The sequence below is a fragment of the Nerophis lumbriciformis genome, linkage group LG01, assembly GCF_033978685.3.
Source record: "Nerophis lumbriciformis linkage group LG01, RoL_Nlum_v2.1, whole genome shotgun sequence".
In the NCBI taxonomy this organism is placed as follows: Eukaryota; Metazoa; Chordata; class Actinopteri; order Syngnathiformes; family Syngnathidae; genus Nerophis; species Nerophis lumbriciformis.
Genome location: NC_084548.2, coordinates 41,539,885 through 41,664,588, shown reverse-complemented (window position 1 = coordinate 41,664,588; position 124,704 = coordinate 41,539,885). Strand labels below are relative to the sequence as shown.

The following is a 124,704-nucleotide window of genomic DNA, read 5'->3' as shown; positions in this document are numbered from 1 at the left end:
ACTTTTCATGCACAGGCAAGTGGCAACACAAAGCGCTTTACATCAAAATAAAAAAGAGAGAACAAGACACACACACACGCACACACACACACATACACATACACACACTCACACACACACACGCACGCACATGCACGCACGCACGCACGCATGCAGCACTATAGACAATAACAAAATATGGCATGACACTGAGGATTAAGGAAAAACACATCCTTTGGAGGAGTCCACACTGGACTAAAATTAACACCATCTAAAAAATAGTAGAAAAAATATTTTACCATATGTAAAAATGAAATAAAAATAATACATTAATAAATGAATACAAACATTTGGAGATTGAGAAAAATAGTAATAATAATAGCAATAATTAATATAGAAAATAACAGAGTGAAAATAGGAACCTAAGTTTATTATGATCAGTAGAAAGCGTGATTAAAAAGGTGTGTCTTAACGTTTAAAAAAACCAAAAAAACATAAACGGTCCCTGCAGTCCTGAGACTCCCTGGCAGGTGGGGGTCATCGTGACTTGATGTTGCATCACCGAGGGTCTTGGTTCTGGTATTTGGTAAAGATAAAAGTTTGATGCCGGAGGACCTCAGGATCCTTGAGGGTCGGTAGGGTAAAAGCAGGTCGGATAGATTAGAGGGTGCAAGGCCATTAAAACTTTTAATACCATTTTACAATTGACCCTGAAGTGGAAGAGGACCCAATGCAGCAACTATAACACTGATGTAATGTAGCCCTGCCCTCTGGTGCTTGTCAGCACGCGTGCAGTTGAGTTGGTTTCTTTAACGTTTGTTTTATTTATTCAATTTACGCTAATTGTTAAAAAAATGTGATTGTTATTGTTGATTAATGCATTTAATTGCCAATCACAAAGGCCAGTCCCCTCTAACTGTGTATTTATTTTTAGTCCACCGGCGGACGAGCAGCTAGCAGCTAATTATGTGTCTCCATACATGGTGTAGAGCCACCCCCTAAGCTAATAATAACTACTTCCATTATGTATATATATATATATATATATATATATATATATATATATATATATATATAATGTGGAATTAACACATTATTATGCCTAATTTTTTTGTGATGCCCTGCTGGATGCATTAAACAATGTAACAAGGTTTTCCAAAATAAGAGAACAACTTCAACTCAAGTTTGGAAAAAAGTGCCAACATGGCACTGCTATATTTATTATTGAAGTCAAAAAGTGAATTTTTTTTTTAACATGCCTCAAAACAGCAGCTTGGAATTTGGGACATGATCTCCCTGAAAAAATCCTGATACCCACTACAACTATGGGAAATACTACACTTTGACTCTAAGTCTAAGTCTAAGTCTAATATATACTGTATATATATATATATATATATATATATATATATACATATATATATATATATATATATATATATATATATATATATATATATATATATATATATATATATATATATTTATACATATACATACTAGCGATGTTCCGATCAGGGTTTTATGCTGCCGATTATGATACTGATCATTCATGAGTAAGATTGTCTGATACCAATCATATGTGTTAACTGTGTATTTTTCAATGTATGTATGGTAAATGCTATTCACAGTTTAACAATATTAATACAAAATTTTAACTAGTTCGTTGTTCTTTTCCTCAGAGTGTAATATGTTCAGCTTTGCCCTTCAGAGATGATAATGGTAATAATATTTAACATATTAAGAATATATATATATATATATATATATATATATATATATATATATATATATATATATATATATATATATATATATATGTGTGTATTCTTATATATTCTTATGGGCTTCAAGAGGTAGTCACCTGCAATGTTTTTCACTTCACAGGTGTGCTTGAAGCTCATCGAGAGAATGTCAAGAGTGTGCAAAGCAGCAATCAGAGCGAAGGGTGGCTATTTTGAAGAAACTAGAATATAAAACATGTTTTCAGTTATTTCACCTTTTTTTGTTAAGTACATAACTACACGTGTGTTCATTCATCATACTTGCCAACCTTGAGACCTCCGATTTCGGGAGGTGGGGGGTGGGGTGGGGTGGGGGCGTGGTTAAGAGGGGAGGAGTATATTTACAGCTAGAATTGACCAAGTCAAGTATTTCATATATATATATATATATGTATATATATATATATATATATATATATATATATATATATATATATATATATATATATATATATATATATATATATATATATATATATATGTCCATCCATCCATCTTCTTCCGCTTATCCGAGGTCGGGTCGCGGGGGCAGCAGCCTAAGCAGGGAAGCCCAGACTTCCCTCTCCCCAGCCACTTCGTCCAGCTCCTCCCGGGGGATCCCGAGGCGTTCCCAGGCCAGCCGGGAGACATAGTCTTCCCAACGTGTCCTGGGTCTTCCTCGTGGCCTCCTACCGGTCGGACATGCCCTAAACACCTCCTTAGGGAGGCGCTCGGGTGGCATCCTGACCAGATGCCCGAACCACCTCATCTGGCTCTTCTCAATGTGGAGGAGCAGCGGCTTTACTTTGAGCTCCCCCCGGATGACAGAGCTTCTCACCCTATCTCTAAGGGAGAGCCCTGCCACCCGGCGGAGGAAACTCATTTCGGCCGCTTGTACCCGTGATCTTGTCCTTTCGGTCATAACCCAAAGCTCATGACCATAGGTGAGGATGGGAACGTAGATCGACCGGTAAATTGAGAGCTTTGCCTTCCGGCTCAGCTCCTTCTTCACCACAACAGATCGATACAGCGTCCGCATTACTGAAGACGCCGCACCGATCCGCCTGTCGATCTCACGATCCACTCTTCCCTCACTCGTGAACAAGACTCCGAGGTACTTGAACTCCTCCACTTGGGGCAAGATCTGCTCCCCAACCCGGAGATGGCACTCCACCCTTTTCCGGGCGAGAACCATGGACTCGGACTTGGAGGTGCTGATTCTCATCCCAGTCGCTTCACACTCAGCTGCGAACCGATCCAGTGAGAGCTGAAGATCCTGGCCAGATGAAGCCATCAGGACCAAATCATCTGCAAAAAGCAGAGACCTAATCCTGCAGCCACCAAACCGGATACCCTCAACGCCTTGACTGCGCCTAGAAATTCTGTCCATAAAAGTTATGAACAGAATCGGTGACAAAGGGCAGCCTTGGCGGAGTCCAACCCTCACCGGAAACGTGTCCGACTTACTGCCAGCAATGCGAACCAAGCTCTGACACTGATCATACAGGGAGCGGACCGCCACAATCAGACAGTCCGAAACCCCATACTCTCTGAGCACTCCCCACAGGACTTCCCGAGGGACACGGTCGAATGCCTTCTCCAAGTGCACAAAGCACATGTAGACTGGTTGGGCAAACTCCCATGCACCCTCAAAGACCCTTCCGAGAGTATAGAGCTGGTCCACAGTTCCACGACCAGGACGAAAACCACACTGTTCCTCCTGAATCCGAGGTTCGACTATCCGGCGTAGCCTCCTCTCCAGTACACCTGAATAGACCTTACCGGGAAGGCTGAGGAGTGTGATCCCACGATAGTTAGAACACACCCTCCGGTTCCCCTTTTTAAAGAGAGGAACCACTACCCCGGTCTGCCAATCCAGAGGTACTGCCCCCGATGTCCACGCGATGCTGCAGAGTCTTGTCAACCAAGACAGCCCTACAGCATCCAGAGCCTTAAGGAACTCCGGGCGGATCTCATCCACCCCCGGGGCCTTGCCACCGAGGAGCTTTTTAACTACCTCAGCAACCTCAGCCCCAGAAATAGGAGAGCCCACCACAGATTCCCCAGGCACTGCTTCCTCATAGGAAGACGTGTTGGTGGGATTGAGGAGGTCTTCGAAGTATTCCCTCCACCGATCCACAACTTCCGCAGTCGAGGTCAGCAGAACACCATCCGCACCATACACGGTGTTGGTAGTGCACTGCTTCCCCTTCCTGAGGCGGCGGATGGTGGTCCAGAATCGCTTCGAAGCCGTCTGGAAGTCGTTTTCCATGGCTTCCCCGAACTCCTCCCATGTCCGAGTTTTTGCCTCCGCGACCGCTGAAGCCGCACACCGCTTGGCCTGTCGGTACCTGTCCGCTGCCTCAGGAGTCCCATGAGCCAAAAGAACCCGATAGGACTCCTTCTTCAGCTTGACGGCATCCCTCACCGCCGGTGTCCACCAACGGGTTCTAGGATTACCGCCACGACAGGCACCAACTACCTTGCGGCCACAGCTCCAATCAGCCGCCTCGACAATAGAGGTGCGGAACATGGTCCACTCGGACTCAATGTCCAGCACCTCCCTCGTGACATGTTCAAAGTTCTTCCGGAGGTGGGAATTGAAACTCTCTCTGACAGGAGACTCTGCCAGACGTTCCCAGCAAACCCTCACAATGCGTTTGGGCCTGCCAGGTCTGTCCGGCATCCTCCCCCACCATCGCAGCCAACTCACCACCAGGTGGTGATCGGTAGAAAGCTCCGCCCCTCTCTTCACCCGAGTGTCCAAAACATGAGGCCGCAAATCCGATGACACAACTACAAAGTCGATCATAGAACTGCGGCCTAGGGTGTCCTGGTGCCAAGTGCACATATGGACACCCTTATGCTTGAACATGGTGTTCGTTATGGACAATCCGTGACGGGCACAAAAGTCCAATAACAAAACACCACTTGGGTTCAGATCCGGGCGGCCATTCTTCCCAATCACGCCTCTCCAGGTTTCACTGTCGTTGCCAATATGAGCGTTGAAGTCCCCCAGTAGAATGAGGGAATCACCCGGGGGAGCACTCTCAAGTACTCCCTCGAGTGAATCCAAAAAGGGTGGGTACTCTGAGCTGCTGTTTGTCGCGTAAGCGCAAACAACAGTCAGGACCCGTCCCCCCACCCGAAGGCGGAGGGAAGCTACCCTCTCGTCCACCGGGTTGAACTCCAACATGCAGGCTCTGAGCCGGGGGGCAACAAGAATTTCCACCCCAGCCCGTCGCCTCTCACTGCTGGCAACGCCAGAGTGGAAGAGAGTCCAGCCCCTCTCGAGAGAACTGGTTCCAGAGGCCTTGCTGTGCGTCGAGGGGAGTCCGACTATATCCAACCGGAACTTCTCTACCTCGCGCACTAGCTCAGGCTCCTTCCCCCCCAGCGAGGTGACGTTCCACGTCCCAAGAGCTAGCTTCTGTAGCCGAGGATCGGACCGCCAAGTGCCCTGCCTTCGGCTACCGCCCAGCTCACATTGCACCCGACCTCTATGGCCCCTGCTATGGGTGGTGAGCCCATTGGAGGGGGGACCCACATTGCCTCTTCGGGCTGTGCCCGGCCGGGCCCCATGGGGACAGGCCCGGCCACCAGGCGCTCGCCATCGTGCCCCAACTCCGGGCCTGGCTCCGGAGGGGGGCCCCGGTGACCCGCGTCCGGGCGAGGGAAATCTGAGTCTCGGTTCTTGCATTTCCATAGAAGTCTTCGAGCTGCTCTTTGTCTGATCCCTCACCTAGGACCTGTTTGTCTTGGGAGACATGGAAGCCCCCGGACAACATAGCTCCTAGGATCATTGGGACACGCAAACTCCTCTACCACGTTAAGGTGGCAGCTCAGAGAGGAGTGGCAGCTCAGAGATATATATGTATATATATATATATATATATATATATATATATATATATATATATATATATATATATATATATATATATATATACAGTGTATAAACAGTATATATATATATATATATATATATATATATATATATATATATATATATATATATATATATATATATATATATGTATATATATATTTATATATATATGTATATACATATATATGTATGTATATATATATATATATATATATATGTATATATATATATATATATATATATGTATATATATATATATACATATATATATATATATATATATATATATATATATATATATATATATATATATATATATATATATATATATATATATATATATATATATATATATATATAAAATAAATACTTGAATTTCAGTGTTCATTTATTTACCCATATACACACACATAACACTCATCTACTCATTGTTGAGTTAAGGGTTGAATTGTCCATTCTTGTTCTATTCTCTGTTTTCTATTTTTCATGCTGAACACCCTCTCTGATGATGCATTGCTGTGTGGCACATCAAATGCACTAGAGTCTGGAATCTTCCATCTCTCCCTAGCATGGCCCAAAACCGGTCAATCTTTGCTTCACTGCCAAGCACTTGGTAGTCCACTACTTCTTCCCAGAGGCTATCCAGGTCCAATCGCAGCTGCGGCTTGGAACTTACAAGCGTATTTCTTTATCTTACTCATCGTCGCCACGGCTGTATCTTCCTCTTCTTCTGCTTCGTCTCCTTGTTGTGTGCGCAGTTGTGCACTGCACTCTCTAAAAGCCCTAGATGTTACTGTCACATATGCATGTACAATAGATGGCAGTATTGTCTTGTTTAAGAGTGTCACAACATTGCTGTTTACGGCAGACAAACTGCTTTACGGTAGACGAAAACGTGACTGCTGTTGTTGTGTGTTGTTGCCGCGCTGGGAGGACTTTAATGAAACTGCCTAACAATAAACCCACATAAGAAACCAAAAACTCGCCGTTGATCATTCTACAGTTATAACGTGATTGGGCAGGCACGCTGTTTATGTTGTGGGAAAGCGGACGTGAAAACAGGCTGTCTTCACTCAGGTCCGCATGGAGCTGGAGGGGAAGTGGCCTCCAGCCCCGCCTCAATTTCGGGAGATTTTTGGGAGAAAATTTGTCCCGGGAGGTTTTCGGGAGAGGCGCTGAATTTCGGGAGTCTCCCGGAAAATCCGGGAGGGTTGGCAAGTATGTTATTCATAGTTTTGATGCCTTCAGTGACAATCTACAGTGTAAATAGTCATGAAAATAAAGACAACGCATTGAATGAGAAGGTGTGTCCAAACTTTTGGCCTGTGCTGTATATATACATACATATATATATATATACATACATATATATATATATATATATATATATATATATATATATGAATTTATTGCCATGTTCGCTGTAGCATCGCCTCATCAATGGTGGCAAGGGCATCAATAAGCTTTTGCTTTATAGGTCAGTAATGTGCCATATCTTTGTCCGATACATGATCTTTTTAACATAACCCCGTAGAAAGTAATCCATAGTCCAAAATACACATTGCGCCTTCTCTCAAAGAGTTATCACATTTCAGAGGTTTGTTCAATAACACCTCTTTCATTAACAGGATGCTTGCACCACACACATGCAACATGATTAAAAACTTTGATAACCACTGGCTACAATAAAAGTAATCTGATTACAATAAATCATCGTTTTTTTTTGAAATTGTAAGATAATACATGCATTTAGTACGTTTTTCTCAGTCGCTTTGGTACATTTCTCATATTAGAATTGAAATTGTCAGAACAGTAGTGCATTTCTTAAAACAATTGGTGCACATAACAAAACATTACATGCATAACCTAACAAGTCTCTTGGTCAAAATCTTTACTTCATGTCTGAAAAGTGTCAATCAACATGTTTCAGTACCTCCAGAAGGAACGTTCTTGTGGACGGATAATACTTTATCAAAACAACAAATGTACTCTGGAGGAATGTTCTAAAAACGTAGACATGTGCACACGCTGTGTGTAGGACAATCTCCTTCCGGAAAACTGTGGGAATTAGAGTACAGTTCCTGCGCCACCAATTTTCATCCACATCACAGGAAATATGTTCACAGGAAATATGTTCTCTTGTTATGCAGCGTGGAAATAATCTTTGTGTGTGTCTTTGCTATCCAGCCTCTGCAGGCATCTGCTGTGATGTTCATGAGCTATTTCAGAAAACTGGTTCTTTAGAGAAAGCCAACATTCACATGGTAGCAATTTGGGACAGATTTAGAAAAATAAATTATGGAAATATACTTGACATATTATGACAACATTTTGCATTTCAAGACTTATGCGATGAACTGATGCCTAAATGTTGTGTGAGACTATTCAACAGGAACTATTATAATACATTTTGATCGACATGACATAAGTCAGGGTTACTTAACCCTTTTGACCTCGAGGCCCACATTTTCCACTACAAGGGGACATGGGTCCCACTTAAATATTAACATGGATTATACAGGGTGATTTAAAAAGAATACGCCAAAATCCTCACTCGATATTTAAAAAATGAAAAACAATAGAAAACTTTGCTTGAACACATGTGTTGTACATAACTTCCATTCATCCATTTTCTACCTCTTGTCCCTTTCGAGGTCGCGGGGAGTGCTGGAGCCTATCCCAGCTGCATTCGGGCGGAAGGCGGGGTACACCCTGGACAAGTCGCCACCTCATCACCGGGCCAACACAGATAGACAGACAACATTCCCACTCACAGTCACACACTAGGGCCAATTTAGTGTTGCCAATCAACCTACATACTAACTTGTAGTATTTATTTCATGCTTTACAAGTGCTCAATATGGCCACCATTATCAAGACGATATGAGCATTCCTCCCATGAACCATGATAAACATTCTGAATTTATTTCATCCATCCGTTCATTTTCTAGATAAGCTTATTTATCTCACCGAATGAAATATAACTTACTTGACTAATTATTATTAATTAATTAATTTACTTATTTTTAAAGTTATTAGTTATGGAGTATATTGTGAATAAATTGAGAACAGGAAGTGAACAAAAGTTTTAGCAACTGCTATGTATGTCAAGACTTGGACTTTGGCGTGGTTTGTTTTCCCATGGTGCAAATGATTTGGACCGGACATGGCGTGAAGTTAAATACATGATTTAATAATAGTTTATAAAAAGTATAAACAAAAGGCGTGCACAAGGCGGGCAACAAACTTGGCTAATAAAACAAAACTCGCACAAAGGCAGAACTATGGAAAAAAGGAACAAACAAAAGGCGCTCACAGCGGAGGTACAAAACAATGGCTTGAATAAACAAAAAAACTTATGTGGCAAGAAAAGAGCAACATGAACTATGACCTGGACAGAGTAAGCAGCGTGTCAAGAGTGCAGAGCATGAATGTGATGTCGCCAGGCCGACCAACAGAAAATGACAGGCTTAAATAATCATGTGGTGATTGAAAACAGGTGCGTGAGTTCAAATGAATCAGGTGCGTGAGTCGTGAGGACAGGTGAACTGATTGGTAGTCATGGAAACAAAACGGAGTGAAAAAACAGGAACTGACAGAGTGCAAAAACCAAACAGAACATAGCCAAACTAAACATGATCACCAAGACATGACAATGTAAAGGAAACAGGGTAGTATTAAATAAGCTCTGCTTCTTCCTACTCCTTTTTGAGCATGTTGAATAGAGAAATTTGAAATTGTGATGTATCATGTTGTATGCATGCATGTTCAAAATAAACACAAACACAAACTCAAACTCAAACTCCCACTACCGAACGCGCCCCAGGATGTCACGATCCACCATGTTGATTGCTGCTGTTATTCGATTTTTCATGTCATCGATATTTGCTGGCAATGGTGGAACAAAAACTTTGTCTTTAACAAACCTCCACAGAAAACAATTACACACAGTTAGGTCCGGGGATATGTCTATCAGTCTATTACAATGCTTTAGAACTGAATAAATGCGTGACGATTGTGGCGTATTCGTTTTGAATCACACTGTATAATCTTACTCTTGATTTTGATCATATTCAATAATTATATCTAACCTATTTACAGTTTACAACCTTGTCAAATGATATGAAACCATGTGTTAATCACAGAGATGATTATTTATTAATTTAACACATCAGGGAGATTGGTAAAATAAGTGGTAATCAAATATACGGTACAACAGGGGTGTCCAAACTTTTTGACCTGGGAGCCGCATTGGGCTAAAGAAATGTGTCCGGGGATCGAAAGCCGACTGCATGTAAAGAAACAATATAAAACGCATCTACATAGCCTAGATAGATATACAATATATATACTGTACATAGCCTACATACATATATACACACACATACACACAATGTACTGTATAAACATTTATACAGTTCTGAAGTACGTGTGTGCTAATTACAGGGGTATCACACTACTCAGCCTCCCTGGGAAAGTTTACGCCAAGGTACTGGAAAGGAGGGTCCGGCCGATAGTCGAACCTCAGATTCAAAAGGAGCAATGTGGATTCCGTCCTGGTCGTGGAACAACTGACCAGCTCGTTACTCTTGCGGGAATCCTGCAGAAGGCCTGGGAGTATGCCTATCCAGTCTACATGTGCTTTGTGGATTTGGAGAAGGCGTATGACCGGGTCCCCCGGGAGATCTTGTGGGAAGTGCTGAGGGAGTACGGAGTGAGGGGAACCCTGCTGAGGGCCATCCAATCTCTGTACAACCAAAGCGAGCGTTGTGTCCGGGTGCTTGGATGTAAGTCGGGGGTTGGTCTCCGCCAGGGCTGCGCTCTGTCACCTATCCTGTTTGTGATTTTCATGGACAGGATTTTTAGGCAGACTCGTGACCATGGCGGAGAGGGTATACGTCTCGGGGGGCTAAATGTTGCGTCACTGCTGTTTGCAGATGATGTGGTCCTGATGGCACCTTCGGTTCATGACCTTCAGCTCTCACTGGATCGGTTCGCAGCCGAGTGTTCAGCGGCTGGAATGAGGATCAGCATTTCCAAATCTGAGGCCATGGTTCTCAGCAGGATGGTTTGTACAGTCCAGGTAGAGGACGAGACTCTGTCCCAGGTGGAGGAGTTTAAGTATCTTGGGGTCTTGTTCACGAATGAGGGAAAGATGGAGAAGGAAATCAGCCGGAGAATCGGAGCAGCTGGGGCAGTATTGCAGTCTCTCTGCTGCACTGTTGTGACGAAACGAGAAACTGAGCCAGAAAGCAAAGCTCTCGGTCTACCGAACTATCTACATTCCTACTCTCACCTATGGTCATGAAGTGTGGGTCATGACCGAAAGAATAAGATCGTGGATACGAGCGGCCAAAATGAGTTTCCTCAGAAGGGTGGCTGGCATCTCCCTTAGAGATATGGTGAGAAGTTCAGTCACCCGAGAGAGACTCGGAGTAGAGCCGCTGCTCCTTCGCTTGGAAAGGAGCCAGCTTAGGTGGTTCGGGCATCTCCCTAGGGAGGTCCTCGTTGCACGTCCCACTGGGGGGGATTACATCTCCTCTCTGGCCTGGGAACGCTTCGGGATTCCCCAGGAGGAAGTTGCTAATGTTGCTCTGGAGAGGGAAGTCTGGGGGTCTCTGCTGGACCTGTTGCCCCCGCGACCCGATTCCGGATAAGTGGTTGAAGATGGATGGATGGATGGATGAAGTACGTGTACCTATATAGATATTAAATACAGTATATGTAATGCAATTAATTAAATTAAATTAAAGTAAATTCAATTAAATAAGTATCTAAATACATTGGTTATGAAAATCACTACACTAACTACAGTTGTTTTTTATTAAAACTGTGTTCTGTCTCAGAGTGATCTGGGATCATGTTTACACAGCTGTTTTTACACGTCATCTTTGATTGTAATGCTTTAAGTCTGCATATTAATTTCATACCAAATTGAATAGGGAAGTTTGCCAAACATGAAAAAAATACAGTACAAACTGTGGTTTAGCCATATTTGTTAGGGTAATTGCAAACACGCTGTTATACACGCTCACATAGACATGCATACACCATGAATTGGTTTACGTGGACCCTGACTTAAACAAGTTGAAAAACTTATTTGGGTGTTACCATTTAGTGGTCAATTGTACAGAATATGTACTGAACTGTGCAATCTACTAATAAAAGTTTCAATCAGTCAAAAAACACATTACGATGCTTTTTTTTTTGCCACACAGCAGAGCGTCGACTTTGCTGTAACAACAGTCATTTGTACCAACATAACACTTCAGGTTGCATTGATTAAAGCAAGCTAAAACAACAACACATAACTTCAACTTCTTCAACTTTAACAACCCCCCGCCCCGCACATCAGAACCTGACGACAATGCAAGATGAAGTATAAACGATAAAACTTTAAATACTAAGATTATGTGAAAGTACAACTTCTACTGTATACTTCCCTGACGACGTCCTTAAAATTTTGTAGTCACCCAGGGTGTAAATCTACCCGGAACCGTCTCTAATAGCACCACTCTAAAGTTTGAACTGAGGTGTTCTAAAATTATTGACTGGAAGTGTACAGTATATGTTTTACATTATCAACAGATTTGAAAATAAAAACAGCAGGCCAAATTAAAAGTCAGATGAAAAAAATGAGTCTTTAATTTCCCTCTTTTGGCTGCTCTAATAAACTGTAGTAGCCACAGGCACTTTGTTGAAGCCATAAAAATAGAAAGCGTCTGGGATCCATCTTCTTGTAGACTGACTTCAGCATTCTGAATCGCAGCTTTTATTCAGTCATAAAAATGAGCCCTTTAAAGAAGTAATTACAAATAGTGCAAACAGTGGGCTGTAAAAACGAAGCAGGGAAGACTTAAAAGTACAACCTTTTTTGGTGAAAATATGTTATTGTTGACATGCACCATTCAGTCAGGAATGGCCAATTGCTACAAAATATAACTGAAAATCATAATTAGTCAGTGAACACAAATGTACTTGGGAGATGTGGTTTTTGAGGGTCACGTCATGACCTACTATGCATTTGAAAAAGATAACCCAATAACCCCATAACAGAGTCATAATGACATAAGCACCTTGTGCAGTGTGTGTTATGATAATATCCCACAGCTATTCCAACATCTGCAGGTATTAAGCAACCAGTGCATGTAGCACTTTGTGTTATTCTCTCTACTCTCCACTGAATCCATAGATATGTACACATGCATATGCATCAGATGTAGTATGACGTACTATGCATCATTTGCAGCATTTGTATGCAATACAAAATATGGCCGTTAGATGGCAGTGTAAGCGAATAGAGGCCAAGGGTTTCCATCAATACAATGCATCATTGCAAATATTTGGTGGCCTTTAGCTACTGGAGGCTGCTATAGTATCATTGCACATTTGAGCGAGAAACAAATAAGTATTGCATAATAAAGTCAGCTCTGTGTTGATGCAGCAGATTTATTATGCCAACACTCTAGAGACGTGTCAACAATCAAGGTCCTCATGGTAAAATTGTATCTTAGTAACAGGTCGATCATTTTAAGACAAAAGTGTTGAAGTGTAAATGTAAGGCTCAGACTCCATATCATTGCTTGTGCCATAATCCAGCCTCCATAAGAAGCATTTAACATCAAATCCTGCCCACATGTTTTTTTGTTTTTTTTAATATCTTCTCTTGCGCTCAGGCTCTTTATGTGCACATACTGCAGCACTGTGGAGGTGTGTGTTTGTGTATGTGTTAGTGTGGAACAGGTTTTTATGTGTGTTCTTCAGTGATAGGGCGATGATGGTGACTCATTGGTGATTTGTGTGTATATAAGAGAGGGTGAGAGAGAGAGAGAGAGAGGGTGAGAGAGAGAAAGAGAGAGAAGCTTGGATACCATAGAAACACACATATAGCCGTGATGGAGGAGAGCTCTGATAAAAATATAGTGTTTCCAACATTGTATAATATCAGCAAACCCCCGGTTTGTTTGCCTTCCTGCTACAATACGCTTCTTTTTCTGCAGCACCTCCAGCAGAGACAAGGACACTCAGTTCATTGGGAGTTCACAAGCTTCTACGTCTGCCTCATTACGGAAAACACCGTCCTACTCTTTCTGTTTGCTTAAAATATTTGTGTTTTTTTGAGGAGGCAATGGAGAGACAGATTCCCTGTCTGATGGCAATTATTCCCTTGAAACAAATTTGCTCAGCCAATTAAGTATTTAACAGGGGACGCCAAAATAAACATTATTATTAATGGTTAATGAGCCCCAATATTATGTGACTTCAGAGTAGCCCATTATCTCTACCCGCACTCCATCTTCCGTTCCCTCATTTATATTTGCATACTGTGATGAATAGTTAATACCTGAAGATTTCCCATTATAATTTGGATATCAGCAAAGTGGATGGACTTTGTTCAGCAGACAGGAAGCAAGATGCTGAGCGTAGACTCATGTTGCTGCATCCCAAAAATCCGTTTAGCACACATTTCTTGGCTGACTCAAAGACACTGAAGAGCAAAGCAGCACATGATGTATCACTGCAGCACTAGAGGCCAAACTGGGAAGATGAGGAGGAATCGATGACTGATTGTCTGTTTACATATTGTTTTTTTTACATTGTATTCAGCACCATGTTGACCTGCAGAGAGGATAAAATAGTGAATGACAATACAGTGATAGACAAACAATTGTTTTTGTTGAATACGTTTGCTGTATGTTACGAACTCGCATGGCTGCTGTAGTTGTGACCCCAAGATGAAGAGACAGGTGGACGACGTGCCGGTAGGACAAGTATTTAATCATTTTACACCACGGGATTAGCAATCTTGCACACGGCATGCAGCTAACAGTCCGTAACAAAGAAACAAAACAATCCTCGAGCACCGACTGGAGGGCAAGGCAGGCGCAAATGTCATCCGATTGGGAACCACGACCAAGTGTGGCCAGGCTGCCAATTAGCGACAGGTGAGGGGAAAAGTGCTCAGGGAGACAGACAGGACATGGAACCAAAATAAGAGCACTGACCATGAAATAAACACAAACTAAGGAAACATGTGACATCTGACATGACAGATCGTCACACTGTAGGCTGTATGCACCAATGTTTTGAAACAACAAAGGTCTTTTTATATACATGCATGATTTTTTTGTATCAAACTTAATAATCTGATTAACAAGGTTTGAGCTATTCATATGGTAAATACATTCTTGCTAATTATAGCTCTTAATCCTAATCCAAAATCCATCCCCAAATCTAACTAAAACCCTCAATTCTTAACCTGTAATCCTTTGTTAAAGGGGCCCTATCATGCAAAACCAACTTCTCTTACCTATCGGTACCTGCCTATATGTATTTGAGATCTACATGAGTCCGAAAATTTGAAATCAAACCGTGGAGGCATTGTAGAGACATTTATAAAACAATCTTGCCCTTCATGTTTCCTCCAAACGGTCCGTTTGGAACTGTGTTCAAGTGTCATGTTTTGTTCAAGTGTGACGTCAGCAAATTATCCATGCAAGGTAGAATTTTACCCAAACATCCTTACGCGAGTCATCCTGTTTTAATTTATTTAAACCCGGCTGTGCCACAACATCATCTCCATGATGAAACCCAAAAAAGGAAAATGCTCTGTTGTTTGTTTGCTTTAACCAGCACAAGTCACTACACTAACTTTCAGCCTCATCTTAAGTAAAAAGTTTAAACTTTTATGATTTGTGATTCAACTGTGAAGAAGTCACTTTGAGTGTGTACAAAGAAGAGTCCTGTTTCACCCACAACCTTTTACAAAAAGATGGATGTTCCTAAAAAAATACTTTTAATGGTGGAGTTGGTGACATTATTTTTGGCAATGAATGAGACAATGAGATGATATGCACTAGCAGTAGATTAAGAATATGTGAATGATACATTAGCAAGTTTATTATCTTAAGTTGTTGTGTAACCAGCTTAGCCTTTTACTGTAAGACAATAACATTACTGTCCTCTGGCAATTGAAAACTTCTTTCAATTGGATAAATGCCTACTGTGTTTGGCAATGGACCAGTTAGTAATATAATTCGTTATCACGTTTGCAATGAACTTTGTAGCATGGTTTACTGAATAGCTGGCTTGAAACTGAATAGCTGGCTTGAAACTGTGGTTTACAAACGTTCAAAGCAGCAGCAGTGAAAATATTAACATGATATAAAATAGAAAAGCATTTTATTGTCAATATAAACATAAATACATCCAGGAATTAGTATTGGAGAGAGAAAGACTCAGTAGAAGTTTAACCTTAGGCATCTTATCGTACCAGAAATTTCCGACCGGGCTTCCTTACTTTGTGTCTGCCTTGTCATCTCCGCCCTATATGAACCAACAACAAACCACGGCTGGTCTCGCTATATCATCTGGGATGTTGTGTGGTGGTGAAAGTCAAGAAATGAAAACCCATCAATAGTCCACTCCGCATTCACACCTTGATGGTGGTAAGCTACATTTTGTAGGCACAGCTGCCCTGGGGTAGACTTGCGGAAGCGTGGCTGCCAATTTGCCTACGGCCCCTCCGACCACCACCAAACATTCATTCACATTCATACACCAGTGTGAGTGGCGCCGGGAGAAAGTGAAGTGCCAACGGCCATGAGTACGTTTGCGGAAGCTGGAATCGAACCTGGAACCCTCAAGTTACTGGCATGACCACTCTACCACCTGAGCCACGCCGTCCCTCACCCCATCATTAATCAAAGCAAGAGTTGTTTGTATTTATATTTTTCTACTCAGTAATGGATAGGATTAGAAATGTGGTCAAAAACCACTTAATAAGTAGATTTTCATTTTTTTGTTTGTTGATTGAATATCTTTTGACTGGAAAGACTCAGAACTTTTCACAAACATACATCGCTTCAATTGTGGTGACCTCAAGATGTGGAGGCAGTAGGTGACGTGCAGTTAATAGTCTTTTAACCATGGCAGTCTAGTGCAACAGGGAAGTGCACAAGAACATAGTTTAGTCTGGCAGGATGATAGTCAGTAACATAGGCAGTTGTCAGTAACACTCCAACAATCCTCCAGCCATGACTGGGGGGCAGGCTGGCATAACTTAGCTCTCTGATTGTCGATCAGAAGCAGGTGCGTCTCCTGGTGGCAGGTGAAGGAGACAGCGCTCAGAGAAAGTAGTGGAGCCACAACAAGAAGAGTAACAAATAAGAGCGCTGACAAGTGAATACAAGAAAATAAGTAAACACGTGAAATATGTCAGACTTGCACGACAGGTCATGACAAGAATGTAGCAAAAGACTGTAAGAAGTTGCCATAACAAATTCATTTCTATTAGTTTTTGTATTTGACAGGCATTACCATGTCCAAAATAGTTTATACGACCTTTTCAATACAGACACAATAAATGTTGTAATTGTAAATATTCTATTTTATGCTTGAAGTTGCCAAGCTCTTTTTGAATGGTGTATAAGCACAGTCAAAACTGCCAGGGATATGAGGACATATTCAAATGTAAATAATTATAAAAAAATTGTAAATATTTTTCAGTAACTCCTGAAACACAATCTTGTAATCCACTTTTCTGTGTCATTTCTAGTCAGAACCATTACAATGAATTGAACAACGTGGACCCCGACTTAAACAAGTTGAAAAACGTATTCGGGTGTTACCATTTAGTGGTCAATTGTACGGAATATGTACTGTACTGTGTAAACTGTACTGTTTCATATAATGTATTCTCTTCTTTTGCAATCTTCTAATAAAAGTTTCAATCAATCAATCAATCAAACAATCAGAACATGCACAATTAACAATACAAATCCCTTTAATTTAAAAGGGGAACACATATTTTGAGGAGTAACTAGAATGTCTAGCAGGATCTTGGTGTATTTTAAGTTATAGCATAACATAAGATCATGCAAGGATCATCACATTGTTGTAAGAAGAATACAATTCTCAAGATGCTTGAGGTAAGTGAGGTCGAGCGTCAGACTGGTATGTCAACAAGATGTTTCCCCAAACTTCTAACCAAGATGGCTGTCTTGTGAGGGAGACCATCCTTGATGTACTTTGATCTAGGCCGCCATGATTCAGTTTCCTTTGACATGTTTTGACAAAATGTGCCAGAATTCGCTGGTGCATTGTTGCAAGTCGACATGTGGTGCCTCACTTTCATCATCTTTGAGTCATTAACAGCTCATCACCATCTCTCTCTCTCTCTCTCTCTCTCTCTCTCTCTCTCTCTCTCTCTCTCTCTCTCTCTCTCTCTCTCTCTCTCTCTCTCTCTCATGCGGTTCGAGCCAACTGTCTGATTGAAACAGTCCAACTGTTTTGTAACGTTTTCCGTTGCATGTTCCTCAAAGCAGCCACAAACCAAAGCAGGTAGTGAGATCACAGGGAGAAACAAAGGCAGCGAATGCAGCAGAGGAACCAAAGATCCCTTCAACTGCCAGCATGAGAGACAGGGACACACACACACACACACACACACACACACACACACACACACACACACACACACACACACACACACACACACACACACACACACACACACACACACACACACACACACACTTATGGAGAAGATGTAGTTATAAAGAAGTTGACACAAACAACAAGATAGGAGAAGGTGGGATTAGAGAAGATTGACAGGATGAGTTTGCAAAGCGCTGGGGGACATGCAGCATATGTCTTTTGATGGCTTTATGTTGATGTGATGTTCTTACTCAAATGTTCTCAAAAGCGTGATTTATTTTGTCTGTTACTGTAAGCTGACCTATCGAACAAGCTCCCAAACTGTTGTGCATTTACACAGGCTCTATCTAATGGTACGCCAAAGTTAAAGTTAAAGTTAAAGTCCCAATGATAGTCACACACACACTAGGTGTGGTGAAATTATCCTCTGCATGTGTCTCATACCCATGTTCACCCCCTGGGATGTGAGGGGAGCAGTGAGCACCAACGGTGGCCACGCTCGAGAATCATTTTGGTGATTTAACCCCCAATTCCAACCCCTGATGCTGAGTGCCAAGCAGGGAGGTAATGGGTCCCATATTTATAGTCTTTGGTATGACTTGGCCGGGGTTTGAACTCGCAACCTTCCAGTCCTTCCACTCTAACCACAATTCCACTGAGCAAAGAATCACTTTATTAAAGTTCAGAGTTTTATTTTCCTATATTTAAACACAGTTTTTCTGTTCAAACTGTGTGTAATGTTACAGTGGCCAACAATATTAAATATACTTGTTAAATAACACCTCTGCCTTGTTTTTAGTCAATTGCTTGTATTCCAACGAGTGATTTCTTCCCGGAAGTTAAAACCAATGGTGGTCAACTAAAGCAAGATGGCTGTTGAAGCAGTGGCCGCACTATCGGAGTACACAAGGGGCCTATGTCTTTCTGCAAAAAGCAGATACGAGCAAAAATCCAACTATGCAATGGAATAGATCCTTGTACTTTATGTATACAAAAAAGATTTGTCGAGTGATAAAGGATTATTCGTTGGTGGAGTTCCCAAACATATCGAACTATGTTGTGATCCAGACATCCTTCTTTACGACAAAACAGATGAAAACTTGGAAAAGCATTTTCTTTGTGTTGCTGGGTCAACTACATTGGTATCCAGATTCTCCCGGATAATCAAGCATCGTTTTTGCTCGGTTGAGGTTGCATTTCATGATTTAACTTTGTGTCTACAGCCATGTTTGTTGCCTGCCCTGGCCGTTTATGAGTACGTGTGTTTTTCCCCCCCATCTTTGTCAAAATATAACTATAGATGTCAACATTGTGTATGTGCTAAAAGCTTAATTTATGATTGCTGCCTGTGGTAAAAGCTTAACTATTTTAGGTTTTGCTCACATTTGATTTATTTTTTTGATTGAGGCTCGACGCCTCAATCATTGGTATGTTTTCATCTACAAAACCATTCTGGGTATCACTTCATCTTATCTGTCTTGTCTTTTAACAAAGAAACAAGAAAGTCACAATCTTCGTTCAATGAACGTTCTGCAATTTGTCGTCCCCAAAGTAAGAACTGAACTGGGCAAGAAAGCATTTAGGTTTTCAGCACCGAAGGCTTGGAATAACCTACAATTGGAATATTAAACTTCAAACCCTTGTTACATTGAATTAGTATAAAGCTTCTGTGAAAGGACTGCAGTCTACCTTGTCTGTATGCACATGTGTCATGTGAGCAAGTTTTAATGTTGTAAATGTGATGTTTTATGTGTTGTTTACTGTTTTTTAATGTAACCTTGCTGCTGCCGTCTTGGCCAGGTCTCCATTGGAAAAGAGATCCTTGATCTCAATGGGATTTTTACCTGGTTAAATAAAGGCTAAATAGAACATTTTTTTTTACCTGTACATATTGGAAGAACAATTTAAAAACCCAACTAACATAAGATGAGTACATGTAATAATTGAATATCAAAATGAAATGTTCTTCTGTAATTTTAGCATAAAACAACAGTCTGAGGAATAGCTGATATGGCCAATTACATATATTTCAGGAGCAATAAGATGATAATAAAACACACCCCAAACTGCAATTATGAGACACATTGAATATTTTTATAGTAATTAGTGTTTTTCAAATGTATTTTTGTTTGAAAAAAATAAGCAGACTTACACTTCAGAATGTAGATCAGTAATTAATTATTCTGTTCACGTTTGTCTCGGTTACCCAATATCAAAGTATTTCATCAGTGTTTTACAATTGAAATCAGCCTCATTTGTAGTTTGACGGTGAATTTACATACTTGATTTTTGCAAAGTTAGACCTTCAATGGCAATCATCGGATCAAAACATTCATTTTTCATTCATTCATTATCCAAGAGGATTATCTTGACTGTTATTATTTTTGTTCTTCACCACAACAAAATAAAATGAGAAACAGATTGTTTAAACATGACCTTTTCATTGATCAGTATTGATAATTGGCGTAGGTGTATTGTACTGTACTGTAAGAAAGAAAGAAAGCGATACATAAAACCTACATTTTGTGCCACCTCTAACCCACTCCAGTGTAATGGATGAGTGTGTGTTTCCACCCACTCGAAAGACAAGATGGCCTCCTTTTCACTTCTTCACAGTTGCAAGGTAATCGAGGCCGCCTCGGCTTCCTATTTAGTCAGCACTGCAAGGAATCTGCACCAGCTGCATGGCCGTCATAATGAGATTTAGACTCTTGCTCACCGGGTGCAAGCTCCTACCTTTCTAGCAAGGATCCCTCTGGTGCAAACACAAAGAATGTTATCTCACTCGATCAAGTGTGATGCCTGCTACACCTGCTGCTCTCATACCGTCTTCCCATCTCCATACGTCTGGCTTGAAACAACAATAACATTTGCACATTCAAGATTGAACTAAATTTACTATGACAAATTGTCACTGAATTATTATTCATTTAGTAAATAAATGATAAATGATAAATGGGTTATACTTGTATAGCGCTTTTCTACCTTCAAGGTACTCAAAGAGCTTTGACAGTATTTCCACATTCACCCATTCACACACACATTCACACACTGATGGCGGGAGCTGCCATGCAAGGCGCTAACCAGCAGCCATCAGGAGCAAGGGGTGAAGTGTCTTGCCCAAGGACACAACGGACGTGACTAGTATGGTAGAAGGTGGTGATTGAACCCCAGTAACCAGCAACCCTCACGATTGCTGGCACGGCCACTCTACCAACTTCGCCACGCCGTCCCTTATATGTGTTTGGTTGTTAACCCAATAGAGCATCATAACCTATTCACCCACTCCACCCTCTCACATAGATAAACAAGGCAATTACCGTAGATGTTTCAGGTGTACCTAATGATGTGTCTATTCATTATATAATACAGGTGCATCTAAGAAGTTCAATATTTTTTTGTCGCTCATTTCAGACAGTTATGGATTCATTACACCCCGATTAAACTATTTCAAGTCTTTATTTCTTGTCGAAAAGGAAGACGAGATACACCGGACCCAACATTGTAAATGACGCGGAGGCTATCAAAGCAATCTGGCGCTCCATTATATCTCAAGGTTCAAGGGTTTTATTCGTCACATGCAGAGTACACTACAGTGAAATGCTTTTTTCCATGTTCTTCAGATATTGAGTACAGTGGGATCCAAACACTAGTTGCTGAATCTAATACACTAAATACAAAAAAATACAACAATTAATTACAAGACAATAAGTTGCACAATAAGTCCCTGATCCCCTCTATGACACGCCACATTCATCAGTCAATCACAGATTTATGCAAATTCAACCAATCCTCGTGAATTGTGTGCAGCCTTGCAACTATAATCAGTGCCTGCAACTTCCCACACATTTTAGCCAATCAGCGTAATTTTTGCCAAACGAATTTGTCTTTGAGCGGCGCTCAAATGCGCACATTTACCGTTGAATCAAAACTTGCTTGTTCCTTGAGTAGACGAAGCAAGACCAACAACACGTGACAATTTATGAAATCTTTATTGCTCAAACAGCACAATGATCGTCCTCCCGCGGAGCTCAGACCTACTTCCAGTTTCTGTTAAGTATTCTAGGTAAGGTAGTACTGCATGTAAACATGTACTTCCTAGTTTACATGTTTTTATATAATTATGTAAAATGTATTTAACCACGGCGAGGAATTTATGAACATAGTTTAATTTGCAATGCTGACCTAGAAAAGAGGCAGCATGTACATGTTAGAGATGTTGAAGTATGATGATAATCTCTATTGTCTCTCATTTACTAGAATCCCTGGAAAAACATCAATTCACATCCAAATTGCGATTCTTATTTATTGCTATTCTAAATCAATATGATAATCTATGTTTAAAAATAGGGTTTTTTATATTGCGAAAATCGGTTTGAATTGAGAATCATGTTGAATTGAGAATTGAATTGTCACGCCAAGAATCAGAATCGAATTGAATCGTGAGTTGTTGTATGACTATCATCCTATCATTGACCAACAACAATTGTTGCGATAGATCGTTCTTAGCAGTTCACAAATGCTTTTAAATCTCTCGCAAATTCAGTCATTTTAGGCTGCAACAATCACAAAAATGCCAGCCAAATCCTGCAGGGAATTCATAATCAACAAATCTGCAAGATATAAAGACATGAAATAGCTAGCTGTAGTCGGGTTGGACGGTATACCGGTACAAATAAAGTACAGCGATACTAATGAATAAAAAATTATACTATACTGCCTTTGAAAAATACAGGTACTTTTTTTCATCCGTGTGGCTGTGACGTTCAGAACCGTTGTGTTGAGTGTGTCAAGAAGCATACAAGAAGAAACAGCGTTAAGAGGAAGAATGGCAAACAAATGGCAAATCTACTTCATAAAGAAGAAGGTGCATAATGCGCAATATGGAGGTAATTGGGTTTAAAAACAAAAGGTGACGCTTTAAACACGGAAGCGCCGCTGCTTTAAAATATTCCTTGCAAAAAGTGTCATGGTTAAAGTATTACAATTTTTGCTTCAAACTTAGCTAAACAATTGAATAACAAGCAGTCAGATTGATTTGTAATGTAGATAACCAGCTACTGTACACATACACATACACATACACATACACTATGTAGACGCGCACACAGCTGCCTGGCTTGTTGCCAAATATTAGCGCAGTCCAAATCACCCAAGTAGAGCAAAATAATGCAAGTGAAATGACTGAATTTTGAAACAAATTGCTACAATTCGTGTTTTATCTTTAACAATGTGTGCTTTACCTGCTACATGTCATATCTGTGTACTTTTAGCCATAGTGTTGTTTTTAAAGCCAGACCAACAGTGGCAGTCATAAATCATGAAGCATTTAAAGGCCTACTGAAACCCACTACTACCGACCACGCAGTCTGATAGTTTATATATCAATGATGAAATCTTAACATTGCAACACATGCCAATACGGCCGGGTTAGCTTACCAAAGTGCAATTTTAAATTTTGCGCGAAATATCCTGCTGAAAACGTCTCGGTATGATGACGTCAGCGCGTGACGTCACGGATTGTAGAGGACATTATGGGACAGCATGGTGGCCAGCTGTTAAGTCGTCTGTTTTCATCGCAAAATTCCACAGTATTCTGGACATCTGTGTTGGTGAATCTTTTGCAATTTGTTCAATGAATAATGGAGACAGCAAAGAAGAAAGCTGTAGGTGGGAAGCGGTGTATTGCGGCAGGTGTTGTGCTGGATAACGCACCCTCGCCGTAGAATGCACCCCTTGACTGGTGTGCCAGAAAACACAGCCGGTGTTTCATTGTTTACATTCCCGGAAGATGACAGTCAAGCTTTACCATTGGCCTGTGGAGAACTGGGACAACAGAGACTCTTAACAGGAGGACTTTGAGTTAAATACGCAGACGCGGTACTGTGAGTACGCATTCAAACATTTGATCGCTTGCCCGTACGTGCGTGCCGCTATGTGCATGTCACGTATGTAACTTTGGGGACTTTGGGGAAATATATGTGCTGTATGAACTTTGGGGAGGTAAACGATACTTTGGGCTGTGGGATTGAGTGTGTTGTGCAGGTGTTTGAGTTGTAATGGCGGGTTATATGGACGGGAGGGGGGAGGTGTTTGTTATGCGGTATTAATTTGTGGCATATTAAATATAAGCCTGGTTGTGTTGTGGCTAATAGAGTTTATATATGTCTTGTGTTTATTTACTGTTTTAGTCATTCCCAGCTGAATATCAGGTCCCACCCGCCTCTCACAGCATCTTCCCTATCTGAATCATTCCCACTGCCCTCTAGTCCTTCACTCTCACTTTCCTCATCCACAAATCTTTCATCCTCGCTCAAATTAATGGGGAAATCGTCACTTTCTCGGTCCGAATCGCTCTCGCTGCTGGTGGCCATGATTGTAAACAATGTGCAGATGTGAGGAGCTCCACAACCTGAGACGTCACGCGCATATCGTCTGCTACTTCCAGTACAGGCAAGGCTTTTTTATCAGCGACCAAAAGTTGCTAACTTTATCGTTGATGTTCTCTACTAAATCCTTTCAGCAAAAATATGGCAATATCGCGAAATGATCAAGTATGACAAATAGAATGGACCTGCTATCCCCGTTTAAATAAGAAAATCGCATTTCAGTAGGCCTTTAATACAATGTCAATAAAGCTTCCTATTCTCGTCTAACTTAGTCCTAGAGTATGGCAGTAGTAGTAGTAGTATATAAAATTATAAATTGTTCTTTGAATGCAATAAGAAAAGCCCCATGTGTTTAATGATTTTCTGGTACCGATGATTTTGACCTTCTAAAATGTTTTTGGAGTGCAATAGGAAACATATGTTTATTGTATCATAAAATGTTCAAATCAAACCAATATAACAATTTCTTGTGGTCCCCTTTATTTTGAAAAGTATAGAAAATTATCGAAAAGTACCGGTACCAAAATATTGGTATCGAGACAACCCTAAGTTGTAGTAGTACGCATATAACACGTAAAAAAAGTAAATTACACGACGGTAACATTATTGAACGTCTAACAGTACAATGTATGAGGCTGATTTAGTGCTGCAAAATTTAGTCAGAAGTGGTAATAACAGATTTCACAGAAGCTTTTATTATTGTTTACATTCAGAGCAGCCATCTCTTTGTATAGCTAGTGGTGGGGACTCCCTGACTTTATAAATAGGAAATCTGACCTCAGAGGGCGTTCCAGTTAAAACCTCTGATTAGGAACTTGGAAATTTCAATCTCCCAATACAAATGGAACGCAGCATATATATATATATATTGATAAATAGGAGACTTATTATTCTTACTTAAAAAATAGCAGGGTAGGTCAGGGCACACAAACAATGTCCTTATTTTTCCAGGAAATTTCCCATATTTTGAAAATTAAAATGCATTCATGGGTGTAACTTTCTGAAATGAATTACAAAGAGTATTGACGTTTTTTTATGATGTTTTCATTTTTTATGCACCTGTATGCTTTTTTTCAACATGTATTGAGCTCACAAACAGTACCTGCTATTAATGGCTCAAGGGGTTATTGCATGTTTGAACTATAGACAGGGCCAGAATCACAATAGTGTTACACATAATATTTCCGAACTATTCAGTAGAAAATAACATTGCACCGGCTGTAATACGATGGAGAAATACTGTGAGTCATTAGATAAGAAGTGCCTTTGTCGTTAAAAGGAGCAAACAGCTGTAATTGGATACCATTATCCGTACAAGATGGACAAGTCTGAGTGGAGCAGAGACCATGCACGACATCTTCCTCGATGTCTCTTACCCGGACTTTGTGAACTACCTAATTTTTCAACACAGCCCATTTTACACCTTGAAGGACTTTCAAAATGATAACAGTTTAAAGAGATTTGACCACTTTGTTTGCAGATGGGTTCATAAGGTTTATGTTTATCTCTAAAACCCAGTGGACATCATGTCATCAAGCCAGCCGAGAGTAATGCACTCTCAGAAATGATACGACCCAAGTTCGACATGCGGGATAATCATGGATAACTAATCTAAGGTCATCTCAGCACATTGACTGTAGGGCAGGATTGGGAGAACTTTGTTCTCATGTAGCTTCACTTTTGTTTTATGTGGAGACTATAGTCCAGATAAGAAGAGTACCATTTGTATCAATGCAATTATTATCAAAGTTCGTCGACCAAGCACATCAAGTCAATACAAAATGGGTCTGTTATTTATTTTGGATTAATTTTTTACTTACATTTTTTTCTTAATTACCTGAAATGATCCTAACAAACACAAAGTCGTCAGCACGTCACATCTCGGTTGATTGCAGCAACCCATGCTGGCCTTAACCGTTAACTCTTCTTTTCAGCCGCTTTCGTCTGTCCAGAAATACGCTTAGGAATGTGATAAAAGCTAGTAATATCTCTCCCTACTCGATTGGTGCAGTTGACAATCGCACACATCCTCTGCATTTTTAGTATCACTCGTTGAATGATCAGCAACAAAAGGGCGTGATACAAATGAAGCCTTCTAATATGGCCAACGGCACTGCATTGTCGGAAATGTAGAAAAATCAGAACCCTTCTATACAATGTTACAATGTTTGACATTGTGTGTGAAAATGAGAAGGGAATGTTTTTTGCACATCAGTCAGTTGTACAATAACTTAACAAATTACCTACTTAAAAAGAGAGGGAAAAGTTACACATTTTAATGAATACTTCTCAAAATTAAAGCAGCAAGATCACTTTTGATTTTAACTGATGACAAGATGATTTAGCCAAAGGTCAAATCAATACACATTTCACATTGATATATGTCAGAGAACCTTATTGATTTTCATTGATGGTCCGAGGTGAGTCATGACTAACACACGTTCAGTTACTGGTTGTTCATATAAGTACATTTTATTTTTTAATTATGTGACAACAACAAATGACATGCAAGAATCCCTATCTCTACATGTATTTTACAAATAATGATTCTTTAGTTACAAAATATATAGATATTTAAGACCATATGTACATGACATTTGCATACTACTAAATCCATTGCTTTAATATGTATTATTATATATACTTTTAATAGATATTATCTTTATATTTCAATATGATTATTATTTGCATTATTGCGTTATTAATTCTCTATTGATAGGATTATACTCATATGTGTCTATTAAGATGTCATCAAAAAACAAAGCATGTTGCAGAAGAGAAAACGGGACCATACCTTACGTTACTGTGCCTGAATGGTCAAGGAGCAGAGGCTCCTACTCTCTGTCCTTGGTAAAGCATGAGAAGTTGGCTATGTAAAGCACAAGGTTCAACAGACTATTTGTACAAGGTGCCAACAGGGCTAGCAAGCCAACACTATATTCCAGCAGCATTTGGATTCCACTGAGGTAAAACAGCGATACAGCTTGGAATCTAGCACGTAGCTTTCTCTATCCCGACAACTTCTGGACTGTCCGCACTGATACGTGTGATGTCAAAGCCGTAGACCTCTGACACCACTGGAGCTCCTTTTTGGACAGAATCGTTCAATCTCCATGGAACATGGACACACACACGGACATGCACTAACATCTTGGTATTTACCTTGACCACATGAATTTTTAGTTGTGTCACTTTCAGCAGTGCTTTTCTGTGTACCATCAGCAGGTTGGTGTCCATCCTTGTAAACATTGCTTTTGTTTTCTATTGTGTAAGACAACCCAGCTTCTTCCTCCTGTAGTCAGATCATTGTGTGTAGGTGTACACAAACACAACTCGAGTTGTGTAACCTCACAGCATGAAACATAGGCCCAATGTCTCTTTTGGTCCACCCCAACACACACTATTATCTGACACTATCACACACTCTACTTCCCACTCTCTTTGCTTCTCCTCTCTTATGCTTATGTTATCTCCTTACCTGGCTCTCCTTCACTCTTCTACCCACCCCCACCATTATTTATTTCTATATTTATGAAATTATGCAGTTCTTGCTCTTCCTCCTCTGGCGAGCGTGCAGCTGACCATGAATGGGTCTGTGCAGAGGTCCAGGATGTCCAGCCATTCCCGAGGGGCTGTAACGATGACGTAGCTCCTCGTTGTTGATGTAGCACAGCTGCACAGGTCGAGGGATAGGTTCACCCATGAAGTAACCCTCATTTTCCTCCGATTCAGAAGAAGAGGAACAGCTGGAGCACCATGGGTCGGCCGCTTCCATGTACCCATCACCCCAACATGGCCCACCCACCCCAGCAGGCTGCCAGCCAGCATTTTGTAGGGTGAGATCAGATGTGGTGCGAGGACAAGGCCGGTGGGGTTGCTGTCGGTGTCCGCCTGGATCCTGACCAAACAACTCCCTGGCAGCTTGACCAGAGGGGAAGCGATCGTAATCCTCTTGGACACGATGGAACGGCAGCTCCGCCATTTGAGTAGGGCGGTCAGCGACCAGATGCAGGGCGTTATCGGAGCGAGAACGACGGGAGCGTTTGTGGTGGCGGGTGCTGCGATGTTGCCCATTTCCACGATGGTGTTTGCGATGTCTCGGTTGAGGCTGTTGTTTCTGGGAAACAAGTTCCTGCCGACGGGGCATTCTATCACTCATGGGAGCCATCCGCAAGTTCCCGCTGCTGCCCATCACACCAGCACGAGCTTTGCCATCAAAACTCAGTGGCTGCGGGCCATCCCAGTACTGCAGTGGATAGCCCACTCTGTGTGGGGTGTACATGTTGTTGTTAAAGGGGCGAGAAGAGGACAGAGACTCTGTGCTATGGAACTGGACTGAAGAACTGAGTGTTCCCATGTTGCTCTTTTCAGACACATTTACACCTGAATCCTTGCTCAAGTCAGGCATGGAGAACCTGGACAAATGCTCCTGACGCTTGCTGACCCCATCCAGGGAATTGCCTGCTAAAATGATAAAAGACATGTTACATGTTCATACTATTTTGAATGATGATAGACTGTATACAATGTATAAGATAACTCTTTACCCATAGCATTTGACACGGTGAGAGAGTCCATAGAGCCACGAGGTGTCTGCTCTAGTGGAGTCAGCGGCTCGTTGAAGCTCATGGCATTGATGGGGTTCCTCCTGGTGAGAGGAGGCCTCCTGTCTCTCTGAAATCCATGCATACTAATGCTCCTCTTGTCAGAGAATCCTTGGTTCTGACTTGACATCTCATTGAAGCTCATCTGGGTACGTAACTTGTTGGGCCGGAACTCATCCTGGCTATGGTGCATCCAGTTTTCGTTGAAGGAGTGACCCCTCAGGGCAGCCATCGGTGTTCTCTTAACATTGCCTTGTTCTTTTCCCCAGGAATCTGGCCTCTTTCCTGGGTTGGCAGGACTTTGGGCTGAAGGATGAACATTTCCGTTGGGATTGTAGCCCTGTCTGGCATTACACTGACCCAAAAGATGAATAGATGGAGGGGTGGGAGAGGATTCCCGCTGGGGGCCCTCAAAAGCAGCAGCGACGTAAGGGTCATCTCGACTCATCCACACCTGGTTTAGACTTGGAGCGCGACTTGGTGTGCGACTGGGAGTACGGCTGGGGGTGCGGTTCGGTGTCCTGCTTGGGGTCTGGCTGGCTGATACGCTTAAACGGTCCATCTGAACTGACAGGGGATCAATTTCAGCCGACAGACGGTCAGGCTTGGGGGGAGCAGTGGACTGGCGGGCTTCTGCACTCTTTCGTTCCTGCTCGGCGCTCCTGCGCTCCTTTTTACCAATCTTAGTGCTGTGGCGGGACTCACGGGAGCGGGCACTCTGGAAAGCTGAGTCTGAGGAATCTGACTCATTTGGATCCTGATTTAAAAAACAAAACCATTAGCAACTGCTGTGATATCAAATTGAAAATGTTGACTAATTAAATTGGTCAATTACCTGTCCAGCGCTGCAGGAGCGTGAGCAGAAGATCTGTCCCTGCTTTGGTAGGAAGGGACGGCCAAGCAGAGAACGTTTGCAATGGGCACAACAAAAACATTCTTCAGTTGCGTGCCAGTGCTGTCCATCATACGTCATTTGGCCTTGGTCGATACCTTCATAGAAAACATGGATACAAATCGAAGTTAGCGTTTGAGCTTCAAAGTCTTACATGTGGTAATGCTGACGATTTTAAGACTGCCATTATGTATTTGTCAAAAAATAATTTTATTACTGGAATATTTTTATACCTAAAACAAAAACATTTTTCATTATTGTACAATTTATGGGACAGGACGAATAAATTCTCAAGGAGGAAGCAATCATCTTTCACAGATCCCATCTGGATAAAAGATGGGGCCATCCTGTCAAACGCGCTGGGGATAATAATAACTATCTACATCTCACTGCACTGACTCCGCCTTTCCACAGCTGTGTTATACAACGTCTAGGCCGATAATACCAACTCTTGCAATAAATGCCTTTTAGAGGTTTTTCTGTGGCCCGAATGTGAGAAATGAATGCTTGTGTGTCGGTACCAGATTATGCAACATTTCCTCACCTATATGTTCTCCGCATGCATCACAGTACTCTGCATAAAGGGACTCAAAGCAGTTGCAACAATGTGGACGTCCGTCCTTCATGATGTAGCGCTGTCCACCGAGGGTGGTCTCGCACTCGTAGCAACAGAAGTGCTTCATGTGCCAGTGTCTGCCCTCCGCCTCCGTGCACTCATCAGCAAAGATGATCTGTTTGAACAAGACATTCAATTCAACAGACAAAATATAGGTGACACAATATTGCTCATTTAGTTTAGAGAACCCCATGGCTAGGGATGGGAATCGATAACTGGTTCATGTTGAGAACCGGCTCCCAGGGTTTCAATCCCTGGGAATCATTAGACCGTTTTGTTAACGATTCCCTTATTGATATCTGTGGGTACGCATGACGTCACCTAGCACAGCACCGCTCAGCAGAACAAACGTTAGAATTATTCACGAAAAGGAAGACAACAGGGCAACCTGCAATACTTAAGATAGATATTTGATCAAATTGGGAAAATACAACCAAAAACATTAGCAGACACAGTATGTGATAAAGTTGAATGAATGACGCGATTTCGATTCCCCCTGAGACAGAAGTGAATCACCCCCAGCATCCATCCATTTTCTACTGTTTGTCCCTCTCGGGTTTGCAGGTCTGCTATTTATACTGCAGGTAACTAATAACTAACACTGCCTTCATGTTAAAACATGCTATTATTAATAAAAATATTACATTAATAATAGCATATATAAATATATATATATATATATATATATATATATATATATATATATATATATATATATATATATATATATATATACAGTACATATATATATATATATATATATATATATATATATATATATATATATATATATATATATATATATATATATATATATATATATATTATTATACAAACGTGAAATTAATGTTTCTCATGCATCACATGACGAGACAGCGTCTGACCGGCAGTCTGCAAGCCTTTTTCCTTAAAAGGTGTTCTCCACAGCTGGAGACATTGTGATTAGTCAAAAATATCGCGTATGCTTCCTACAAAAAGCAGATAGGCTCAATTTTCTGCAAAATAATGATTAATTCTCAGAGTTGATGACTGAAAAATTGCAATTTTATTTGACTTATATACATATACAATTTTTTTTTTTTTTAAATAATACTTTTTCATTTCTATTTTAAAAATGTTAAACATGTTACAAAACATTTTTCTGTAATTGTCATTTGTCACAGAATAATTTGTGTTGTATTTTGTTTACCACCACAATAGAATATTTATTTGAGTTGGTTTCAAAACAAAATATTATTTTCTGGTCTTTGGGGGAACTGCACTTTTTTGGAATTTGGCCTATCGCTCACAATCATTATGAAAGACATGACGACGGATGGATTAAAAAAAAAAAGCATTCTAAATATTAAATAAACGTAAATAAAAGTGCGCTTACAGCGGACCCAATGGGAGCTCCACGTTTCCGCCCATAAAATCCAATAAATTTGCGCCAACAATACTCAATTTACATTTTGTGACTTTGAATATTAACCAAGTATTAGTGATATTGTTATTATAAGTGCTAATGCAGACAAACTATTTATAGAGGTGCCGTGAGTCACCTCGGTCGCCGTGATCATATCCGTGTCTCCCTATGTTTACATACTCGAGTGGTTTGCTGCTTCCTTGCTCCCTGTAAGTTTATTGTAGATCATAAATCAAGCATCTCACCTGGACAGTAGATGGCTGAGGAGATAATCTGACAAGTAGGGACACTTTTACAGCCATGTAGGACACTGGAACTGAAAAGCGCTTGTTCCCTCCCCCATATGTTTAAAATGATCAAAATACGTAAATATTACATGTTATTATGAATGTGCCCGTTGCTACATTACATATAAACGTACATCATGTATATAAAACCTCAATGGAGGTGTTTGGATGTTTTTTTAGGGGCTTTATAGGCAGAATTTAACGGCTCCAATAGGCTTCATTGTAATTTGATTGCATTTATTTAATATTTTGAATGCATGAAAAAAAAAAACATTGTCATGTCTTTCCTAATGATTGTGAACGATAGACATAGAACATTGCAGTTTCCCTTTAAGACCTCATTGATTGTATACTTGGGTTTTTTTTTGGTTAACTGAACAAAGTTGATGCCAATCAACTTTTTTGCTATCCTTTTATCCAAATAAGAATCGATAAGAGAATCGACAAAGAACCAAACTGTTAGCAGATATTTATCAATTCCCATCCCCACCCATGGCATCATCATCGGCACCCCTTTTGTTCATAATTTAGCCTTTTTGTATTGTATTTTAATTGTAATTATATTACATGTTCATTCAAATGAAATACAAATGTCAATTAGCGAAACATGGACAATTTGTTGTCGCGACTTGCCGGCTCGTTACAGAAAATCAACAAGCAGATTTTTTTGAGGCATGGCAAGAACACTGAGATATGTTTTCACACCAGACCAGTTCCAAACAGTTCCAAGTATCTGGGTTAGCAAACGTTCAGCCATTCCCAACAGTAAAAGGCTCCACACCCACAGAGGCACACCTCATCACATGCACAGCAGCGGGGTTTCATTCTCTCTGCATGGTGCCGGCCACAGTAGAGCTTGCCATCCTGGTAGAAGTAGATCAGATCCACCAACATTTCCTCGCACATGCAGCACACAAAGCAATTAGGGTGCCACCATTTTCCATGAACCGCCCTGGCCGCAAACACCACAATGTCCCCTCCGTTTATCTGGCCGCCACACTGTAAGGGGAGGAAGGTAATGGTTAAAAAGTGAGGAGAGACTTTGTTAATAGTTTTGCATATCTATTGAGAGATTTAAAGGGGACATTTTCAGCGCTGATATGATTTGATGATACCTTATCACAGACGGCCCCATTGACGGTCAGTGGGAAAGGACGGACGTTGCCTCTGCCCAAGTTGTCCTTCTTGCGTTGGTTGCTGAACAACTTCAGCTCTCTTTTCTCCTCCTCATCCAAGGAGTTACAATAACGCACCTGCACAACACATTTCAACATAAATCCAAGATATGGCCACAATGTGTGCATTAAAGCCATATCAAGCCATAGCAAATTACGATTTATTTTTTTCACTACCATATGCATTATGGTACTGGAAATCTCATGTAAAAAATATACAACATAAAGTAACAAGATACATGTAATAATGAATAAAGCAAAACATGTTCTAGACCAAAAATCACTTCATATTCTCTACTGCTCGCTAGTGTTATTATATCTGAGTTACTGTGTAGAAATATGGGGAAATAACTACACTACACTACACTTCATTCATTAACGGTGTTACAAAAAAGATCAGTTAGAATAATACATAATGTTGGATATAGAGAACATACAAAGCCTTTATTCATTGAATCAAAAATACTGAAATTCCACGACATAGTGAATTTTTAAACAGCTACAATTATACACAAAGCAAACTATAATCTGCTACCCAAGAATATACAACAATTCTTCTCAACAAAAGAGGAGAAATATAATCTTAGAGAAAAATGTAATTTAAAACATTTGTATGCACGTACAACATTTAAGACCTTCAGTATATCTGTATGTGGAATTAAATTATGGAATGGATTAAGCAAATAAATCAAACAATGTACTAATATAATCCACTTCAAGAAACTCTTCAAATTTAAAGTGTTTACAAAGTACAAAGAAGAAGAACCATGATAAACATTCTGAATTTATCTCATCCATCCATTCATTTTCTAGATAATCTTACTCATCTCACCCTATAAAATATAACTTACTTCACCTTTTATCATTTATTTATTTGTATTATTACTTATGGAGTATATTGTGAATAAATTGAGAACAGGAAGTGAACAAAAAAGTTTTAGCAACTGCTATGTAAAGGAAAAGGGGTAGGATTAAATAAGCTCTGCTTCTTCCTACTCCTTATCATGTTGTATGCATGCAGGTTCGAAATAAACTCAAACTCATTACCTCATTGTCATGTGGTGGCAGCTGATGAAGCAGTTGTTTGATTCGATATTTCTCACCAGCGCTGTTCATGTATGGGACCTTCTCTTCAGGTAAGGAGTTGTAATACTGATGCACCTGGCAGACAAGAGAACATGCAGCTCTTACATCCAGTTGTGCAGTGATCCCTATTGTCCCGGTTTTCGTAAAATGTAATCAATCATGGGAACATATGGTAACAAGAAAAAAAACACCTCTAAATGTTGGGTTCTATACTTGTACAGTGTATTTCTATTAGAAAGATATAAGTAACAATATACTTTTTCTCTACAATATGGTGATTTACAGGAATAAAGTGAAAAAAACCCATCTTGCAGCACAATCCTTGGTAGTAGAGAATATTGTAAACATTTTAATGTATCTTATTCTATGCCAATGAATCTTGTGACACCAAAAATGAGGAAGAGATACATTTGAAACCTGATCATGTACAACTTTTTCATTCATGTTTTTTTTTTTGCTAATCCTGATTGGGATCGCAGCTGAGTGAGAGGTGTCAGTTACAGAATACGTAGAGACAAACAAACATTCACACTTACATTCACACCTATGGACAATTTGGAGTGTCTAATTAGAATATCATGAATGTTTGTGGTTGGCGGGAGGACATCAGTGGCCTACTGGCAGAAAACCTCATGAATGGTACAACTGTTGATGTGTTTTGGAGATCGAGAGGCTGCAGCCCTTTTCCACACTCTATTACAATAAAGTGGCCACCAGGGATTGCGACTGTGGCAGCTCAGTGTGATGTCTGGGATGCACAGCACAATTATGATAATGCATCCAATAATCAAACATGTTCACTAGGGGAGCTGGAAAAAATCGAATTATATTCGAAAACCAATTTTTAAAAGATATATATTTTTCTTACTGAGCGTGTATGTCACACTGCAGCCAAAAGAGGAGCTTTTGTAGCCTGTAAACTGTAATGAAAATGTTCTATTAAAATATACATGCTTAATAATACATTTGTGTCATGAGATCTCGCACAGTTAAAACCTGACCATATTTCTTGTTTAGAAAAAAGCTGTCTTGCGGACAGAACGCATACAGAAGTTTTATTTATTTATTTTTTTATAGTTGTAGCTATAAAAGTTGTTCTAGTCGTGCGTGAAGAATTGGAACAGCAAACTAATAAGGGACTGATCTACTAAGATCCAAATAACACGTGCTAAGCAGCATATAACAACTATAAAATTGTGTGTACTATTAGTGGGCATGTTGCAGGTGATCTACTAAGACTGCGTGCGCAATTGATAACAAGTGCAAAAGACAGTGCTCTTTATTTTGCTCCTGTAAGAGACACAGTGGTCTGCGCACAAGCCTGGTAGATCAGCTTTGCGTGCGCAATCAGTTTTGCACATGTTTTAGTACACACAAACCTTTGCTCAGATTTAGAACGGAGCAAAAGCAGCGTTTTACACCATCCCCACGGCCAAGGGCATAAGGTTTGAGTTTAACATTTTGGGGGACATATCAGAAACCTGACAGATAACTAGAACATCATAACCTGACACAGAACCTTATATAACTGTAAAAATACTGAACTATGGTATTTAAAATGCATCTTTAAAGAAAAATCTACCTGACATCAGTCCTCACGTGTTGACCTTTCTGGATCTATTACAAATAGATAGACATTTTATTCATCCCGCAATGGAGAAATGATATGGTTGCAGTACAGCTTTTTACATACAGTAACGGCAGTAAAAGGTAATGAAAAACTTAAAACTTGTAATAAATAATACTTATTATGCACTAACAATTACACTATGTCTGGATAAAAAAGGGAAAACAAAACACTATCTTAACATTGGTATTGAACACCAAGAAAAGCACACTAAAGCTCCCTCGGTAGTCATAAATCTTCCCTAGCTATATTACAGTTCCTCTCATTTAAATGCTTATGTTTAAAAAGTAATAACAGGCTAATACATATTTCAGTAATTTATGACCTCACCTGAGCTACCTTTTTTCAGTCTCTCCAATTTGTTTTGCCTCACTATGAACTATCATCCTCCTGATAGGATATTTTAAACATATGAACTAATAAAATGTCATACATAATGACTGTGGATGGGAATCAAAAACCAGTTACCAGTGTATCAATTCCTTGGAATCGCTTGCCATTTTGTCTAGTAGTTCTCTTTACGGTTCTTCCAGGTGGGCATGACGTCATTACACAGCGTGGCAAAAGCGCACCAACGTTTGTCGACATTTTACTAAAAAAGATTGCAACAGCGGCACTTTTAATAATACCAAGGTTGCTATTTCGTCAAGAGGAGGACATATGAGCAATATGCTGAAACATTTGAACACACAGCATGCAATGAATGTCAGGTTTATGAACCGCGCCGATTTCATTCCAGGCAATGGCAGTCATCTGACGTGATTACAGCAGACACTAATACTGCTGGTAATGTTAGCGCTATTACCTGTTAAATTGAAATGAATGCCTTCTCATTTAGATGAGCACAAGGAGATTTATTCTGACCGGTTTGGAGGTGGGCAGTAATAGCGCCAGTTCACGTCTACCCCGAGTTTTCACCGCGGCAGGGAAAGGTACCACTTGGCCAGGAACGACAAATGTCACAGAGCAGTGACTAAGTTTGTGGTCAAAAGCTTACAACAATTTGCCACGTAGATGCTTCTTCGGTGAGTGAATGTTCAATTGTAGTCAGAGAAAAGTTGCATGTTTTTTCTCCAAACACATTTTCTCTCCGTCATTATATTAAACAGGTGGAACTCATGAAATTAGAATATTGTGTAGAGGTCCATTCATGTCAGCCATTAACTTCAAATGGGAAACTAATCCGTGATTAACTCGTTACATGCAAAGTGACATACATCAAGCCTCTATTTAAAGGGGAACATTATCACCAGACCTATGTAAGCGTCAATATATACCTTGATGTTGCAGAAAAAAGACCATATATTTTTTTAACCGATTTCCGAACTCTAAATGGGTGAATTTTGGCGAATTAAACGCCTTTCTATTATTCGCTCTCGGAGCGATGACGTCACGACATCGGGAAGCAATCCGCCATTTTCTTACTTTCATCGGTGTGTTGTCGGAGGGTGTAACAACACGTACAGGGACGGATTCAAGTTGCACTAGTGGCCCAAAAATGCGAAAGTGGCAAGAAATTGGACGAAATTTGTTCAAAATACGAGGCTGTGGGGAAAGCCGACAAAGTGGTCAGTCGTTTGTTCCGCACACTTAACCGACGAAAGCTGTGCTACGACAGAGATGGCAAGAATGTGTGGATATCCTGCGACACTCAAAGCAGATGCTGACATCAACTCCAAAACTGGACAGATCAGCTTTCAGGAAAAGAGAACGAATAAGGGTATGTCTACAGAATATATTAATTGATGAAAACTTTATTCATTACTCGCGGTTTTACGTAAATTATTATACATAAACTGTGTTTACCAATAATTTAGCTAAAAAACATTTATTTTTTTCAATCATTCGAGTACATTCAGTCTTGTGTAATGCAGTATTTTGTGTCTATTTAGGTATGGTTAACCTGAGTGCTGAAATCGTGGAAAAATATATGTTCTTAGCGCGCCTGAAATGGGCTGTCTGCACTCTCAAAGTGCATGTTGTTGCCAAATGTATTTCATATGCTGTAAACCTAGTTCATAGTTGTTAGTTTCCTTTAATACCAAACAAACACATACCAATCGTTGGTTAGAAGGCGATCGCCGAATTCGTCCTCGCTTTCTACCGTGTCGCTGGCTGTTGTGTCGTTTTCGTCGGTTTCGCTTGCATATGGTTCAAACCGATATGGCTCAATAGCTTCAGTTTCTTCTTCAATTTTGTTTTCGCTACCTGCCTCCACACTACAACCATCCGTTTCAATACATGCGTAATCTTTTGAATCGCTTAAGCCGCTGAAATCCGAGTCTGAATCCGAGCTAATGTCGCTATATCTTGCTGTTCTATCCGCCATGTTTGTTTGTATTGGCATCACTGTGTGACGTCACAGGAAAATGGACGGGTGTATATAACGATGGTTAAAATCAGGCACTTTGAAGCTTTTCTTGGGATATTGCGTGATGGGTAAAATTTAGAAAAAAACTTCGAAAAATAAAATAAGCCACTGGGAACTGATTTTTAATGGTTTTAATCCTTCTGAAATTGTGATAATGTCCCTCTTTAATACAACTTTGGCTTACAGTCAATAAGTTTACAGTACACCACCTTTTCTGAGATTTTCAATTCAAGGTTGTCATAAGCTGTAAGCAACATTATATCAAAAGAAGGTTCGAAACATCTCCTGTTGCATGCCATGAGTCCATGTCATTATATTAGTTTCACCTTATAAATCTAAACAAACCTTTGCACTGTATATGTTCTAAGTAGATAACAAAGATTCTTAAAAGTTAAACATTTTTTATGAAATATTACATTCTTGTGTGTAATTTCCACTTGTTTTATTTTGTTAAATGAATATTTAATTTCAAAAGTTTTTTCCTCTGCCATGTGCTTCTTAAGACCTCACTGTTGGCTTTGTAAGGTCATGGTAGCTCTAAACTAAGCAAAATTGATGCAAATCCATCTTTATCTTATTTTTTTTCCCAAATAAGAATCGATAAGAGAAACGTTAAAGAACCAAATCGTTAAGCAGAATCTAAATGGAATCGGAACCGAAAAAATCTTATCAATTCCCGTCCCTAATGTTGAGTGATGGTCGAGTATGATCAGGTGTGGTCCTTGTGTTGTGTAACTGTTAGTACTCACTTTGAACAAAAAAACAAAAACTCTCACAGCTATCTCAACTTTCTTTTAGTGTTAATTTTGTGCGGAAATGAGATGACAAAACATTTAAACTAGTGTTGACGTAACTTGGCAACACTGACAAGGTTAGCAATCAAATCATGGATGCACGTTAATCTCAGGAATAAGATGAATTCACTCAAAATGGAGAGTCCTCAAGAAGTACAACCTGGACTCCAACCTGCTGCTGACCTTCTACCGCTCATCCAATGAGAGCCTGCTGACATACTGCATCACAGCATGGTACGGCAGCTGCACCGCTGCAGACAGGGAGAGGCTCCAGAGAGTGGTAAAGGCAGCACAGCGGGATCATCGGCTGCCCTCGCCCCTCCCTGATAGACATTTACACCTCCCGCTGCCTCAGCAGAGCTCCCAACATTATCAAGGACAGCTCTCACCCTGGCTTTGACCTGTTTGACCTGCTACCCCTCAGGAAGGTGCTACAGGGTCATCAGGTCTAAGACAAACAGACTCAAGAACAGTTTTTTCCCTAAAGCCATAACCACGGTGAACTCTCATAGGCACTGATTTTATTTTATAGTTTATCAGCTCTCTGTGTGCAGTTTTTACTTTCCAACCACAGTCTGAATGCTTCTGTATATATGTATATAGAACAATATTTAAACAACACATTCAGAACATTCGTTGTCAGGACTGGACTGTGCACCTTACCTCCTTTGCAAAATCCCACATATGCTCACCTCTTGTTCACAAACATCTAGTATTTGCTGTATTTGTCGGGCACAACAGCTGGCAATGTGCAACACCAACCCAGAATTAATGGTTGAGGCGCAAGCTTGAAGTCTCGCGACAGACAGTGATACAAAATTAAATAAAAGTTACCGGTACATAGAATGATCTTAATACTATTTGCATTATATTTTGTTTTGGAGTTCTTAAAACACATTTTTGCTACACAACCTGCTGGAAGCTTTTCCAAGCTTCTAACATCTGTTTTGTCATGTAGAAAGATGTCGATAGTTGGACATGGTTTGATGTAACGCCACTTTGTTCAGTTCCGTTCAAAAGTCACGTGACTGAATAGAACCTATAGGCAAAATCTGATCTGTTTTGCATGTGCATGTAAAATAGCTCATGTAAAGTGTACATTTATAAATGACATGGCGCTAATAGGAAATTTTACCACAAATATCTTCCTAACCTTTTTTGCTCCGTCATTGCTAAGAATATAATGACACATTTCTTCAAGCTGCCATATTGTCTCCCCGTCCTTTGGGACTGTGTGACAAGGGGTGGCACTTTCGTGACTTCTGCGGTGCTTTTTTGTGAACTTTTGGATCTGCCTACCGGGAGCCTTTTGGCCATGGAGACCAGCTGTTGGGTCTCTGCCACACCAGAGTTCGTTTGGAGAGACTGGAGGAGATGCGTATGAAGAGACAGGGCTGTGGAGCTGGCGCTGAGCACCGGGACAGACAAGCTTCACAGTGTCTTGGCTGAATGAGCAGGTATCGGACACATCAGTCTCCTTAGACGCATCCTCGCTCATCCATGCGGACTGGACACCGGCTGAGAGTTGGTGGGCGGCCGAGGGTGGAGGCTGCTCTCTTGGTTGCTTTGTTGGGTCTGCTCCTGTCTCTGGCCATGCTCCCCCCCACCCCAGTAGACGATGGTGTGGAACACCACAGAGGCCACCACTGTGTATATGTTTTTTTGTTGTTGTGGTTGGTTGCATCAGCTCTGCTCTTTTAATGTCTTTAATGTCCTTTGTGTTCTTTGATGTTTCCCTCTTACACACATGTTTATGTGTGCTATGGCTATGAGGTTTTTTTCCCTTGGCTTAAGTCTGGACCCCCTCTCCAGGGGCTCAGGCTTAGACTGATTTTTTTTTCTCACCTCCCCCTTCCTCAGTGTTTACCTGTTTCTCACCTTTTTTGTAAGGGTTGCCAGAAGTTGGCAGACCTGTCAGCGATCTTGTTCTGTCTCCCTGTAATGTTTGTCTGATCTTGAATGGGCTATAAATCTTAATTTCCCCTCGGGGATTATTAAAGTATTTCTGATTCTGATTCTTATTGCTAGGCTGGTAATTTTGCATAAAAGATTGAATCGTGGTCAGGGTGCGCATCCTTATGTTTTCATTATGTTAAATTAGTTATTTTGCACTAAAAATATAAATTATTGAACAAATATTGGTGTTCGGAAGGGCCGTAGGCGCAAACTGGCAGCCACACTTCTGTCAGTCTACTCCAGGGCAGCTGTGGCTACAAAGGTAGCTTACCACCACCAGGTGTGAATGTGGAGTGAATGAATGATGGTTCCTCACTTCTCTGTGAAGCGCTTTGAGTGTCTAGAAAAGCGTTTTATAAATCTAATCCATTATTATTATTATTATTAATACATATTTTTTCCAAATAATACATTTTTGTACAAAACATGCATCAAATTAAATTCAGGTTTGAAATGTGAAGTTATTTGACATAATTGAAAAGGAGTAGATACATTTTGTAATGGTAGGGAGGGGGCCTTAAAGTAAAATTCTGCTTCGGGCCCCACTTTAGCCTGGGGTAGCCATGATTGTCCCAACTCTAAATGGTGCCCCTGCTTAAAATTAAGCTTAAAAACGCATCTCAATCTTGTGAAACTAATATCGTGTATCGTCTCGTGAGATGAGTGTATCGTCACTCTACTATTTACTACTAATGAATGAAAACTCGACTACTCCTTTTTTATTTGCAACTGATAAAGTGAGCTTGGTCTTGCATACAATTAAAAGGAGTTTAAACTGCAAATAAGACCAGACTGGGAATTGTCCTACCTGAACACATGAACCTATTAGCACACATTTTCAATTAGATGTGTCATTGATTTAGATTACTTTTATTCCTTGGGGTTTAATTTTGAGAGAGTACATTAAAAGACACAATTACAATCTTGCTAAGCATCATTAAAAGTGACACATCTCTGTCATATTTCTGTACGTATTGTGTACTTGCTTCTCGGGGAAATTGCATTTCTGGAAGAGCGATCTAGGCGGTATTTGTTCACTGCATCACGTCCTCTGTTCAAATACTGTAATCAGTCCATCAGTCTGCTTTTTAACATTTGCCTATGCTTGTCACTCTGCCTGAATGTGAACTCGGTTTTGAAAAAAGTGTCAGCTAAAAAAATGTCTTTACAATTATGCCTCCGTGAATAGCTTGACAGCTTAGTTGCAGTGATTTGTTTGTCATGTCTGACCCCGATCCACCCCAGCCCACCCCTCCACCAACTGCAGCCCAAAGACTCTTAAAGCACCATGAAGGAGATCAGTTAATGAACCATAATGTTATTGACAAAATGCCACAAATCACCCAAATAATTACATTTCCCTCAGCGATTTTGTTCAATTCGCTACAGTCTGGCACAAAAATGCATTAGCTAATGGAGTACGTAGGAGTGGTACAGGAGTGTCAAATTTGAACTGAATACCTGTGACTTGAAGATGCATAATGAGAAAATGAACAGCCCTGTGTACAAGTGTCGGGCAATACAACCAACTTGTCTTTGCGGTGCAAAAACAAAAGAAATCAAGCAGATTGATAGGCATTTATCAACTTCTTCTATTTTTTAGCTTAAAATTATCCTTATAATTCCCTGTTTTAATGGTCAGACATGCATATACATACAAAATTATATTATTCTTGAGCAAATGTAAGTACAAGGCACACATGAAAGCATAGTTCAGTAATCACTAACATGGTCAGTCGGCACAATGAGGTGAAAGAAAAACTAGTGCTTGTCAATACGATATTATCAACACTCTGTAGCAGGCCTGGGCAGTTATTTTGACTCGGGGGGCCACATTTAGAGAAGATATACCGTCTGGGGACTGGCGGCTACAATTTCAATCTTAAAGATCCAAAAAAAATATTTGGGAATGTCCGGCGGGCCAGATTGAAAAGCTTAACGGGCCGCATGTGGCCCCTGGGCCTTAATTTCCCCAGGTCTGCTCTGTAGCAATGTTAATAATGTATTGTTAACAGAGCAAAACTGAAATTAGATACTGATAGTATTATTATATTAGTATAATACACATATTAGTACTATTATTTAAATGTATTACTTACTATTATTTTTGTATGAATATTTATACAATTGCCACAATGCGCTTCAAATTTGCGGTTTGACTCAATCACATTTTTTTACTTGTTTTTTTTCAAAACACGTTTTACTTATTTTTGGCCTACATTATGTCATGAACTATGTTAAGTCATATTTATGTCTTTTATTTATTGCAGTCAGAGGTGGATAGTAATATGCTACATTTACTTAAGTAATTTTTACGACAAATTGTACTTGTCAGAGCTGTTTTAACAGACTTTTTACTTTTGGGTATTTTCGTGAAGAAGAAACGCAACTTTTACTCCGTTACATTGTGTTCATTCCGATCACTACATATATATATATATATATATATATATATATATATATATATATATATATATATATATATATATATATATATATATATATATGGTAACACTTTAGTATGGGGAACATATTCTAAGTAACAAAGACTTAATTTGGAGTTATTTGGACACTTGGGGAACATTTAAGTGTTAGGGTTAGGGTTAGGGTTAGGTTTGGGGTTAGGGTTAGGGTTACTAATAAGCAATGATTCTGAGGTTATTGAGAAAAGACTCTTAGTTAATGGCTTACTGGTTGTATAATAAGGCCATGCAGAAAAAGGCATTAATAAGTACTTAATAATGATTACTTAAGAGCCAATATGTTACTAATTTGCATGTTAATAAGCAACTAATTAATGGTGAATATGTTCCCCATACTAAAGTGTTACCAAATATATATATATATATATATATATATATATATATATATATATATATATATATATATATATATATATATATATATATATATATATATATATATATATATATATATGTGTATATATATATATATATATATATATATATATATATATATATATATATATATATATATATATATATATATATATATATATATAAAACGTATGACTCCATTTTACCAATCAAATGGGGCTTGGCACATGACCTCACTCAAAGTACACACGGTAAAAAATGACATGGTGATGGCAACGTTTACCTCACAAACGACAAAAAAAGAACATTTGTATAATGCCCTGTCATTTGTGTTAGTTGAAATATTTACATTTCATTCTACAAGAATTCAATTTTCAACTACAGAAAACAAGTTGCGGTAAGTTGTAGATGTGTTTTATGTTTTAGCTGTGCATATGCTAACATTAGCCCTGTTATAATGACATGAGTGACGTAAAATGTACGTCTTTTGTATATGCAAAATAATGAATTAATTCTAGTACTCATGAGGATTTAATCTAAGTGTCTTTCTGTCTGGCACAAGCATGCGTGTGCACACACAAACACACAAACACACCAACTTTGGTTGTATTGTAAGTGCCATTAAAAATACTGTAGCTCAGTTAAGTTCATTTATTTATTTCATTCATAAAAAATCTAATAAAGTAATAAGAATAAAAACAAAACAAACAACATAACATTAAAGTAAATTATGAATGAAAAGAAGCAGAGTTAAAAAAGTAAAACAATTATAATATCTGCCCCCTATTTTCACAAATACAACAATTGACTTTCAATGTTGACGACGACAAAGCAATGTTTTAATTTTACGACAATTAAACCAATAATGAGGAAATCATTTTACCCAGTCATATCTTTTCATCATTATGATTTTATTTTTTTCTTTTAATACAAAGGGAGGTTTAAATAGTTTTATTCCACTATCAAGTTTGTTCCATAAACTAACACCACTGATTGGAATACTTCTTTCCATTACGACTGTTCTAAATCTAGATTCATGAACGATATAAGTTCATTTCAGATTATAATTACTTTTTCTTTTTACACATCTGTTTTCAATGTTGTTTGGTAGAATTGTTGCATGTGCTTTGTACATGAATTTTAGAATATTATACCTTGCCAGTTCATAAAATGTTAATACATTTAAATGTTTGAATATTGGGTTTGCGGGTTCCCTGTATGCATTTCAACAATTCTTACGGCTTTTTTCTGCAGAAAGAAGATTGGATTTAAATGTTTTACAGGCACTACCCCACACTTCAATACAATATGTTAGATATGGAACAATCAGTGAGTTATACAAAATATACAATGCTTTTTGATTTAGCACTTCCGTCACTTTGTGTAAAACAGCAATAGTTTTAGATACTTTAACCTTTATATAATTTATATAATATATATATGTGATTTCCCTGACAAATTTTCACCCAAAAACTTGATCTCTTGTGTTCTTTGAATCTCAACTCCTTTGACATATAATGAGCCATCCACACGTTTCCTACTATTGCAAACAATCATACATTTAGTTTTGCCAGTATTCAAGGATAATCTATTCACATCAAAACATCTTTTAATTTTGATATATTAATTTGAAACCACCTCTAACACATCTGTAATATTTTGTCCTGAATGAACTAGGGTCTGCAAATAAAATACACTTAAACAGTTTGGAAACCAAAGTAATATCATTGACGTACATGATTTTGTTACTGTCAGGACTTGGACTATGGCGTGGTTTGTTCTCCCGAGGTGCAAATGATTTGGACCAGATATGACGTGCAGGTGAATATATATTTAATTTTAACACTCAAAAAAAGAATAAACAAAAGGCGCGCACAAGGGCGGAAGTACAAAACTTGACTATAAACACAAAACTTGCACAAAGGCAGAAACTATGAACAATGAAACAAAAGTTGCAAACTATGGCATGAATAAAGAAAACTTACTTGGACGAGAAAACGGCATGAAAAAGAACAGCAAGGGTCATACGGGTGTGTGGAGAGTGTGAAGCAGAGTGATAGGAGTTTGATGTCGCCAGGCTGACTGCCTGGCAACTCCCGGGTTAAATAGTAGTGACATGATTAAAGACAGGTGCGTGAGTCGTGAGGGCAGGTGAAAACTAATGAGTTGCTATGGTGACAAACAAGAGTGCACAATGAGTCCAAACGTGGAACAGGTGAAACTAATGGGTAACCATGGAAACAAGACAAGGGAGTGAAAAGCAGGAACTAAAAAGAGTCCAAAACCAAGCAGAACATAACTTAAACAAAACATGATCACACAGACATGACAGTTACAGTATTTTTTGGACCATACGGTGCACCGGATTATAAGGCGCACTGCAGAAGAGCGGGTCTATTCAGGACCATTTTCATACAAAAGGCGCACCGGATTATAAGGCGCATCAAAGGGGTCATATTATGATTTTTTTCTGATTCTAAAACCCTTCCTTGTGGTCTACATAACATGTAAAGGTGGTTCTTTGGTCAAAATGTTGCACAGATTATGTTTTGCAGATCATCTTCAAGTCACTTTCTAACCATCTCAGGATGCGTCGTTTTGTGGGCGGTCTTATTTTCGTGGCTCTTCTTCAACAGCGTCTTCTCCCCGTCAGCCATGTTGTAGCGGTGTAGCGTGCAAGGACGGGTGTGGAAGAAGTGTCAAAAGGTGGAGCTAACTGTTTTAATGACATTCAGGCTTTACTTAAATCAATAACAGAGCAGCATCTCCTAATCCATGGCTCATTAGTGCAACAACAACGCCGGAAATGTGTCCCGTGAAAAAACATCCGACAGAATTTCTTTAATAACTGAAGTTCTGTGGGTGAATAATGTAAACTCCCTTCACCAGTAGTTCTCAGCGCTTCCATGGCGAGTTTACTGACAGATATAAGTTAGAACTTTACGCTACTTTGTATCAGAAATGGCAACAGCAGAGGATGAATGCCCCACAACAAGAAGATAGAGAAAAAAAAGAAGCTTATCGACTACGGGCACAAACTACAATGGTGGGCACGCGCAAATTTTCAGGACTTATGCAGGTCCCAACTACACATCAGCAGGTACCAGTAGATAAGAAATGTTGGTTTTGCACAATGTTGCGAAACAAAATGCCAGATAATATGTCTGCTGATAGGTGCCATTTTGTGGTCCTTATACACACACCATAATAACACCTGTATGTTGAAGCACAGTACGTCTGACTGTGGTAACCATTATGCTCTGACAATCTATCAAGCGGTGCGGCTTCATAGCTTACCAAAGTTGTACTAAAACATTTTAACAGATTTTTGAATGCCATGTGTAATGTTCTATATTCTCAATGGAACATTTAAAGTTTTGGTGTTGTTTACTGGCGTCATCTTGCAGTCTACACAAATATATTATGTGTGACTGCCATCTACTGGTCACACTTATCATTACACCATGTACCGAATAAAATGGCTTCGAGGTCAGTAAGCGCAACCAGAATTATTCCGTACATTAGGCGCACCGTGTTATAAGGTGCCCCGTCAATTTTTGAGAAAATGAAAGTATTTTAAGTGCGCCCTATAGTCCGAAAAATACAGTATCATGGAAAACAATTATGTACTGTACATGTTGTTCAAAAACTCATCTGATGTTCTCAGTCCTCCTTCAATATCGATGTTAAAATCCCCACATAGAAACACTGATTTGTTTGGCATGAACTCCATTAATTTGTCCATAAACTGTTCTTCGCCTGACCCAGACTTTCTGTACACACGAGACAATAATATTTTTTACTTGTGTCCTTAATTATTTCTACTGTGACCATTTCCATACTATCATTCACAACAATTGTCAAATTACTAGCTAGTTTACACTATAAGTTTGTGCTTACATGAAGGGCTACCTCCACCCCCTTTTTGTCGGTTCTGTTTACAATGTACAATTTGCAGCCATCAATTTGAACTTCATTTATATTTGTTTCTTTCTACCAAGTTTTTGTTACTGCAATCAAATTTGAAGCTTTTACTAAAATGACTTAATCACTGTGTTATTTTTTCGAAATTGCAGTTTAGACTGTGATTGTTGAAATGAATGATTGATAATGTTTTGTCCATCATTGGACCTTTTGCAGAATTTAAATGATCTTCAGTATAATATTTACATTCATTAATGACAGGTATGAATTAATTGTAATCACTATTTTTTCTATACCATATATTTTATCAGTTGTATTGATATTTGGGTCCATGAAAATGTGTATTAATTAATTTCCTATAGTTCAAGACCTTGTCCCCATATACAACCAAACATCCTCTGCTTTTGTTCTTTCTTTTGATGTGATTGAGCTCATTTCTATCCAGCTCAAAATCCATTCCTTTTTCAGCATTGGTCCATGTTTCTCTGCTCTACACTCACTGGTCCCTGTCCAGCTCCTCCATGTTCCTGATGATGACAGTTTTTGCTTGCTCTGGCGTTCCGTTCAGCCCGATCAGTTCTTTACAATTGCCTGTCCATGTGCTTTGATTTTTCCCTTGTTTTTTCAGAATGCCTCCTTTTCTTGCAATGTCGAAGTTTCGTTTTATGAGGTGCTCGTTAATACATTTGTTCCTTTAAGCTTTCTTTCCTGCTTCAACAGGGATGACTTGTATTTTCTGTTTGTAAATCTCATGATAACAGCGGATGTATTTTTGTCACTCTTACGGGGCAGAGGGTAGCAAGCCTCTGTGTTGGTTGAATCCACTTCAATCCCATTTGAGTGGAGGAAGGCAGCCACCTTTTGCTCTGCCGATCTGTCATCCTGCTCACCGGGCTCCCCCTCGTTGTCACTGGTCACCGCCCGGGTGTTTTGAACGGGGTTTAACGCAGAGCCCAGTCACAGTTACATCGTTGATCCTGGAGTATTGCTCCAGGTCCGCCACTCTGTTCTCCAGCTCCACCAGACGCCGGTCCTTCTCGGCGTTCTGTATCCTAAAAAACTTCAACTTTTCCAATAGCCCCAGAAGGCCTTTCTGCTGCTGTTTAACCACATAAATCTCGTCGGCCAAAAACTCCACGGTGTTTTTAAATTCGCCTCCCTCTTCAGCTTTCATTACCTTCTTCGGCAGCATGCTTCTGCTAGGTAACGCTACCAATCAGCTGTTAGCCTAGCAACCGTCTAGTTTCCTTGCAAACTTTGCAACTGGTGTTGCGCTTCAGTCCATGTTCCAAAATCAGCATCGTCAAAATTGCTGAAAGTGTGCAAAAATGCTGCGAGACAAGTTGTTTATGTTATGTGTCTTCGGGCGTTCTTTGCTGTGTATTGTCGCCGGTCCTAGCTTCTAATCTAAATTAATCAGACGTTACTCAGTAATTGAGTAGTTGTGACTATAATTTGTTTTACTTATTTTTTCTGAAGTAGATATTTTGATGACTACTCTTTACTTTTACTTGAATCATAAATCGAAATTAACAGTACTTTTGAGTATTTTTGGCCACTAGTATAATGTGTCTTATTAATTTTGTGGTAATCACAATAATCACCAAGCGTAACTACAGTTTCCTGTCTAAGAGGACCGCCTAGTGTCATCGCCGAATGCCGATGGAGCCATGTTTATGCGCCTGTTTTTCATGTTCAGTGAAGGGAAAACTGTTGATTCAAATCCTGCCTCATCATAAACACCTCCAAATTAGTCATCCTCTGACATGAGCAATGTCAAATGACAACAACGTCGAGGGACTTGCGCCACTCAATGGGAACGACACGGCTAATGTCGGCGCCATCTTTGCAGCTGTGATCAGGTTGACCACCTTTTGGTAGAACAACCACAACATCAACGCTCAGTTCTAACTGAGAGGAATTACACAGGATGTGACAAATTATTTCCACGAAGTAGCCGTGCGGGAAGCTTTGATGACGGCCAGAGCAACAAATTCATCAATGCTTTCAAGGCTACTGTGTTGGGTAAAACTAGCGAAAATGTGACTATATGGGTGTTATTTCATTTATGGAGCTCTAATAATTTAAATAACTCGTATTTAGAAGGTGTACTATGAATTGCTTAACGTGTAAACTTAAACAAGTTGAAAAACTTATTTGGGTGTTACCATTTAGTGGTCAATTGTACGGAATATGTACTGTACTGTGCAATCTACTAATAAAAGTTTCAATCAATCAATCAAAGTCGTAGACATATTTTTTATGGTCTAGCTATTGAAATATTTGATTCAAGAATAAGAATCCTACTTTGCGAAAATTAAAATACCATAGTCAAGCCCGGACCAATTAGACGCAATACGTGAGGAATTACTGTATCAGGAACTTTGGTATTGATATTTTGATATTTATTAATCCATCTCTATTGTGTACCTGCTCTGGACTCAGGCCGGGGGGAACCCAGGCATATTCCTCCAGAGCACATCCAGAGTCATCATCAGATGTAGAGTTCCTCTGGAAGTCATACATCAGCTTGGTGATGGTCTTCTCCATCTCCAGAGACATGGCTGTCACAACATGCTCTGCTGCATGCGCTGCTTTAGAGTACACAGGGAGACCTGTTGCGGAAAAGAAAGAACCTGATGACAACAAATACATCAGAAAAAATAAATGCGAAAAAGAAAATGAGATGCCAACAGTTTGGTGTTTATCCTCTTCATTCATAAGGCAACATGTGGACCACACAGATTTAGTGGCAAACATTAAGTCCACCAAAATGTTTGTGGAGCCTGCCAAGTTAAATAATGCCAGTTCTACAACTGCCCAGAAAATAAAATCTAGGGAACAACAAGGAGCTTCTTATAATGAACTGACAGATTGAGATTCCTGGCATGAATGCAGCAGTTGGCTGACAAAAAATCTGAGACAAAAGAGCTGGCAATGCATTTTATGTTTTGAAATTAGAAAAGTACATCAACTATTTAGCCATTGACCATTATATGAGAGAAGTTCACTTCTTTGTTAACAATTAACATGTGTTTTTGTTCACCGAAATATAAATAAAATACTCAAGCCAAGCCATACTTGCCAACCTTGAGACCTCCAATTTCGGGAGGTGGGGGCTTGGGGGCGTGGTTAAGAGGGGAGGAGTATACTTACAGCTAGGATTCACCAAGTCAAGTATTTCATATATATATATTTATATAAGAAATACTAAGTCAAGTATTTCATATATATATATATATATATATATAAATATATATATATATATATATATATATATATATATATATATATATATATATATATATATATATATATATAAATAAAAGATATACTTGAATTTCAGTGTTCATTTATTTACACACATATACACACACATAACACTCATCTACTCATTGTTGAGTTAAGGGTTGAATTGTCCATCCTTGTTCTATTTGTCACTATTTTTCTAACTATGCTGAACACCCTCACTGATGATGCATTGCTGTGTGGCACGCAAAAAGTGCTTTCATCAAATGCACTAGATGGCAGTATTGTACTGTTTAAGAGTGTCACAACATTGCTGTTTACGGCAGACAAACTGCTTTACAGTAGACAAAACGTGACTGCTGTTGTTGTGTGTTGTTGCCGCGCTGGGAGGACGTTAATGAAACTGCTTAACAATAAACCCACATAAGAAACCAAGAACTCGCCCTCGATCATTCTACAGTTATAACATGATTGGGCAGGTACGCTGTTTATATTGTGTGCCTGAATTTCGGGAGATTTTCGGGAGAAAATTTGTCCCGGGAGGATTTCGGGAGAGGCGCTGAATTTCGGCAGTCTCCCGGAAAATCCGGGAGGTTTGGCAAGTATGAGCCAAGCTATCACTCACTTTTTCATTCATCTGCAGTATCCACATCTAGGGTCTTGGACCCACCTGGATACGATTTATAACCCTGACCAGGATTTGAACCCAGGTCTTCACTAGTGAGAATCAGTGGTGCTAACCACTGAGCTATGCAGCAACTAACAAACAGACACCATCAAAGGTGGTTGGAACAACACAGCCAAGATCCTGTGGAACAAATCCAGACTGACAAACAGGCTCACATAGTGGTGGTGAATATAAACGTCAGAAGACAGCTGTGGTGATAGATGTAGTAATCCACAGTGATAGTAACATCAGGTGAAAGGAAACCGAAAAACTGGAGAAATACCTAGCGATAAACAGAATGTGGGTCGTGAAGGCTTCCTGGTTCATGCGTCCCCCATTCAAGGCTCTAATCCCTGCGTGCTATGCCCAGCTGTTTCTTTCCTGACCGCTCGTTTAGTTTTTGTATTTTTCATGGTGTGCTTTATCGCCATCATCGTCTTTTAATATCCTACCTGCTATTAAAGACTGCTGACCTGCTCTCTGGCTCTCTGCATCCTGGGTTCCACGCCACACAAGCTCATAACAGTTGCCCCCCTAATATATACAGTATATACCAATACTATTTAACTGGCGGCCCGCTCGCAAAATCTGGTCCCGGAATGACACTAGACCGGCCTTCGAATTCAAAACTCGGGAAAGACTAAGATTTTTGCAGAAAACTCCTAAAAACACAAGAGTGCTTTCACATAGATGATCTTTGAGTAGCTTTTTTTGCAATATGTCCTTAAAAAGCAACAAAGTGCTCCTGTTGTATATCAAAACGTGGACCAGTGTTTGTGTTCTAATCTAAACCTTTTAGGTATGGCAGACCCTTGCATTGACATTTCAACCTCCTAAAGACCCCCGTCCACTGCAGTGGACACTTCATTGTGTTTTGTATAACACAAAACACAAACACAAACAGAATACACTAGCTCTCAAAAGAAGAATAAAAGTGAAGGTAGTAGTCGGGCCACACAGTCCTTAGCTTTTCGGAAATGTGGCCCGTAGAACAATTTAGTTGAATAACCTTGGTATCACAGACATCAGTAAAGAAGGCAGAATACATTAAGAAATTACATCCTCAAACAGTTTCAGAACAGCAAATATTTTCAAGTCCAAGCACAGCCGAGGACTGTTCATCTCGCTAACATGGATGCTGCGGATTTCTTTGAGCCCAAGGCTGTACTTCTTTAGTGCATTGAGAGTGGGCCCACTGGCAAGCCGATAGCTAGGTTGCAGCTTAACATCAGTTTAAACGTGACTACCGTTGGCAAAATGAGAAAACATCAGCTCACTAAACTGCTGAGGAACATAACCCCGGATGAATGTTTTATCACATTTACTTTTCAATCCTGTACCTGACTTTTCACCCGAATTGTCAATGTCTTGAGCTTGTTTCAGATGCATTGAGGAAAAACACATTTTCTTTTAATTACAGCTGTTTTCCACTGTAGTGGAAGCTAAAATGTAAGCTATAAACCATAATTAATTACAATCGGTCATTAAGGCTCAGGCAAACAAAGTGGACGCATATTTAACAGCTGCAGCTTAAAATATCTGCAAGGCATCTCGGGTTGGGCATCGTTCCGGTTCCCAGCAATTCTCGATTGCAATACTTTAAAGAGGCAGAGTCAAACATCCATCCATCCATCCATTTTTTACCGCTTGTCCCGTTCGGGCTCGCGGGGGGTGTTGGAGCCTATCTCAGCTGCATTCGGGCCGAAGGTGGGGTACACCCTGGACAAGTCGCCACCTCATCACAGAAGCAAGTCAAACATTTACTATGAATTTCTAACTGGACTATCATCAACCAGTGTTTAAATATTATTCCTTTGAATTTGAATATAAATGTTCTGAACGTTCTTTCCACAAAAGTTCCACAAATGTTTTAGAAAATCTCATAAAAACATTAACACATACAATGGAACCTATATTTACAAACCCCTCTTTTTGCAAACTTTTCGATTTATGAACTTTTAAATCGATCCAAAAATGTCTCCGTGTGTGCGAACCACGTCTAGGTGTACAAACACTAATATTCATTCATTCATTTTGTGTGCCGCTGGAAGCCTTAGAGCGCTGCCCTTTTGGGGATGTCAGTTCCAGTGCAGTAGAGTAAACACGGGCGGAGTGAGGACGGAGTTGTAGAAGAGATACAAGTTGAGAACACAGATGCAGAGGATGAGACAGAAGAGCCAGCACAGAAAACAGTGGAGATTATTTCAATTTCTTATTTCAGGTTATATAAGTCTAACATTTTTTTATTTTTATTTTTTATTTTTTATGTCCTGTCCAGCTTCTCAGGCAAATCATATAGTTGATGTAGATGCCCATGTCGGCTGTTCAGATTTACTTTACAAAAGAGAAGTGTAGGATACTTCTCTTGTTGCCTTATTTGTATTTGACTTTATTAAATGTATTTATATTATCATTTAGTGCAGCCGGGCCGGAGCAGGAGGGGATAGAAAGAGAAAAAAAAAGAAGACAGAGGGGGAAATTGTGGGGACAAGAGGGGGATTAGACAGAGAGACAAAAACAACAACAGCAAACAACAACAACAACAACAATAGAGCAACATCAGCAAATATGACATGTACAAATATGATGGTAAAAGTAATAGCAAATAAGCAGTTAGCGAAAAATAAAAAATAATACAGAAATGACAATGAGCATTATTACACTACAAATGGATCAATACAAATACCAATAGAAATAGCGCTATTGATAATGAACAATACCAATAATTTACCTTTATTATCAACAATACAGTTGTTTAAATGCAACAATACATATACGTAATGATAACTTGAGATACGAAAGAATGCAGAAAAATGGAGGGGGAGAAAGAGAAGCAACCTACATTAACCTTGTAGATTGTTATAGTCACAATAGGTTAAGCTTTGTCAGTGTGCCATGTGTTACACCCAGTTTACCCTAGGGCAACAACGTTAATATATGTTTGATGAAACGTGATTATGTGCATGAGTGTAAGTATGCATATGTACTTGTATATGTACAGAATGTGTATATGTGTTTGTACAATGAATGTATATGTACAGAATGTGTATATGTGTTTGTACAGTGAATGTATATGTACAGTATGTGTATGTGTATGTTTGTATATTGAATGTGCGTGTGGATGTACGAACATTAGGTAGGTAAATATGTACTGTATTTGTGTATGTATGTGGGAGCGTAGGTACCTATGTACGTATGTGAGCATATGTGAATTTGCATGTACAATACATTCGACTCCCAGAGTGCGTGGGAGCCAGAGCACGGCCCCATCACCCCCGAGAGCCCAACCCACAAACAGGAGGCGTGGTGCCCAGGGAACCAGGGACTACCGCCCCCACGCAGCCAAGCCGGCCAGCGACAGGAACTTCAGAGCCCGACCCACCGTACCGCCCACAAGGGCCAGCAGCAGGCCGCAGACAGACGCACCCGGCAGAGGACAGGGCACGAGAAAAGCAGGGGACAGCCAGACCCCAAGCCAGCGAGAGACCACACCCCACACGGGCAGAAAGGCGAGACGCCCCGCCCGAGGGACCAAGAGACTCCCCGCAACCGGACGGGAAGACCGCCCCCGCCCCACCGGCAACCGGTCCCCCACGAGCCCACCCCCCACCCCCGGAGAGCGCGGCGAGGCCAGCCCCCGGCCACCCCACCCAAACCGGCCGCCGCAGGACCACCCAGGCACAGGGCCACGGGAACCACCCACCCCACCCGCAGGGACCCCAACGATGGAGATGGAACAACCAGCAACCGCCCCGCCGAGCCCCCCCCCCTGAGGGAGGGGAAAAATTAAAAAATAATATTAATAAAATATATTAAAAAATAAATAAATAAATTAATTAATTAATTAATTAATTTAAAAAAAAAGAATTAAAAGAAGATCACAGACATGCTGACAAACAAGGTCACTACCCCAGCAACTGGCCGACTCGCAGCACCTCGGAATACCTTGCAGCACCAAGCTACCACAATAGACGCAGGGACTAGGCCCAACAGGCCCCAACCAAGACGGGCACCCGGAAGGGATGGACAGCGGGACCCAGGAGCTCCAGACACGCAGTTCGGATGCAGTAGCCTGAGGCGTCGACCCCCGTCTGACAGGCAGGCCCAGAGCGTACCCCCAGAAATATACATACATACATACATATATACATACACATACACACATACACGTATACATACCCACACATACACATATATACATATACATACACATATGTACACATACACATATATAAACATACATACATACACACACATATACATACATATACACAGTTCGTCAGCCCCGACAGCCATCACGCGCGCGCGCTGCCACCAGTCACAACATCAGCCACACCCCTGCACCAGACCCAGCAGCCACGGGCGCCCACACCACAAACAAACGGCAGCAGAAACAGCAGCCGCAATAACCCCAGACAGCCAGCACCAGCCAATCAAATCAAAGCGATCAAAAAAAAACTGCGACCAGCAACCACACGCCACCAGGGCCACGGAGACTAGCCGGCGCCAGCCCGCCGGTCAGCCCGAACGCCAACACGCAAACAAGAGACACCAACAACCCCCCCAACCAAAAGGCCCCCCACCCCAACCCAAACCCGCACAAACACACCACCGCCCAAACAACCGAGACACAGCATCCAGACCAGACACGGGGGCTGCGCCGCCACCACACCAAGTCACCAACAGAGACCCCACAGCGCAAGGTCGGGCCACACGGGCACGGACCCCATCCAACAGGAAGTGAGACCCGCGCGACGCCACACACAAATAAATAATAAGATTAAAAAAAATAAAAAAATAAAATAAAATAAAAAATAAAATTTAAAAAATAAAATATATATAAAACATATAAAACATGGTAACACTTTAGTATTGGGAACATATTCACCATTAATTAGTTGCTTATTAACATGCAAATTAGTAACATATTGGCTCTTAACTAGTCATTAAGTACTTAAAAATGGTCGGCATGGCCTTATTATAACCCTACCCCTCTAACCCTGGCCCTAACCCTCTAATACTAACCCTAACCAAATAACTCTAAATTAAGTCTTTATTACTTAGAATATGTTCCCCTAGTGTCCAAAAAACTCTAAATTAAGTCTTTGTTACTTAGAATATGTTCCCCATACTAAAGTGCTACCAAAAACATATAACTTTGTCTTGAATTTGAAAAAAAAAAACATTTTATTTTTCACTAAAGAAGGGTTCGGTGAATGCGCATATGAAACTGGTGGGGTTTGGTACCTCCAACAAGGTTAAGAACCACTTCTTTAGTGACTCAAAGCGCTTTACATAGTGAAACCCAATATCTAAGTTACATTTAAACCAGTGTGGGTGGCACTGGGAGCAGGTGGGTAAAGTGTCTTGCCCAAGGACACAACGGCAGTAACTAGGATGGCGGAAGCGGGGATTGAACCTGGAACCCTCAAATTGCCGGCACAGCCGCTCTACCAACCGAGCTATACCGTCCCAAATATATCTGCTCTTGAAGTCTTACTCTTGTCATTTTCTGAACTTTGGCAGCCCTGCTTCAGTGTGTACCATGTTTAGCCTCATCCAGTCTTGTAGGGATAATGGTACTTTTAAGAAATTTAGTTGAATTTGGAGGATTATTGACTTAGGGGAGTGGCTCCACATGGTATATAAAGAGAGACACAAAGCTGCAAGCCGCTTTTTTGGTAGCTATTTCTTCCGGTGGATGGTTTAAGTATTGAAAATAGGAATCTAGGAATGAAAGATTTGGACGGCTACGGGAAAATTGGAATCTAATTGATGCACAACACAACGCAATTTAATGTGTCTGTCCTCATAATGTAAAGATTTAAAAATGATTAATCTTCATTATGCATGTTCTCCCTGTGACTGTGTGGGTTCCCTCCGGGTATTCCGGCTTCCTCCCACCTCCAAAGACATGCACCTGGGGATAGGTTGATTGGCAACACTAAAATTGGCCCTAGTGTGTGAATGTGAGTGTGAATGTTGTCTGTCTATCTGTGTTGGCCCTGTGATGAGGTGGCGACTTATCTAGGGTGTACCCCGCCTTCTGCCCGATTGTAGCTGAGATAGGCTCCAGCGCCACCCGCGACCCCGAAGGGAATAAGCGGTAGAAAATGGATGGATGGATGGATGACTTATTTCAAAAGCTTTGATGTTGTAAATGTAGTTTTGCTATTTGGGTCGACAACATTTTGGTTATGTTTTCTACACAAATTATAACTAGGCTAAACAAATGTAGTTAGTGCAAATTTGACTAACAAGCCAATCATTTTACTTGTCGAAACAATTTCCAAGCTTCAAACAAGGGAAAATGTATGAAGCAGCTGCACTTGACGCCAAAGAGATGGAGCAGTCTGATGTCACATAGTATCAGTAACTGTTGAAAGCATATTCATTTAATTTCAAAATAGCACCAACAAGCCTTACCTCTATTGCTAGACCGCACACTCCTCACTGTCATCAGGTAAATATTTTTTTGAGCCTGGGCGGTGTGTCCTATAGCCCAGTTATCTGGAATGCATCATTCTATTTTTATTAAATTCACCATGATCTCAGCTCTTTTATATGCAAACACTGTCTAAGCATCTACCTCGGCATACAGCAGTTTTAAATGGGTCATACTATGTTTTTTGTCTACATTTAAAACACTTCCTCCTTGTGGTCTACATAACACGTAATGGTGGTTCTTTGGTCAGAATTTTGGATCGATAATGTTTTACAGACTTTCTCCAAGGCTTGTTCTGACCGTCTTTTCAGAATGCTCCGTTTTGTGGGCAATCTTATTTACGTGCCTCCTCTTCGACTGTGTTTCCTCCCCACTAGCATCATTGTAGTTTTTATTTTTAGCGTTTCTATATCGAGTCGACTGACAGATATAAGTTACAACTGTATGACACTTTGTATTAGAAATGGTAACAGCTGTGGATGCATGTGCATGTACGAGCCAGTCTGCCCCACAAGAGAATAGAGAAAAAGAGGGAACTAAAAGCGAGGGAAGTTTATTAAGCACAATTCGTACACAAGGCAATTCAAAGGGCTTATTGACTACGTCGGACTACAATGGCACATTTGTGCAAAGCTCTTCTGGTAAAACTTTACCATATATGGAGATATCCGCTGACGTGCCCATTGGAAAAAACGTCCCTAATTGCTTGTTTGGAGGAAGTATGAAGGAAGGCAAGATAGTTTTATAATGGTTATCATGGTTTGATCTTATGCAGATCTCAAATATACAAAAACAGGTACCAATCGGTTAGAAAAGTTGGTTTTGCATGTCCTCTTTAAGACTAGGCTTATCCTCCCATGCTTTTGGGGGAAAAACTAAACAATGAACCTCTTTCACAACAGAATTAACAGCTTTAACAATTAACGTTAACAATCACTGCATTCAGTTCTTGAACAAACTGAACCTTTAAGGCTTACCTCAATAAAATACTGTATTAGTAATTCAGCTTGACATTTACAGATGAATACTTGAATTGAACTGTTTATCTCAAATGCATGCTTTGCCATGCAACACATTTAGTTGCTAAGTGCAATGGGATTACAACATCATTACAATGATTAAAACAAAACTGAAAACAAACAAAAAAATCAAGCAAATTTTGTAGTGTTAGGTATACTGATTGGGAGAAATAGTGCTTTAAGTATACCCTGATTGTGGTTCATGGCAGCAATATAATGTATGGATATATTGGCATGCTCTGTGCAAAGGGAATACGTGTACATCAATTAATTTAACAGTCACTGTATGACAGGATATTGCACTATAGATTTTGTGGTTATAGCACATTTTTAGATATTATATATATGACTTAATGTTGTTTACTGGTTTATGACTTTGGAGGGACTAATTTCCAACCATTCATTTTGTAGCTTGTCTTGTTAAGGGTCACTAGGGGCTGCAGCCTATCCAAGATAACTTTGGGTACACCCTGAACTGTTCACCAGTCAGTCACAGGGTATATATACACCAACGACCATCACATTCGTATTGCCACTTAGTAAGAAATTAACCCACGGCTGACCCACAACACTGACTGGCCCTGACCAGCGATATAAGTGAATTCTGTTCTTCATGGTGTTTTTGAAACTGAACCAATTTTTTCCTCAGAATTTTCAACTAACTTTAAGTGTTTTATTTAAGAGGATTATTTGTGATATGTCTTTTTTTTCAGAATGTGCTTGTTATTTTTTGGGCAGACGTATAACAAAGAAAACAATCTGAAGTTGTCGTAGTTGTATTTTTCAATTATGATCTGGCCCACTTGGGAATAGATTTTCTTCCATGCGGCCCCTGAGCTAAAATGAGTTTGACACCCCTGATCTAAAGTGATATAATACCAGTTTGATTGGCGATTGAGTGGAGTAAAATTTGCCGCCAGGGTCCGCCCACTACGAATAAATACAAATATTTACCAACCCATACGGCACTTCTAGGTGTCATCATCATCATCATTTCTATCAGTTAGGGTCAATATTAGAACTTGTGTTTTGTGGCGAGCCATCACATTTAAGTTTGGCACCATGTTAGGCCCACATTCTGTTATAAGCAAAAAATGTTTTGCAATTTATCATCATCCATCAGTTTAGTATCCGTCTCTGATCAAATAACAGCTAGATTGGTGATGGCTAAGGGCAGCCTGCTGGCCTGCAACGAAGCGGGGTGTGCCAGGACCGGCTTCGAGATCAGCGACGGGTGCGTAAATGACACAGCTGTGAGTGTTTGTTTGATCACCTGTCGCTCTATTAAAGGCAGCGGTCGGGAAGGAGAAGGGGAAGTTGATGCTGGAGAGCGAGAACTGACAGAAACTGATGTCTGGAAAGCAACGAGAAGAACATTTATTGAAAAATAAAACATTGTTCGCAAAGATGAACAAAGCTGTCCTGTCCGTCCTTGGCGGTCTGAAGGACCCGGAGGAGCAAGACCTCCACACAGACTATCTTCTAGTTCAAAGAACTCCGGCTAATTAGTGATTCCCAGAGCCCAAAAGTAGTCTGCGGGCTATAGAACGTTTTCTATTCGGGCTCCAGTACTATGGAATGCCCTCCCGGTAACAGTTAGAGATGCTACCTCAGTAGAAGCATTTAAGTCCCATCTTAAAACTCATTTGTATACTCTAGCCTTTAAATAGACCCCATTTTTAGACCAGTTGATCTGCTGTTTCTTTTCTTTTCTCCTCTGCCCCCTCTCCCTTTTGGAGTGGGGGGGTACAGGGTGGATCGGTCGCCTGTGCATCGGTTAGGGAAATCTTTGTGCCGCTGACCCGTCTCCGCTTGGGATGGTCTCCTGCTGGCCCCACTATGGACTGGACTCTCACTATTATGTTAGATTCACTATGGACTGGACTTTCACAACATTATGTTAGACCTACTCGACGTCCATTGCACCCGGTCTCCCCTAGAGAGGGGGGCGGGGGGGGGGGGGACCACATTTGCGGTCCTCTCCAAGGTTTCTCATAGTCATTCTCATCGACGTCCCACTGGGTTGTGAGTTTTTCCTTGCCCTTATGTGGGCGCTGAACCGCGGATGTCGTTGTGGCTTGTGCAGCCCTTTGAGACACTTGTGATTTAGGGCTGTATAAATAAACATTGATTGATTGATTGATTGATCTCTGAATCTCAGTAAAACTAAAAAAAGGTTATTTGGTAACAGTAGAAGAGAAAGTCAAACACAAATACAAATAGACGGAGAAAACGTTGAAAGAGTAAAAGAAACCATATTTCTTGGTGTAATAATAGATGATAGAATTAACTGGAAATCTCATAGATAAAATATACAACTTAAGTTGGCAAGAAATATTTCAATATAAATAAAGCCAAATATGTTCTGGACAAAAAAATTACTCCATATTCTCTACTGCTTGCTAGTGTTACCATATCTGAGTTATTGTGTAGAAATATGGGGAAATAACTACAAATGTACACTTCATTCACTAACTGTGTTACAAAAAAGATCAGTTAGAATAATACCTAATCTTAAATATAGTGAACATTCAAACCTTTACGTACTGAATCAAAAATATTGAAATTTAATAATTTGGTGCATTTGCAAACAGCTAAAATGATGTACAAAGCAAGAATGTACAACATTTCTTCTCAACAAAAGACGAGAACGTACAAAATACAAAGAAGAAGAATGATAAAGATCTTGAACTTTATTGAAAAAAATTATCATTATTTTCGTCATCTCATTAAGTAAATCACAACTTAGTTATTTATTTATGAGAACTACTTTATTTAGTCTTTATTCATTTAAATAAAGTTACAAATTAAAAACAGGAAGTAAACAAACCTGTTGGTAATTGATATGAAATAGAAAATCAGTGTTTCATTTACGCTTCAGATATGAGTGGTAATATATTTATTGTATAAAGAGAATCTGAGAACGTTTCAAAAAGTAAAGACCCTGCTCATTGGGCACAGTGCTGATGAATAGGACTGACCCTCCTTATATGTACATCACGCGCTGTGTGTGGGCCCCACGATCGGTAGAGCGCCTTGTTTTGCATGAATACATGTATGTAAATGTCACTTACTGAATGGTCGTGCGCGTCATATTAAATTCCTACTGCAAACGTATTCCTAGCCTCTTTCTGCTCTGTCACAGATAATAATATAAGGACAAATTACAAACTGAAATTCTGCTTGGGGCTTCAATTTAACCAGCTAAAGACTGATGGTGCTGTGTACGGGTTGGACAATTACATTCAACCACTGTGCCGCGGCACACTAGTGTGCCGTGAGATACAGCCTGGTGTGCCGTGGGAGATTATCTAATTTCACCTATTTGGGTTAAAAATATTTTTTGCAAACCAGTAATTATAGTCTGCAAATGATGTGTTGTTGTTGAGTGTCTGTACTGTCTAGAGCTCGGCAGAGTAACTCTGTAATACTCTTCCATATCAGTAGGTGGCAGCCGGTAGCTAATTGCTTTGTAGATGTCAGAAACAGCAGGAGGCAGCATGCAGGTAAAAAGGTGTCTAATGCTTAAACCAAAAATAAACAAAAGGTGAGTGCCGCTAAGAAAAGGCATTAAAGCTTAGGCATGGCTATGCAGAACGAAACTAAAACTGAACTGGCTACAAAGTAAACAAAAACATAATGCTGGACGACAGCAAAGACTTACTGTGGAGCAAAGACCGCGTCCACAAAGTACATCCGAACATGACATGACAATCAGCAAGGTCCCCACAAAGAAGGATAAAAACAACTGAAATATTCTTGATTGCTAAAACAAAGTAGATGTGGGAAATATCGCTCAAAGGAAGACATGAAACTGCTACAGGAAAATACCAAAAAAAGAGGAAAAGCCACCAAATTAGGAGCACAAGACAAGAACTAAAACACTACACACAGGAAAACAGCAAAAAACTAAAAATAAGTCACGGCATAATGTGACAGGTCGTGACAGTACACCTACTTTGAGACAAGAGCTATATTTATGTCTGGTTGGTTATGGTTTAAAGTCATATCCGACAATTGCAACAACGACTTTTTACTGTCAACTGAGTTTCGTTTTTTAATGATTTCTGCTGGTGGTGTGCCTCCACATTTTTTCAACGCAAAAAATGTGCCTTGGCTCAAAAAAGGTTGAAAAACACTGATTTAGGGAATATAAAGCTTTTTCTCATTTTAATTAAGTGAACCTGTACCGTAAATGTATCCGGCCTATACAACTGCAGATCACAATTGGACTGTAGTACATTTATTGGTATTATGATCAAAGATAATGGATAGCTCCACATGAACAGTACCATAAGAATATAATTATATGCTTTATTACACATTAAAAAACCCAACCAAAAAAAACCCAGAAAGGTGTCCTTTTGGCGTTATTTATTCAATACAATATTTAGAAAGTTAAAAACCAAATACAAAATGTTAAAATGTGCACTGGACTGAAATTGTTAGCAGAAATAAATGAATAAATACATCCCTTTAAAGTGACTCATCACAATCACGTAGTGTATGTCATTTTAGGCTTTTTGTGATGCCATCATAACATTGGTCTCAAGAAGGTATGTGCCAACAAGTGCATATAACCTCACCACTTTCTCATAACGAGACAGAGAGAGAGAGAGAGGGAGAGAAACAAAACTGTGTGTTGCTGTGGCAACCAGTCGGTGTGCTTTACTGTGCTATGTGAAGATTTTGAAAAGAAAGTGCATGCAGAGAGCGACCTGTATAAAGGTGCATGTAACCTTCCGTGTACATACTACAGTCGTTAAAATGAAACAAGTATGTGCTAGAGGCGTGTCTTGTTTTACACATCATGAATCCCCATTTAATCTTTAAATTTATACAGATTTGCCTTGCCTCCCTTTAGATCCAATCAGCACTGTCTTCATTTACACGTCAATTGATTAATCATCGGCTCCAAGCCAGAGGGGAGACGAGCGTCATGAGAATCGCATCAGCTTTTAAAGCAAAAGGGGGAGAAAATTTGACAATAGCTGAAATCTTTGGGAGAGAAAAAGAGTCGGAACTCATTATGGGGTGGGAGGGGAGGAAAGTGAAGAGAAACAATAGAAAGAGGATTGAAGATGCAGCGTTAAAAGCAATGCTTTTCCCTTTTCACATGTCATGCATCACCCACCTCCCTCCTTCCTCCTCCCATCCTCATGTGCCTCTGACAGCCTCTGTGTGGGAGTGCATGAGAGGAAAAGATGGAGAGAGAGTGATGGAGAGAAAAAGCTCTTATTTATGTAAAAGCTGACATTAGAAGAAGTGCTCGGCTGAAGCACACAACCTGACCAAGGCTCTCTTTTACCTGCTTGTGCTGAGAGTAGTGCTCGTCTCAATGCATTTGAGAGAAAAAGAAATGTTGGTAACATGTTACAACACACACCTTATTATACTTGAGCATTCAAATATTCAAGCCTTCAATCCCTTTTCAAAAGGTGTAGATTTGGCTTTCCTTGTAACACACAGTCTTTTAAAAGACATGCTGATGGTTTATGTGTTGTCAGCTCGTCTCAAAGCTGCATGTCGGCAATTAATTCATTGTAAACAACCGCTGTGTCATTATCATTCCGGCACCGGGAAACAAATCATCTCTCTTCTTCTGAGGATTCAACAACATTCAGGATTTATGAATGCTCTCAAACCATCAGGTTTGTTAATAAAAATGACTCGTCCCTGCAATCATATGCATTACAAAGTCATGACATTCGGCCATCTCCTCAGGTAATTGCAGCACTCTCAACTGCATTACCGTCTCAGAATATCCGGTAAAACTTGTCAAACCAGGGCACAGTAGGAGGTGTGAATATTTTCTGCTTGCTCCCTAAACACAACAACAACAAATGACAATATCATTTGTCGCTGATATGTCAATAATAGTCGCTGACATCATCGCCGTTTTTTCCCCAATTAAAAAAATAAACATGCGCGAGTCACAGCGCTATGTTGCCAACTCCCAGAAAAAAATAAGGGACACCTTGCAGGGTTGGTCGAAACTATTTTTGTTCTCACAATACGAAGATCCTGAGTTCAATCCCGGGCTTGGTATCTTTCTGTGTGGAGTTTGCACGTTCTCCCTGTGACTGCGTGGGTTCCCTCCGGGTACTTCGGCTTCCTCCCACCTCCAACAACAACACTAAATTGGCCCTAGTGTGGGAATGTGAGTGTGAATGTTGTCTGGGTTGGCCCTGTGATGAGATGGCGACTTGTCCACCTCGAAAGGGACAAGCGGTAGAAAATGGATGGAGGGATGGATGGAGTTTTATACTATCCACAAAGGTTGAATGGAGGCAACTGTACTCTTCTTGTTTGTTGAAGATGTTTCAAAAGAGTCAAGTTCCATCGATTCAAATTTTGTGAATTATAGGACCTGATGACTGACAATCTACACAAACATCATTTGTACTATTTTCCTCCAACCAGAATTGAATTAGATGTGCTGGTTTTGGAGCAATACCAATACATGGTAAAATACATTGTTCAATGATAATTTTTTTGTGTAAAATGATAAAATTACCATCCATTCATCCATCCATTTTTTACCGCTTGTTCCTCCTTGGGTTGCGTGAGTGGCTGGAGCCTATCCCAGCTGCATTCGGGCGGAAGGCGGGGTACACCCTGGACAAGTCGCCACCTCAACACAGGGCCAACACAGATAGACAGACAACATTCACACTCACATTCACACACTAGCCACACAGTCGCGGAAAGAACATGTACACTCCACACGGAAAGACCCCGAGCCCGGGGATCGAACCGAGGACATTCTTATTCTGAGGCATCAGCACTAACCCATGGTCCACCGTACTGCCATAAAATTAACAGAACAACATTTATTTTTTTCCCCCTTAAATACAAATATTTTAGTGTGTCTGTATAACAGTGTAGGGGCCTCATGTATTAAAGAGGAACTGCACTTTTTTTTAAATGTAATTTTGCCCATCATTTACAGTCCTTATGTAAGACAAGCATGGGCGGTGTGGCTTGGTTGGTAGTGCGGCCGTGCCAGCAACTTGAGGGTTACAGGTTCAATACCCGCTTCCGCCATCCTTGTCACTGCCGTTGTGTCCTTGGGCAAGATACTCTTCCCACAGTGCCACCCACACTGGTTTAAATGTAACTTAGATAATGGGTTTCACTTTGAGTCACTAGAGAAAAGCGCTATATAAATTTAATTCACTTCACAAGCACACATATGTTTTACTTTTTTATGCATTCTAACTAGTAAATAAACGCTAGCAAAAGTCAGCTGAAAATGGAGCAAATGGTATTTACTCTATGCCGCCTATAAAGCGCTCTAAAAAACATCCAAAAGCTTCCACCATCGTTTTATATTAGGGCTGTCAGATGATTAATTGGATTAATCACATTTAGAATTTGGATTAATGGTGAATAATCACAAGTCATTACTCGCTTGCATTATTGAAATAAGCTTAAAAAAACAACATTTGTAGACAAATGCGAAATTACTGGTAGCATGTCATGGGGGGGGCCCTGCCGCGAAACGGGGTGTGCCAGGACCGGCTTCGAGATCAGCGACAGGTGCGTAGATGGCCCACCTGGGCCTGATTATCTAATCATCTGTCGCTCTGTTAAAGGGCAGCAGCAGCCGGGGAGGAGAGAGGTGTTGGAGCAAGAGCAAGAGCGAGAGCGAGAGACAGACAGACAGACACAAAACAATTGCTGAAAAGCAAGACAATCTATTGCAAAATAAAACTATATTGTGAACTTGATCCAGACTCTCATGTCAGTGCTTGGTGGTCCGAGGAACCCGGAAGGGAGAAACTTCCACAGACACATTTATAATACCATATAATATTTACGTATTTTGCTCATTTTAAGCATGCGACGGCGTATTAATTTCACCGAAGCATCACGAAATACGCTTTTCCTTTCAACAACAACAACTATTACAAATCATAGGAGACTTCATGAGAGCCAACAACAACTACTTTGGGACAAATGAAGATTAAGAACCTCATCTTTTTGAGCCTGAATACAAGCAGGACGAGCTACAGGTTTTAGCTACACGCTTTAGTAAAAACACTAAGCATAATGCAGGAGCATTGCTAGATTTGGGAATTTCCCCCTAAACACTTCAAAGACATGAATAACTGGCTCAGTTTGAAGGGAAAACCTTGTTCTGTGATGTGGGAATATTTAAGAGGCATATCGGACATCTGCAGGATGCAATCTCTACTCGGTAGTGAGTGTTTCACCTACGTAGCTATAGAGAGGAAGTTGTCTGAAAAATAGATTTGAACTTTTTAGCTGAAGTTTAGCAGCTAAACTTTGTCTTTATCAATTCAAGTACTTTGTTTGTGGAGTTTCAGGTTTAAAGCAGTGTCAATTTGCAGCGCAAAGAAGATAAGATACAATAACAAACGTCAAATCACACACACACACACACACGCACGCATGCACGCACGCACGCACGCACGCACGCACGCACGCACGCACGCACACACGCACGCACGCACGCACACAGACACAAAATGATACAATAATGTACAACATGTTTTAGGTATCTAAAAATGTAATTACATTGATCAATAATCAATAATATATCTATGTGCAGCTTTCTTAACACATCATCATCCCAAAATATAAGTTCCTTTTGAAAGAAGCTACCGTATTTTTCGTAATATAAGTCGCAGTTTTTTTCATAGTTTGGCCGGGGGTGCGACTTATACTCAGGAGCGACTTATGTGTGAAATTATTAACACATTACCGTAAAATATCAAATAATATTATTTATCTCATTCACGTAAGAGACTAGACGTATAAGATTTCATGGGATTTAGCGATTAGGAGTGACAGATTGTTTGGTAAACGTATAGCATGTTCTATATGTTATAGTTATTTGAATGACTCTTACCATAATATGTTACGTTAACATACCAGGCATGTTCTCAGTTGGTTATTTATGCGTCATATAACGTACACTTATTCAGCCTGTTGTTCACTATTCTTTATTTATTTTAAATTGCCTTTCAAATGTCTATTCTTGGTGTTGGGTTTTATCAAATAAATTTCCCCAAAAAATGCGACTTATACTCCAGTGCGATTTATATATGTTTTTTTCCTTCCTTATTGTGCATTTTCGGCAGGTGCGACTTATACTCCGGTGCGACTTATACTCCGAAAAATACGGTAAATACTTTTGGTGCAATTTTTTTCTTTCCTTTTGTTTACATAAAAAATGTTGTCAGCACTTTGCCTGTCCTTGATTTTAAATGAGCAAATGTTTAATAGATACTTTTTATTTTTTAGCAGCTTGATAAGCAGCACACTTACAGTATAAATACATATTTAAAAAAATAATTAGTCATCTTTATTGTTTTTTAGCACATGCTTAAAATATCTTAAGCTGAATTCAAATGCTGATGGCTAAATTGGAGCCACTGAATAGGAGTACACTTCATAATCCGATTAGTGGATGACTGGTTCACTATCAACATAGTTGTTGGGTGTAGCCCTACTTGTTACAAAACTGTCCAACACCAAACACTTCAACTGTATGCTCTCAGGAGCACAAGTACATGACTTGACAAAGTCGGCAAAGGTTGAGGAAATAATGACAATTAATACTTGCTCATTTCTGCTGGAGACTCACTGATGTTTGGAAAAAAGTACATGTGATGAATTTATCTGGCCCACCTCATCCGTTTACTCATGTTCCTTACAATGAAAGCAAGCGATCCAAACCCCAATGCAACATGAAATAATAATCACTGTCAGCCAAGTGGTTGACGATGGTCAATATTCAATATTCCTCTTAGATGTTTAAGCAGTGCTGTGAGAAACCCAATATTCCTTGAATGTATTAGTCAGAACTAGACACACTGAACAACACTAATGAGATGTCTGTTGGCCACAAAAGAGGCACATTTAACTGAAGTGACATCAGAAAAACATGCAGTATAGCTGCAGCAAGGTGGAGAATATGGAGTATTATAAGGGTAAGGCACACCAATTGAGCATGTTTTTGTCATTAGTAGCTGTAAACCATGTTACACAAAAACTACAGTCAGTACCTTGTTGCTAATATAAACATGTCATAATTGTTCAGTTTGAAAATGTGATAGGAGAGAGTAGCACTTTTTACCCAACATCAAATCATCTTTCTCTAGTCATGCAGACATTAAATTGAAGCTTAGATGTTGGCTTGAAATCTGTCTGCATCAGTCTCATTTTCCAAATCATTGTGACAAAGAAGAAATGAACTATCAAAGACACTCTGGCACATTGAGGCAACAAACCCCATCCCAGGTATGTTTGTCACACATTTGTTATAGTACGAAAATATTTCAAAAGGCAGAATTAAATTAGAATATTTAATGCTGACAAATGTTGACAAAAACATAGTGCATCATTTCTAAGAACACAGCTACAGTAATGGGGATCCCTATAATTTTTTTCTTCTGAAAAAATAGACTAGGACACTTAGATAAACAAATAAACATAGATATTGGATGGTATAATGGCTCTGGCTTTGAGTGCCTTCCCAAATTTAATACATAACTATTCTGACCTTTCAACCTCACACAATCATTGACCGCATATCTGCAAGGCTAACTAGTTGCCCTCTGTCGAACGTGACGTTCTCCACTAAGTTATATATGGCGGTATGGCGCTAAACTTCTCACTCATAGTGCTGCTGTACACTTACAATTGCTGTTTAGCCCGCGGTCCACTGGCACATTTTCACTTTGTCCCTTGGAGGCAAAAAGTTTGGCCACCCCCGATCTAGTGAAAGTAAAACAGTCGTTGAACAGTCCAGTTGTGAACGATTGAATGCCCTGGGAATACAATGACCTGGATGAATGATAACATCCATTGACAGTCGATACACGGTTTCTGTTGGTGAAACTGCGGAAGGATCATTACCGTCACCATAGGGGAGCAGTGAGGGAGGCCGCCTGCTTGAGCGAACTGGTCGAAGCTATACGACCTGGCTTCGATCCGGCTGAGGTGCACGGTTGCACAGCGAACATCCTCCCAACATATCTGCTGCACACAGGGGGCCTCGGGTATTCAAACCGCCTACCTCCCAGGAGAGAGATTGTCCAATGATTCGACTAAGATGTTGATAGTCAAATTGGACAACTGAATCGAATAGTGGAATAGTGGACTATTCCAAAGCACCTCTAGATATATATATATAGATATATATACACATGGAATAGTCGACTATTCCAAGGCACCCCTAGTATAAATATATAAACATATATATATATATATATATATATATATATATATATATATATATATATATATATATATATATTTGGTAACACTTTAGTATGGGGAACATATTCACCATTAATTAGTTGCTTATTAACATGCAAATTAGTAACATATTGGCTCTTAATTAGTCATAATTAAGTACTTATTAATGCCTTATTCTGCATGGCCTTATTATACAACCAGTAAGCCATTAACTAAGAGTCTTCCCTCAACAACCTCAGAATTATTGCTTATTCGTAACCCTAACCCTAACCCTTATATGTTCCCCTACTGTCCAAATAACTCAAATTATTTTTTTTTAAACTTTAATAAGCATCTAATTAATGGTGAAAATGTTCCCCATACTAAAGTGTTACCATATATATGTATATATATCGATTAGAATGAGCTGTCAAGTGATACATTTTTTCCATCCATCCATCCATGTTCTACCGCTTGTCCCTTTTTGGGGTCACGGGGGGTGCTGGAGCCTATCTCAGCTGCATTCGGGCGGAAGGCGGGGTATCACACTCTTTTACTGTAATTAATCATGATTAAAGGTGGCGTATGTAGTAATGTGGCCAGAAATGGTACTGCAATCACGGTCAAAATGATGTAGTGCCTTCCCAATCTCCATGACTGAGGTTGCCAGATACGCAGCCGAATCCGAATCCAAGGAACTTTTTTCCAAAAATGCCTGGTCTCATCACAGTTCAAAACTTGCTGGGGTAGAAGCCCCCTTTGCTGATGAAATCCCCAAAGTGCTTGATAAACTCCTCTGCGCTAGCTCTGTCAGTGGAAGCCAGCAGCCTCGCCATGCCACACCACGCGGTGAATGTCAGCTCCTTTTTTTTTTAACTTTTCCAAACACCCACGGCTTGACTTAAATTGTTCTCCCGTGCTGGTTCCAGCATGGTCACTATTGGACATCAAGTCACCATATAAATGTTTGCCTTTTTGCAAATGATGGCTTAGGAAATGCTATTAACTGCTAGCTGCTTGTCATTTATCCACAAGAGCAACACATTTTCGACCTGTTCTTGCACTTTCTCTCTGCCCTTGTAAAGATATTTAACGCCTTTGGCAAAGTCAGTAACCATACAAACGTCTTTTTTTTTTTTTTTTGGTTGCAATTGTGGACTTGTTTCCTCCATATTTGCGAGCCAATCCATGCGCCAACGGTACCACCGCCGCCGTGTACTACTCGCAAATATGTATACAGGATGTGACATCGGGGCCTTGCCTCTTCAAAATAGCTGTGCTGACGTGTACAGGTAGTAGGGCTTCCAGCGGCACACAAAATGAATGAATGAATGGATGAATGAAGCGTTCGTACGCTGAGACATTGTCCGTACACAGAGGCATAACTAGCTCAATCTAAAGGTTCGTAGACCAAAAAGGTCGCAAATAGAGGCGTTTGTAAATGGAGGATTCGCTGTATTTACAATTTGACATGAAAAGCACAACAAAACCTCTCAACTCAAGTACAACTGTCTTACTCTAGAGTAAACTATGTCCGTGAGCTCTGATCCCAATTCTATATTTCCAAGACACAGTTGGAAAGACAGCCTTGCTCTCCCCTGTACAGTATAAACTGATATATATCTATAAAAAATAAATAAAACATATATACACAAACTAAAAATACACATGTGGAGTTAAAACGTTTAGTGCCATACTCAAGAAATATTTTACCGATTTGTTTGAATTCTAAATTGACATGTTTATTAACCTTTTGTGTCCATTTCTCTGATGATGCAATTGTTAATGCCTGAAGTGCTGATATCAACCAAACCTAACCCCCCTCCACATCCCACACCCCGGATTGTAAATAATTAAATGTATATACTCTGATGATTATCTTGTGTGATGACTGTATTATGATGATAGTATACAGGTAAAAGCCAGTAAATTAGAATATTTTGAAAAACTTGATTTATTTCAGTAATTGCATTCAAAAGGTGTAACTTGTACATTATATTTATTCATTGCACACAGACTGATGCATTCAAATGTTTATTTCATTTAATTTTGATGATTTGAAGTGGCAACAAATGAAAATCCAAAATTCCGTGTGTCACAAAATTAGAATATTACTTAAGGCTAATACAAAAAAGGGATTTTTAGAAATGTTGGCCAACTGAAAAGTATGAAAATGAAAAATATGAGCATGTACAATACTCAATACTTGGTTGGAGCTCCTTTTGCCTCAATTACTGCGTTAATGCGGCGTGGCATGGAGTCGATGAGTTTCTGGCACTGCTCAGGTGTTATGAGAGCCCAGGTTGCTCTGATAGTGGCCTTCAACTCTTCTGCGTTTTTGGGTCTGGCATTCTGCATCTTCCTTTTCACAATACCCCACAGATTTTCTATGGGGCTAAGGTCAGGGGAGTTGGTGGGCCAATTTAGAACAGAAATACCATGGTCCGTAAACCAGGCACGGGTAGAGTTTGCGCTGTGTGCAGGCGCCGAGTCCTGTTGGAACTTGAAATCTCCATCTCCATAGAGCAGGTCAGCAGCAGGAAGCATGAAGTGCTCTAAAACTTGCTGGTAGACGGCTGCGTTGACCCTGGATCTCAGGAAACAGAGTGGACCGACACCAGCAGATGACATGGCACCCCAAACCATCACCCAACCATGCAAATTTTGCATTTCCTTTGGAAATCGAGGTCCCAGAGTCTGGAGGAAGACAGGAGAGGCACAGGATCCACGTTGCCTGAAGTCTAGTGTAAAGTTTCCACCATCAGTGATGGTTTGGGGTGCCATGTCATCTGCTGGTGTCGGTCCACTCTGTTTCCTGAGATCCAGGGTCAACGCAGCCGTCTACCAGCAAGTTTTAGAGCACTTCATGCTTCCTGCTGCTGACCTGCTCTATGGAGATGGAGATTTCAAGTTCCAACAGGACTCGGCGCCTGCACACAGCGCAAAATCTACCCGTGCCTGGTTTACGGACCATGGTATTTCTATTCTAAATTGGCCCGCCAACTCCCCTGACCTTAGCCCCATAGAAAATCTGTGGGGTATTGTGAAAAGGAAGATGCAGAATGCCAGACCCAAAAACGCAGAAGAGTTGAAGGCCACTATCAGAGCAACCTGGGCTCTCATAACACCTGAGCAGTGCCAGAAACTCATCGACTCCATGCCACGCCGCATTAACGCAGTAATTGAGGCAAAAGGAGCTCCAACCAAGTATTGAGTATTGTACATGCTCATATTTTTCATTTTCATACTTTTCAGTTGGCCAACATTTCTAAAAATCCCTTTTTTTGTATTAGCCTTAAGTAATATTCTAATTTTGTGACACACGGAATTTTGGATTTTCATTTGTTGCCACTTCAAATCATCAAAATTAAATGAAATAAACATTTGAATGCATCAGTCTGTGTGCAATGAATAAATATAATGTACAAGTTACACCTTTTGAATGCAATTACTGAAATAAATCAAGTTTTTCAAAATATTCTAATTTACTGGCTTTTACCTGTATATCTGTATCATGAATCAATTTACGTGGACCCCGACTTATACAAGTTGAAAAACTCATTCGGGTGTTACCATTTAGTGGTCAATTGTACGGAATATGTACTGCACTGTGCAATCTACTAATAAAAGTATCAATTAATCAATCAAAAGGCTGTTCTATAAAATATATCAAAACTCCTAATCACATTTTCACTTTTTGTGAATTAGAATGGTCCGTGAATGAAGCTGGGGCACTAGCCTCGCCCGAATTGTAACGAGCCTCCTTAGTGACCTTACAACCGACTAAAATGTCAACCCATGGCCTTTTCTCTCGCCTTACTGAACACAGTTATCCTTGAAAAACAACAATAATTGTTGGGAGACACACACACACACACTCACACACACACACACACACACACACTGACTTCCATGCGCAATTCCCTTAATATTCCAACCTTTGCAGCCTGCACAGCGATATGCCAAACATGATAATGGCACCTGATGTGGTCACCATGGTGCCAGCTTGCTTGAGTAAATACAGCAACACCTGCTCACACGGCAGACACACTTGAATGATGAAAAGGCACAAAAAAAATGGCTGATGTTATGTTAAAATTCAGGCTTTTGCAATGGTACATTTAAAGCATCAGTCAATCCTCCATTTTCTTTATTTTATTTAAAAGACATACAAAGAGAGGGCAGTACGGTTGTACAGGGGTTAGTGCAACTGCCTCACAATACGAAGGTCCTGAGTTCAATCCCGAGCTCGGGATGTTTCTGTGTGGAGTTTGCATGTTCTCCCCGTGACTGCGTGGGTTCTCTCCGGGTACTCCGGCTTTCTCCCACCTCCAAAGACATGCACCTGGGGATAGGTTGATTGGCAACACTAAATTGGCCCTAGTGTGTGAATGTGAGTGTGAATGTTGTCTGTCTATCTGTGTTGGCCCTGTGATGAGGTGGCGACTTGTCCAGGGTGTACCCCGCCTTCCGCCTGAATGCAGCTGTGATAGGCTCCAGCACCCCCCGCGACCCCGAAAGAGACAAACGGTAAAAAATGGATGGATGGACAAAGAGTGTGTGTTTGTGTGAGAGAGAGCAAGAACATTCATTATCAAGGTCGCTCAGGACAGCCAAGAGAGTTATGGTCTATTTCTTATTGGAAGCTATGCACCTTCAAAAAAAAACAACCTACATTTTCACAACTCAACCATCCTTTTATTGATCAGCTCGTTCTTTTCTTACTTTTCTTACGATTCATGCAAAAAGCCAAATGGAGAAACGTGTCACCCTTCATTTCAACAACAAACAGCTCTCATGTAACACCAATCAGCTCATAATCCCGTTATGAGGATTATATTCTTACTGCGGCTTATTTGGATCAGGACTAACAAGAAATTAATGAAGGGGGTTGACCCTGTAGGAATAAAGCTGGGCAGTTCAGCTGGCAGAACAGACTGAGAAAAGCTCTGAGTGGGTGACAATACTGGTGATATAATTGGGAACATAACACACTCAAGTTGGCCGCCTGCATTACTCACACAAGGTTGTCATCAGGAGCGGGAAGGACAGGATTTTTATGCCGCATGGAATAGTCCGGAAAAGGGGAGTCCCAAAAAAAGGAAGAGGGAACACACAAGTGCACGCCCTGATGTGCTAATTGCTGGAGGTGTGTTCCTGAAATCCAAAGTAGGGCTCTCTTACCTACAGATGCGAAATAATTCACAAGGAGCTGAAATGCTGTAATTAAAGGGTGACACATTCAGCCCCTCTCCCACTGTGTGTGGGATGGCCTGAAATAGAATTGCAGGCTTTCAACTGGCGAGGCGCTCTCTACTACTGCTTGAACACCCCACAAACCTCTGAGGGGGAAATGGATAGCTCCTGGCCTCATAAGCCTCCTCCGTTTGTGTGGGTTTAATCAGATGATTTGACAAGCATGATCAGGTGCAATGACAGGCGAGGCCAAGCGGGCCACGTGAGTGCGACTGTCTGCACCGGTGACAACACCTGCACACACACACACACACACACACAAACACACATACACACGTCTGCATGCAGACCAAGCCTGTGACCCGTAAGCAGTCCAAAAGCTCCCTTGACTGCAGGATCACACGCTAAAACAAATCCCCGTGTTCGAAACCATTTACATGTTGTGCTTGAGGGTGTACGAGCTGTTATGATTCCCCAGAATGAGTGTGTGTGTCATGAGGAAGAGAGGACAGGAGAGAAAGAGTCTGTTGCTATGCATTTTTATAAGTCCTCTCGGTCCCATAAAACACCACGGTAGAGAGGAATGGCGCACATACAACTATCTTCCTTTGAGGTGACAATAATTTGTTAGTAAAAAGCATGAAACCTTGAACTTAAAGAGAGCATGCACCCCTTAAAAACAGGTCATCGACGTCCCACTGGGGTGAGTTTTTCCTTGCCCGTATGTGGGCTTTGTACCGAGGATGTCGTTGTGGCTTGTGCAGCCCTTTGAGACACTTGTGATTTAGGGCTATATAAATAAAGATTGATTGATTGATTGATTGATTCCCTGGTTGCTATGCTCCTTTACTTTGATGCACTGCAGAATTAGATTGATGACAGTCATTGCAGTGTTGTTGAATCACAGCTATGCACTTATTTTGTCAATTGTTTTTTTTCTCCAACATTTGGCTTCCAGCAATTCTGTACAGCAATTCACGTGTGTTGGATGGATGGATGGATAGATGGAACGCTATTGTCAATGCACTTAAAAAGTACAACAAAATTACATTTCCAGTACAAACCCGATCAAGAACAAACAAACATACAGTTCCAGAGTGGTCAGAACAGGAACACCGATCGAATCACCACATGGGCGGTGCCCCACAAAAAAGGTAGGGTAAAATGCTAAAATTGGGAGGAAGAGGAGGAGAAAAAAAGCAAGTCCCAAACTAAACTCCTAGTGGGGCAGGGGGGTTAGTTAGAGACCAGGAAAAAACCTCCAGCAGAGCACATATACATGTTACAACATAAAACTCAAAACTTGCAACAAGCGCAGAAAGGGGCGGGCATCCGGCACGAAGCTGCCAGCAACTAGGGGCGCTGCTCCCTTTTCCGTCCTACCACGTAGGGTGAAGTGTTGTGGGTCGTGGGGTAAGTGTGTGTGTGTATTTTCCGTAGATGTGCATGTGTATGTAAGACTGCAGAGTGGCTTTGTTTAGTGACCTTGGTGCTCATTACCACATCCAGTCAGTCCAAAAAAAGTTAACAAACAACAGGTGTATGTCCATGAGAGACAGAAAACGAGTCTTCTAGGGCAGTGGTTCTCAACCTTTTTTCAGTGAACATTTTTTTAATTCAAGTACCCCCTAATCAGAGCAAACCATTTTTGGTTGAAAAAAAGAGATAAAGGAGCACTATGTCATCACTTTCTGATTTATTAAATTGTATAACAGTGCAATATATTGTTCATTTGTAGAGGTCTTTCTTGAACTATTTGGAAAAAAAGATATAAAAATAACTAAAAACTTGTTGAAAAATAAACAAGTGATTCAATTATAAATAAAGATTTCTACACATAGAAGTAATCATCAACTTAAAGTGCCCTCTTTGTGGATTGTAATAGAGATCCATCTGGATTCATGAACTTAATTCTAAACATTTCTTCACAAAAAAAGAAATCTTTAACATCAATATTTATGGAACATGTCCACAAAAAATCTAGCTGTCAACACTGAATATTGCATTGTTGCATTTCTTTTCACAGTTCTTTTTGACAGACATTTTAGTGAGAAACCTGAGCTTGTGCTTCACTGAGTTTATGAACTTACATTCATATTTTGTTGAAGTATTATTCAATAAATATATTTATAAAGGATTTTTGAATTGTTGCTATTTTTAGAATATTAAAAAAAAATCTCACGTACCCCTTGGCATACCTTCAAGTACCCCCAGGGGTACGCGTACCCCCATTTGAGAACCACTGCTCTAGGGGTCTCTCGAAAGAACGACCTTGCCACGTCGCTTGCAGCCAGGAAAAAAACAATCCAGATTAGAATGTTTGAACAAATGTAATCTTTTCACTCTAATTGACACTAGTTCTGGTCCTCAAATTCATCATAGTTCACCATGCAGAGCAGATGGCATCTGCAAGATGTTTTCCAGTTTGTGATTACGTCAGAGTGCCCAGAGAGCTGCCCGTATCCTCCAATCAGGCTGCCGGCATCTTCCAATTTGTCGATACACCCAGGCAAGGATTATTCTAATTAGCAGATGTCTTGCTATCATGATCCCGAATAGGTAGACATCTATTTTTGGGTCGCCAGGTACGTATAGATTGTGTATGCCAATAATTCAAGAAAAAGCCCCTCTGATAATCAATGAACGTTGTAGAGATATATTTATTCATTTACTCGGGTCACGGGTGAGCTGGAGTCTTATATGTCAGCTGACCCAAGGGACAGGGTGCCGTCTGAGTCCATCATAAGGCACATTATCAGAATCATCTTTACTGGCCAAATATGTAACACACGAGGAATTTGATTCTGTCGACATTGCTCTCTTTTTACAATGCAAGAAATAAAGAAAAACACAACAAAGACGACAGAGCGCAAGACTGCGGAGGCCATCCATGGTGCGGATAGTAAGATTGTCCTAAAATGACATCTAAAAAAATTAAGCAAGTAAAGTAATATAGACATACAATCATCAATACCTCATGATAAAATAAAAATAAATACAAATCAAATAGTGCAAGTTTTTATAATAATGCTGCATGTTTTTTTAGAGAAAAATATTTAGAACACCATACGTATGCCTATTAGGAAAAAAGCTTTGGTTAAGGAATCTAGACCAGGGATGCTCGTAGAATATGTAATACAGTAATAGTAAACTTGTCCTAAAATAGCATCGAAAAAATTAAAGGAAAGCAATAAGGGTCTGTTCTATTCTAAGATCCCGAATAACAAATGCTGAATAACATGGGAAAGCTATAAAATGAAGTGTACTATTAGTTGGCGTGTTGCGGGTGATCTATTAAGACTGCGTTCACAATTGATAACAAGTACAAAAGTGGCACAGACCACCATATTTAGACAAGGATTTTGCATGTACTACGCTCATTTCCTGCACATCCGGCATAATGATCCAACTTGTGGTGTTTGCGTTGGTGTTCAACACAGCAACTATAATTTGTGCCACATTTTCTGCAAAATAGAAATGCATTCTAAACAGCAGTCCTTATTTTTAGCAAGCGGAAGGTGTGCTCTGAGAGACCGCACAACCGTGTTTTTTTTTTGGCACAACAGCAATAACGGTGGTGATGCACTGGAATGATGAACACACAAGAAAATGTGTGTTGCAAGAACGTTTTTCATATAAGGAAATAAATGAATAATATATCTCCGATGTGAAAAAACTGAACGCCATTAAAACAAACCCCACCAGATGCCAAGGGTGACCTCGGGGAATTTTTTGCCGTACCAGAATATGACAAAGCATATGTTGCACTTGGCTTCACTGTAGCCACAGTGGGAGACGAGGAAAGACCGGTGTGCTGTTTCCTTTAATGTTAATTAGCATGTTGTGCAGGGGTAAAGGTATAACAATTTTATAGATACATTACACGGCAGAGAGTGGGGAGAGGGAGCGCAAAATATTTTCTTCTTCCCGAAGGTGGGGTGTAACATAAAATATTTGAGAAGCATAGGATTAATACAATTCATTTAAAAAAGTTATTTGCTTTGTGATGGCGTGTATTTGTTTTGGCTGTGTTATAAATATCATATAATAATATAATAGTTATAATCAATATTTGAGGCAGTGTGAGGAAGGCATCCTGTGGGAGGAGCAAGAAGCCTACATCGGAAAAGCACAGCTGGTTTAGGAAAATGAAGAAAAACATCATTTTCAAACCTCCTTGCTACAAGATAAAATGAATAGCTATTTCCTTCCTACAGTGAGAGATTAACAGAATATCGGTTGAGCAGAAAATATGTTCCAGAAAATATTTTTTTTAAGGAGTAGTTGAGGCTCCAAACATACATTCTATGAGGGGAGGTTTGCTGTGCCACACTTTGGGAGTAGCAGTTCACTCGTATGAGACCCATAGAGACCCAAGTGGTGATAAAGTTCCGAAAGTGAATTATATTTATGTAGCGCTTTTCTCTAGTGACTCAAAGCGCTTTACCCAGTGAAACCCAATATCTAAGTTGCATTTAAACCGCTGTGGGTGGCACTTGGAGCAGGTGGGTAAAGTGTCTTGCTCAAGCACACAATAGCAGTGATTAGGATGGCGGAAGCGGGGATCGAACCTGGCACGGCCGCTCTACCAATCGATCTATGGACAGCTATGGGGTCCTCTTAACCCAGGGGTCGACAACCCGCGGCTCCGGAGCCGCATGCCGCTCTTTGATCACTCTGATGCGGCTCAGCAGCTTACTTGCCGACCCCCCCGATTTTCCCGGGAGACTTCCGGATTTCAATGCCTCTCGCAGAAAACTCCCGGGATTAATATTCTCCGATTTTCAACCTTACAGTTATAATAAGGGCGTGCCATGATGATACAGCATTTGGCGCACTCTACAATCTGCATTAACAACTTGCCAGCCCAACCCCTTGTTATGCAGTATGCATCTTCTGCTTGCACACGTACGTGACAGCAAAGCATACTTGGTCAACAGCCACACAGGTTACACTGACGGTGACCATATAAAACAACTTTAACACTCTTACTAATAATGCGCCACACTTTGAACCAATACCAAACAAGAATGACAAACACATTTCGGGAGAATATCTGCACCTTAAAACAACATAAACACAACAGAACAAATACCCAGAATCCCATGCAGCCCTGACTCTTCCGGGCTACATTATACACTCCTGCTACCACCAAACCCCCCCCCCCCTGTGTGTCGGTTGAGGTGGGCGGGGTTTGGTAGCGGGGGTGTACAATGTAGCCCGGAAGAGTCAGGGCTGCATGGGATTCTGGGTATTTGTCCTGTTGTGTTTATGTTGTGTTACGGTGCAGATGTTCTCCCGAAATGTGTTTGTCATTCTTGTTTGGTGTGGGTTCACAGTGTGGCGCATTATTAGTAAGAGTATTAAAGTTGTTTTTTTTTATACCGCCACCGTCAGTGTAACCTGTGTGATTGTTGACCAAGTATGCCTTGCTGTCACCTACTGTGCTAGCTAAAGCCCCATATAACGTGTGGATGATCAAGCACGCTGGTTGTAGTGGGTGTTATTTGCTGTACCATCACGGCACGCATGACGCTGACAAGCGCCATTCATATAAAACCCGCGTGCCGCACCAGCATTCAAGTTCCATATTAAGGTATGGGCAGCGTGTCTAAGACCCCTGGTTTTAGTAGTTTATATATAGCACAAAGCAAAAAAAATACTTTTTATGCAGTGTTATTTCATTTTAAATATCAAAAATTTTTTGTGGCTCCCATTGTTATCTTTAATTTGTGAAACTGGTCAAAATGGCTCTTTGACTGGTAAAAGTTGCCGACCCCTGTCTTAACCTATACATTTAGCAGCTTTATTGTATGATTTTCCATACTAGGGCCATACTAGGGCTTAAACGACCTAAACAAAACAAAGCACCCCAAGTGATCGCCCAACTAACCAGTCCAATTCATCCGCTAGCCGTGAAGCCTTAGGTTTCCAGAGAGGCTAGAATACAGACCATAATGAGTTCTAACCAAAAATGAAAATGAGTGGAGAGCTCATGTGTTTATGATTCATTCCCCTCCTCTGTCATTGTTGAAGCCTCTTTTGTCCAGTGGAGTAATCAACAATCAAGCAATGACTCATGCTAGTTCCAACATGAACAAAGACAAACAACTTGACAGCGACAAAATGAGCACAGACATAGAATAGAGATAGGATGAATGTTGGTGATGAAAACAACTAAAGTAGAGGATAAAACCTACATGTAAAAGAGTGCAGCTTTTTGCATTATAGGTGATCACATTCCAACCCTAAACCATTTACACCATGATTAAGAAACTAGAATAATCACACACACGTTGAAGGAGTAAGGATATACCGGTAATTCTAATCTATGTTAACAATTGTTATCTCTGACTGAACCTTTTTACTGACCCCTGGCCTTTTTTCACATGGCTATGTGAGTATTTAAATGAAGAATTAGCAACAGAGAAAATGTGTTCAGAAGTGGCTTGTTGCCACTGGCCTAAAAGCAATTTAAGCTAAAAGCACAGCTTTATTTACTCATGAAAACTAATATGTTTGTATGTACATCTCAACTAGATTTCAAAGACTGTTTATTGTCAAATTTTCCACACACACACACACACGCACGCACGCACGCACGCACGCACGCACGCACGCACGCACGCACGAACACGCACACACACACCCACACACCCACACATTTAAAAAATATACATATGTGTACATCTTTATATATATATATATATATATATATATATATATATATATATATATATATATATATATATATATATATATATATATATGTATATATACATACACATATCTATATATGCATATATATACATATATATATATATATATATATATATATATATATATATATATATATATATATATATTGTGGAGCATCACAATACCTCCGAACAGGTGAGACTAGGCGGAGGGCCAGCCATCACAGTGAAAGCATGCACCAGGCGGTCAAACTACGTCACCCTCTAGGTGTGGTCATTGAAGGCAAGTACATCCCTAATTTTATCCTCAATCAGGCTGATGTGTGGCCACCTGCCCCAAGGCAGCTGTGTCAGGTTGGCAATCACTGTGTTTGATTTAAATAGCACCTCAGTGTTTGACTCATTGTGTGGCTGGCTCCCTGCTGGGAAAGGTCTGCTTCCATCGGGCGGTAAGTGGGTTGCTCCACTGAAATATAGTTTGTAAATTAGTCTGCTAAATGTGTAAGATGTTTGATTCATTGAATGCTGTGTTTTATTGAACTTTGCACTGATCAGAGATTTCTCTGCTATATGTTCCAGGCAATTTAGGAGACCTGATCAAGGCATGAGGAATGCGATAATTTGTTTGTTTAAATGAAAGCCCCAACCAGGAGGAATTTAAGTTAACCTGCATTCCAAAAAAGTGACTGAATAAAGCAACGCTGCTGCGTTTGAACCCTAACAGAACTGTCTCTGGGAGGTTGGTTTGTGACCGCACATCACAATATATATATAAATATATATATATATATATATATATATATATATATATATATATATATATATATATATATATATATATATATATATATATAATGGTGGTCAAACGATTAAAATATTTAATCGTGATTAATCGCATTGTTCATAGTTAACTCAAAATAAATCACGATTAATCACAGATTGATTTTTCGTTTCATCATTAACAAGTGTACCCTAGACAGATATATTTCAAGTTTTTATTACCATCACTGGACAATTAGTTTGCTTTAATGAAATGTGTTTTAAACGTTATGCTTTTTTAAACAGCTCAGCTGGTGTCTTGCCAGATTTTTGTAGGAATACAGAATTTGTATTCCTCCTCTAGAGCTACACTATGTTTAGTTACCAGTTTCATGCATCAATAACACAAAAGGTGGATTGTAACAATAATGGTTTGATTGTCAAAGATGTTTGGTAATGTAATTTGAGATATTTCTATCTGAATAAGTGCTTCTGATATTCTGTACATCTTGTACAAGTTAATGATATTCATATTGCTGCATGACAATGTCTAAGTTTCTATCTATTAACAAATTGTAATATTCAGCCTTTTAAACATTCTGTAACCGAAGATTATCAACTAGAACATGTTATAAAAGAATTTCCACAATATTTCAGCCTTCCAGAAAAATCCCCCCCATAATTGTCAACTGAATACATGCAACATTTATTCAGGTGCAAATATCACAGATTACTTTACATAATATCTTTAACAAAGCATGATCGTAATGTGAGACGATTAAGACATTTTTATTTTGTTGATGTAGTTCATGGGTGTCAAACTCTGGCCCGCGGGCCAAATTTGACCCGGGTGTATATTGCAGCCCGGAAGAGTTAGGGCTGCATGGGATTCCGGGTATTTGTTTTGTTGTGTTTATGTTGTGTTACGGTGCGAATGTTCTCCCAAAATGTGTTTGTCATTCTTGTTTGGTGTGGATTCACAGTGTGGCGCATATTTCTAACAGTGTTAAAGTTATTTATACGGGCACCGTCAGTGTAACCTGTAACGCAGGTGCCAAATTTATACCTTTTTGAATTTGACTGGTATGCTCTTGCTTACTAGTTACTCTGAGCGCTGTGCGTGCTTCCTGGTCACGTGACTGCCGCGGTCCAATTAGCTGGGCTTATAAGCCGGTAGCAGGAAGTGGCCAGCTGACAGATCGATTGTTTGCTCGAGAGCCGACTACCAGCGCCGGAGTTTTTTTGTCTCTCTCTCATTAAGCTGTTGGCCAGGCTTCTCTTGTTTTGATGGCAAGCTAAAGAAAGGAGCATCTAGTCCAAGGAGTATTCTTGGAAGATTCCAGCCAGAAACCCCACCACCTGTTCGGTTTGGGCGGGTAGGAGGCTCTCGAGCCGACCCTTTACATTTGTTTTTTTTCCATCTTTAACCTGCAGTACACGAGCTGTACTGCCATCCTTTTTTTTCTAAGAACTCTTAAGTCTGAACTGAGATTTATTCAGATCCCGAAATATTAATTAATGAAATTTGAATTGTATGTATGTATGTATATAGTCACTGTTTTCCCGATTTATTTCATGTTGAATGGCCATTCAACTTATTGTATGTATATATCTGCTGTCCCTCACAAATTGTCTGTCTAATACACGGTGTCAACCAAACTACAGTTTAAGCTCTGCCTTCTCTCTCCAAGTCAAAACCCTAGACTTCTGTTCTGAGCCCATAAAACCCCGTATATACAGTATTGCATTAAATTTGTAGTACGTATAGGTTACAAAATTAGTGGCGAGCTAGCCAGGAGGGAGAGCAGCTTAAGTTGTGTGTTTGTGTGTGTGTGTGTGGACAGAGTATAACTTTACAATGGACATAATTGAGAAACATGGCATAAATATACATAATGCAGTATTGATTGAGTGTGATACAAAGGCTGAAGAAAATGAAGAGGTCGTGAAATTTTTGTCTAAATACGGTTCGATTGGTCAGTGTGAGATTATTGATGATTGGGAATCTGAGTTTAGGCATAAGTGGGTTGTTGAGTATAATTTTACTGATGCTATTAACGCGCTGCGTCACATTTTGCCTTACACTTTTGTGAGTCGAAATGGTAAAATTTATGAAATATCCGAATTGTCCGCTGTTTGCGCTACTCGCATAGAGAAACAGAAAACAAACGCATATTTATCTGATTTAAAAGAGTTAGCTAAGCTAACTGGTAAGGACTTTACGGAGGTCCTCAACGATGTGATGTCCCTGCTTGGTCACTCTGTTACGCAGCTTGGCCCAGTCCAAGCTAAAACTCTGCCAACTTCTGCTGCCCAAGCAACACAGTCAACCCCCACTGCCACTACCGAGAGTCAGGAATTGCTCTCCGATCACACTGAACATAAACCCCAATCCCAAACTAGAACCTCTCTCCCAAATATTGCTGCACCTACCTTGAACCCACCAGAAGTCCAACGTTATGTGGTTGAGCACATTGTTAAAAACGAAGACAGCGCGATGCTTCATCTCTCCAGCCAGCGTCTCAGAGTATTTTCTGGGAGGTTGCCCCGGCCTCAGAATGAAACCGATTATGAAACATGGCGTGTTACTGTGGATTTACTGTTAAATGATTCCTCTGTTTCCGATTTGCAGCGATCGCGCAAAATCTTTGAGAGTCTTCTGCCTCCCGCTGCCGACATGGTCAAGCACTTGAAGCCTGAAACATGGCCTGCAGTCTATCTCCATATTCTGGATTCAGCGTACGGCACTGTGCAAGACGGAGATGAGCTTTATGCTAAATTTATGGATACGTTCCAAGACGCAAATGAAAAGGCATCATCATACCTTCAGCGGCTGCAAGTTGCTCTCAATTTAGCTGTTAAGAGAGGGGGAGTTCCATACGAGGAGACCAATAAACACCTACTCAACCAGTTTTGTAGAGGCTGTTGGGACAATGTCTTAATCTCCGAGCTCCAACTCAGGCAACGTAAGCAAAATCCGCCATCCTTCGCTGAACTATTGCTGCTATTGCGCACAGAAGAGGACCGAGAAGCAGCTAAGACCCTTCGCATGAAGCAGCATCTCGGCCCATCCAAGACAAGAGCCGCAACTCAAGCACAATACGCTTATGCTGGTGGGGAAGATCATGAAAGTACAACACTGGAAAAACTTACAAAGCAACTGGCAGATATACAGAGACAATTGACAGCTTTGATCGCCGCCCAATCAGGAAAAAAACAAGCTGTACCAGCGAAGACACCATCGACTGGTGCTGGTTCCCCACATGCCAAACCTGCTGCTCGACACTACGGTTCTGCACAGTCTGGACCAAGACCCGGTTATTGCTACCAATGTGGTGAAGAGGGGCATATTAAAGCAACATGTGACAGTCCCCCAAATCCTGCTCTGGTCTCATTCAAGAAAAGACAACAGGCAGAGAAGCTGCAGAGATGGAAGAAGTCAAGCACAGGTCATTCTTTAAACTGACCCCAGTTCCTGTTACGGGACGAATTGGAACTGCTTTGGATCAAAAATGTCCCAAGAATCTTACAACTGTTACCTGCACTGAGCTTACTCCTTCTTCTCCAATCACAAAAACATGTCTACCGAAAGGGTTGATTGGATCGAAATGTACAAGTGAAGTCCGCATCGCTGGTCAAGTGTGCTCCTGTTTACTTGATACTGGATCCCAAGTTACAACTGTTCCTGTGGCAGTTTATAATAAATATTTTTCTCAAGAACCTTTGAAGTCTCTCTCTGACCTTCTGCAAGTTGAAGGGGCAGCCGGCCAAACTGTACCCTACCTGGGCTACATTGAAATGATAATTACATTCCCCAAAGATTTTGTGGGTGCAGACACAGAAGTAGCAACACTAGCACTTGTGGTTCCGGATTCCCGTCCAGAGTTTCAATCACAAGTACTGATTGGTATGAATACCCTTGAGCCATTGTATGACCAATATGTGGAAAGAAATCAAGGCACTTTCCAGCCAGAGACACATGGATACAGAGCTGTCCTGCAACTGCTCCAACTGCGGCGCCAACAAACACAGTTGGGCAGCGAAGGTGTTGTGAGGGTTTCAAGTAAAGGATCAGTTACAATTCCCCCAGGACACACGGTTGTGGTTGAGGGCTCCATCCATGGCAACACTCCAACTGCAGGCTGTTGTGTACTCATTGAACATCCCTCATCTCCAGTGGCTGGTGGACTCTGTGTGACAAGTTGTCTCATTACCATTGCAAAGAATACCCCCCATAAAGTTCCCGCCATTCTCAAAAATGAGTCAGAGCAAGAAGTGTCCATTCCATCTCAGAGCACCATTGCAAATCTCGTCATGGCACCTCAAATCTTGTCACATCAAACTTCTCTCTCATCCGAACCCATTGCAAGTTCTTCACACCATTTGCATTTCGATTTTGGTGACTCACCCATCCCAGAGGAATGGAAAGACAGGATTATAAGCAAACTGAAAGAAATACCGCAGGTCTTCTCTTGTCACGATCTGGATTTTGGAAGAACTGGACAAGTCAAACACCACATCAAACTGAATGACGAGACACCATTCAAGCAGCGCCCAAGGCCAATACATCCACAGGATATAGAGGCAGTTCGACAACATCTGCGAGATCTTCTAAAAACGGGAGTAATCAGAGAGTCCGATTCTCCTTTTGCCTCGCCTATTGTAGTTGTGCGCAAGAAAAATGGTGATGTCCGTCTGTGTATTGACTACAGAAAGCTAAACCTCCAAACCATTAAAGACGCCTATGCCCTCCCCAACCTGGAGGAATCATTTTCAGCGTTGACTGGCTCAAGATGGTTTAGCGTGCTGGATCTCAAGTCTGGTTATTACCAGATTGAGATGAATGAAGCGGATAAAGCAAAAACTGCCTTTGTTACCCCGTTAGGATTCTGGGAGTTTAATCGCATGCCGCAAGGCGTTACCAATGCTCCCTCAACTTTTCAGCGCCTCATGGTAAAGTGCATGACAGATCTTCACTTGAAAGAAGTTCTTGTGTTCCTCGATGATTTGATTGTCTTTTCACAAACCCTGGAGGAGCATGAAAAGCGCCTGCTAAGAGTCCTCCACCGATTGAAGGTATATGGCCTCAAGTTATCCCTGGAGAAGTGCAAGTTCTTCCAAACCTCTGTATGGTACCTGGGTCATGTGGTGTCTGAGGAAGGGGTGAAGACTGATCCAGAGAAGATTTCTGCCTTAAAGACCTGGCCAATTCCACGCACCCTGAAGGAGCTAAAATCATTTTTAGGATTTGCTGGTTACTACAGAAGGTTCATCCGGGGATATTCCGCAATAGCCAAGCCACTCAATGACTTGACAAGGGGCGATACACCACCCCGTAGGACTGGACAGAAAGGGTTCAATTTCAAGTCACACGGCTCGAAACATACACCTTTTGAAGGAAGGTGGTCGTCAGAATGTCAGAGTGCCTTTGAAACCTTGATTGAGCACCTAACTACTGCACCTGTTCTGGGGTTTGCAGACCCGAAGAAGCCATACATATTACATACAGATGCTAGTGCCATAGGTCTCGGTGCAGCTCTTTATCAAGAGCAAGATGGTCATTTAAGAGCCATCGCGTATGCTAGTCGTGGGTTATCCACAAGTGAGTCGCGATATCCTGCTCATAAACTAGAATTTCTAGCATTGAAATGGAGCATTACAGCCAAATTTCATGATTATCTGTATGGTGCTAATTTTGTTGTGGTTACAGACAACAACCCATTGACATACATCCTGACATCTGCTAAACTTGATGCTGCCAGTCACCGTTGGCTTGCTGCACTTTCAACGTACACTTTCACGCTTCAGTATCGGACTGGCAAGCAAAACCTCGACGCTGATGCGCTGTCACGCCGTTCCCATGATTCCTCTCTTGATACTTCCTCTGATCTAGATCTCGTCCGTCAGTTCACCGATGGGCACAGCAGTGAACCAGGATATGAAATTTCCCCAGAAGTCGTCGCGGCCATTTGCCAAAGTCGTCTTGTGAAAAACTGCAAATCAACCAGTTCTACCGATTACCCTCCCATCACACTGGTTGAGTCCATGACCACCTCTGCCAAAGCCATCCCTGAGAGTTATCTGGACGAAAATCAGCATGGGTTGCTGGTTGTGCCAGCCTTGTCTATTGAGGAAATCAGGGAGAAACAGAGATCTGATCAATCCATCCGAGAGGTCATTCACCAGTTGGAAACGGGAGAGCACGTACCCCCAACAGTGAGACACGAGCTTCCCAAATTGGCCTTGCTTCTTCGAGAATTGAACCGCCTGCAATTGGTGGATGGTGTCCTCTACAGAAGAAGGAAAGATGGAGATGGAGAACTTTTCCAGCTCATTTTACCTGAAGAGTTGAGAGCTTTGGTTCTGAAAAGTCTTCATAATGACATGGGACACCTAGGTGTTGAGCGAACACTAGACCTCGTACGCTCTAGATTTTTTTGGCCACATATGTCAGTAGATGTTGAAACCAAAATCAGGACTTGTGACCGGTGTGTCCGACGAAAATCCCCACCAGAGAGAGCCGCACCCTTGGTTAATATCACCACCACTCGGCCACTTGAGTTGGTGTGTATGGATTTTCTATCTCTAGAACCTGACCAGAGTAACACCAAAGACATACTTGTTCTTACAGATCACTTTACTAAGTTTGCTGTGGCTCTACCTACCCCTAATCAAAAAGCACATACCGTTGCACGTTACTTATGGGACCACTTCATAGTTTACTACGGCATACCCGAGAAACTTCATACTGCTCAGGGACCAGACTTTGAGTCTAAGCTCATAAAAGAACTCTGTAAGATTGCTGGTATTAAGAAGACAAGAACTACTCCGTATCATCCACGAGGGAACCCGGTAGAGCGCTTTAACCGAACTCTATTAAGTATGCTCGGAACCTTGGAGCCCAAGCAGAAGAAGCGATGGAAAGAATATGTGAAACCACTCTGCCATGCGTACAATTGTACCAAGAATGATGTAACTGGCTATACACCCTATAAATTAATGTTCGGTCGCTCACCCCGCCTTCCAGTCGATCTTGCTTTTAGTCTTCCAATCCGAGGAAAGCAGTCAAAGTCACATTCCCAGTACGTTGAGCATTTATGTTCCCGGCTCGAGCAAAGTTTCAAGCTTGCTGCTAGGTATGCGCAGAAATCTGCAGAACACAATAAAAGAAGATTTGATAAACGAGTTACCCCAACTAGTTTGGACGTTGGTGGTCGTGTTTTAGTTCGCAACGTGAAACTGCGAGGAAAGCACAAACTTGAGGATAAGTGGGAGCGTGAGGTATATGTCGTTCTCAGCCGTGCTGGTGACCTTCCAGTATATACAGTGAGACCAGAAAGGGATGACAAGGCTCCAACTCGAACTCTTCACCGTGATCTTCTACTGCCCTGTGAGTCTCTTCCGAGTGATACTTGCCAAAAGTCTCCTGAGGCAACGCCTCCTCGCAGGCCAGTGACCAGAAGCCAGCAGCAAGAGACACCACTTAGTGAGAATCATGACAATTCTGAAGATGAAGATGATTGCCAATTACCTCTATTTGCAAACCTTTCACCTGGAACCTTAACTGTTGAAAAAAACATCCTACCATCACTTGACAATGCTCCAGAGTGTAAACTTACTGAACCTGTGAAACCTTACTTACCTGATCTAGGGAAGTCCTCTGCCAATCCAGCCACATCGCCACCTCCATCTGTGGGAGAAGATCATCAACACTTACCTGCATCCAATGAGCCTGTTATCTTTTCAGTTGAAGAACCTGAAATTGGAGAACAAGATAAAATGGATGGAGAAACGGAGAAGAGTGGCCAAGCAGAGACATCCCCAGAGTCTACCGACCCTGCCCTTACCCAATCGGTTGTGTTTGAATCTGAGGTTCTTAATGCGCCTGATGTTGAACCTGATGCTATTCGTCGTTCTTCAAGACAGCGACAACCAGCTAAGCGATTTGGTTATTCCACATTGGGTAATCCTTTTATTTCAGTTGTTCAGACGCTTTTCCATAGTCTAGGAGATGCCTATGGTGAAATACTTGGTACCACTCCTGCAGGGAACTCTAGCTTAGAACTACCTGTTCACATTATATAGTATGCACACGGAGGTGCACTATCTTAAGGGGGGAGGGTGTAACGCAGGTGCCAAATTTATACCTTTTTGAATTTGACTGGTATGCTCTTGCTTACTAGTTACTCTTTGAGCGCTGTGCGTGCTTCCTGGTCACGTGACTGCCGCGGTCCAATTAGCTGGGCTTATAAGCCGGTAGCAGGAAGTGGCCAGCTGACAGATCGATTGTTTGCTCGAGAGCCGACTACCAGCGCCGGAGTTTTTTTGTCTCTCTCTCATTAAGCTGTTGGCCAGGCTTCTCTTGTTTTGATGGCGAGCTAAAGAAAGGAGCATCTAGTCCAAGGAGTATTCTTGGAAGATTCCAGCCAGAAACCCCACCACCTGTTCGGTTTGGGCGGGTAGGAGGCTCTCGAGCCGACCCTTTACATTTGTTTTTTTTCCATCTTTAACCTGCAGTACACGAGCTGTACTGCCATCCTTTTTTTTCTAAGAACTCTTAAGTCTGAACTGAGATTTATTCAGATCCCGAAATATTAATTAATGAAATTTGAATTGTATGTATGTATGTATATAGTCACTGTTTTCCCGATTTATTTCATGTTGAATGGCCATTCAACTTATTGTATGTATATATCTGCTGTCCCTCACAAATTGTCTGTCTAATACACGGTGTCAACCAAACTACAGTTTAAGCTCTGCCTTCTCTCTCCAAGTCGAAACCCTAGACTTCTGTTCTGAGCCCATAAAACCCCGTATATACAGTATTGCATTAAATTTGTAGTACGTATAGGTTACCGTCAGTGTAACCTGTATCGCTGTTGGCCAAATATGCATTGCATTTACGTGTGTGTGCCTGCTGAAGTCGCACATATTTTGTGATCGGGCCGGCACGTTGTTGGAATGGATGAAAAGAAAAAAGACGTGACGACAAAAGCAGTGCCTTTAAAGCACGCCCCCAAGACTGTGGTCCGGGTGGACGAGATATAATGACTGATGAACAATTTCGTTCGATAATGAAAGATGCCTCAGCTCAAAGCCTGAGCCCCGACATTAATGAACGAGCATCCAAGAAAAGATGTCAGGTATGTGGCTTGGGCACATCAGATTAGATCAGTGTGTTGCAAACTGAGCAGTTTAAAGTCCTGAATGGTTGGTTTATTCATTGTTATTTTATTTTCCAATTTATTAGCCTGTGGAAAAAGTTAATGTTGATATTTACCTCAGAAGGCTGCAAATAGAAAAGAGGCATTACATTTTTATTTAAATTGTATTTGATATGCCATTGATATTTTTTAATTATTATTATCATTATTATTTGAAACTCAATTTTGCATGTCACTATAAAATTATATAAGCCTTGCTTGTTCAATATTCAATGCAAAACTTGTTTGGGTCCCTATTAAAAGGTTCATTTATTCAACCTTGGCCCGCAGCTTTGTTCAGTTTTAAATTTTGGCCCACTCTGTATTTGAGTTTGACACCCCTGATGTAGTTGAACCGGATTTAAAGCATAGCACTTTTATTTTGAATCCGGAAAAGTGCTGTTTTGGTTTGAGAAGGTGTCTTGACATGTTTTGAAGATGGACCTGACTTTTTACAATAGGAAACTCCCCTTTTGACTTCCTGCTCACAGTCGTTCATTTCTGTTGAGTTTTTATTCCATCTTATCAAATCAGTCACATTAACAATCTACATTCTATGTTATCAATGCATCTTAACTGTAATCCAAATACGGAAGTGAAGCTCCTCCTCTCTAAAGCGGCAATGCGTTTCAGCAGGCATTCGCTCCAATGATGCGGGCTTTGAGACATCATCGACGACATCAGCGTCGACGTCGACATCGAATTGTCTCCCTAGGGAGACAACTCGCCATGGCTTTGGATCTGATGTTTCCATAGTGTCCCCCTTTTCTTTGTGCATTTCTGCTCGCTATTTTCGAGCTTGTGGCTCAACAGCAACTGACATCATTATATTTCCCCATGCTATGCAATGGTTAGAGGAACTTATAGTTAACGCATTATTAATTTTGACAGCCCTAATTTATGCTTTATATGTCTCATGGAAATGGGATGCAGCAAAGTATGGCAATAGTGTGTGTATGTGAATATGACCACTCAGCTGGGAGGAATAAGAAGAGCAAATATGATCCCCCTCATTTGACGATAAGCGTTGCTTTCAGATGGCAAATATAAATATATAATAAATCTAAAAACTAATTTGATAGGGGGTAGATGAGGGAATATGAATTTGGTGAAAGGATGGAATGTGAGATGCAGATTAAGTGGAGCGACATGAGGAGCATAAAAGAATAACAGTAGAGGTGAAGAGACAAAGGATCCAAGGGGAAAAGTCTCCGTTCATGACGAAACTACAGATTGCAGGCAGTCATCTGTGAATCCTTTCAGTGTTAGAGCAGCTTCAAAACTTGCAATATGTCTGCACCAGTAAAAAAATTACTAAAATAACAAATCAAATAATAAAAAATATATGCTGCTATATGTCTCCAACTTTTGACCATATTGCTAACCCACCCTCTTCCTGCTCTGATTAACAATGCCTCACACAACATGTACAAACTAGGGCTATCAAATGATTAAAATATTTATTGCGATAAATCCCATTTTGTCCATAGTTAACTCAAAATGAATCCCAGATATATATAATTTTTCATCATTAGTGTACCCTTGACAGATAATTTTCAAGTTTTAACACCATTCTTTAGGTGCAAGTTTCTCAGAATAACATTACAAAACATCTTTGACAAATAAGAATGGGTACTGTTCACATTTGAATCAATATGGTACTCCCAATTTTCGGTACTTTTGTGTGTTCACGTGGTAAAAATGTTTTATTTGTATTATAATGACATCTTAAACTGTTTTAATGTAACTTATACAATATCCAATAATTTTTTTATAGTAGCATGTTTGCAATTATTTTGCAAATTTCTTCAACGTAATAATACTAAATTACAATAGGGACCCGGGGTGGACCGCTCGCCTGTGCATCGGCTGGGAACATCTCTGCGCTGCTGACCCGTCTCCGCTCGGGATGGTGTCCTGCTGGTCCCACTATGGACTGGACTCTTACTATTATGTTGGATCCACTATGGACTGGACTCTCACAATATTATGTCAGACCCACTCGACATCCATTGCATTCGGTCTCCCCTAGAGGGGGGGGGTTACCCACATATGCGGTCCTCTCCAAGGTTTCTCATAGTCATTCACATCGCCGTCCCACTGGGGTGAGTTGTTCCTTGCCCTTATGTGGGCTTTGTACCGAGGATGTCTTTGTGGCTTGTGCAGCCCTTTGAGACACTTGTGATTTAGGGCTATATAAATAAACATTGATTGATTGATTGATTGATTGATACAATAATGCAGTGTTATTTTCTTAGTATTGCACAGAATAAAACCCAGCTCCATGTACTCCTTTCATTTTCCATCCGTAAAATATGGGATGGGGGTCCATGGAGGCAATTAATGCAATTAAGTTAAAAACAAATAAGCAAAAGAGCATAGAGTAAAAATAAAGACCAATTGTTTTTTGTTTTTGTTTTCAAAAGTACTAAACTACAAATGAAAGTGAAGAAAAAACTTGACATTATCATTACAAAGTACAGCACAAGGAACCGAGCTGATTATGATAACTATTGCAAGTTAAAATGCAAAGCTAATGTATTCTTATACAGTAGGCTTTTTACTTGGAGCAGACGTAGAGGATGATGATGTCGCTGTTATCGTCACCAAATATTAACGCCATTTCTTCCCCCATGTTGTTGGCTGCAGCCGAGTCGCTAAAGGTGCCAAATGCAGGAGTTGTAGCCGTACATCTAACTTGGCTGCGCTCTTTAGCCATGGGAAAAATCCTGTGTTTAACCAGGTGCTTCGTCAGATTGGAAATATTCCTGCCACTTGCCTTGATATTTACATCACAAATATTGCAGCGAGCATAATCTGCATCGACATTGCATTTGGAAAAGACGAGCCGCAATTTAGAGCGTTTTCTATTTGGCATAGTTGGGTTTTTGTCATGAAACATTGATGGGTTACAAGAATACTAAGAGCATGTCTGCCTCGAAATCGCCTGTTTTCCTCTCAAGTGCTAGCAAGTATTCGACACTTGTGTACTAAGTGCTAATTCAAACAGATGTGACGTCACACGCAACCCAGGCACCAAAACATGGCACCGCTGGATCTTACGTGAATCGGTGCACGGTTGTATTGGCTGGTTTTGGTCGGTGCCAAAAAAGTACCGGATTTGGTGCCCTCCCCTATTGACAAAGCATGGTACCATTTTTAATTTGTAAATGTAGTTAAACCGAATGTATAGCGGAGCGCTTTTATTTTGCAGCCGGAAAACTGTGTGATTGGTTTGAGAACGTGTCTTGACATGTTTTGATGTTGGATCGACTGTTTGCATTAAAAAAAGTCTCCTTTCAACATCCTGCCGACCGTCTTTCATTTCTGTTGAGCTTTTATGTCATCTTACTTACTAAATCAGTCACAGTAACAATCTAAATGTTATGTTACAGTTGTTCTCTATTGCTAAAACACAAAACCCAGTACTCTAAACCAAATGACCAGTTGCCTAAACACATTTAGTAAAACTACCCCCCATTTGCCACAACCACAAACACAATTCATCTGCAGACACTGTTCACATAACCTATCCCCTTTTTCTCAAAACATTTTTCCCTTGCCAAAACACATTTTGCATATATCTCTCCTCCAATATGCATTGTAAAGCTTATGTGATGCAAAACTTGAACACAATGAACATACCTGGTGTCATTCAGTAAACACAACGACTCAAAATTGAAAACACCTGTTACAAATAATGTGACCAACCTTTATAAGTCAGTGCAGTTTGCTGAACGTTCCAAACAAAAATGGAAGATCAAGGCAGAAGAAGAGGAGTTCATGTCAGAGGAGGGAGAGGAGAAGGAGGGCGAACAAAACAACACATTTTCCTTACAAGTGAAGTGAGAGCAACAGTCCTTGACCACGTCATTGTCCACGGCATGAGAATGACCGAAGAGAGACAACGAGTCCAACCAAACCTCAGCAGATTCTTAGTGGCCACCATTACTGTATTCGGGCCTTCAGAGAATACAACAGGTACTGTATGTATGTAGTGGTTTTTTTTACAGGACTGCAGTTACAGTAGTGCAAGGACCATTTCTGACCAAATTACTGTATGTTTGTTTCTCTAGAGTTGAACGATTGCCACGTGCAGGTGGGAGGGCTTCCAGATTCACACCAGTCCAAGAAGTCCTCATTGTGGATATGGTTCGGGAGAACAACGTGATGAGACTACGGGATATACGGGAGAGAATCATTGGTGACAATTTGAACTTTCCGACCACTGACAATGTCAGCCTGACAACCATAGACAGAGTCCTCAAGCGTCAGAGAGTACACATGAAGCAGGCCTATAGGGTAACCTGTGAGGCCTTGTTACTCGGGGCGTCCCGATGCAACTTTTTCACTTTCGATAAGATACCAATATTCTTCTTCTTCCTACTCCTTTTCGAGCATGTTGTAAAGAGAAATGGAACATATGTCATTTGTCATGTCAAAACTGCATTGTTTGAAACAAAACTTCAACCAATACTGGAGCTTAGAGTATTGGCAGATACTGATTTGATATGAATCCGCACGAATCATAGCACATACTTTTATTATTTTGTAGTGTGAAATGTTAAAATGGCTCAAACAAGTGAAAATGTTCACACAGAGAACAGTCAGGTTTAAAAAAGTCTAAACCATTTGATAACAGGAATTTACTTGTCTTTTTTTACACAATCATTAATTAAGTTTAGTGCATGACTCATGACACAGCGAATGATCAAGACACGTTTGTTAGTGGATACTTTCTAATACGCTTCTGCCTTGGAAACATTGTATCTGTAAGTAATATGCAAGTATAAATATTTGATACTTGTGTATTTTGAAAAATGCTGTGTTTTAATATGTCAAGCTTCTGTGCAATTGTGTGCTTAGCCGTTGTGTAGCCTAGTAGTCTATAGCCTACATGTTTACCTTTTGTAAATGACCTCACTAAAATACAAGAAAATACAAACCTTGTGTGCTTATTGGAGGACCTTTAGATTTTTACTCGCTGTCGAACTTGTCACGAGTAAACTTGGTGCAGGACTGCTTACAGTATATCAGCAAGCTGATATTATCCAATATCACAATAACAGGCAGTAGATTTCATTAATCATGCATTAAAAATATCAAGATATTTCTGTACATAGTGAGATTTATTTGATTTTAGAAATTGAACAAAAATCAAATGACTCACCAACAGAGGTTTATGTTCAATTGGTCCAAAAAACAATCTGATAGAAAAAGTTATTTTAACAAGACGATGCACGTGATACTTCGAATAAACTACTAAATCCGAACAGTTTCTTCTTAGTATACAATAAATGTATTCTTTAACAACATGCATTGTCTAATCTTACTGAATATAGACTGAGCTGTACTTAACAGACCCAAAGCAATTAGGGAACGATTGAGACCTTTTTTTGACCAATTTTTAGCCACGGGATGAATGTTGCCTCAAAACCACGAGGCACACAACGGGTGGACTCATCAAGAATGATGGTTTGTTCTACCGAAATACAGACGAACTACTCCTAACAAGGCGTGCAGGTAAAAACATTATTTTAAACTCAAAAAGGTACAAAAAACGGAAAACAAGGTGAAGGCACAACGCGCTGATCGCACTTGGAGCTAAAGCTTAACACTTAGCATAGACTATGGACATAGAGAACTTATGTTGACAGGTGCATGAAGCAAACAATTAGCATAAACTTGAAACAAGACATGAACCTATGTGACCGTTGCATACAGCAAACAATGACGTCAGACTGAGCGGGCGAGCAAGGTGAATAAATAGCTCTCTGATTAGTGGTTGACAGCAGCTGAGTGTGGGACCACTAACCAGAGGCAGGTGAACCCAATTAATCCTCATGGTGACCAAAATAAACCCAGGAGTGCACACAACAGGAACTAAGGGAGTCCAAAATTAACAGAACATAACTAACCAAAACATGATCCGGACCACAGATCATGACAGTTTCATGAAACACAATTAGAACAAGTGGTGTAGGAAACTTGTAGGTGGTAATAAAGGAGCATGAATACAAATGAGTATAAGACCTGATGTTTGACTAAATCAGATTTTATCATGGCTGTAGATTCTTGGCATCTAAATGTACATTTTTAAAGTCTTTTTAACAACCTCTGAAATCAGTGTCTGTGTTAATATGGCTGACAATGAAATACTCAAATAATAATTGCATCTTTTATACATTTGGCCAGGAACATAATGTGCAACATTATGATGCCACAGTGAAGTGACCACCTGGTAATGAAAAAACATCCTTTCCACATTTTACGTTTGTAGTCGCAAAGTGATGGCCAGAGGCAGGATTTGTGAGGTCACAGTGACTTTGTGAATTCCTGAGCTATCACGTTCACAAGAAAGTGAGCGACAGATGGATGGGAACGTTAAAATCATAATGCCTACAGCTATGGTTTGCAATAACGGGCAGTCAAACGCTGGGGCGCACAGAAAGTAACATATCTTCTTGTGAGCCTGTACAAATGGGAAAAAATAACACCAAAGTAGCTGCAGGCAAAATTTTCATCTTCTGAATTGCAGGAAGCCCTGAAAGAACAGCTACACGTTGCCGAAGGTGATCATATTGTGTTACTGAGTGGCTTGATGACAGGTGGTCCCCCAGTGGAGGTCCATAGAATGTATTTAAGACTGTAATTGTTCTCACCAACGTTCTCACCAAATCAAAGTCACCTAAATTAAATCTCCAGAAGGAAACATCTCATGTGAAGTATTTCCACGACAGCTTTTTACAGTTCAAGTGATCATGCATGTATTATAGATTGTGCATACACATACCTGCTGTATTTCTGTAGGCACATGTTGCAGGTAATAAAAGTGAGGTCATAAAGACAATATGAAAATTAAAACCTGAAAATATGAATACAACATTAGTTTGCAATTTAAAGGGGAACATTATCACAATTTCAGAATGGTTAAAACCATTAAAAATCAGTTCCCAGTGGCTTATTTTATTTTTCGAAGTTTTTTTCAAAATTTTACTCATCACGCAATATCCCTAAAAAATCTTCAGAGTGCCTGATTTTAACCATCGTTATATACACCCGTCCATTTTCCTGTGACGTCACATAGTGATGCCAACACAAACAAACATGGCACATAGAACAGCAAGCTATAGCGACATTAGCTCAGATTCAGACTCGGATTTCAGCGGCTTAAGCGATTCAACAGATTACGCATGTATTGAAACGGATGGTTGTAGTGTGGAGGCAGGTAGCGAAAACAAAATTGAAGAAGAAACTGAAGCTATTGAGCCATATCGGTTTGAACCGTATGCAAGCGAAACCGACGAAAACGACACGACAGCCAGCGACACGGGAGAAAGCGAGGACGAATTCGGCGATCGCCTTCTAACCAACGATTGGTATGTGTTTGTTTGGCATTAAAGGAAACTAACAACTATGAACTAGGTTTACAGCATATGAAATACATTTGGCAACAACATGCACTTTGAGAGTGCAGACAGCCCAATTTTCATCAATTAATATATTCTGTAGACATACCCTCATTCGCTCTCTTTTCCTGAAAGCTGATCCGTCCAGTTTTGGAGTTGATGTCAGCAGGCCAGGGAAGCTAGGGTCGATATTCTTCTCTTGATCATCTTCGGTGGCATAAGGGACGGTGTGAGCCAAGACATCCAGGGGGTTTAGCTCGCTCGTCTGCGGGAACAAACTGCCGCCATTGCTTGCCGTGCTACCGAGGTCTTTTGTCCCTGAATTGCTCACACACTCCGGCAGATTCAATGGGGGGTCTGGCGGCAGATTTCTTTGACTTTATCGTTGGAAATGCATCTGCTTTGAGTGTCGCAGGATATCCACACATTCTTGCCATCTCTGTCGTAGCATAGCTTTTGTCGGTAAAGTGTGCGGAACAAACGTCCAATTCCTTGCCACTTTTGCATCTTTGGGCCACTGGTGGAACTTGAATCCATCCCTGTTCGTGTTGTTACACCCTCCGACAACACACCGACGAGGCATGATGTCTCCAAGGTACGGAAAACAGTCGAAAAAACGGAAAATAACAGAGCTGATTTGACTCGGTGTTTGAGAAAATGGCGGATTGCTTCCCGATGTGACGTCATCGCTCCGAGAGCGAATAATAGAAAGGCGTTTAATTCGCCAAAATTCACCCATTTAGAGTTCGGAAATCGGTTAAAAAACTATATGGTCTTTTTTCTGCAACATCAAGGTATATATTGACGCTTACATAGGTCTGGTGATAATGTTCCCCTTTAAAGGGGACCTATAATAAATAGTGGCGACTTGCCCAAGGTGTACTCCGCCTTCCGCCCGAATGCAGCTGATATAGGCTCCAGCACCCCCAGCGACCCCAAAAGGGACAAGCGGTAGAAAATGGATGGATGGGATGGATGTTACATTGTGTTAAACAATGTCAAAGCACCAGATCGTAAGGTTCATGCAATTGGGCGTGAGCTTATCAGCAGTTTGGGATGCCTCTTTTTAAAGAGTCTGGCAGTATTTTTTTTAACAGCGGGAAGTCAGTGATGTCACTGATTGACGGACGTACTTATGTGGGCATTTCTAGTGTGCAAGTCCACAGACATCCTCTCCCTCTGCTTCAGGCTGTGAGACGAACGGCTTTTGACTTGAGCTTGTCTCAGGCTGAAGCTTGTGTGTTATTTATTATTTTCTAATGCCATCCCACTTGTTCCAATGTCTATAAAATAAATACTTCCGTGTTTCTCTTTATTTTGCACGGGACTGTTTCGTCAAAATGAACCAGTACGAAATTGGATGAGCCGCTAAACGCCGAAGTAAAAAGACGAAACAAAAAGAAAAGTTACTGTAGGTAAAAGTATTATTTTCATCTAATCTTGGCATGTGCATAATAACACCGAAGTGTGACATGCAGTAACATAAAGGCTCGTAAAACACAACTTTTTTCTCTAGCTCTTAAGTCAGTATCGATCGAAGAGTGGGCAGGTGTACCTATTGCTGTGACTGGTTTAATCTATATACGGTATATGAAGTTTATTTTTGACTATGTTTGGAAAAAAATAGCGGTGACGTTGATCGTCAAGATATATATTTAAACCATGTGCATATTCAAAAGATAAATTAATTATTTTGGAAAGGGTGGTTTTATTTCCAATCTCAGAACGCCTCCACAAACTAACACACACATGCAGACAGAAGATTATACATGTGACTGGACATCATAATTAATGCAAACTCAAGGCCCGGGGGCCATCTCTTTTTATGTGGCCCGTAAAAGCCTTATAATAATAATGTGCATCAATAAAGCACTTAATTTATTTAATAAATGTATTTGATTTTTTAAAATTTGACAGAAAAAATTTACTGCATCCAACTACATATCTTTTAAATTTTAAATGGGTCCTATTATGCAAAACCAACTTCTCTTACCTGTTGGTACCTGTTTTTGTGTATTTTGTTCCAAAAATGTGAAATCAAACCATGGAGACATGGTGGAGGTATTTATAAAACAGTCTTGCCTTCCTTCATAATTGCTCCAAATGACCTATTTGGAATTCGAGTAACTGATGACATTTTTGTCCCTAGTTACATCAGCAGATCTCTCCATATATGGTAAAGTTTTACCCCACCTTTGCATGAGTCCGCTATTGTAGTCCTAAATCGTAGTCAAAAAGTTCCTTCTTTTTCTCTATCCTCTTGTTGTGGGGCAGACTGGCTCGTACAGGCACATGCATCCTACGCTGTTGCCATTTCTATTATAAAAAAGTAGCGTATAGTTCTTGCTTATATCTGTCAGTAGACTTGATATGGAAGCACTAAAAACTACAACATGGCTGACGGGGAGAAAACACAGTTGAAGTGGAGGCACGTAAATAAGACTGCCCACAATACGGCGCATCCTGAAGACACGGTCAGAAAGCGGTTTGTAGATGGTCTGGAAAAAACACAATCTATGCAAAATGTTGACCAAAGAACCATTATTACATGTTATGTAAACAACAAGGAAGTGTTTAAATGTAGAAAAAAAACATAATATGACCCCTTTAATATTATCTGATCATGCAAGAAAATATTCCAATAATAAATACCTACATATTTCTATTGGCACCTCGTCTTATGATTTCAAAGCAAGTTATATATAAAAATAATCAAATGCATAGACAATTGTGTAATTATATCCATCCACCCATCCATTTTCTATGGCGTGTCCCTTTCAGGGTCGCAGAGAGCTGGAGCCTATCCCAGCAACACTCGGGCGGAAGGCGGGGTCCACCCTGCACAAGTCGCCACCTCATCGCAGGGCCAACACAGATAGACAGACAACATTCACACTCCCATTCACACACTAGGGCCAATTTAGTGTTGCCAATCTGTCTATCCCTACGGATCCCCCATCTTTGGAGGTGGGAGTGCCACCGTGTTGCCCTGTAATTATATCATAGAGCGATTATACATTTACAATAGTAAAGGGACAAGCAGTAGAAAATGGATGGATGGCAGAATAAATTCGCAGTTACAATTAAGTGGCCCTCTAAGGGCAGCCAAACTGGGATGTGGCCCTCATTAAGAACAAGTTTGACACCCCTGATCTAGATAATAAGGATGTGTTTTAAATGTACATTAAAATCACCATAGGTCCCTTTTAAGTCTGTTTTCAATGGGGATCGTTAGGTGACTTATTAACTGTGCTGCACGCAGCCGCCAGGGTGAGAGTTAAGATCACCCTGCTTTATCTTTGGTGACAGCTTAAAATTAAACATAAACAGTGTTAGTAATATCTTTTAATTTAAAGCCAAATGCAGTGTGTTCATTTTGCTGCTATCATTTAACGTTTTCCACGTGCAAGTACACATGCATGTGGGTGTTACATTTAGTTCATTGTGCGCTTACGTGAGCTATCTCGAATGGCCTTTAAATGAGTGTGCCTACATGTCTAAAAGGAGCTTCGTAATGATGTCATTACTTAAAAGATAGAGTGAGTGCATAACCTCAGGGCAGTGCAGCACCAAAGAATACCTGTCTCACATCAATCAGCAGTAATATTTACATCCTACTGTCAGTCTGGGGAAGGTATCGATCGGTCCAAGTATCCATCCCGCGCCTGCAGCATTATTGTGTCTGCTTCCTTGCGTCCCATCAATTCTCCCTGAATGTAACTTTACATTTGAGGGAAAAACACAGTCTCTCTTTTTAACCATACATAAAGTGCATATTTATCCAATCAGCATTTTCTTAAGACACACTGTGACACAAGATTGAAGAAACAGTGTGGTCGGTCAAATTTGAAGCACAAGATTGAAAAAAAATCTCTCTGCCATAGTGTTGTCTTCTCCTATTCTTCAGATTGTCTTCAATTTTTCCCTGAAGGCACCATTTCAATCTAAAGGCCACACAACTGTCATCGAGGTCATCCAGTAAGAGAAGAGCTGCAGATGGCTGCAAGTGTTTGTCCAGATGGAGAAGTGGGACCGGAGCAGTGAGGCTAGCAGTTTAGTTCGTACGCACTGCAACTTTGTGCAAAGGACTTTCCAAAGTATCCCACAGTCAAATATGGTCAAAGACAGAAGGTATACTTCCAGTCCTCATTGGAATATTAATTGGTTACCTTAAAACTGTGAACCATTTGTTTTCAGGGTGCAACAATACTGCTAGAGCAAACCAGAATTCAAGCAATTTTTCCTGGATGACACATCACACATTTAAAATATAAAATTAGCAACATGTATTTGTTCTTTGTTTTTTTAAAGTTAAAGTTAAAGTTAAAGTACCAATGATTGTCACACACACACTAGGTGTGGCGAAATTATTCTCTGCATTTGACCCATCACCCTTGATCACCCCCTGGGAGGTGAGGGGAGCAGTGGGCAGCAGCGGTGGCCGCGCCCGGGAATCATTTTTGGTGATTTAACCCCCAATTCCAACCCTTGATACTGAGTGCCAAGCAGGGAGGTAATGGGTCCCATTTTTATAGTCTTTGGTATGACTCGGCCGGGGTTTGAACCCACAACCTACCGATCTCAGGGCGGACACTCTAACCACTAGGCCACTGAGTAGTACAGAATGTTTCATTGCTGTTCATTACAAAATAAAAATAATACACAGCAATAACAATGCAGGGCATCTGGTTCATAAGAAACGATACATTTTGGATGAACAGATGGAACCTTTTAAAGTCCATATTTATTCAAAATGGTGGTGTCAAACAATATATTTTAAAAACCGGTTAATTTGAATTTGGATTACCGTATTTTTCGGACTATAAGTCGCAGTTTTTTTCGTAGTTTGGCCGGGGGTGCGACTTATACTCAGGAGCGACTTATGTGTGAAATTATTAACACATTCCCGTAAAATATCAAATAATATTATTTATCTCATTCACGTAAGAGACTAGACGTATAAGATTTCATGGGATTTAGCGATAAGGAGTGACAGATTGTTTGGTAAACGTATAGCATGTTCTATTTGTTATAATTATTTGAATGACTCTTACCATAATATGTTACGTTAACATACCAGGCACGTTCTCAGTTGGTTATTTATGCGTCATATAACGTACACTTATTCAGCCTGTTGTTCACTATTCTTTATTTATTTTAAATTGCCTTTCAAATGTCTATTCTTGGTGTTGGGTTTTATCAAATACATTTCCCCAAAAAATGCAACTTATATATGTTTTTTTCCTTCTTTATTATGCATTTTTGGCAGGTGCGACTTATACTCCGGTGCGACTTATACTCCGAAAAATACGGTAATCTTAATTAATCACAAGTTGTTACTCACTTGTATAAATTAAAAGACCCAAATATTTTGACTCAAATGCAATTTTACTATCAGAATGTGTCTTAAGTGTGTTACTTGAATGCACGTCATTCATATTTCTTAAAACAGTTTTTTTTTATCAAGACCTGTTGGGTTTCAATATGAAGTGACATTTACCAACGAGCACAGCAGTCAGAGTCTGACGTATTGACCTGATCACTGACCGTATAACAACTAGTGCTGCCTTTCAGGTTAAGGTCATAGAGCAGGTGCGCTCAAAACAAACTGTGTGATTAATACTTTACATGATTAATTCCATAATTCTTTTTGATTAATCTCATTACATTTAACGGCACTGATTTAAAACCTACAAATATTTGCTTGACAGGTATTATTGTTGTTGTTAAATTATCCTCCTTCCTATTGAAATAATTTGACTTTTTTTGTATTTTCTGGGCCACTTCACATTGACATATACAGTACCCTTATTAACAGATTATACATTATTTCTACATTGGTTATTACAGTATGCCATCAGTGTACTGATGTAAGAGTGACCTACTGCCAGCCAAATAGTGATCCTGCATTTATCACTACTGCTCATCTTACTGGTTAGGTACACAAGGTAGTAAGTGCAACATTATGCCTGATTATTGATTACTGATTATGACTGATTCTGACATTTTTGCCCTTGCCACCAATTTTAATGATTGTATTATTTATTTTACCAAAACTCACTGATGATCTTGTGATCACTCACGTCAGACATTTTCCAATTTATTATATTTTATTTGCATTTCATTCACTCAATGTCCAATAAAAAAAAATTAATACATTAAAAAAAATCATGAAAGAAAAGGAACAGAAGGAAGTATAACCTTATAACTGTGAAAAAAAACAGTGTGACAAACTTTAAACTTTAAACATTTGTATGTACGTACAACACTTAAAAACTTGAGCATATCAGTATGTAGAATTCAATTATGGAATGGATAAAAGGCGCCCTATTTTGCAAACCCAACTTGTGTTACCTATTGGTGCCTGTTTTTGTGTATTTGGCATCTGAATTTATTTGTTCTTTGTTTTTTTAAAGTTAAAGTTAAAGTTAAAGTACCAATGATTGTCACACACACACTAGGTGTGGCGAAATTATTCTCTGCATTTGACCCATCACCCTTGATCACCACCTGGGAGGTGAGGGGAGCAGTGGGCAGCAGTGGTGGCCACGCCCGGGAATCATTTTTGGTGATTTAACCCCCAATTCCAACCCTTGATGCTGAGTGCCAAGCAGGGAGGTAATGGGTCCCATTTTTATAGTCTTCGGTATGACTCGGCCGGGGTTTGAACTCACAACCTACCGATCTCAGGGCGGACACTCTAACCACTAGGCCACTGAGTAGGTAAACCAAACCATGGAGTCATTGCGGAGATCTTCAAGAAACAATTTTGCCTTCCTTCATACTTCCTCCAAATGAGTTGTTTGGAATTTGCACAACTTGAGACGTTTTTCCAACATGTGACATTTTCAGATATTTCCATATATATTAAAGTTTTAACCGAAAAGCTTTGCGCGAGCCGGACATTGTAGTTTTCACACGATCAGTACCGGAAGACAAGATTGTTCCAATGCGTGCGCACAGACGACGTCACTTCCTGTCAACTTGTTTAACGTCAGCTATATAAATGCAAGCCATTATTGTTACCATGGTTTTCTTTTTTGTAATCTTTACTTCAATAATGTCATATAAAACATTACATACAAAATAACAGAACAAAATAAAAGTTATTCAAGAATAAATAATTTATTTTGAAACCGTACGAATCCGAACAGAAACCCGAACAATCTACTCAGCAGCCTTAAATGACAAAGATATCAATATTTTTTACTACTTTATTTCCAGATATATATCAGATACATAAATTCACAATACTGACAATTTAAAAGTCTACTTTTTGTTAGCCTGCAGATTAGATTCAAGTGAAGTGCCTCGTTTAAAAAACTCAACATTTAAAAAAGGATTACTCGTTTGGAGTCATTGGTGCCCCTGAACGTCATTCTGTCTAATGACAGTACAGTAGAGTGAAAGTGATTGAAATTGTGTCGCTAATACTCCCTGATTTTGTGGGCTGATCGTGTTTTTCCCGGTAACAATCGTGTAGTGACAGTTTTGTTCACCAGGATGCTGTAGGACGGGCAGGAAGCAATGTGCAGGTAATAATCTTTCATTCAAATAGGCAAAAATACAAAAAAGGTCTGCACCGCTAAGAAAAGTGCAGGGGAAGTTCTGTGCTTACTCAACATAGCAAACAAGACTAATACTATATACAAACGTAGATTGTAGCATAAAAGTTACAAGTTAAAGTACCAATGATTGTCACACACACACTAGGTGTGGTGAGATTATCTTCTACATTTGACCCATCACCCTCACCCCCTGAGAGGTGAGGGGAGCAGTGAGCAGCAGCGGTGGCCGCACCCGGGAATTATTTTGGTGATTTAACCCCCAATTCCAACCCTTGATGCTGAGTGCCAAGTAGGGAGGTAATGGGTCCCATTTTTATAGTCTTTGGTTTGATTGATTGATTGAGACTTTTATTAGTAGGTTGCACAGTGAAGTACATATTCCGTACAATTGACCACTAAATGGTAACACCCGAATAAGTTTTTCAACTTGTTTAAGTCGGGGTCCACTATCATATATACTATCATCATAATACAGTCATCACACAAGATAATCATCAGGGTGTATACATTGAATTATTTACATTATTTACAATTCGGGGTGGGGGGGGCTAGGTTTGGTTGTTATTATCAGTCATCAACAATTGAGAACAGAGAAATGGATATTGAAACAGTGTAAGTCTGACTTGGTAGGATATGTACAGCAAGTAGTGGACATAGAGAGAGAGAGAGATCAGAAGGCATAAGAAAAGTATCTACATTTGATTGTTTATATTTTATTATTAACAATCCGGGGAGGGTGTTAGTTTAGAGTTGAAGTTGCCTGGAGGTGTACTTTTATTGCGGTTTTGAAGGAGGATAGAGATGCCCTTTCTTTTATACCTGTTGGGAGCGCATTCCACATTGATGTGGCACAGAAAGAGAATGAGTTAAGACCTTTGTTAGATCGGAATCTGGGTTTAACGTGGTTGGTGGAGCTCCCCCTGGTGTTGTGGTTATGGCGGTAGTTTTGACATGTACTTCGGTATCAGGGAGGTGTTGCGGATTTTATAGACTAGGCTCAGTGCAAGTTGTTTTACTCTGTCCTCCACCCTGAGCCAGCCCACTTTGGAGAAGTGGGTAGGACTGAGGTAGGGTCTGGGGTGGAGGTCTAGAAGTAATCTGACTAGCTTGTTCTGGGATGTTTGGAGTTTAGATTTGAGGGTTTTGGAGGTGCTAGGGTACCAGGAGGTGCATGCGTAATCGAAATAATTGGTATGACTCCGCCGGGGTTTGAACTCACGACCTACTGATCTCAGGGCGGACACTCTAACCACAAGGCCACTGAGCAGGTAAAGCTCAAATAAAGGTAATAAGGTACATAATACAAGTATGACAACAACCCAGAAACATAACTGTCGTATAAAGCGAACAATGGACCTGTGAGGAAGGCAGGGTGAACCGGAGAAATATAAGGGATTGATTAGTGGCGATGGCAGGTGGCGCCACTAATCAACAAACAGAAAAACGTGCCTGAGCTCAGATGTTCCTAGCTACAAGAACGTAAACAAAGGAGGACGATGAATACTGGCAACATGAATATACACTAAACTAAGGAGAACAACCACAAACCAACACCGGACCTGACCGGGACAGACCGGTTATGACACTATTCAAACTCAAACGCTTTAGAAAGTACAAAGAAGAAGATTCCTGAGAAACATCTTCAACCTTATCGAAAAATTAGTTCATCTTATTCACCTCATTATGTGAATCACAACTTACTTAACCATTTATTCATGAGAACTTTATTTATTATACATTTATGTGAATTGTTTATGTTACAAATTGAGCACTGTAAGTGAACAAATGTGTTAGAAACTGCTATTAAACAGAAAAGGGCTTAGATTTAATCGGCTCTGCTTCTTCCTACTCCTTTTTGCATATCTTGTTATGAAAAACTGGAATGTGTAATGTACAATATTGTAACTGTATGCACATTCAAAATAAAGTAAAACCATAATCATATAATATCTGCCCCCTTTTTACACAAATACAACAATTGCTGTTCAACTCAGAAAACTACTGTTTTCATAACATACAACTAAAACAATATACAAAAACATCAGTTTACTGCACTCAAAGTTATATCTTTTCATCATCATCCATCCATTTTCTACCGCTTGCCACTTTCCGGGTCAGGAGGGTGCTGGAGCCTATCCCAGCTGCACTCGGGCGGAAGGCCACAAGTCGCCACCTCATCGCAGCTTTTTATCATTATGATTTTTTGATTTTTTTAAAAATACAGAAATATTTACATCATTTTGTTACTGATGACAAAGCAAATTAGCGTGATATCTACAATATATATCTAGTTAATAGCAAATAATTGTATTCTTAGAGCATGCCAAGGGGCCAATAAAAAATAAATTGCGAGCTGAAAACGTACGCCTGCCAAAAAGTTGCATTTGAGACAGTAATGACAAATATTTGACATTTGTATCAGACATTACTACATAAAATATCATCGTGTATGAATAATTTTGTGTTGGATTGTATGATTCCTTTAGAAAGCAGTCACATTAATTATCCATCAAAGAAGTGTGCACACCTGTGAGTAAGTAGCAAAATTGTCCTCCTCACACTTCATATTTACTGTGCGTGTAAACGGAGATTACCAAACAACGGAGCGGCCCCTGGGTCACACACATAGGCCCCGGAAGGTACCTGATCACAAAGCAACAGGTGCACTCAAGTATCATGTCACACTCACAATCTAAGCCTCTTTGATGCAATGTAAAAAAGCTACATCTTTGTGAGCATCTGTGGTGAGTTTGTCTCTGAAAAGACAGTGTAGGCTCTTTGTTCTTTGTTCTGGCAGTCTTGTGACGGGTCTGCAGTCTTGGGCTGCGTCACTGCTGACTGTAATGGCTGAACAGAGCAAGATGGAAAAACCTCTGCAGTAGGCACACACACATATATACTTCTACACCTATAACTAAAAATAAAGCACATCATCCAACCTATTTGTCTCCAAATTAATGAAGTTGTTTGTTGTTAAGGCATTTATAGACTGAGAGCCACTTCCAATATGCCATTCCTACATTATAAAGACAACTGTAGATATTAACATAATATTCACTAATCTTGGGAAATGACTGTTCAAAAAGAACATAAAAAACTGCTCGCCATCATCATTTCCTACGTGAGAACATATTCTCATTTTAATTTAATCTGACACAGCAGGACAAGCTCGCAGGGTCCAACTCAGATGCGTTGGAACACAAGTTTCATTTTCTGTTCTGAAACCTTTCAAAAATGCGGCGTTTTAAGTGTCTGTACCGACCATCACCATGACAACTGAAGTAATTCTAAACATGCAGCAAAACGGATTAAACAGCATATACAAAACACAAATTCTGCAATTACAGCAGCTATTATGCATTCAGAAACTGCTGCAATATTTGGTAACTGATCATTGATCCTGACAAATTGGAGATTTGTGTATTTCCATCATTTCATTTCATTTCAACTGTGCACCTTTTCCATCTTATATAATACAAAGGTCATGGTGTATCTATTATTAAATGTCCTGGTCATAAGAGTGTACATTATTAATGAGGACGCTGTCATCTTTAAACACACAACGGGGGGACTGCGACCCAGGTGCCAAGTGTGTTTTAGCTAAATGAACCTGAGCACTCTCAATACACAAACACTTGAATTACAAGACAAGTCGAGACAAATGTAGTTGCACAATCCCCAATAAAGTCAACTATATAAAAAAACAAAACGTAGGCTCATCTCTCAGAAAATGCTAACTGTTAAAAGATAATTCAGCTCAGAACCAAACACGTCCTTTGAAGGAGGCGAACACATAGCCTTTGTTGTATTGACAGAATTGTGTAACATCTACGTGAGCCACCTGAGCAGTCAGCATATCAAGCACATAAAAGCAGCACAGAAGCACAAGCGCACTGTGAAAGCACCGTATGGGGCACAGCAGCGAGAGCTTTGAGACACCCGCCCACCCTTTCTGAATCAGCCGTTTCTGTGGTGACCAGAGTGGTGATGCTGCTGCTGGTGGGAGGGGGTGTAGTGCTCGCTGAAAGTGAAGAAACAAACATTCCAAATCTGGTGGGGGCAACATGAAGGCAGAGATGGATGGATGGATGGATGGATGGATGATAAAAGGATGCAGTTGGGTCAACAGGGAGCTGCCACTGATTCCTCAACATTCCATTGCTGACAGATTTGACACTTGGAGCCAAAAGATTGCAGCGTTCTCATCCACAGAGACACAAACACTGAGGGGAAGCTTTCAGTCACAGTGTCAGCCAGGATCGTGTCTTCTCGTGCAGCCTTGAGAAGCTTTTTTTAAAAAACAAAACCAAAAACTACTATTCCTCAGTCCTCTCTGCCTATGGCCTACAAGTTCGAAAGAACTCAACAAGTTGTGTGTTAAAAGGCATGACCTGCTCGATTCCCTGCAGTCACTGACAAGCTGCCATTGCCATTACACACAAATTACATCCCAAGATGAAGAGCAGGCGTTACAAGAATTCTAACATGGATGAGAAGCAGTGGTTATTGTATAGATAACATACGAGTTTTAGAATGATAATGTAACGTTATTACAAAATACCAATTTTCATAATGCAAGGATCATTTTCGGACTATATTTGATTAGTCTTTTGTGAAATAAAGCCAGTATTTTGGGCACACTCTTATGCTGATTAGGCTATCTTGTCCTACACAGATTGTCTTCTGTCGGTGCAACAACAAATCAGAATGGATGCAATCGTTCTCATGTGCATCTGAGACTAAAGGCTTAAGCTAAGCCCAAGAAAAACAGGCAAAATCTGCAATGCAAACACCCCCAGATTTCCCAGACAGTTGTCGATTTACTACTGTGTCCACACGCTGTGAAAGGCAATGTGTGTGCGCATTTGCATTGCTTCAAATACTCCAGTCCGCCTTCAGCGCTGCATCAGAATTGGCAGTCTTCTTTTATGTTGTTCTTCCTTCTTGCTTATCAAAACAAGACTGCGATAACGCTGGCAGAGCCATTGCTAAAACGATTCCCACTCCACCCACTCGCTCTTTCAGGGACACACGGACGTACACATGGGGAAAGGGGACATCAGACACATCCACTCCTATCAGAGCACATGCTTTTCCCCAAGTCCCAGTTGTCTTTTTCACCTGTCACTCAGGAGATAAACAAGCCTTGAAGAAGAAAAAAAAAAAACACTACCTCCACTCTCGCAATATAATGGAGGCACCCGTTACATTAGGAAAACTTTAAGCAAAGGCATTTCTCCAATCAAGACAGGTTTTTCAATACGGCTATATTTTTGAAAACAGCTAAACGCACACTTTCAGATGAAGTATAATGAGGCTAAGGTGGATGAGTGATTCCATCAAGATGCTGCATACACACTCACCTGTTTTGGCAGAAGCTCCCAGCGACTGAGATATGAAGTGTGCTGGGTGGAGTAAGAAGCTCAAACTGGACTCAAACCAGCGGACTGACTGCAATGCATGTGCAGCTCACGCCACTCTCCCTCTTTCCTGTCTCGGAGACGACAAGCAAGCTCTGTCAGTGCTGCCTTGCACCCAACTATAGCAGGAGCAGAGAGGAGGCTGGGGGCTGCTGGCTGTCATCGGTCTCTCTTCCTTTGCTTTCTCTCTCTAGCTCCCTCCCTCGCGTCTGTGAAAATGTGTTTACATTAAGCTGACTCTATCTGCATGCATCTGTGTGGTGTGTGTGTATGTGTGTGTGTGTGTGTGTGTGTGTGTGTGTGTGTGTGTGTGTGTGTGTGTGTGTGTGTGGAAACAGAGTGTTCCCACAATAATAATGTACTATTGTAGAGGTTGTGGGTGAAATCTACTCCTTTTCCCCGTTGGACACCACCTACCACTCCTCCTAAGCATCCCCCCCATCCACCCTCTTCTTGCCAGCCCCTTACAAGCCTGTTCAAATGAGTCATCAGCTTTTAGCCAATCATGGTTGTGGCACGGAGCCGCGGATCAGAATAACATGAGTATGTTCTTGTGTTCCTAGGAGAAGAAAATCTAAATGAAAATTATGAAGGTACCTTTATAAAACAACACCTTATTCAAAACAGGAAAACTATCGGTAACACTTTAGTATGGGGAACATATTCTAAGTAACAAAGACTTAATTTAGAGCTATTTGGACATTGTAAGTAACAAAGACTCAAGGGTTGGGGTTATTGTAGTTTTGTGTTTTGTTATGTAAGAACAGACCATACTTAGTTAATGGCCTTCTGGTTGTATAATAAGGCCATGCAGAATAAGGCATTAAAAGTACTTAATAATGACTAATAAATCAACTAATTAATAGTGAATATTTTCCCCATACTGAAGTGTTACCAAACTATCTATTTCACATACTGGTAGCAACAATGTGAACAAAACAACTCCAGTTCTAATTGATTAACGAGTGACTGGAAAAAAACAACAACCTCTGCTGGATGTTGTAAACATGCAAATGTAAATATACTCTTGGAGAAGCGTGACAAGCAACAACAGGACTGTGTCCACCATGATTGTTTTGACTGTGACATTTGTGTGCATACTCACACTTTATATGTACGGTATATCTTCTTTCGTTTTTAGCGTTTGGACTGGATGGAAATGAGAAAGAGAAAAAAAACACACTACACGGCAATATTTATGATATTGAGGTAAGAAAAATGTAGATTTCACTAACAAGATGGTGTAGCAGTTGCTTTGATGACATAATTCACCACACCGGTTTACTTGACTTTGCCGTAATTATTCACTGCCATGATTCTTTTGTGCACATACCAATGTTGGAAGTTGTTCTTGGTTAACATTCCTCTATGTAGTCAAGAGCAAGTAATTTGGTGCCGTCCCTTTAAATGACTGTCAGAGTTTTACTAAAGGGTGAGGGTTTGCTGTGACCGCCATTTTGAGTTGCTGAAGGTACAAGTTGATGACTGCTTGTCTGATCTAAGGGCACACACGTCTGTGTGTCAAAGATAGCTCAAGTTGTCTTGCTTTTGCATTACATTGCCTTATGTTTCCACTAAATTAGTCGGATTTCTCCATGCACACTCTCTAATGCGACTATTGTAATATGCCATGTGCCTCCCGTACACTGGGGGCACTATTGCCTTTTAGCGTGATTAAATGAATTTATTTTCCAGTTGACATATGACGTCACCCTAGCCCTTTGCGAACCTTTACAACTTGTTTTAACTGATGTCCGCTGTAATATTGGCACAGATTACAAATATTACATCTCGAATGGCTATGCTGATGTTAAATAGCAGACAGCATCAAGAAATGATCTTAGATTGCGCTACAAACATGATGCTACTACCAAGAATGTATCGGGGCGGATGCAGGTCGGATGCAATGAACGACCAGCGGAAGAGTTTTTTTAAGGAATTTTCAGACGAAAATCATGGAAACAAAACTTTTGAATGTCTTAAAGTTCATCCAAAAGGCTCAGTGGATTGATTGAAGGAGTTTTAAATCCAAAGGAAACATTTAGTGGAAACATAGTGCGTGTTTGCTCATCTGAGTAAAAGGTACTCAAATTTTAGATATACAGTACTACACAATGCCTTAAAGATGTTATTGGCATATTATTTTGATAATTTCAACAAGTAGATAGACATTTTAGTAGACATGTGTTTTGTTCCAAGTAGAGTGGGCTTTCTCTGGGAGATCCACTTTCCTCCACAAATTAAAACTAGAGATGTCTGATATCGGCCGATAAATGCGTTAAAATGTAATATCGAAAATTATTGGTATCGTTTTTTTTATTATCAGTATCGTTTTTTTGGTTTTTATTTTTTATTTTTTATTTTTTATTATTAAATCAACATAAAAAACACAAGATACACTTACAATTAGTGCACCAACCCAAAAAACCTTCCTCCCCCATTTACACTCAGTCACACAAAAGGGTTGTTTCTTTCTGTTATTAATATTCTGGTTCCCACAATATATATCAATACAGTCTGCAAGGGATACAGTCCGTAAGCACACATGATTGTGCGTGCTGCTGGTCCACTAATAGTACTAACCTTTAACAGTTAATTTTACAAATTTTCATTAATTACTAGTTTCTATGTAACTGTTTTTATATTGTTTTACTTTCTTTTTTATTCAAGAAAATGTTTTTAATTTATTTATCTTATTTTATTTTATAATTTTTTTTTAAAAGTACCTTATCTTCACCATACCTGGTTGTCCAAATTAGGCATAACAATGTGTTAATTCCACGACTGTATATATCGGTTGATATCGGTATCGGTTGATATCGGTATCGGTAATTAAAGAGTTGGACAATATCGGAATATCGGATATCGGCAAAAAGCCATTATCGGACATCCCTAATTAAAACATATGTTTATCACTATAAAATGATTCAACCCAAATGTAATGTGCATTCATAAACTTTGTATTTTGCAATAAACCAACAAGTCGAAACTATTTTTTTAAACTTACAAATTGTCACAATTTTTTTTAATCTATAAAAATTTACACGTTTAATAATTCTGAGTACAACTGTATGTTAAGGTATATTTTAGTCACTGAGCGCTACATGCTGGCTGCCCACTGCCCTTCAGGGATGCAGACATGTTTTATACATGTAGAAAAATAAGTGGATGCAGCTTCGTTTTCCACTTAATATGTCAATATTATGTAACTCTAAATGCTCATCATTAGTCGGCACAGTTGGGGGTATGTGAGCATTATTATAGAATGAGGATAAATTACATAAATAGAGCAGAAAGTCAACGTTTGGACTTAATACAATGGCAGATCCTCTGCAAACATTGAAAGCATTCATTAAGACAGAATCTGTGAATTTAATAATCGTAGATTAGAGATGGGCGATCAATTTTTTTTATTCCTTACGATGAGGATTACTTTTTTATTTATTTATTTTTTACCACTACTCGGGCTTATTACCTTTCACATTTGAATCCATACAGTACCAATTGCTGCTACATTGGCAGCGATGGCACATTTTGAAAACTGAAGCCTTACTGCACATTTGAGGGTTTACTATCAGGCATAATTGCTTTATTTGCATGGAAAATAGCAACATTACCTATTAAGCTTGTGTGATTGTTTGTCTGCCAAGTGTTTCAGCTGGCTGAGTCTACAACCGAAAGTGATGTCACAAACAACAAAGTTATCAAAATATGGTAAAGGTACATTTATTCAATACCTGGTAGTACAGAAGGAATTATAAAAGTATGGCACCCATCCATTTTTTTTTACCCCAATAAAACACTTAACAAATGATTTCCATTTAACAACTTTTAATTTATAAAATATTACTAATTAAATAACTAATTAGTACATTCCAACAGTGCAACCTAAATAGTTCGCTACCATTTAATACATTGCTCTTGTTGTGCTAAACCCTTTTTGTTTGTTTGCGTAAGTTAGACCTTGTTGAGCTTTTTTTTTCTGTCAGGGTACAAAGTAGGTCCACACCGCACCACTTTTCCCTTCAGGCAAGGACATTAATGTTCCACTTCTCAATTCACAGTGACGCGTGTTGTTGTTACCATGAATTGATTAACGTAGACCTCGACTTAAGCAAATTGAAAAACTTATTCGGGTGTTACCATTTAGTGGTCAATTGTACGGAATATGTACTGTACTGTGCAAACTACTAATAAAAGTTTCAATCAATCAATCAAAAGATTTTGTTGTATTAGTCAACTTGAATCAACATCGAATTACAGCTTTTCTAGAGTTAAGTTATACCAGTGCTTTTTTTTTTTGAAAAGTCAAACGTTAGGTCTTCTGTAAGATTTTACGAGTATTTATTAAAACGGGTCAATGGTAAATATTATAGCATTGGTCTCAGTCACGCAAAAGCATTGTCGATTCCGTGCCTAACCACCATGGGTGTGCATCCTCTACAAGAGCGAGCGTTTGCAAAAGTGAGCCCCGATGAAATATTCTTCAGTTTCTATATAGCAAAAGAGCAGATAAGCCCAATGGATCAATGAGTCCATGGTCATCAAGTGTCCTCGAAGGAGGGGGCCAGTCTAAAGAGGAAAATAAGAAGAAGTGATACCGAGAAATTTTTTTGTTCAAAAGAATGTGTAGCTAATCAAAATTATTATTATAAATAAAAAAGATCAATATCTGAGGCAAGTTCCTCCCTTTGAAAATGTAACCTTTGTACCATTCTTTAGCTATTGAAGACTTGAGGTTACACATTTGGAGCCATCTTTATTTCAGCCTTGTCCCAGTGATTACACGTACAAAAACTTGCATCAATGTCCCCAAAGCAGTAGATAGTAGTCAGGCAGGTCTGAAAGTTGAAGATGCAGCTTCATATTTGTGTGTGTAATTAATCAAATGAAGTTCAACACAAATGTGTGAATTTAGGTGTATTAGTGAATAATAACACGTATTATCATTAGAATACATTTTCTTTTTGACAGCAAAAACGTCGCCATGGGGCGGGTGGCTTGGTTGCTAGGGCGGCCGTGCTAGCAACTTGAGGATTCCAGATTACGCCATCCTAGTCACTGCCGTTGTGTCCTTGGGCAAGACACTTTACCCACCTGCTCCCAGTACCACCCACACTGGTTTAAATGTAGCTCAAATATGTCGATAATGGGTTTCACTATGTAAAGTGATTTGAGTCTCAAGAGAAAAGCACTACATAAATACAATTCACTTCACTTTGCAAACATTTTGGACATGTTTGGGGAGATTTGGACAAAGTGGGGGGCTGTGTGTGAACAATACAATGTTAATAGCATTAAAACCATTAATTCTATCAATGGTTAGCAAGAATATTTTTTGGAAAGCACAAATGTAGTACAAACCTTTGGGACAAGTTTGGTGAGATTTGGACATTGTCACGTGTGGGGTCACAGGTCACTGCGGGGTCGTTCCTCCCAGATGTAAAACGGACAACTCCGGACAAAGCGTGACGTAGGAACATGATTTAATCCATAAATCATACACAGGTCAACATGTGGGAAACAAACAAAAGGAAAGCGTGCCGTTCGCACGAGAAGCTAAATAGCCAAAACTTAGCACAGGAATCATTAGCCAAGAAAACAAGGAATACCCAACGTAACTGTTGCATTCGCAAACAATGAAGCCAGACCGAGTGTGGCGAGCAACGTGAATAAATAGCTCTCTGATTAGTGCCGGACACTAATCAGAGGCAGGTGTAACCAATTAGTACCCACGGTAACCAAAACAAACCCAGAAGTGCACAAAACAGGAACTAAGGGAGTCCAAAACTAACAGAAAACACAAAACATGATCGGGACCGCGGATCATGACAGACATGGTGAGTGAGGTGTGTGTAAATATTAAAACATTACTAACATAAAAACCAAAATAAGAAAAATGTTTTTTCACGGCAATGATTTGGAACAATTGTTTAGGACGAGTTTGGTGAAATTTGGACATGGAGGGGGAGCTGCATGTAAAGAATGAAACATCTGAATCTAATCTGAACTGGACCTGGTTTTAAGAACCCTTTTGAACAATCTGATTTCATTGACAACCCGGTCTGGTGAAGATAAGGTCCTTTGTTTGTTTTGTTTTGTTTTATTTTATTTATTTATTTTTTAAGTGGAATAAAATAAGATAAATAAAAAAATAAAAATAAAAAATATATATATATATATGTATATATATATATATATATATATACTTTTTATTGGATAGAAAAGAAAGTAAAACAATATAAAAACAATTACATAAAAAATAGTAATTAATGAAAATGTTAGTGGACCAGCAGCACACACAATCATGTGTGCTTTAAAGACTGTATTATTCTATATTGTTTTTTCAAACATCTGGTTTGAAAAAAACAGAAGTTTTTAATAACAGAAAGAGACAGCCCCTTTTGTGTAAATGAGTGTGGATGGGTGAGGGAGGGTTTTCTTGGGTTGATGCACTAATGGTAAGTGTATCTTGTGTTTTTTATGTTGTTCAAAATAATAAGAAAAAAAGAATGAAACATTACTATAATGTAAACCATGATAGCACAAACATTTTTATGGCACAAACATGGAACAATAGTTTGGGGCAAGTTTGGAGATATTTGGACAAGGTGGAGGGCTCTGTGTGTGTAATACAACGTTAATAACATTAACAAGGGCACCTTCACACAGTTCAATTTTACATTATAGTGGTGTTGCAGCATGTAGCCTGTATGTTTGTTGTAAGTTGCTATGAAATATATGGAAATGGCAAGTCTGTTTTTTTCATTAATTACTGTCAATTTGTCAATATTCAATCAATACTCATGTGAGTACATATCGATAAACTGTTACTACAGAATCGATGGTCCAATTTCTAGCATAAATGCATCAGTTGATGAAAAAGCAGGCAGCTTCTCATAATTACGTTTGGAAAAAACGCGTAAGAATTTCCCATTTTTCTCTCAATATGCTTTGTGGTGTTGCCTCATTCACACACATTAATTTGCTGGTATCACACAGGGTCTACCTGCCTCATTAAGAAAAAGAAGTGCCTCATATCTTTATATAAGTTTCTGGATATTGAAGCAGAAACTTTTCAGCGCCTCCGCCCTCCGAGCAATGCCAGAACAAGTGGATAAGCTCAGCCTGTCCCCATAAAACTGCAGAAGATTGGCCTGGAACAGAGTGAGTGAAATGGCTTTGATTTACCACCAGTTTGATGCACCAGCCATATTAACATTCAATAACAGACTGTGAGTACATGTTTTTAGGCTGTTGGGGTCCCTTGAAAGAAGACGTGCACACAGGCAGACGTGCAAACCCAAGATCCGTTGTCATTGTCAACGTCCGCTGGGGACGACATGGCGTGGTTGGGAGAGTGGCCGTGCCAGCAACCTTAGGGTTCCTGGTTCAATCCCCACCTTTTACCAACCTCGTCACGTCCGTTGTGTCCTTGAGCAAGAGACTTCACCCTTGCTCCTGATGGGTCGTGGTTAGGGCCTTGCATGGCAGCTCCCGCCATCAGTGTGGGTAATGGGTGAATGTGGAAATAGTGTCAAAGCGCTTTGAGTACCTTGAAGGTAGAAAAGCGCTATATAAGTATAACCCATTTACCATTTATCATCTTGCAAGAACGAAACAAAAACAGTGTCAGCAGGTCACACATCAAACAGATTCTTGTCATTTCGGGTGGTGAGAAACAAGTCTGTATGTGGGGGTGAGGAAACACACACAGGGAAAGAGTGATGGCAGTGTACAGGGAGCGCTGAAATAAATTAAGTGCCATCCTTCTGAGACAAAGAGGTGCTAAAAAGTCACTATTCAAGTCCTCACCGCTTACTTCACCATCAGATAAAAATGATAAGAGTATGCAGCGGGTTATACAGATTATACCACAATCATTTAAGTAATGCATTTTATAATTTTGTTCCTGTTGCTCAAAACAGGACAACTGGGTTTGTAAATGTTCAGCAGAGAATAATTCTACAATCAATCTCACACTAGTCTAAGGAGGCCACAGAGTGACGAGCAAGCTCCAATTATTTTGTTCTGTTTGGTGTAATAAATGACCTAAAAATAGAATAGATACATACTGAACAGTATTTATCAGCTAGCTTAATGGTCTGAACACTCCTGGTCCCCACATCACTTTTTTTTTTTCAACTTATATTTAAAATGGTATAAAAACTACACCATGCAGAATGCATTGCTTCAGTCAGTGCTATGCCAGGAGACTCTAATGGTATCTGGTTTTAACAAAATGATTTACACTCAACAAAAACAAGAATGCAACAATTTTGTTTTTGCCTCCGTCTTTCATGAGCTCCATCCAACGATGTACAAAGGTCTGTTTCTCTCAAATGTTGACACACATGTATCGATGAGCACTTATTCTCATTTGCCAAAATCATCCAGCCACCTCACAGGTGTGACATATCTAGAACCTGATTAGACCAGTGTTTTCCAACCTTTTTTGAGCCAAGGCACATTTTATTCATTGAAAAAATCCACAGGCACACAACCAGTGGAAATCGTTGAAAAATGAAACTCAGCAACCGATATTAACAATAAAAAATCGTTTTCGCAATTGTTGGATATGAATTCAAACCATAACCAACCATGCTTCACTATAACTCTTGTCTCAAAGTAGGTGTACTGTCACGACCTGTCACATCACGTTGTGACTTGTTTTGAGGTCTCTGACGTTTTCCTGTGTCGTGTTTTAGTTCTTGTCTTGCGCTGCTATTTTGGTGGCTTTTCCTGTTTTGTTCGTATTTTCCTGTTGCAGTTTCATGTCTTCCTTGAACGCTATTATCCACACCTGCTTTGTTTTGGCAATCAAAACTACTTTAAGTTGTGCGGATGCTATCCTTTTTGTGGGGACATTATTGATTGTCATGTCATGTACGGATGTACTTTGTGGACGCCGTCTGCTCCACACGCTGTAAGTCTTTGCTGTCGTCCAGCATTCTGTTTTTGTTTACTTTGCAGCAAGTTCAGCTTTAGTTTCGTTTTGCATAGCCATTCCTTTAGCTTCAATGCCTTTTCTTAGCGGCACTCGCCTTTTGTTTATTTTTGGTTTAAGCGTTAGATACCGTTTTACCTACACGCTGCCTCCCGCATATTGTGATCACGACAAACCATGTTCCCGACATCTACAAAGCAATTAGCTACCTTCTGCCACCTACTGATATGGAAGAGTATTATATTACACGGTTACTCTGCCGAGCTCTAGACAGCACAGACACTCAACAACGGCACATTATTTGCGAATTATAATTACTGGTTTGCAAAAATTTTTTTTAACCCAATTAGGTGAAATTACATAATCTCCCACGACACACCAGACTGTATTTCACGGCACACGGTGGTTGAAAAACACTGGATTAGACAGAATAATTATTGCGCAGGTGTGCCATAGGTTTGCCAGAATAAAAGGTCAGGATTAAATATGCAGTTTGACTGCATTGGTGCGTTCCAGGGGGTCAGAAAAGCAGCAATGCAACACATTTCCTTTGCATAGATTTTGATCATTACCTGTGGGATTTTGGTCCACTCCTCTGTAACAGCTGTGCAAAGTTGCTTGATATTAGCAAGAACTGGAAACACGTTTTTGTATATGCCAATGCAAAACAACCCAAACATGCTGAATGGGTGACTTGTCTTTGGCTGTGCATTGTCAAGCTGCAACATGAAGTGATGGCCATGGATCTTGTTACAGTATATCAGTGCATTCAAAATGCCACCAATAAATTGCACCTACGCCTTCCCATATCACAAACAAGAGGTGTCTCAGAATGCCTGGGTCGCAACCATGTGACCTATGTCCCACGCTCGGATGGCAGGCAAACATTCAATATGGATACTGTTTATTTACCTTTAGTAGTGCACATGTGAGCATATTTAAAATATGTTGAGGGGAATCTACAAGCCAGATATAATCAAAAATAGCTGAATGTGATGGAGTGAATCCATACATTAAGAAGAAATACTTTTTCACAAGAGCTAAAAGATTCAACACCACTAAAGTAGGTATAGTACAGCGCTGTAAACACAACAACCATTTACTATGAGCCGAAAAGTTGGTTAACTTTGAAATTCAATTTAGCCCCGCAGACATCGCTAGGAAGACGTGAAAAGACGATTGTTTGCTCCCACCTTTGTCTTTCTTTTTTTTTACCTTAAAACCTGTGTTATTGTCTCACATAGGGATCGTGAATGATAGGCAACATTCCGAAAAAAGTGCAGTTCCCTAACAAAGCAGCAACTCTCATCTCCTTCTTCTGTGGGAGGAAGACAAGTGTTGGGAGACCTCACTTACCGCGCTCTTATGGCAACGGTAATGATGCTTCCGCAGGTTTACCTACAGCTACCTTGTTACCACTTTTACTCCCTCAAAATAGTGAATTTTGATCTTCTATTTGGTGCTCCTCCAGAAATGAAGTCAACCCCACTCACTAAACCATTAAACTTTACTGTGTTTGTCTGAGCGTTTCAGTCTTTTTCTTTGAGGTGTAAAAAGTTACAAAGCTGGGTGTGTTATTTGTGTATTTATTGGCTCTGTTGTGGGGAAAAAAATGATTTTCCCATAGTCAATTGATTGTGGGCAAAATCTAAGACATTGAGATCCAAATCCTATAAGTCTAAGACATCCATAGCACAACCATAACCTCATCGCCAACATCGGTCACTCTTTCCACATCTTGACATCAGCAACTCACTCACCTACACGGCGATATACATGATGTGTGTCATCTGCAGTGAAAACCGTGATTCATCCATTAAGCAAACACCTTTCAAAAGTGCCAGATGCTATCGAATGCGAGCATTTGCCCACTCAAGTCGGTCACGATGATGAAATGCAGTCAGGTTGAGAGCCCGGTGAGGATGACAAGCACACGGATGAGCTTTCTTGAGACACTGTCTGTATCAAGTCCTTGGTCATGCAAAGAGATTGTTGTGGGCTCTGTACCGAGGATGTCGTTGTGGCTTGTGCAGCCCTTTGAGACACTTGTGATTTAGGGCTATATAAATAAACATTGATTGATTGATTGATTGATTGATTGTTGCTTGACAGCTGGTCTCTAGGCCCGTCCACAGAAAGATTCCTTGTGGTGCTCAAGCACCTGCCCTTTTGCATACGAAAAGTGCCCTTTCTGCTGGAGTCCTATTTTTTTAACTCATTTAAGAATAATAATTACTCTTGTCATCAATTACCCCCAAATATGATTTGAGATCTGACAGAGGATATATTTGATTCTTGGGAGAATTCTTCCCTGAACTGCTCAGTGGCATTCAGGTGCTCCCACTGCGCCGCCCCCCCTGCCCTCTTCCTTACACAGAGTTGAGCTGTCTACGTCTCCTCTGACCCGCAGCATCAGACTGACAGCTAATAACAATGTTTGTGCAATACCTTGGCCTTGACAATATTTGACTGCTAAATTAACCAAAACATTGGCGCTGCTCAAATGTCGCTACTGGTCCAATGTTTCCTTCAGCAATAGAAAAACAACCACAACTCAAAGCCTTGACAGATATTCACAGACATAGTTTGACATAGTTGTCAAGTTTGTTTATGGGATAAGGGCAGTTTTACTGTTCTTCAAAGGTTGTTTGTCTGTTTGTAAGTTTAAGTAAAAAATGTAGGGGCGGATTTTGATGACACAGATGGGAAATGTCGGACTTCAGATAATGAACAAGGTGGTGTTCCAGATCACCATGTAGGATTCCTGTTTCTTTATTGTTTTTTTTTTCCAAAAGGCTTTATCACTACTTTTGGTGGAGGGCTGCACTCTCTGAGTGGTTTCCTAGTTTATCAAATATGATCATTTGAGTTTGTAATGGTT

At 40.2% G+C, this 124,704-nt stretch overlaps 1 protein-coding gene across 2 annotated transcripts; it reads right to left on the bottom strand.

Annotated features, from left to right (window-relative positions):
• Window positions 1-25,981: 25,981 nt before the first annotated feature.
• Window positions 25,982-113,270, bottom strand: LOC133620337 (prickle-like protein 2). Of its 2 annotated transcripts, none has more exons than XM_061981758.2 (9): window positions 112,820-113,270; window positions 50,463-50,647; window positions 34,485-34,598; window positions 33,378-33,515; window positions 33,058-33,261; window positions 30,499-30,685; window positions 29,898-30,052; window positions 29,006-29,819; window positions 25,982-28,922 (listed from the first exon to the last, which is right to left on the bottom strand). In XM_061981758.2, exons 2-9 carry the CDS (start codon window positions 50,592-50,594, stop codon window positions 27,988-27,990), a joined length of 2,679 nt encoding a protein of 892 aa, XP_061837742.1. In that variant the 5' UTR covers window positions 50,595-50,647; window positions 112,820-113,270; the 3' UTR covers window positions 25,982-27,987. The 2 variants fall into 2 exon arrangements, with proteins under 2 accessions (XP_061837742.1, XP_061837749.1); XM_061981765.2 differs by having other exon boundaries at window positions 25,982-28,919.
• Window positions 113,271-124,704: the final 11,434 nt, after the last annotated feature.

Coding starts and splice junctions, on each gene's coding strand:
- LOC133620337 (XM_061981758.2), bottom strand. CDS start 50,594: ATGTCTCTGGAGATGGAGAAGACCATCACCAAGCTGATGTATGACTTC. Junction 29,820..29,897: donor GCTCCTGCAGCGCTGGACAG/GTAATTGACCAA, acceptor TTTTTAAATCAG/GATCCAAATGAGTCAGATTC. Junction 28,923..29,005: donor CACCGTGTCAAATGCTATGG/GTAAAGAGTTAT, acceptor TTATCATTTTAG/CAGGCAATTCCCTGGATGGG.